The sequence below is a fragment of the Electrophorus electricus genome, chromosome 16 (assembly GCF_041902795.1).
Source record: "Electrophorus electricus isolate QZ-2024a chromosome 16, ASM4190279v1, whole genome shotgun sequence".
Lineage (NCBI taxonomy): Eukaryota > Metazoa > Chordata > Actinopteri > Gymnotiformes > Gymnotidae > Electrophorus > Electrophorus electricus.
The window spans coordinates 22,745,301-22,885,877 of NC_137512.1; the positions used below are offsets into that span (position 1 = coordinate 22,745,301).

The 140,577-nt window shown below is 40.3% G+C and overlaps 10 protein-coding genes across 30 annotated transcripts in view; 6 read left to right on the forward strand and 4 right to left on the reverse strand.

The window, feature by feature from the left end:
• Nucleotides 1-6,627, forward strand: part of galnt18a (UDP-N-acetyl-alpha-D-galactosamine:polypeptide N-acetylgalactosaminyltransferase 18a) — a 43,620-nt gene extending 36,993 nt beyond the window's left edge. Inside the window, exons 10-11 of one of the 2 annotated variants that reach the window (XM_035531931.2) lie at nt 976-1,140; nt 5,802-6,626. In XM_035531931.2, the coding sequence (XP_035387824.1) occupies nt 976-1,140; nt 5,802-5,948 (312 nt within the window). In that variant the 3' untranslated portion in view covers nt 5,949-6,626. Of the gene's footprint in view, nt 1-975; nt 1,141-5,801 lie in introns of both variants that reach the window. The other variant, XM_035531932.2, reaches the window with a different exon arrangement.
• Nucleotides 6,628-10,710: 4,083 nt separating this feature from the next.
• pyurf (PIGY upstream open reading frame) lies at nt 10,711-12,028 on the forward strand. The gene is made up of 2 exons (XM_027019652.3): nt 10,711-10,863; nt 11,472-12,028. Exon 2 carries the CDS (start codon nt 11,676-11,678, stop codon nt 11,889-11,891), a length of 216 nt encoding a protein of 71 aa, XP_026875453.1. The 5' UTR covers nt 10,711-10,863; nt 11,472-11,675; the 3' UTR covers nt 11,892-12,028.
• Nucleotides 12,029-12,136: 108 nt separating this feature from the next.
• Nucleotides 12,137-14,386, reverse strand: LOC145651773 (uncharacterized). Of its 2 annotated transcripts, none has more exons than XM_081699531.1 (2): nt 14,169-14,386; nt 12,137-13,424 (listed from the first exon to the last, which is right to left on the reverse strand). In XM_081699531.1, exon 2 carries the CDS (start codon nt 13,416-13,418, stop codon nt 12,213-12,215), a length of 1,206 nt encoding a protein of 401 aa, XP_081555657.1. In that variant the 5' UTR covers nt 13,419-13,424; nt 14,169-14,386; the 3' UTR covers nt 12,137-12,212. The 2 variants fall into 2 exon arrangements, with proteins under 2 accessions (XP_081555657.1, XP_081555658.1); XM_081699532.1 differs by lacking the exon at nt 14,169-14,386 and adding an exon at nt 14,014-14,140.
• A 6,186-nt stretch (nt 14,387-20,572) lies between these two features.
• On the forward strand, nt 20,573-31,698 carry btbd10a (BTB (POZ) domain containing 10a). 4 transcript variants are annotated; one of them, XM_027019647.3, is made up of 9 exons: nt 20,573-20,714; nt 21,350-21,505; nt 26,993-27,189; nt 27,537-27,774; nt 27,876-27,978; nt 28,611-28,731; nt 29,520-29,717; nt 29,914-30,024; nt 30,335-31,698. In XM_027019647.3, exons 2-9 carry the CDS (start codon nt 21,393-21,395, stop codon nt 30,649-30,651), a joined length of 1,398 nt encoding a protein of 465 aa, XP_026875448.2. In that variant the 5' UTR covers nt 20,573-20,714; nt 21,350-21,392; the 3' UTR covers nt 30,652-31,698. The 4 variants fall into 4 exon arrangements, with proteins under 4 accessions (XP_026875448.2, XP_026875449.2, XP_026875446.2 ...); XM_027019648.3 differs by having other exon boundaries at nt 26,996-27,189; XM_027019645.3 differs by lacking the exons at nt 20,573-20,714; nt 21,350-21,505 and adding an exon at nt 24,391-24,700.
• A 417-nt stretch (nt 31,699-32,115) lies between these two features.
• bmal1a (basic helix-loop-helix ARNT like 1a) lies at nt 32,116-43,508 on the reverse strand. 2 transcript variants are annotated; one of them, XM_035532120.2, is made up of 19 exons: nt 43,352-43,508; nt 39,826-39,877; nt 39,245-39,392; nt 39,111-39,131; nt 38,211-38,249; nt 38,088-38,126; nt 37,634-37,791; nt 37,416-37,495; nt 37,220-37,312; nt 36,999-37,116; nt 36,557-36,706; nt 35,981-36,227; nt 35,309-35,415; nt 35,030-35,180; nt 34,707-34,795; nt 34,320-34,428; nt 34,093-34,186; nt 33,685-33,778; nt 32,116-32,819 (listed from the first exon to the last, which is right to left on the reverse strand). In XM_035532120.2, the coding sequence occupies exons 2-19, from the start codon at nt 39,836-39,838 to the stop codon at nt 32,662-32,664; spliced, it is 1,908 nt and encodes a 635-aa protein (XP_035388013.1). In that variant the 5' UTR covers nt 39,839-39,877; nt 43,352-43,508; the 3' UTR covers nt 32,116-32,661. The 2 variants fall into 2 exon arrangements, with proteins under 2 accessions (XP_035388013.1, XP_026875445.2); XM_027019644.3 differs by lacking the exon at nt 39,826-39,877 and having other exon boundaries at nt 43,352-43,489.
• Nucleotides 43,509-44,587: 1,079 nt separating this feature from the next.
• Nucleotides 44,588-47,457, forward strand: borcs5 (BLOC-1 related complex subunit 5). 3 transcript variants are annotated; one of them, XM_027019626.2, is made up of 5 exons: nt 44,588-44,674; nt 45,173-45,243; nt 45,804-45,947; nt 46,227-46,384; nt 46,748-47,457. In XM_027019626.2, the coding sequence occupies exons 2-5, from the start codon at nt 45,186-45,188 to the stop codon at nt 46,973-46,975; spliced, it is 588 nt and encodes a 195-aa protein (XP_026875427.1). In that variant the 5' UTR covers nt 44,588-44,674; nt 45,173-45,185; the 3' UTR covers nt 46,976-47,457. The 3 variants fall into 3 exon arrangements, with proteins under 3 accessions (XP_026875427.1, XP_026875425.1, XP_026875426.1); XM_027019624.3 differs by having other exon boundaries at nt 44,613-44,988; XM_027019625.3 differs by having other exon boundaries at nt 44,613-44,917.
• A 145-nt stretch (nt 47,458-47,602) lies between these two features.
• rlig1 (RNA 5'-phosphate and 3'-OH ligase 1) lies at nt 47,603-50,578 on the forward strand. The gene is made up of 7 exons (XM_027019659.3): nt 47,603-47,824; nt 47,985-48,102; nt 48,501-48,596; nt 48,719-48,835; nt 49,283-49,480; nt 49,587-49,756; nt 49,961-50,578. Exons 1-7 carry the CDS (start codon nt 47,735-47,737, stop codon nt 50,156-50,158), a joined length of 987 nt encoding a protein of 328 aa, XP_026875460.2. The 5' UTR covers nt 47,603-47,734; the 3' UTR covers nt 50,159-50,578.
• cep290 (centrosomal protein 290) lies at nt 50,191-76,535 on the reverse strand. Of its 8 annotated transcripts, XM_081698569.1 has the most exons (54): nt 76,517-76,533; nt 75,727-75,823; nt 74,607-74,684; nt 73,067-73,136; nt 72,916-72,962; nt 72,369-72,512; nt 71,759-71,812; nt 71,410-71,439; nt 71,023-71,169; nt 70,536-70,718; nt 68,540-68,629; nt 67,964-68,086; nt 67,227-67,350; nt 66,267-66,439; nt 65,735-65,897; nt 65,529-65,629; nt 65,148-65,214; nt 64,752-64,864; nt 64,476-64,560; nt 64,218-64,351; nt 63,741-63,905; nt 63,451-63,600; nt 63,246-63,361; nt 63,033-63,135; nt 62,609-62,839; nt 62,339-62,512; nt 62,133-62,241; nt 61,698-61,903; nt 61,382-61,533; nt 61,165-61,276; nt 60,473-60,928; nt 59,876-60,040; nt 59,530-59,637; nt 59,183-59,317; nt 58,766-59,029; nt 58,160-58,267; nt 57,634-57,833; nt 57,191-57,404; nt 56,745-56,882; nt 56,212-56,433; nt 55,609-55,743; nt 55,092-55,237; nt 54,826-54,981; nt 54,521-54,644; nt 53,145-53,279; nt 52,801-52,887; nt 52,519-52,683; nt 52,307-52,429; nt 52,016-52,188; nt 51,691-51,832; nt 51,545-51,615; nt 51,332-51,426; nt 51,177-51,235; nt 50,191-51,094 (listed from the first exon to the last, which is right to left on the reverse strand). In XM_081698569.1, exons 2-54 carry the CDS (start codon nt 75,817-75,819, stop codon nt 50,906-50,908), a joined length of 7,347 nt encoding a protein of 2,448 aa, XP_081554695.1. In that variant the 5' UTR covers nt 75,820-75,823; nt 76,517-76,533; the 3' UTR covers nt 50,191-50,905. The 8 variants fall into 8 exon arrangements, 7 of the variants coding, with proteins under 7 accessions (XP_081554695.1, XP_081554696.1, XP_026875462.3 ...); XM_081698570.1 differs by lacking the exon at nt 52,801-52,887 and having other exon boundaries at nt 76,517-76,534; XM_027019661.3 differs by lacking the exon at nt 71,410-71,439.
• tmtc3 (transmembrane O-mannosyltransferase targeting cadherins 3) lies at nt 75,945-96,192 on the forward strand. 4 transcript variants are annotated; one of them, XM_027019658.3, is made up of 14 exons: nt 75,945-76,068; nt 77,536-77,749; nt 78,162-78,380; nt 80,985-81,084; nt 82,896-83,011; nt 84,048-84,220; nt 85,322-85,574; nt 88,003-88,151; nt 88,356-88,476; nt 88,624-88,735; nt 89,316-89,419; nt 90,536-90,705; nt 91,368-91,594; nt 92,396-96,192. In XM_027019658.3, exons 2-14 carry the CDS (start codon nt 77,558-77,560, stop codon nt 93,271-93,273), a joined length of 2,814 nt encoding a protein of 937 aa, XP_026875459.3. In that variant the 5' UTR covers nt 75,945-76,068; nt 77,536-77,557; the 3' UTR covers nt 93,274-96,192. The 4 variants fall into 4 exon arrangements, with proteins under 4 accessions (XP_026875459.3, XP_026875458.3, XP_081554701.1 ...); XM_027019657.3 differs by lacking the exon at nt 75,945-76,068 and adding an exon at nt 76,441-76,761; XM_081698575.1 differs by lacking the exons at nt 75,945-76,068; nt 77,536-77,749 and having other exon boundaries at nt 78,352-78,380; nt 80,992-81,084.
• A 19,392-nt stretch (nt 96,193-115,584) lies between these two features.
• Nucleotides 115,585-132,439, reverse strand: kitlga (kit ligand a). Of its 3 annotated transcripts, none has more exons than XM_027019628.3 (10): nt 132,211-132,439; nt 122,871-122,978; nt 121,163-121,219; nt 120,916-121,071; nt 118,080-118,275; nt 117,419-117,451; nt 116,827-116,927; nt 116,602-116,711; nt 116,392-116,439; nt 115,585-116,260 (listed from the first exon to the last, which is right to left on the reverse strand). In XM_027019628.3, exons 1-9 carry the CDS (start codon nt 132,223-132,225, stop codon nt 116,412-116,414), a joined length of 804 nt encoding a protein of 267 aa, XP_026875429.1. In that variant the 5' UTR covers nt 132,226-132,439; the 3' UTR covers nt 115,585-116,260; nt 116,392-116,411. The 3 variants fall into 3 exon arrangements, with proteins under 3 accessions (XP_026875429.1, XP_026875428.2, XP_081555376.1); XM_027019627.3 differs by having other exon boundaries at nt 117,386-117,451; XM_081699250.1 differs by lacking the exon at nt 120,916-121,071 and having other exon boundaries at nt 117,386-117,451.
• Between the last annotated feature and the right edge of the window lie 8,138 nt (nt 132,440-140,577).

Sequence of the window (140,577 nt, forward strand, 5' to 3'; positions counted from 1 at the left end):
CAAAATCCACACACTCGATTCTTTTGCATATGTGGGCTCCTTTCCCAAAATCATCACCAAAATTAACATTTTCATATGGCAGAGCCACTATCATTGTTTTTTAGCACTTACAGCCAAGATTATCTGATTGCTCTAATGCCTCCTGGGGTTATTGTGGAAAATATGCCTAGAACCGGTCACATGGTCAGTGAGTCTAAAAAAAGTGACATGAAACCTAATGAAGGCTACTCCAATGCTTTTAACAACACAAGGTTTTAAATAACCTTACAAGCCTGAATATCCTGACAAGGCTTTAAATATTCCGACTAGCCTGAATTCTCCCAGAAGGGTCTTGTTTTCCAATTGGTACATGGACTAAAGTATCATTGTCAATGATTAAAGAGGCTTAGCGGGATGATATTTGCATTAATGATCCAAAGCAAGCACATAGCATGTTAAAGGATTTAAAGCTTCCAGTTACTATCACCACATGCTGCTCCTCAGATATCTTCATTAACACACAAGGCAGTTAATTCCACATGAATTTTAGCATCTGTTTTTGTAAGATATTGTAAGACCTGGAACAGGTCTTGTATTTCAGACCAAAAGGCACTGCCAAAAGCTGCGCTCTGATTATCATCCAGAGGACAAGAAAGGCGTAGGGAACGAACATTATCATTCAATAAATGTAACCTGTCTTGAACAATCAGTCCCTCATTAGCCCCATAGTGTCATAGTGACAGTCAGCTGAGTGCATGGCCTTGAGATTGAAAATTTAAGTCACTCTTTCTTTTCGTGTTGCACAACTGTATAATGAGTAAGATACCCACCAGTTAGTGAACATCTTTAAAATGTTCACACAGAAACACATCTCCACATTCACATGCACATTTTTTTTTTTTAATTCATGCTAAAATGTACTTTTCTACTTCTTTAGGTATGCATGTAATGCCTTTAAGTTGGAGAACTGAAACCTGCTTTCCTGGCTTGTTTCAGAATGTGTACTACACCAGTTCTCGGCAGTTACGCGTAGGCATGTTGAGTCCAACCATCGACGACGACGATAACAAGTGCCTGGTGGACGTGAACGGGCACCCGCGGCTTCTTGAGTGCAGCTACGCTGGGAACAAGCGTATGAAGCTTTCTTGGCTATTTACTCAGGTCTGCTCCTGGCCCACAATCCCCTGCTCCCCTTCAACATCCTACTGCAGGCTGAGATATGCTGCAGAGCAGTCACATGATGTCATATGTGCTTATCACACAATCAGCTGTCACGCTAATGTGTAGCACATTGCAGCTGTAATTCATTAAACAAAGAACAGTGAAAAAAAAAGAAAACATAAGCAGATAAACAAACCAAAAAATGTTTTTTCACTTTATGTTAATAGTAGGATGTAGTCTCCCCAAAGCTGTGAACTATAGTTTTAACTCAGAATTAATGAATCGTTGTACCCTGCAGAGTAGTTACTAAGGAAGCTAAAAGCTAGTGATGTACTGAACATGTTAAAGGGGTGGTGTGTATGGTCAGACTCTACAGTTAACCTGCAGTCATTTTTATTCCAAAAGGCCATCAGCATCCTCTTTACATTAAAACCCATTATTCTTCAATGAACCACTGCCTCCTCATACACTGCATTTGGTCTTGCCTGATCATTATAGCACTACTGCTTTAGTAGAAAATGTGGAGCTCTCTGTCCAAGTCAGAAAGGTTTTGTGAATGTCATCTTCCAAATGGTAATCATTTGCTTCTACTGACTGTGCATTTGTTTGTACCAGCTGTTATCATCCATGTCAAGATGAAACTGAAAAACATGAGACTCACTTGGATGTTTATCAAATATTAAGCATCTAGAAATCCAATGTACTTTCTGTGTGCTAGTGCTATGTTCTCTATACGTCATCTAATTAAATTCCGATTCTGGTCTGGAATATTGCAGACATCTCCACTTCCTCTGTTTGCCTCTCATCTACTTCCCTCAGTAACACGAGCGGAATAATGTCTGATCCATATATTGGGTCTGAGACAGAGATTAGTATTCCAGTCAGTTTATGTTGGGAGCTGTCATCTCGAAGGGTGTGAACTGCATCCCAACTGTTTATTGTGGCCATCCTCTTAAGGGAGGAGCTAGAGAGCACCAGCACAGCCCAGCACAGTCATGCAGCACTACTGGCAATCGCAGCCAGGTCCAAAAGACATCAGTCTGGCCCTGGGGGGAAGGTCTAACATTAACTCCTCCAGATGAGGTGACTGCGTCGCATGGCCTTTTGACACACGCAGCTCACGGGGCCCAAGGTGGAGAAAAAGTGACCAGTCCCAGACTCTGAATCGCTGATAAGGAGGCTAATGAGAAAGTGAGTAGTCTTTGGATTCAAGGGACACACTTCAAAAGGAGTTAGAAACAGCCTGTTTTTATCTAATGTCTGTGCATATATTTCTGTCTGCTTGACTTTATACCCAAAAGCATAATTGTGCTTTCCTTAACAGACCTGTTTTCTGCTGAGATATTTAGTTTAAGAGCTATTTAAGAACATTTGGTACTGCAGCTGGGTAACAGTAATGGGGATAGGATTCATCTGAAGAGTGATGTTAAAGTGAATGTAACATGAGCACATCACACAGCACAGCAGCAGCAGCTATGTGTGAAGTCTGAAGCTGGGTTACCCTGAGCAGGACTCGTGATGTAAAGTTTTGACATGCTACTCCTGCACTGCGCCAAGCATAGCCTAAGACAGGTGTGGCAGAGTTCAGAGGTTCCAAAGCTCAGAACAGCAGTCAGCCACTTTACTCTAAGTATAAGATATTTTTGATACTTTTGGACTGATGCAAAATATAGATCGACCTGTTTGATTATGGTCAGGTTACTTTAAAAAGTATTAGGTTCGGTTCGGATTGTTTTTCAGTTGATGTGTTGATAGATTTTAGGTAACAAGATCGTATTTGGGTTTGGTTGTAGTACAGTAGGCTGGAGCAAGCTGTGACCTCAGCATTCCATGGAATCTCAATTCCATTTTAACTATTAAATATCATTAAATATTTCTGTAACAAGACTCTGGCCCGTTCCATGTGGACAAACAGGAGAGCTAAACATTAGAGGGATAACATGGACAATACATAGGGTTGAAAAACTTTTATTCTAATTACACCGCTATTAGAAGGAACAAACTTGCCATTTGCTGGAGTTCTGTAAAATAATGATAATTGTAATAGTCTTACATTGTTCAGGGTGGCCAACTGACTATGAAGATAACGATTAAGTTAATGTATATGTGTATGTATAGATATATTTATTGTAATAAGGTAAGGGGAGTTTGGGTTCAAAGCATATACCTACTTTGTTCAGTGATTGTAAGGGTGACGACTCAAAAGAGTCGTGCCTAGAATTGAGAAGAATTTGTAGTCTTTGGTTCACGTTATTGGAGCAGGTAATTTTCCAAGTAGAAAGGGGGAGGATAAAATTGTGATTATTGGCTTTATGTGTCTGGATATGGGTATATTTATTTTAATAAGGGAATTTTGGATAATGGGAAAGTGTTTTAAATGATAGCCTTTATTTTGAACCATAGGGGAGAACTATTATGAATTTAGTCATTTATGTATCTGGAATGGTCCGGTCTAAGGGGCGAAGACTAAATATAAGGAGTGGCGTTGGAAAGCAAGAGAGAGACACGTTGATTGAATGCCATAATTGGAAGCACGTTAGGTTACCTTAATTGGATTTAATTCTCTGTTGACGTTGATGACTGAATTTATATATATATTTTGTCAGCTTTTGGCATCATGCTCCTGTCACTGGACTTTTTGGGGAAAAGAAATCTCCATCATAATTACTACCAGAATCGCCCTCTGTTTGGTCTCCCCCCGCTATCTTGTTACATTAAATGGTACTGTATATTATAGGTACTGGTTATTATAGGTACTGTATATTAAATGGTACTGTATATTATAGGTACTGGTTATTATAGATACTGGTTATTATAGGTACTGTATATTCAATGGTACTGTATATTATAGGGACTGGTTATTATAGGTACTGTATATTAAATGGTACTGTATATTACAGGTACTGTATATTAAAGGGTACTGTATATTATAGGTACTGTATATTAAATGGTACTGTATATTATAGGTACTGTATATTAAATGGTACTGTATATTACAGGTACTGTATATTATATTGAAAGCCTTTGGTGTTATTTCCAATACAAATCACTTTCATTTGATTTCATTAAGGAAGACTGCATATAAAGCAATTACACATAAGTGGAATCTAGAAGAGAATAAAACCCCTGTTGCACTGACTAGCTGGCTGGTTTGGATTAACGCTGTCTGCATAATTGCCCTGCAAAATCAATGCCATGGACCCCGAGGGGTTTTAATGGGGCATGCCTGATTGTGCTTTAAAGATAAGAGAATGGGTACTGATTTCTAAACAGAGAGAGGAAGTGTTTGTAATTTCTTGAAATGGCTTTGGGTAGGAAAAGGGGTACAAATCCATTCCTACATTCACATTCACTCACTGTCCATATTTAATTATCAATTATCGCAGCAAAGCCCTAAATAAGAAGCAGCAACTTTAAAGAGAATAGTTCTTTTTTTTCCCCTACTTACTCCAAATGTAGTTGATTAGACAAGTTTGGTGTCTAATCAACATCATCCAATTTTTCTTTTAGTTTTGTAGCGGAACTACAAGGTTAATGCAGTTAATGAGTAATATTATCTTATTACCCATTATTGTTAATTAATCTCAGATACATTATCTTATGTGATTTTTGACACTGTACAGCAGTTATCGATAAAAAATAGAGAAAAGTATAGTTAAATGTTGTACTTGAAACTACAGTCACTTTTTTGATTGTTTTTAATTTGTTTTATGAAACTGTTTATTACAAATATTATTAACCCCATAATGTCTTTTGAATGAAGTTTGTTGGGAATTTACCATGCAGTTATGCACAATGCTAATTGGTGGGTGTATGCTATATTTCCCTTACTAACTATAATTGCCTTGTAGCTCCAATGTAAAACGAAAGCAAAATTTGGACACCATACATGGCGTAGCTAAATGACTACATTTGGGGTTGTTAAAATATTGTGTAAATTTAGGATTTGTCTAACTATTCCTTCACATGCATGTTTGATCCTGAAACCATCACGTTCTAGCTCTTCAACCATAGTTACGCTCCATGTAGATTTGCACAGTAAGGCAGGAGGAATGCTTCTGTCTTTATGAGATTTGATTTTGGATGTGGGAACATCTTCGCCCATAGCTCTGACTTTCATCTCTCAGCTGTTCCCGCGAGGCCCCCTGAGTAGTGGATCATAGAAGATGCTTGAAGGCTCTCATTCTCAAGCATAACTGTTCTTCTGACATTGTTCTGTACATGGCTAAGGACTCCACGATTAAAAAACATGATTTTCAAGGTTCTGTTGCAGTGCATGATGTATTTACTGTCCATAAACTGTATATTTCAAGACCTTTAGACAAGATTTTGATATGACTCTGATTCAGTTGTTCAGTTATCCCCTAACCCATAGCTCTCTTCACAGAGAGCAGGTGCTGTTATAGATTAATTTTACAATATCACTAGTTCTGAAAACTTTTAATACTCCCACCTTTACTGATAGTTTGACAACTAATAAAAGAACACCACAGCAAGGTCAGGGAACCAAAATAAGATCTCTCATGGTGATCTGTCTGCTTATGGTGACCTCATCTCTCCTCCTGAAACATGAGGCTACCATAATAACGATTGAAGCATGGTGACCCCATGAGGTCATAACGACTTTCTGGTGACCTCATGAGATTTTCTGTCTCTTTTAGGGGGGATCCATACAGAACAAAGAGTCAAGCCGCTGTCTTGAGGTGGTTCAGAGTGGCGAAGCAGAGTACGGTTATAAGCTCACCTTAAAGAAATGCACTGACCAAAAATGGACAATTACCAACATACTGACTGGTAAATTTCTCTGAGATTGTGAAACAGTGGTGAATTTCGATATGACACTGGATTTTTGATTAAACAAGACTAAAGCAAACTTTTTCCCTTTATATACCAAGGCCATGTTTAGAAAGGCATTCAAATCTGTTTTTTCCTCATATCTAGTGCTATGTGTATCTTGAATTCTTAAGTAAAGTGTGACATGGATGACCTTGTCAGCCCAGCAACATTATGCTGACACAGCCCTTCCCACAAAGAATAACATGTTGATCATTTATGTAAACAGAAATCAAGCCACAATACAAGAAAAATCTATTCAAGCATCGTTGTTCTCTGTCTAAACATGGCCTTGGTGACTGGCGAGTACTATGTTATGCTACTGGAACCTGTAAGCACCTTGATGTCTTTGTCAATCAACTGAAATACATGGTAAAAATCTCTTTTATACAGAATTGATTTAGAGCAATTAGTGAGTGTTTTCAGAATTGCTTGAATGTATTTTAAGATTGTATGTCATACAGCTGTATTGAATGAGTATTTTTGCTACTGTGTAGCATGTGCTTGCAACATTCCCATGTTCGTTTTGTCTGTTTTTTTCCACCCTCTTGGCATCTCAGGTGCGTAGCTAATGCATATGATGAAATTCAGTTCTACAGTTTTGAGGGGCTTATGTCACAAAATGATATTTTGTAAATGTAAATAGTATTTATAAGAACTTTAATAAAAATGTTGAAAGAAAAAATATGACATTCTTTACTGTGGTGTTTTGGTTCTATATTGCTTTGTTCTGAGCCTTTTTTAACTTTTATCCTGGTATGGACTCTGCTTTGACGCCCATAAAAGGAGCTTTATGATGGGCAGAGATTAAAGATCCTCCTTAACAGTGCAGACAAAGCCATTTTCTGCACAGTGATAATAGTAGTTCTCCTTCTTTAACACCCTGGAGACAAACCTTCCACATTAATCAAAAGTAACTTGAGGGGTCATATACCTAATGGAGGCATTAACCCATTCTAGCATAAAGAGCATTAGATGATTGTAAAGCAAGAATGACTTTGAGCACTATCTTTAAAAAAATAAATAAATAAATAAATAAATAAATAAACAATAAGATGAGATGTAGAGAGCCATTTAACCCTTTAGCTCCACCAGAATCATTTCATGAAAAATACACTCACTAACTTGTGAAACCAAGGCATTGAGATATAGCACAGGTGACTGTTATTGGTGGAGTGTATGAAGGAAAAAAGAGTACAATATTTGTGTATATATAGGACTGAACCCTAGGAATAATTGTAGCATCCGGAATCTTTTATGGCGAAAGTCAGATGGAGACAGGGCCAGAACAGACTACAGCATGGTACCTTTAGATGGTACGATACGTTGAAGTACATTTCAAACATTTCAAAAGCTCTGCTGATGACTGAGGCCAGACAAGCACCTATTTTCTGGCAAGTGAAAAGGTGAGTGCTTACTGATGCTGGTGTGCACCCAGCAGTATATGACTGGGAGGTGCCCCTCCACGGATAATCGCCATCTGTCTCCCTCACATGCTCATTAATGCTTCTGTGTTTTTTCTCTACTCAATAGCCCTATTAAGATTTTTTTTTAATCTGTGTTCCTGGTCATTATATTTGCCTTGGCCTAATGATCTTGTTGAGCAAGAGTATGTCTGTTTACTGTCTGTCTAGTCATATACTGAGATGTATTTATTATTTTTGATATCCTTCCAGATAATTCAACTTGTGATGACAATCGTTTTCATGGCCTCAATGTCCTATGAGTTCACTTTGAAAAATATTACACTGGATATGAATTCCTATACAAAATACTCTAATTGAAACATTTTAAATCATACAGAAGCACAGTGAAACTTCTGCAAGCTTTCTCACTGATGCTACAATCTTCATCACATCTAAAAAATATCAAAATTTCACATCTGAAATGAAAAGATCACCTTTGTCCTGATAGACCCTGAAGATGAAGAACTAAAATAGGAAATAGATCGTTAGGACACTGAAGGCCACTAACATGTTAAAGCCTCATTCAAAGCTAAAATACACAGAAGACCTTTCGGCTTTGTCAGAGGTTTAAAGTATGTGTACACTCCCTCTTGATTTGAAGAGGTTCTACTTTTGTATTTGTGAAAAATGTATGTTCCCTGCAGTATGGTTTGACCTCTTAAGGTCAGCACAATCCAAACTAAGCTTCTCCAGTAAACTGAGAACATTCTAATGTTAGAACATTAGGATGCTGAGAAAACATCTTCACAGAGGAGACCCTTCTAAAGACATCCCTAGAAACATACACAGGCTCACAAAGCCAGAATTTGGATTTTTTTCTGTGTTCAAAAAAAGACATCCCTGTTTTTGGGAGGGATGGGTGGTGTATTTTAGGTTTTATCTTATATGAGTCACTTCAGCAAAAGTAAGACATTGAAACTATAAAAAAGAGTATAGATATGCATGTGCAAAGGTAAACAGATTCACAGAGGGATGAATAGAAGCTTAAAACCAAGACCAAGTCTTAAAACCAAGACCAATTCTAAAGGTGATCTGCTAAAATACTACTGTAAATTAGTGCTAATGCCAAGGGAGATGTACATAGCTAGAGACACCTGATATTCAAAGGCTCAGTTGTTGATGACTTCAAACAAAAACAGGCCCAACAAGGCAAGGTTATTTACAATTAGCACTGACCACAGGGCACAACTGAACCTTGTGCCTGCCCTGATGATGATAGTGTTGAGCTCTTTCCACACTGGATTGTGTTTTATCATTGACTTACCAGATTTCATTTATGCCCCTAGCTTGTTAATTTTGAGCCCCTTTATAAATCAAGGTTACTGGGGTGGAAGAGCCTCCATTTTGCTGTTTATGTGATGACAATATTAAAATGTTTTTCACCAGTAAAAGCCAGGAGCCTCTTAAGTGATTGTTACCATTCCAGGGAAATGTCAGGTCAGCAGTTGCTAACCTGGAAGTTAGAAGAGGCATCACCTTCTGACATTAATAAACTACAGTATCTTCCAGAGAGCACACATTATGTGATTTTGTCTACTGTATGCAGCTCTGTAGATGGAGCAAAGCAATTAAGAATTATAGTGAATACAAAAATTACTTTATCAACCTCACATAGCAGCAAGGGAATTACTTTTGGGCAACACAGCAATTTGCTTAACCTACTAAGTGTAGAATATGCATCATATAATGTATTATAGTAAAAGTAATGTCAACTACAAAGCACTGCCCACTTTATTAGAAACAAAGTCTGTAACCCATCTGATGCCATGACTTATTTGAGTTATCCTTTACGGCCACAGGACCACTGCAGGGTTGTGGCACATTCTTATCAACATGTGTAAAAAATCTTTTTTTAAAAAGGAACACTACTGTTAACCATTTAACCAGCACTTAAATGTGCACACAGAAAACTGAAACAGGGATGAAGTGAAGCTAGGGAGACACAACCCTAAAAACACACATACATGCCAACAGTTTGTAACTGTATACTTACAAAATACACCTTTACAAGTACTTTAATACACAGATACACTTAATAGAATGTAGGTTAAAAAAAACTGGGTGTTTTAGTGGCTGGTTATCCTACATTACTGTACATAACATGACTATATTTTGTGCCAAAATATAGGCTTTAAAACAATAGCATTTAGTGGTGGCATATCCCATACATTTATTTTATTGGTTTATCTTAGAAAATAATGTATGTTGCTGTTATTTGATGTCCTGAAACGAACGCTCACTAGCTTCCTAGGGCATCGTCCCCATGAGTCTAAATATCTTTTTTTTTAATATTTTTTAAGTTTAAAGAAAGTCCAAAGACAATGTTCACTAGAAAAACTGGTATTTGGAGAGCTCTGCTGTATTCCTACAGTGTTTTCTGAATGTCCAGAGCTCAGAAAACACAATCACATAAACCCACCAGACCCATTTACTTATGCCTCCAAGCCATATATGAAAGTTATTCTTCTGGCTCTACGTTGTTTGGAATGGGACCAGTGAGATGGACTGTATTACTGAAAATATTTGCAAATTGTGATACTTGCTGAGTCCCAAAGCACAGAAGTTAATTCTGGAAGGGACATATTTAGTTTTAGTGGAGGTGTTCATCTCAAACCTAGGCTACTGCAACTCGCTACATGCTAGTCTTCCTCTAATGGCCAACAGACCTCTACAACTCATCCAGAATGCAGCGACATGACTAATCTTCCATCTTCCGAAGTTCGCACGTCACGCCACTACCGCGTTCCCTGGCTTCGAGCAGCTGCCAACATCAAATTTAATCCCCTGATGATTGCCTATGAAGCCAAAAAATGAACCAGCCCCTCCTAATATGACTACAATGGTCAAAGACTTGTCTGTACCTTGAGTACTGCAAACCTAAAGTACGTCACTGTAAGACATTAATCGAAACTATTCTCTGTCCTGGCTCCCAGATTGTGAAACAAACTTCCACTGGCTGTCAGGAGAGCCTCTGGACAGCAAGAGTTTCATGCAGTTTCATGCAGTTTCCGTTTGTCGTATACTGGAAACTATACTTCATACTACTGCGGGGACCAGTATCTAGTATACAGTATATACTGAGTGCAGTATGTAGTATACAGTATACAGTAGACTATTTCAAACAGAGCCTTATTCTTATTATTTAGCATTTGGAAAGAAAATGTACTGTGACTGGCACCTAGTGGTCACTATAAAAGTCGCCTAGCCTGCGGGTAAGGGCGTGGTATAAATTACATTACAGCATAGTTATTTACAGAATATATGTTTTGGAACACTGGTCACTGGCTTCTAAAATATATGTATAATTTAATCCTACAGTTATCTAATCCTATTCTATACAGACGTCACTGCTTAACAGGAACGTATGCAGCCTGAGATTTTACTGTTCAGGAACAATATTTCCGACGCACCTTGTGTATTTCCGGTGAGTTAAACGTTTACGCAAAGGTTTTACTGGATTCGTTTTAGTTTTTAAAAGCCGTGTTTTGACATGTCTCAGAATGCACTAAGAATATTAGCTACAGAAATTTGTAGTTTTAAAAAAACTCTGAGTGTCGGGTCGGTTTTGCGAATAGTTCGACCTTTCCTGAATTACAACAGAAACTTCTGTGACGCTGGGGTGAAGAACAACGTTGAGCAGCCATTCGACGTTTCCTTACTTGAGTTCCTTGTATGTCCTCTATCCAAAAAACCTCTTAGGTATGGTCCTTAATGACTTGTACGGTACCAAAATTAAAATTCAATCAGGCACATTTAAAATTCCTTTTTACGGAGAATTGTTTCTTGCGTTTTTCTAACTGCAGCTTAACAACAGAAGTACAGACTAGCTTCATGTGATATTACACAGACCAAATCCTGCATACAAAACCGAGTTACGTATTAGAATACTTAAGCTAAAAAGTCAAAGTAAATGTGTATAGAAAAAGTATTGAAAGTTTATCTTAAATGTTGTACTTGCACACAAATGCATTTTGCAGTTGGAGAAACATGGAACTCCGGTTACACATTTTAACATGGTTTGGCTGTTTTTAGGTATGAGGAAGCAACAAATGAACTAATCAATGAAGAGCTTGGCATCGCATATCCCATAAAAGACGGCATCCCTAATATGATTCCTCAAGATGCACGTTTGATAAAGAAGGCAGGGGGAACTGAAGAACCCACTCAATCTTAGGTGGATTTACCACGTTAACCTGTTGTTGTTCTTTTCTCATGCACTAAACAAAAACTGCTACAATGCTGTTTTCACTCTCTACTGTAACTGTACTGGTACCAATTCTGTCCTTATTTGGACTCATGTACTCTGCGAGTGTGGATGACAATTTCCCCCAGGGTTGCACAAGCACGAGCAGTGTCTGTTTTTATAGTCTGTTGCTGCCAGTCACAATACCTGTTTATGTTTTTTTCCATATGTGGAAATGGATGGGAATCAAGCTTTTCCGACACAATTAAAGTATTGGTTTAGTTGCACGATAAAGGTTTATTTAAACAATATAAAAGTGGTCAAACTTGCATTCCTGAGTATATCAAGCTATATGTAAAATCTTGAGAACACTTAAGTGTACTAATAAAGAAATTATCTCTGAATAGCTATGGGTTACACATTTTTTATTACCTCTTCATACTATAAATTATTATAACAATTCTGTGTGTGTGTACTGAAAACAGTCAAAAGAACACAAAGTTCAAGGAACTTGAAGTTGAAACATTTTTCATAAACAAATACACAACCTTGAATTTTGGATGGAGTGGTTTCTCTGCCACCAATGCTGCTTACTTCTTTGAATTCTTCTCCTCATTCCTTGTGAGCTTCATTAAAGGTGACCTTGGCTTGGGTAAATCCCCCTCTCCCTTTACCTTAAAGAAAAAAGACTCATTAAGTCGTGTCTGAACCACCTTCAGTTGGGTCAGGTCAGCTTTGGCCTTTGAAGGAAAACTACTGTCATTACTTGATGTATCATCCGTTATCTTAAGTTCTGGATGACCTAGGTATTTGGCAGGTTTACTGTCGTACTGATGTTCTTGTCTGGCTCTGTTAGGTAGACTCAAGTCCATTGCTTCCTCCATGCACATGGACCCTGTGTTCTGATTATGAAGCCTGAAGGAGGTAGCAACTGCTGGGGTGAAGAAGTTTTCTGTCTGAGTTGAAGCTTCAACTGTCTGCTTGCATGATGGCCTCTCTGGTGTTGATGACCTGCACAGCATGCTCTGCTGGTATGTTGGAAGAGCAGCAGCTTCATTCATGCTGGAATTGCTGCAGATGTCTACATATGAATCACAGAAGGACTTCTGTGTGATGAATAGGTCTTGACTGTTGATGTCCTCACATGTACTTTGGGACTCCACACCGTTTTCTTCAAATGGCAGCTTATTGCGGCTTTCACTGTGAGAGTACACAGTGTAAAAACGGGCAAGTTTGTCTGTGGAGGAGGTCTGTGCTTTAATGTCATCTCTTACTGCGAAAGGATCTTGAGATGTTTGACGTTTAGGATGAATTTCCTCTGGAAGCAGGTTGAATATAACCCTCTTCTTTTTTCTTACCTTGTCTTTTGGTATTAAGCTTTCATGATATTTATCTACAATTGGCTGCATGTGCTCCTGTTTAATTGATGCTGATTGGACAGCAAACTCGAGCTTGTGTATGTCCACAGCATGATTACCGTCTTTTGGCTGTCTGCGTTGCTTTGGGGCTTTTAGTTTCTTGTGCTGTGTCAGCAAAAGTGGGACCTCTTCATTCAGTTTCAAGTATGTTTTTTTCTTCTCTTTTCTCTTCTTAATCATGGGCATTTGTGTAAAGATGTTTGAGTCACAGCAACCTGCATCATCTTTCAGACACTTGCGATGTTTTGTCCTCAATTTGTCTTTATCCCACTTTTCCTTTTTCAGTTTCTTGGACTTTTTCTTAGCATGTTTGTGCTTTTTGCTGTCTTCAAAAGTATTAGCTAACAGAATGCCCCCTACTTCTCTCATGGGAGCCATCTCCTTCTGAAAGATAAAAGCAACAGTTTTGTACAGTGTTGACTTTGTCATCCACTTCTGATTTAGTTATAGTATAACATGTTAGTCACATTTCAGTTGTGATGTAAGTTTAGTCACATTATACTCAATTTTAGCTTTTTCAATTTTAAAATAACTAAAAAAAATGTAAAAAAAAACAAACAAGTTTTTACTGGAGACAATTAACCGTTACTTTGAAATGTGAAATTGCTGGCCTCTTTATAACCGACATAAAATGCTGCCATATGAGAAATGACGAATTTTAAACTGACAAACGAAGACATTCAGCATACGAATAATCACTCTAACTGAATATGGCCAAATAAATGCTGCTTGCAATGTTCAATACTGTAACTTATCATGCTGCTTTTACTGTTAAAAACAGTAATATCATGTAGGTAAAGCTCGGCGTTAGCTAGCTAACGTTAGTTACGGTAACGTTAGTTACTCTACCAATTTAACACTTACAATAATGAAATGCAACGAGGCACAAGTTAACTTGACTTTTTTTTTTTTAGTTTTTCTGTTTCATTTTAATAGAAATTTACGGAAAACTTAAGCTAGTTAGCTCACTTACCTCACCTGTTGACTATTGCGGAACGATAGCAACTGGTTAGGTTTAAAAATGATAAGAAATGAAAACTTCTTTAAGACGTTATATGTGAAATACTTTTTAAGTAGCTATGTAAAACCTTTAATTATTTTATCCGGATGAAGAAACAAAGAAATTACCTGGACAACGCCGGAAAGGTGACCGCCTCTCCTTCTATACTGATTTATTTTCGCGCACTTCTCTTTTTTGTCCGGATACTTTGAGCACGCACGTTGTAGCGGCGCAAGCTATATTTGGGCTAAAGAAATGGATAACATGTAACAAGATGGTAACACGTAGCTATATGGTGTTAGTGGGGTCAGCAGGCTAGTTTATGAGGAGAACAACGCAAAAAATGTGATTTTGTCCATTAATTTGGCTAATGTCTATTCACCGGTTGCCCGGGAAATGATGGGTAATTACATGAACTCTCTGCCCTCTGAATCAGTGCTACAGTCCTCTTTGCGTCACCAGAGGGTCGACAATGTTTCCTGACTGAGACATGTATTTTCTCACAAAAGGGGGCACCCTCCCCATTGTGGTTTGTTGTGGGAAAACGTCTTAAAACCTTTTTGAGCTGTATCACGTCAGCAAACAATAGTCAAAGTGATTTCTAACCTCTTTTAAGGCGGGGTTCAGTGAAGATATTGCTCTGAAAATACCTTTCCAGGGCACACTCACCGACGTCTGCACTGGTCTGACTCGGAGTCAAAATATAAAATCTCACTATTTTACACGGCAAACATCACTATTTTACATGGCTAACATTGCTGGACAGATAAAGTGACATGTTCAGCCACACTAGGTAGAGCTCTTGATTTCCCAGATTGCCCTCACAAAAATGTATAGAATTTTATTACTGGAAGAATACTAGTCACAAAACTAAATCCATTATTCAATTAGCTGTAAATACCATGGTATTTATGCATGCAAGCACATTATACATGTAAGATGAAAGCTTCAGGAAACAAAGAATATGATTACTTAAGTTTGTACATTATAGTAATTGAATAGTTGTGTGTCTGTTATGAAAAGCAAGATATTTATGTCTGCATTGAATTCGGTTGCTGACGTGTTCACTGGGCACAGCTCACTGTTTCTGGAGGCACAGGCTGCAGGTTCAGCTAAGATGGTGCTTTGTGCTGTGCTGTTGGCAGACATCACCATGGTGCTTTGTGTGGGTGATGTCAAGCAGATTTAACATTACAGCCTGTGTGTCGTCAGAATGCGTATTTACAGGTGGGTGTCCCACAAGCCTCTGCAAAAAGTGGAGGGCTTACTCAGTAGTCCCCTTCTATATTGTTCTGCATTGCAGCCAAATGTGAAATATTGTACTCTATGAACTGAAAAAGATCCATTCCAGAAATTCACATGTACAATTTTTATTTGTGCAGTGTTGTGTCTTCTTCATTATGCACTTTGCATAAAGAATATATTTTACTTTAAATTCAGTTTTAAAGTTCCCAAAGCACTGAATCAGATGCAGAGGGAACATTTAGATACTAATGCCTGACTGGTTGTCTAGCATGCATTACTTCTGATGGAGAGTCTCATTTATTTTCCGCTTTTGATGCCCCATTCCCCTAAGGCCTACACTATGTCTTTTTCCTGAATTCCTTCCACTACATTCCATCTGACTGTGTCATGGAGGATAAACCTTAAGGTTTTCCGGTGTTTTAGAATGTGTCAAGAGCACTCACACCTAATGGCTATGCTAGTGATTCTATTTTACTTATTATTATTAATTTATTTCAAAGTGTACGTTCAATAAAATCTTTGTGCAATTATATAGTCTTTAGTATATACAACTTTATTAAATCTTTGTTTATTTTGTATGTCTGGAAATATTAATGTCTACAGCATGACACTTTGATGGTCTTCTGACAGCTCTCTTATGTGTGCAGGTTTAGACTCACTTCAAACAGCACAGTCAATAATTTTAAATCCACATGGAAATCATTAGTCCATGACCCGGTCCACAGGTTGTCATTGAATCTGCATTGAATCACATAACATTATTACATAGGTGTGCATTCACTCAATGGCTTACATGTTACATGTTTGTTACATGTTATTTAAATCTAGCTGCTTTACTTATGAGTAAGATGGAGCTTACTGGAAGGCTATGTCTGGTCCTTGAGGCTTCTGGAAATAACTAAACCCTCCCTATATGCGTCTTGCCAATTGGACTGACATTGTACATGAAAACATTGAGGATATCTGCAACGTTGCTGGACTTCAAGGCCCATCTGACTCAGAGGAAGTGGAGCTTTTCGAAGATTTCCCGGACAAAGCAATGTTATTTTTGCTTACTTGTGCTTGAATCTTGCCAAAGCTATTGCAAGTAGTCTGTTATTTCATATCTGCACTGCAAGATTTTATTTTGATTTTGCTGAGCAACCTCCATGATGTTCAGGGAAGTTTAGGCATATCCTCTCATTGTCAATACTGGCCTTAAATTACATGAAAATTTTTGAATGTTGTAAGACACGCTTCAATTTCATTTCCTGTCTTTTTGGTAGATGAAGTTAGGTACCAATCAGCCACAACATTAAAACCACTAACATGTGAAGAAAATATTGATTATCTTGTCACATTAGTACTTGTCAAGCAGTTTGATATATTAACCAGCAAGTTAACATTCAGTTCTTGATGTATTTGAGGTTGTGTATGACAGAGGTAGGCTGGTCAGGGTGCTCATGTTGGCCCCTGTCCACTGTCCAAAGTGGCTATAATGGGTATGTGAGTATGGTGAAAGTGTCCTGGTCTGATCAATCACATTGACTTTAATATCATGTGGATGGTCAGGTGTGTGATGGTCACTTACCCCAGGATGCACTATGGGAAGAAGGCAAGCCAGCAGAGGCAGTGTGATGAACACTCTAACACATATTGTTTGTTATTGTTTTCCATTGCACTTATCGTCTGATATAGAGCTTATGCTTATTTTGCATTTCTAGGTATCAGCAATAATTCCTGCAGTATTCTAGTTCAATGGTATCTTGAAATCTAACCTACTGTACTGGCTAGAATACGTTCTATGAGAACATGACAAAGCACTTTTGTAAGTCACTCTGGATAAGAGCATCTGTTAACTGCCAAAAAGGTAAATGTGTTCTGCTGGGAAACTTCGAGTCTTGGCATTCATTTGGTTACTTTACTTTAACAAGTCTGATCCATGGAAGCCTCACCTCACACCATACAGGACTTAAAAGATTTGCTGCTAACATCTTGGTGCCAGATACCACAGGACACCTTCAGAGGCAGGTGGTTTTAATGTTATAGCTGATTAGTGCATTAAAATCACCAGTGTTAAAAACTGCAGTGCAGTATTACTTGTACTTAAGTGTACTGCTTTGCGATTTTTATATGTTCATCCTTCTTGGTGCCTATTTTAGATGATAGCTGACCATCTAAATAATACCCTATTAATCCTTAATAAAAACATACCTATACTGCTGTGCTTCATGTACTCTTTGTCACCTTATTATTATATATACATACTTTGACACATTTTACAATGTTCTGCCAGAACTGAGTGACTGTGGTTGTTGGGTTTATGCTGAAATTCTTCTTTTAATCCCTTTTAAACTACCATATATATTAGTTAAACATACCTCAAATGACATGACTTGCATTGGTCAAACATGAGGCAATGAGAACTACAGTTTCAGGGTTGAAAGGTCCCCTTTGCTCTTTGTAGAGCTACATAATGACTAAGATTGCATCAAGACAAGGTTTAGGATCTCATGCAAAGGTCAAAGGTCTGTTTGTTTTGTGGGTTTCATCTAAACAGGCTATGCCCACTACTGGCCATAATAGCACCACAGAGTCCATGAGGGGGTCAACATATTTAACACAGGACCCACTGGCTCATAAATCTTGTTAAAATGATATCTTAACAACTTAAATTGCTTACCACCTGTGAAGTCTATTTCACTGAGTGTGTGTAAATCACTGACTAAATGCATCAACAGGTGCAGTGTTGTAGATCAGTAGATCAGAGAGGTGCATCTCCGGTAAATGGTATTGCATACATTTGCAACCCCCACTGGTGCATTAAAGCCCCAGATATTGGGTGACAGCTTCCTTGTCTACTGCATTCCACATCTTGTAAAGTTTCTGGGGCTTCATGTGACATCATTGGATTGTCAGAACTCAGCTATCATCTTTTTTCTTTCTCATGCGTGTTCCATGGCCCAGACAGAAACCCTAACCATACCATGAGGTAAGCTCTATGGGTAGGACCTGTTTGGTTCCTTCTTCAGATGTGCTTGCTCTGTCATGACATAATCATTCCAGTTCCACATTTAGAAAACTTTGCTCATAGTTAGCTAGTGTGTCAGCTTGCATCCATAAAAGTCAGACAGAGATGCTGAACTCCTGGGGGCCCCTAGGCTTGCCACCTGTATATGCACAAATGGAGCGCTTACTGTGACATACACATTATTTGAAACAGAACTATAATATTACTATAAATTGTGGAAGGCAAAAATAAAAGCATGGAGATGGAAAGGAAGTGCATTTCAGTTAGTTCCAAGATGTAAGGAGTGAGAATCAAAACCATCCAGTCATACCCACTTGTCAGTTAACATTTAAATAAGTAATCTAATAAACTTTGAGCTTCATTTGTATTACACAAGATTGTTTGCTGGAAAGGTTTACATCTAATTTTGATATGATTTATACCATGTCTATACTCATTTAGAATGTAAGTGGCAGAACATAAGCAGGTTCACATAACAAAAATTATTGTATATTATATCGAACAGAGAAACTAAATTACAAAATTGTTATGTATGTTATAGGTGTTTAATAGAAAATGTATTATCCAGACACACAACCAGCATTGTATGGTCCTCTCAGAATCGTTTTTATTTTTTCATTCATGAATAATCTTTGTCTCATTATTCCATTCCGTTTTTGTCTCTCTTGTCGGACTGATTTTGGCATCACTAAAAAAGAGCGGAAGTTCAAATTCGGGAAATGTCCTACGTAAAGGTGACGAAAGCTGAGTTCTAGGGTGCGCTGTTGAAGTGTTGCCGCGCATGTCTGCCTCTGTCAAAGGAAAAGGGGGTGACATCAATACCAATAATAAAGGCGGCTCATCAATGGACAGAGAGCTATAAAAGGAGCTAACACTAATCTCAACTGATAGGCTCAAACTGGATTTTACACCTCTAAGAGACCACACGTTAGTCTAGTCCATACCTTTACCAAGGAAGAACTGTACTAGCAAAAGTAAGTAAACTTTTATAAATCCATTAATATCGGCTTCAGATTACACCAGAATTTCATGAATCATATAATATTTCTAGAAATGTTATATATTATGTAGTATAATATTAATTTGTCTCAAATTATGATAATATTGAAATTAATGAGAAAGATTATAAACGATAAAGTATGTTACTTAAACGCATCGTTCTGTTTTCACAGGTTCTAAAAATGGTTTCCATCAAAAGTGTGAACAAAACGATTGTGTTTTTGTCCATCTGCGTTATGTACCACACAGTACAAGGAGACTGCAGACCACTGAGGTTAGTGATGTATTTTAATGATTTTCCAGCCCTATCTTTTAATTCGTGCTCTCTCTAATAATACGTAAGAACTTGACATTTATTTAAGGATCCTTTACCACTAACTAACCATTCTATTTTTTAAACATTATCAGGCGGTCCATTAGTGAGGTTCAACTAATGCATAACGTCGGGGTGCGCAAACACGTGCAGGAGAGGCAAGACTGGCTCGAGGCGAAGATGCGCGACATCCATACTGCGTCTCTCCGAAACGCCGAAAGCGTGACAACGCGGCGACTTCCTCAAGACATACCAGATTTGAAGGACATCACACCAAGTGAACTCGCATATATATTAAATATTTTGGACAAACTAAGTTCAGAATGAATACGGGACGTTTTGCTCTGTTGTGTTCAAGATGATTACTATTTATTTTTCTATTTAAATATTTATACTGTATAAAACCCTCTTTCGTAAGAGACTGAACTTTGAAAGCACTTTTATCAATTTGACTTTTTTTAACTTTAGGAACTTAAGTTACAATTACTGAAGCATACAATGCACTGAAACCAAGCAAGCAAAAAGTAGAGCAGGACCAAAATCTTTTTTTTTTCCCGATAAACTGCCAGACGTGTAGCCAAGGTCTTTTTATGCTTATACAAATATCGCGGGAAAGTTGTTCTCTGTGTTATAGTTTTAAAGCATTCAAACAGGTATTTGCCTAAAGTATGCATCCATCTGTTGCAGACGTATCGGGTGTACAGTGCATTGGATGATGCGCATTGGTTGAAGCAACTTTTTTTGTTTGCACTTATTTGTATTCTTGACTAATATCAGAAAATAAAAGAGGAAACTGTTTGAAAAGGTGCTTTCAATAGTATTTTTTCATTATTAAGTGTCAAAGGCTTCGAAAATTGAACGCCCCATCAGCCCACAGACAACATATTCCTACATTGTTGGTTCGTGTTTGGCTCATTTCATACTTCAAAAGTGGACTGGAGCGAGGTGGTTACTATGGTAACTTGAGTATATCCTCGCGGAATACGCATGCGTGTTGCACCCCGACGTGTTGGCGGCGGCAGCTTGCTAGCTTTTTATTTCTCGAACAAAGTCGCGGTCAAAATCCGAGTTCTGTGCTGAAAAGGCCCGGGTGGTTTGGAATTTCATGTGAGCTTTGCTCCTTTTCGAGAAATAAATAAACAATTGTATTGAAGGCTTATAGAAGCTTATTAGCTCGCTAGCTAACACAACCAGCCGTTCAGCCAGAGTAACGTTAGCTATAGTCCTAGCTAAGATAACGTAACTAGCTCGTTGATTAGCTAACCTAGCCTATTTTTGGACACTAGTGACCTAGCTAGCTAGCTAATGGCTTGTGTTGCATATTTGTTTCAGAGTGTAACTTATGGTTTTGCAAAAGTGCATATTGGTTACACAAAACAGACAGTACATGTGTGCAACAGCTAGCTAGCTAGCTGCCATAAATTAAGTTACGCTTCTGTAAAAGTAAAAGTTGACTTAAAAGTTGACTGGCTATACATGGATCACCAACGTTAGCTAGCCAGCTAAGATCGCTAGTGTTTAGATGTTTTGGTGGAGCCATAGCTGCGTATGTTAGTTAGTTAGTTAGGTTAACTGTGCGATTGACATTTGGGGATCCTTGGTTAACTAATGTTGATTCAGTTTATTAGTTCTCTAGCTAGTTAGATCATTTGACATAAGGAAAGTATGTGAGACCACGATGAAGGCGGATATGTAGATATCTGGCTGTCGTTGAGCTGACTGCGTTTTTCTGTCATTGATAGGGTATGACAGTTGATGACCTGACCACTGCAGTAAGAGCGTTTTATGTGGGACGACATGGCTGCACGCCCCGTCTCTTATGACAGCAACTCCAGTGACACTGAAAATTGTGATCAAAGAACGAGTTGTAGAGCTCGCCGTGTTTACAGACACTCAAGGTAAGAGGTTGCCTTAATGTTCGCGATCGATTTGGATGTAAATTTGTTCATCTAGCTCATTTTCTTTACCCAAATCCATTCCAAAATGTCGGTTTGAACATCCTGCTTTTTGTTACTAGAGAAGGTTTTGAAAATCTTTAAAAATATATATTGTTTGTTGTATATACATCCATAATCATTAAGCTTCACAATAATTCTTCATTTTTTTTCTTGGGAAATTCATGTTTCCTTAAACAGTATAATTAGCCTAAAAATTGTGGATACCAAAATCATGAAAAAAATGTCATAATGGTTGTAGTTGTTTAACTTCGCAAGCCTAGAACTTTGAGGGTATTCCACATATGATCCCATGAAATACTTTAATCCTTTACCATGGACTTATTGAGTAATAACAGTTAAGTTTGTCTAGGTTTTAAGTTATTGTGGATATATATAATAAATTGTGTGCTTCCCACATCTTACATTCTTTTCACTCACTGATATAGATATGTCTTCAGTTTAACTTCACTGACTTCATAGCTATAAACTGTACTATGTACTGAAAAGTTTATTTCATTAGTCCCAAGAGGTGACCAATAAATATTTAGGCTAACTATGTAGCAATGCAGCACATCAGGTACAGGGCATTGGGCATGCAACAATATACAGAATAAGACGCTGGGTGTAATAACAGTGTAACATAGAACTGCAAGATGAGTGCATGTACTGTTGTAAAGTGTATGGCGCAGGTAAGTTATATAGTGCAGTCAAATTCATGAGTCAAGGACAAGCATATAACAGTTTTGTCGAGTCACAGCTTTGTAGTGCACAATGATTGGATGTATGTAGACGTCATTAGTTTGATGGTTGCATGTAGAAACCTGTTTTTGGGGTGTTTGTGGAGACATTTGTATTTGAAATGTTTTATAGCATTTTGCACATTTAGAATCACACTGGTGACCAGTGGTGCTCAACCTTTGCCACTGGACCATTTTTTTAAAAATTAAATAATACTTTTTAAAAAAATATGGCTTTTAGTAAGATATATTTATGGAAAGAAATTCAAGATTCCTAGTGCATAAACAGTATTATACTCTCACTCCTCTCTGAACTGGCTTTATTATCATATCTTCATTCTCATATATTCTGTAACCCATGAGATTAGTCAACTAACTAACTAGTTGTCTCATTAATAGCAGCATATACAGAGTATGATCTTGATGTCAACTTAAAGTGTTGTCATCTAGCAGTTACAGTAGACAGCTCTTGGATTGCTCACCCTTAAAAGATGCCACTCCATTGCACCTAAAGCAGTGTATCTTAGTGTGATCTCAGCTCTAATAGGTGTTAAGATAACAAGTGTTAAGATAACAACTTATCTCTGATGAAAACTACGATCATTTTGGAGAACAGGTTTTTGGGGTTTTTTGAAGAGTCACTACCTAGACAATAAAGAGCTACAGGCTAATTACCACTGCTTTAGAGCTTTTTCATAGTTCTCTTCTGCATGTACTAACAATTCAGCAAAACGCATAACCAAAAGGCACATGTACAGTCAATGATCTGATTGTTTCATCCTCTAAAATGGTTAGATTTTCATTCCTACAGGGTTACTCATGGAAGAACAACCCATGAAAGACTATTTATTTTAGTAGATGTGTTTTAAGCAGAGAAAACACTTTCTTTTTCAGAAGCACTGGGTCCCTAGGATCAGAAATGAGAACCTCTCTGTAACAGCTTAAATGCACATTTTCTGGTATCCTGAGGAATAGGTTATGTATGCTTTCCTCAGACTAGGTTTTGGTTCTTTGTCATGTAGACACAACACTGCCACCTGCTGACTCAGGCAGCCTTGACAGAGCGATTTTTTTCAAGGCATGAATTGTTAGGATTTTTAATTAAATTTGGTATCTGATCATGCATTTTATATTAAAATATTTTGGAATCTTGTTTACATTAAAAATAAAATAAATTATTTTAAATATAAAAATTACTCACTTAAAAGTTATTTTACTTAGTGGTGCTGTCATTATTACTATGACTTTCCGTCTGTTGTGGGGAGCGTTGTTGTTCATTTCTTTTGACTTAGCTTTTGCACAAGCTTCCTTTTAGTTAGTAGTTTACTAAGATTAAAGTGAATACATGTAGTTTTTGTTTGCAGTGGAAACTGTTGCATACACGTAGTTAAAAATGATAGTACTTTATCATGGGCTTTTACAAATATTTGGGAGGTATATAGCCTGTTAAGATGTAAGAAATCCATATGTGGCTCTAACTATATAATGCAATATCATTTATTTACATGATTTACAAGTGTATGAACTTCAAGGTCATAATGTTAGATCTACTGTCCTGTGATAGATAGATAGATAGATAACCCTTTTTACTACTGTGAATCTGTGAAGACATTTAGTTCTGTCGTATTGCAATTATAGGTTTGCTGTTTAATTTTAGGATTAGACGAATCACGGACGTTTGCCCTACATGGCTCCTTATTCATTAAAAGACAAAGAGATATTATTGACCTTGACTAGTGTCTTTGCACAGTCTGGGTCATTTCTTTATCTCATGGCATTTTCCTCTTCCCAAGTAAGTTTCAAATTCGGCCTCCATTTGAACATTATATACTAATGATTTAATTAGAGCTCGGGCTTTCGTTTGTTCTGTCTTTTGTCTTATTTTCTCAACTTCCATGACCCTCGCGCGAACAAAATGGCTGTGCAGAGATGCATGCTTAAGCGGCAACTCCTATCCACGCGCTTTCTCCTCCCCGCGCCGGCAACCTGCTTCTTTCATTATCAGTGTGGCGTATCTCGTTGTCATGCGGAATGTTTGGTGCTACAGTGTCAGGAGATTTTTTTTTTTTTTTTTTTAGGGTGTCGGACTACGTCAGCAAGACTGCTCTCCCGTGTCACAGTAGCGAAAAAAAAAAAAAGCGAACAGCCATTCATGCTGGAGCTTTTCAGTCAGGTTACTATGCCATTGAATGACTTGTCCAGTGTCTCACGCCGATGCTTTGGAAATTCAACCTCGGGCTGTGCTCACAGCGAGTTAAATTGGAGTACTCGAAATATGCTGAAGTTTGAAAGTAATGCCCAAGGCTGCTAGGTCGGCTGAAAAGCCTTCATTGTGTGAAGGAGCGCGAGTCCTTTGTGCGTGCATCCCCCAGCTTCTTCCTTGCTGCTTTGTCTTTAATTTGCCGCGCGAGACAGACGGGTAGGTACACGCGGATTCTTTGGTGTGCAAGAAACAAAGGCGATGCTAATAATGTTTGATCTAGTCTCGTATGTGTTTGAAATAAATGAGCATGGTGGCAAATGGAGCTTGGAAATAAATAATTTTATCCCCAAACACAAATTTCCCAGTAAAATGAATTATTGACGCTCCATGTTCCTTTTTAGTGATTTAAGGCTTGTCTGGACGTTCAGTCGATCCGTTAAACATTAAACGCAGTAGACTTAGCGGTCCAATTAATTATTAATGCTACTTTCTCTTTAAGTAACAGAATACATTTTGCCTTTTTTTTCTGATCCGAAAGAATGAATGCGGAGGTAAAATAATTTTCTAATGAAACCACAGTTCTAACTGTTTGCTTAATCTGTTGTGTTGGTGATTGCCATACGGAATGACGTGTCCGACCCAGTCGGGTCACTCACTTAGTGCGACTTTGACACCTTGCGGGTGACGACTGAAGGACCACGCGAAGGCGTCACGGCACAGTCCTATAAGTAGTAACAACAGGGGGCAGCGCAGCCTGGTGTATTAGGCGGTGCTGGTGTGGGATACACATTCAGAAACAGCATCAGTTATAGTGTAACCGGTCCTTTTGTTGTTTGTGTCCCTGGCTTGGTTTAAAAGTGAGCTGGTGGAGGGGCAGGAATGTCAGAGCTCACTGTTGAGCCTTCTGGAGGTGCCATGGGCTTAATTCAGCAGAACACCAACCAAGGGAGGTGCCTACCTTAGAGGAGCTTGCAATGTTGTGGTTGCTGGAATGAAGTGAGTGGGCAGGGCCCCATGTGAAGCTCTAATGTATTGGCATAGGATATTTTTACACCTTATCAGAATAAGTGCAGTGTAAATGTCGGACCACTGGAGTGGTGTGATTGTATAAAATTTGTCATGAGCTAAGGGTTTTCAATGGTAGTTAGAGTGGAAGGAGATTGGATGGTATAAGGGTGCTTTTCTGTGTAAGCTGGGCATCAGGCAGGAAAAAAAAACGTTCAGTCTCAAATACAAAAGCATTACATTTAGATACTGTACATAAAAAGGTTGTTTTAAAAGAAACTGTCAATCACTGATGGAGTTATTTTTTTAACTAGTTGGTATTAAAGGTTAGTGGAGCATGTCATGTAGCTTTTTACAGAATAAATATAGCACATTAATATTTTGAAGTACTGGCTGTTGTGTGCTACAAAGAATAACTTCTCTGAGTGCAGATGAGTTAATGTCCAAATGCTTAAGTTGGTTAATGGGATCACATGGCAGTTGGCTGTTTCTGCAGCAAGTGGAAGCAGGATCCTTAAAGTCTGCATGTGGAAAGTCTGTGTCTCCACTAATACTGTGTTTGGTCTATTAATTTATTCAACCATCAGAAAAACTGGGTCTCTTGAACATTTGAGTGGGTTTGCAGTAAGATAGCACTTGTGCTAGCCAGAGCAGAAACAAACAGATGTCTCTCTTTAAGAGGATGACGAAGGGGAACTGGAGTCTCTTTGCCAGAGCTGTCTGTTTCCGCTCTCTGCTCCTGCTCCTGCTCCCTTGTGCCCTTTTCACTGGGTCAAAAGCATCATTAGATGTTCTGATTTGATCCCTAAAGAGGGAGTTGCCTTTTATTAAAAAAGGAACGTGCAGTTGCCCTTTTGGGGATTATCCTAAAAAACAAGTTCTCATCTAGACATGTTTTTCATGCTGAACCATTTGTGTTGGAATAAAATCACAATATATGCTTAAATTTACTGATTAGCCCTAATTAATTTTTGCAGTATTATCCTAGGCAAAAACACAGTAAAATGGATCAGTTATATCTTCAGTATCACCATCATATGAATTCTCACATATTTTACATTTACTTTTATATCTGTACCTTTTGTCACATCTTAATGATGTTTCCGCCCCAATTAACTCCCAGTAGATGGCTGCAATGCAGTCTCTTTATGGTCTAGACTTGCTCAAGGACATATTAGGTCAAGTCCATAACCACTAGGCTCCAGCCACCACCGTTTTCTACATTTCAGTTTTTGTTTGAAGCATCCAGTATTTGTGGAACTGCATTTCACTGTCCCACTCTTGCTGCTCTCAGCAGATACATGTATTTTGTGCAGGACAGTTCCTTCCAGTTTACTGCAGACTTTCATTGAGACTGCAGCTTTGCACTCAGTAACTTTCTGCGTTCTCATTACCTGTGTGTGTGGGTGCCTGGTTATCTGTGACATGTCTTTTGTTCCTATGTGTGTACAATCCTGACTGTGTGTGTGTGTCTGTATGTGTATACGTGCCTGTTCCCTGCAGCAGCAGCCAGCTGCGGGGGTCTCAGCAAGAGGCCGGGGTGGTGAGGATGAGTGTGCACCGGGCTGGAGGCCTTGAGGGTAGCAGGGAGAGACGACGCTCTGGTGACCGCTCCAGGGATTCATCTCATGAAAGAGCCGAGGGCCATCTCACACCATGCATCAGGAACATTACCTCGCCTACACGACAACAGCTCAGCGGTGAGATGGGCTGCAAATGTTTAATGTATCTGACTCTCTGTGTATGTGTGTAATATATATCACCAAGTTATTACATGGACAGTGCAGTCTTTTTGGACAGTGTACAGTTATTTGCTGTTGGATTCTAGATCCTCACATCTAAAATCAGCTCTTTTGTATTTGAATTGATGATGTGAAGATGAATTGAAGATTCTGTTGTTTAGTCTAATTGCCACTGTTTCCAATCCAGTTTAAGAGGTTAAAGAGCCCAAACTACAAAAAATGTTACAGTCCAATTATTTACTGTGAGTAGTGAGTATTTAAGGGGTTTAAGTTAAATATATTTTCTTGTCATGTATATAATACAGATCGTGAGAGGGAGGTGGGCTCTTGGTTGAGGTCAGTGAGCCCCAGAGCTCAGAAGGGCTGCTCTCCTGGCTCCTTCTGTAAAGCTCATGGCTCAGACATGATCTACGTCTATGAAAGTGTGAAGGAGGGCTCCCGCAATGTCAGGCCTGCGGAGAGGGTCACCCTCATTGTGGACAACACACGCTTTGTGGTCGACCCTGCCATCTTCACTGCTCAGCCCAACACCATGCTTGGCAGGTGAGGCCTGCAGTTAAGATATCCTGCATTAAAGGTTTGTATTTTGAATAGAATTGGTTGGTTAAGTGGAGTTGCACCAAAAGGCAAAATGTGTCTTCCAGAATGTTTGGAGCTGGGCGGGAGTACAATTTCACGCGGCCCAATGACAAGGGAGAGTACGAAGTCGCAGAAGGCATCAGCTCCACAGTGTTCCGAGCCATTCTTGTGAGTGTATCTTGCTTCAGAAATGTTCTTCTCATTAAGGTTTTGAATAACATAGACTGGCCGTGTTTACGGTACATCGATTAAGTGTTGGATTAGAGTACAGTATTACAAGGCTCATGACTTCAGCAGAAATATCATTTAGTACAATGTTTCCTACAGGGTATATATGAAGGAGAATTTTACACAACGTGCTGATGGCAGAGTCTGGCCAAGCCTAAACCTTAAACAAACCTGCTCACCTGTACTTGGCCTTGAATTTAGATTTAGACATTCAGTATGTTTTTTAAAACAGCTTTTTCAGTGTTTTGTGTCCAAGTATGTGTGGGACATAATTAGTGTGACCGGGAGAAACACTCAAACAGCACAACAATACACTACCTATCCAGAGATGCTCTCAGTTTCTGTATTGTTTTGTACACTTGAGCATTCTCCACATTTTGGCACATTTTAAAATGCATGAGTGTGCACAAGGGGGTTGGGCAGAGTCATGCAGCTGATGAGCCATTTGCCTCGCTTGCTTGCTTGCTTGTGTGTGTGTGTGAGTGTGAGTGCGCATGCGCGTGCAGTACCGTTGCAGTAATGGCTGCTTGTCTGTTATCCCCCTGCGTCTCTCTCTCTCTTTTGCTCGACAGGATTACTACAAATCTGGGATAATCCGCTGCCCGGATGGGATCTCCATTCCCGAGCTGAGGGAGGCGTGTGATTACCTCTGCATCTCCTTCGACTGCAGCACCATCAAGTGCAGGGACCTGAGTGAGTATTTATTAACAGGCGTTGAAATCTGAGCAGCCTTTCCTGAGTAAAAGGGGTCTGATGCGGAGTGCTGATGGCCGGATGCCTGCTGGATCGGGCTGTTGCCATGGTCTCCCGAACGTCTGCGGCTCATGAATGGAAATAGGTCAATAGCTTCTGGCGCACTTGTCTGCTATGGGTGACTGGCTGCAGTTCTCATTGATTGGATTGTCTTCGGTGTTAATTTATGCCCTTCTCTGACCTTTCTGTTCACATGTCAGTGAGGGTTATGGACAGGGATTCTTTCACTGTCTGTGTCTGCACTCAAGATGCATGCATGCAAATTTGAATAGCTGAGTAATGTGTTATATAATAGCTCTATTTAAAGATTTATTATCTAACTACAAACGATACATGTCTATGTAGAGATTCTTAATACAGCGTTTGGCAGCTACTACTATTGTATCCGTTAATGTCTCAAATAATTGGTTTGTTTCCTAATTACATTTACATTTACATTTATGGCATTTAGTAGACGCTCTTATCCAGTGCGACTTACAAAAGTGCTTTGTCATTTACTCATAGAATATATCCAAGTACAGTATAGTAGGTTACAATTAAACATACCAATGAACTAGAATACTGTAGAATACAGGGATGAATAATAATAATTCCTATAATAATGTTTTTACTCTAATAGAAGGTTTTTTTATGTTGAGCAACCTGATTCTCTTGTGTAATATGCACTGGTAAATATTGTGCAGTTTGGATGAGGTGTGATTCGTCATTTATTTACATGTCTCGGGCAGGCGCACTCATGCACGAGTTGTCGAATGACGGTGCGCGGCGGCAGTTTGAATCCTACCTGGAGGAGATGGTGCTGCCATTGATGGTGGCCAGCGCACAGAGTGGTGAGAGGGAGTGCCATGTGGTGGTGCTGACTGATGATGACGTGGTGGACTGGGACGAAGAGTACCCACCTCAGATGGGCGAGGAGTACTCTCAGAGTCAGTGCTTCTAGCAGTGCACTTGTTTTCATGCTCCTCTCAGAAAACAGCTCTGATTTAGTCCTTAATGTACACTAAGCAATATCATAGGGTTTGTTAGGTTTAAGATTAATTGGAGCTGAAACAAATTGATATTTTTGTCATTGTGAATGTCTTTTTTTTTTTTTCTTCTTTTTTTTTTTTTTTTCTTGTGTAGTTATCTACAGCACAAAACTATATCGGTTCTTCAAATATATCGAGAATCGGGATGTAGCCAAGGCGGTCTTAAAGGAACGAGGCCTGAAGAAAATCAGATTAGGCATTGAAGGTAGGAGATTGGGTTACAGGTGGTTGAGAATCATGCTTGCAATGCAGTGCTAATGTACTTACCAGCAAATTATTGAAACTGGATCCCCAGTATTACTACCACCACTCCCCTTTCCCATTTGCCAAAGGAAGAAATTTCTTTTCTCACATGCTGTATTATAAATTACATTATTGTTGCAGTTAAATTTTGTTAGAACATTTCAGAGGTGCCTAATCCTCTTTGGCAGTGGTTACAAATCTGTTTGTGGTGCTCGGAGCCTCTCGCTTTGTTCCACCCTCTCAGAGCCCCCTGCTTTGCTCCGCCCTCTCAGGTTACCCCACCTACAAAGAGAAAGTGAAGAAGCGTCCCGGCGGCCGACCTGAGGTCATCTACAACTACGTTCAGAGGCCCTTTATCCGCATGTCCTGGGAGAAGGAGGAGGGCAAGAGTCGCCACGTCGACTTCCAGTGCGTGAAGAGCAAGTCCATCACCAACCTGGCGGCCGCCGCTGCTGACATCCCCCAGGACCAGCTGGTGGTCATGCACCCTGGGCCTCAGGTGGACGAACTGGACATCCTCCCCAACCACAACCCTCAGCCAAGCCACCACTACGAGCCTGATCCAGATGCACCATCCCCGGCCGTCTGACCTCCAGACTCTCCCCTTAGTCCTTCCCCGTGATCTCTTCCCCCAATCACACACACCAGTCACTGCAGCGAGGAGCCAACCCAGACTGGCAGACACAACCACGTTGCCTTTCTGACCCTTCCTTCTGCCTTATGAGTTTCAGAGAGCTGTCTGCCAGAGCGGCAGAGGAACATAGAGCATGTAGTGATCTTGGTTCAAGGCGGTTTAGCATATAGAGCAGAGGCACTTGTTTTCAAGCTGTTTAAAGGTTTTTCCACAGCAGGGGGAATACCTGAAATGTAGCCACTTTTGCTCCTTTGATGCGTTTAAAGAGGAATGTCATGTCATAGAGAATTGCTGTTATTATTTGCGCACAATCACAGTTGTGGCTGGCTGAGTTCTTTATCACAGATCAAGATGTCGCAGCTGGACTTGTAGACTCCCCAGAAACAATGCAAACTTAGGGGACGTGAACACAAGACTCAGAAAAAGTACCAATTTATCATTCATCATCAAATTCTTAGTGCAGCCTAGTCCATATATGAAGTAGACAACTGAAACAACGATAATACAGACATTTCAGATTCTCTACAAAGTGGTTTGTCCATTTAATCCAGTGGCACCTAATCTAATGTAAAGGTCTTGGCTGCACCCAGAATGATGTAAGCAGTAACTAACTTGTGTCTTGACAACAGTTTCGGCCCGATCAGTTGAATGCTGTGTTGGGAACAAAAGCTGCATCAACACCAGCCCTGAGAAATAATAAAGACCACTAGCCTGGTTGTTTGATTGGAGAGAGATCAGTATATGTGCCATGCTTCTGTTCAGACTGTAAAATGGGTGAGTGGCCCACTACCGTGGAGTCCCTGTGGAACCACTGGTGCCTGGCCTGGCAGTAGTGGACGCATATGCGAGTGATGTCATGTTTTGTTGTTCCATCCTTATGGATTCCTTTTTATTTGCATCGGTGGGTGGGCTGCCACTGTTCCATGGATGAGGGTTTTTTAAAGGGCAGCTCGTTTTTTTTATTGCTTAAAAAATGTTATTTTAATAAAAGTATTTGTTAGACTGCTTTGTTTTCAAGTTATTGACATTACTATTATGTATGCTGTGGTTCTGTTGATATTTAAATGAACTTATAAGACACACAAAGCTTCACGTAAAACTTGTTGCCTTTCATTGGGTGTGTAAAGCAATTCTTTTCCCCCCATCTGTTGCAACGAATGAATTATTGTTTAAGATTCTGCCACTGGATGGCAACATAGAACAAAAATATCACGGCTTTGGGCCAATAGAGAGCTGAGGAGAGCAATGCCAGCAAAAGAAATGGCATGAACACGCCACTTAACGTCACACTGTGACTCACCACAGAGCAGTACAATCTTAGATATTACTAATGAAAATTAATATGCTCCCCATCAATATCAAAACCTGCAAAAGATCATAGCATTATCTAATGGGTGAGCATAATCTGAGAAGCATAACTCTTGCTAATTTTTTATTTTATTTAAAAAATATCCACTGCTGTTACAATACATCTTTACCATATATATTTCTGCATAAAGAATTACATAATAGAATTACAGTATTTGTTACAATCTGCATATGTAATATTTAACATTTATACCATTTGTAGTGTAAAAACATCAAACCACAAACAAAAAAAGTATACATAATAGATCTTTTGTGTGTGTGTCTGTGTGTGTGTGTGTGTGAGAATCAGGTACCATACTGATAAGTGCAGTATATACAGAGACGTGTGCGTGCTGGATAATGGCTGAAACAAGAGGATGGTGGTGTGGAGCTGAACTGAGGTGTGTGTTTTGAGTGGGAGTTTCTATATTTAGACAGAGGTGGTGCTGTTTTTCTCTACACTCCACTGCACATGAGTTGTAGCGTGATTCCTCCTCCAACTGTCCCACAGAGAGGCTGAAGAGGCCTGCGTTGGGGGGCCGGAGCCTGAATCAGGATATCAGTACCCCCCGGATTGGGGGCAGCTCCATGGGGCAGCTAGATGCTGTTGTGCTGGTCTCACAAGGGCCAGGGCAGGTCGCTGAAGTCCACAGGTCCACCCAGGCCGGCATCGGCTTCCAGGAGACTCATGATGACAGCCATAGCTGCCTCGTCATTACTGGGGCTGCTGGAACCAGGTTCGTCCATGATGTCAATACTCAGATGGGAGTTGTCACCTACAGCAAAACAGTGACTTAGTGACAGACCAAAGCAGGGATGTCCAATTCAAAGCCTGTAGATACAGTGCCCTGCAGTGTTCAATACCGACCAGACTTGACTCTAAACATCCAAATGCAACTGAAAACCAAACCTGGTTGCTAGAGATTCCACATACTTCAGTGTCTCTAATGGATAATCTGCTATCCAAAATGTTTAACCAACAGCAAACCTGTGATATGGTATCACTGATGGAAGACCTGGACAAGTGCTAACACAAATCACATCATTTATAGCCTCTAACTGTAAACATTTTTATTTAATGACATTTAGCTGACACTTTTATCCAAAGCGATTTACAATTATGTAAGAGGTCAACTTGAGCAATTGAAGTGAAGGGGCCTGCTCAACAGTGGAACTTGGCAGCAGTGCGGCTTGCTCTGGCAATCTTCTGTTTACTAATCAAGAACCTTAACCACTGAGCTACCGGCAACTGCCCCTAGAAACCTAGAAAAAGTGGTGCATCACAAAGATACTGCACAGTGCTGCAGTGGAAACTAGGCAGAAAGAGTAGGGCTGGGTGTGGTTGTATTTCTCATATGCTAGTGTATGGTGTCAGAGCCAGGGTTTTACATTCTATCATATAGAGTCCAACAAGACTGTATCCGCATCTGTCAGAGCAGGTAAACAGACGAGCACACAAAAAACAATCCCAACTCCTAATAATTCTGCTTAGTTGTCTAACAAAAATCAATGTACAAACTATTTTCCCAACGCCATCAATTTGTAAGAAAGAACACTGCAGTGCAGATAAGGAACACTCCACTAGTGAGTCCTAATCCATGTACAGTCTAATCCAAGGTTATGGTAAAAAAAGAAACTTACTCATTATGGAGTTGTTGGAGTAAGGGTAACCTATTGAGTCTGGTCCAGGCACAATGACAGTAGAGGATAAGTCTGGGGGGATTCCATTTTGAATCTATAAAGGAAACAGCATTAGAAACATCTCATTGCCTTAATTAGCAGTGTAGGATCTGAAAACAAGAGCCTACATCTGCTCCACAACTCAGTTACAAGTCAACAGCACATTATATATGAAGGAAATATGGAAGCTGATCTTTATTCATTCATGTAGGAGTTTCTTGAAAGGCATTATCAAGTTTATTAGCTAATGCTGAGAGAAAACAGTGAACATTGTTTGACACGTTCAAAATAGTAGGAGGGAGAGAGGGAGACAAAGAGAAACAGACAGAGAAAGAGTGTGAGAGAGGAGTAATATGGATGTCCCCTTACTTTCTTGCCCCCTGGAGAACAGGTGTCCGGAGGTGGAGTACTTGTGATGTTGAGGGGGCTGGAACCACAACTGGAGGGGGAAGAGCCTCGGATCCTGGAGAACAGCAAGACAAGGGCAGAGGAAGGGAGAGAGACGTGTGTGTGTGTGTGTGTGTGTGTGTGTGTGTGTGTGTGTGAGACATTAGAGCTCAGGCCTCAGCGTTTGGGGCCAGGCTTCCTCCGCTCACCTCTGGATCTCCATCACCTCCTCAGCAATCATGCGACCGATTTTGCCTGCTCCAGCTCGCGTGCCCCCGGGGATGCCTGGCACTGTCTGGAGGGTCCGCTTTCCTCCACCTGCCAGACCCACCAAAGTACCAAAGTGCAGACACCACACACACACACACACACACACACTTCCTCACTTCGCCGAACCTTGCAGGTGTGTGCAGCCAGAATGGCATTTCCGTGATGGCTCTACTGCTGGTTTGTGCTCCTTATCTGAATCCCACATTGAGCCTACAAACTTTTAACCTCCACTGAGTGCAGTGTTGTAGTTCTAGGCTCCTAGCTTATACCCCTGCCTCGCTGTTAGCTTTCTGTGTGGGGAGTGAGATAGTGGCAAGTGATCTGACCGTCTCCGGAGGTGAGCACACTGTCCATGCTCTGAGGGGAGGCTGCTGACTGCGGGTAGCTGGGGTCAGTTCCTTCCAGCACGCTGCCTCTGGAACAGCAGACAGAGAACCACCAATCACGCACTGATAGCACACTGCCTTGGGAGGCAAGGCAGGGTGAGGCGCACTGCATATGGACGAGTTCTACCTGAGAAATGGCACACAACCTTAGGGGTACTGCTCTTGCTTCAGCTCCCTCCACCATAAGGAAACAGGTACTAAAACGCCCAGCCCATGAGGACCCTGACTGTGAGGTCACTTGGTCTTAAAGAGAAGGGACTTACGACACCACAGTGTTGGTGGAGACGATGTACTCCACCTCTTTGGTCCAGGGGTTCATGAAGCTGAACCATCGGCTACGCAGAGTGATGAAGGAGCCGTCTTTGATCTTAAACTTGTAGCAGTTTGTATTAATTTTTTCTCTCATCTGTAGAACTAAGAGCAACAGAAGGTTATTTTACTAATTTGTCAGTCATTCATAGCCAGCCTAAGGCAAGCAAGCAATTAATTTTACTTTGAGAAAAAGCCTGACAGCAAATAAATTTTCTGACTAAAACACACACCTTGTCTGTGGCACTCTGCGAGATGACTGATGTCATCCTGATGAAAATACTCGTAGAAGGATGTTCCCAGTAGCTCCTGGGGTAAATACCCTAAAATGGCAGTTGCTCTAAAAGGAAACATCATTTATTTATATATTTCATGTATGCATAATTTATTTATACATTCATGCGCATGTTAATTATTTAATACCTATAAGAACCAATATGTCTTCAAGGAGCAATAGGTATACAGCCTAGCAGTATAAATCCATTAAAAGCCCAACTAAGTTCATATTTGGGTTTAACAAATTAGAACTGCACAAAGCATGGGGTGCTTTTAGCGTGACGAGCTGTAAGCAAGTATTACCCACTTAAGAGGTCCTACCAAAGGAGATCATGGACTTACTGGACAGGATGCGTGACAACCAATAAGGCTTCTAACTTTCTCACCTGCATGTTTTTTTTTTCCTAAACAATTTTTAGTTAATCAAAGAATATATACCATATGTATTCTTTTATGTGGTTAAGGTGCTTCAAGTTCATTTAAAAGTGATAAAACCTCATTGTTGTTATTCCATGAAATGAAAGAGTGTAATGTGCAAACCTGACGATATCAATTTGTAAGTCAGTAATTAAGAATGATAACATCTATTTCCAGGCATTACGGCTGCAGCGTGGTGAAAGAGCCCTCACCTCTGGTCCACGAAGACGAACTTGCCGTCGATGGCGTGGCGGGAGACGTACTCGGTGGGCTTGACGCGGATGTCGCCGTTCAGGGGCTGCGCCACAATGTGGGGGTGCAGGCGGCCGATGGCCACCAGGCAGCTGAGGTTACAGCCCTCGTTGTCGGGCTCGCCGTCCTCGTCCAGGCCCATCTTGGTGGGCGGCCAGCTCTTCAGGTAGCCCGTGCTGTGGATGGTGCAGAAGCACTTGCGGTCGGCTGTGGGGAGAAGAGTGTGAGGTTATAACAAGCACCACCAGGCCACACGGCCTGGTCTTCATGTCACGGGGAAGGCCGATCTATCCAAAGCTGCTGTATCAGACATTAATGGACTGGTTGTGTGTGTCATAACAGCTGCTGTTTAACTGTTGTTTAGCATTTCACTGGATGCATTTCTCAGATTGAGCAGCTTGGGGGGAACATACACACATTCCCTTATTTTCAAAATCACTTTTGATGAATCATCTTTTGCAAGTGCCTGCACGGGAGTCCCAGCCGTCTGGCGGGCCCTGCTCCCACTGCTGCCGCGCTGGAGAAAACATGGCTACCTTTCTTCTTGGAACAGGTGGAGGGAAAGTCTTTGTCTTCCAGTTTGACAGAGGGCCGGTTGCACTTCATCCGGCAGAAGAAGGAGCGTCGTGCTCCTGAGCACAGCCTGGAGGGCCCCGGAGTGATGTCAGTCTTCACAGGCAGACCAGCTGAGAGAGTGAGAGAGAGAGAGAGAGAGAGAGAGAGAGAGAGAGAGAGAGAGAGAGAGAGAGAGAAAGAAAGGGGAGAGCGACAGAGAGAGAGAGAGAGAGAGCGCATTATTTATCAGCCAAACCATTTCATTTATTCTCTGAACTAATAGTGACCTTTGTCTAAACTGAATGGAAACTGTGACTCAACAGCCAAGCTTAAAAGCTTAGCTGAAAACAGAGCCCAGTATCTCTAGCCATCTCACTTTACTCTGCATTTTATGATGCGGTGGAATACGAGATATGGATGTACTTTTGGCATCGATGAGTCGTTCTCGTGGAGCTGTATCGGAAGATGACAGTTGCTCCTTCACTTTGGCAATGTCCTTGGGATGCAGGTAGTCAAACAGACTCTGGCCTATCAGGTCATTCTAAGGGAATAATAACAAACAAAACAAACAAAAAACACTTAAGTGCTGGTAAAAAGTAAGAAAAGGTATGTATGACAGATTTAAAAAGCCTTTAAAAACACACCTGACTATAGTTGAGAATTTTATAAACTGATTCTGACACAAAGAGAATCTTGCCACGATCACAGCCCACAACGAAGAGGAATCCATCAGCAGCCTGTGGAGAGGGTTGGATGGGCGATTACACCAAGCACCAGTGCTCATCTTGCACTCAGTATTCAGCAACTATGCACAAAGTCAAAAAACAGCCTGAAACCTACCCTCAATATCAAATGCTTCAGCTCATCATCTGATAAGAATGCTGGTTTATAGTTTGCTTCTGTGTATGGATTTGTAGCCCCTACGATGAAGAGAAACACGTGAACTAAACACGCGAACTTCAACATGCATGACAAGAACACAAAGGCAGCCAGGAATGTGGTCCTGGTTGCATTTCAGAGGGTGGCGGTGGGATCCAAGGGCACAGTGGTCTTCCCACCTCGCAGCGTCTTCATGTGCTGCACGGCCATGCGCAGGACCGTCAACTTGTCCAGCTTGCGGGACATGGCATTACAGGTGGGCACGAGGGAGGCCAGTTCATCGATGAAGCTGTTCATCTTGTCCCTGCGTCTCTTCTCGATCTGACTGTGGGCTTCCCTGGAACAGAGAGGACAGCTACTTGGCTGACTGCGTTCACCCATGGCTTCACGCAAGCAAAAAAAAAACCAAAAACACAAAAAAGAGAAAGAAAAAGGAACAAAAACCCCAAAACACCTCACAAGGGATGCGAATACAATAAATGTGAGAGAGAGATGGGGGTTCAAGGCGACCGCCTGGCAGGAATTAGCTTCCATATGTTGGTGAGCTTCCGTGTCCTGCAGGCTTTCCCATGCCTGTGGAATGAGGAGAGGCCTGGGTTCTGGGTCCTCAGGGGTCCCGTGTCAGGACGTTACCTGGCATTTTTCATCCGGCCTTGCTGCTCGTCTCTGGAACTAGAGGAATGGGTTTGCGTGAGCCCAAAAACATTCTTCAGAATAATTTATGTGAAATTAAAGGGGAAATGTTGGAGGATTTACCTTCCAAGTTGTTTTTCCTTATCTGTGTCCATACTATCACTGTGGAAATAAAAATATGTAAAGATTATCAGAAATGGGGGATGTATGACTTGAGATTTGTGTTTGTACTGTTTGACTCATGAGATCGGTTTGGGTTGGTCTGTGTGTTTGTAAGTTAGTACAATATTTGCAAATTGTATATCCGTTTTGAAATGAGGGTGTGAATTTATGATTGTGGAAATGCAATTTGTCCCTTGTGTGGTACTGTAGTTTGCACATGGGGAAAGGAACTTCTTTAAAGTAGCTGGTGGGTCTGGATGTCTACGTTTATAAGGTTTTGTTCAGCTTTAGGCAATCACTGGCATTTGCACAAATTTGTCATTTGAGCCTATCTGTTGTTTATTTTTAATGTGACTAAATAAGAGAAGATTGTGTGTTGTCATATATTCATTGTCACGTTTAATTAGCTAAGTAATTCATATAACATACAGAATGAATTGTCGAGAGTTTTGATGCCGTTACTCTTTATATTTATGCACTGCTATTTTGATGTTCTGAATTTGTGAATGATGTAAAATGTTTGTGTTGTTTGTATGCCTTTGTGTCATTTTCACAGTGCTAAAAGACACTAAAGGCCTAAATAGTGCTGTATTTGTGTTTGTACTTTGTGCTGACCAGTGATGAGTGATGAATTAAAGAGACATACTGAGCACCAGTCGAGACTCTTATTTAAATTACAATGACTATACATTTAAAACATAACAGCCATATTCCCTCTTCTCATATAAGTACATTAAGTAGTACATTAAAGACAACACGTGATCCCCGATCAGCTCTCTTTATCTCAGACATTTGATACACACATGCCCACTACTTTATGGGAAAACAAAATAAGAGATTGTAGGAAATAGTTATACTTACTCAAATGAAAACCCATCAATCCTGGAAAATCAAAATCAAAATAATATAGGGTTACAAAAAAAGAATGGACAGAAATATGGTGCCACACTGGCTACTGGTCATTACTGGTGGAGCAGGTGTGTGGGTGCGCTCACTGGTACTCGGTGGTGCTGCCCTTCCTTTTGCGTGTGTAGTCCAGGCCTGGCGTACCCACAGAGCTACTGATCAGGTCTCTGGAACTGGGAGACATGAACTCGTTCATAGTGGAGGAGATGTCCATTCTTTGGTCTGCCATTGGATCTTCTAGAGACGAGAATTCATGTTCATGTAAAACCAGCCCTTTAGTTACACATACAAATATGCAAGAATGTGTCTGTGTGTGTGTGTGTGTGTGTGTGTGTACAGCTTATTTTGTTCATGAATGTTACTGTAACATCATGCCTGGAATACCAAAATATATGAGCATAGACATCTGCTCCAGACTGCTCCAGGTTGGTTTACTAAAAACTAGTTGATTGGGCAAGTATTAATGTAACCACAACTGAAAAGGAATTTTAAAATTTGTTACATTCTGCTTTCCCGTCAGTATGTTCAGCAATTATTCAATGTATCTGATACACATTACATTTCAAAATGGATGCAACCAACAATTTGGACTAGAGAGCTGAGACCTCACTGCAGTTAAAACACAAATAAATTCTGATTCCTGAGTGTAATATTAGCTTAACACACTCACCACACAAATTCATCCAGATAGCTGTTTTCAACACAAATCCAGCAGCAATCTCCTGGAATCAGAAAGAACAGGAGATGACTGGTAAGGATCTGGATGGGGTGAGAACAGGTACAACCAAGAAGACCACCAACAAAGCCAGCTTTGTTGCAAAGCCTGGTGGGAGCTTTAAGCGAGGGTCCCTGTGTGTCTGCTGGATCCCCACCTAGCTGCCTTCACCACTGCACAAGACTTCTGCATTGCTGGCATTAGCCACCCACAAGGATCTTAGAACTTTTCCTTGTTTATCTTAATTCACTTTTTGTTGCCCAAAGGCAGTTGCCATTAGAGTGGCAGTACAGTTTCCAGGACAGTGGCAGTACAATTGCCAGTACAATGGCAGTACAAAGGCAGTCATCATACTGCACAGCATGTCTAGCCAGGAATAAGAACAAATTATGACAGCTAATTACAACTACATTCCCACCTACTGAGACTGTAATGTTCTTTGCAATAAATTAAAGTGACACTGGTGAACTGTTCCTGAGACAATCTTAATGACTGGTCTGTGTTATTTTGACTCCAGGTATCTACATGCTTGATCTTGTGAATGTTGTAATTTGGTGAAATGCTGACAAAAACCTGCCTTTGGAACATCTGTGGTTTGTGAGGAGGCTCAGAGGACAAATTTGAATATTACAGCCTCCTGCCATATCAGTACTGCAAAGGCCAGACTAACAGCTAAGAAACTTGTTGTTTAGCCCTACAGTAAAGACATCTCTGCACTCTCAGGAGAGCTGATTCTGTCTTGCAAACATGACAATATTCCTCAAGTCAAAGAGCAACATCACATGGGCAGCATTTGTATTAGGTTTCAAGGCTTCACAAGCAGAATATAAGGCCTATCACATGGAAATCAGGACTGATCAGTCAGTCTGCGAGCTGACCCAGGACCAGATTCATCAGCTGTATAAGGTGTTCTGCTCAGTCACAAAGGCTGATCCTGTATCAGCAGTGACCCTCCAGGAGACCCAGCTATAGCACACTTAATTGTTAGCACTATGGTGTTGAATTAAAACTGCGGCTCAAAGTTCATTGATGCTTAATTTTAAAACTAATCTTTAAATTTACCAAACTAAATCACACAAATTGTCTGAAATACTAATGCTTTTCACAAACATTTTCAGGTCTCAAGTATTTTTAGCAATATAAAATATATTTTATCAATATGAATCAGTATTCTTATGTAAACAAAAATAAACCTGCTCCAAGCATTGTTTGTCTTGTTGCTTGTAGCAATAGGTAAACTGGACATACCAAATGTTTATTTCCTGAACACAGCAATGTTTAGGCAGTCCAAACTGTGAGAAACATTTGGACTGCCTAAACATTGCTGTGTTGATTTCAGTGCCCCAGTCCTTACACTCCCACGGCCAAACACTGAATGGTATTTGCCAGTCAGACAGAGGTCACTTCATCAGCAAAGCCCTCTGGCTGCCAGTACATTTCCTGGAAAGCATGTAATCTAGGTCACATTTAGATAAGTGGAAGTGCTGTTCTATCATAGCTCAAAACAAACTGTGGCAAAAGTACTAGACGTTTAGTCTTCCTAAACTTAAAGCTTGAACTCAGAGACATGGCAAGCAACTCCAAGCACACCTCTTCTGTTGGTCTCCATCTTTAAAACATGAGGCTGGGTATAGGTAACCACTATAAAGTGAAATGTCAACAGCTTTCCACAGACCTTACTGGGCATAAGGTTAGAAATATGAACTGGCTATGTTAATTTATATATGTGATCTAAATGGCCTGCAGAGTTGTACTCTAAATATAGGCCTAGTCTTAATCCACTTGTACGCTTGAGCTACTTTTATATATTCAAATGTGAGTGAAGTAAATAGACAAAGAAAGCAGGAGAAAAGACACTGAAACTAGGTCACCCCAAAACTGCTGGTTAAACGATCATACTGTGAATTAGAGAAAGAATAAGGAGGATTCCCTGGCATTCTCGGGCTAATGCACAAGATAACCACCTACTGTAAATATCTTTCTTATTCCAGAATCCATGGATCACCATTAGCCTAAAAAATAAGGCTTCTGAATGCGTTTGTTTGCACAGAAATCTGTTCGACCTGCAGAGTTTGTAGACAAATTAGTTTGATTTTCTAGGCCCATTTGGTTTTAAACAAGAAAACAGAGGCTGACACTGGAAAAGTCAGCTGGGTACGTTAGCTAGCTCTATAGAAAAATATATCCACCAGCCACGTTACCATAAACGCTTTAAAGCTGTGGAGTTAGACTCTGTAGCCCATCCGTCCTCATTCACAGTGTGCGTTAGCCATTCTCTTGGCTTTCGTCAAGGGTCGGTTTCTTACCACAGCAGTACTACTGGCTGAATATTCCTGGGTGGCAGACCACTGTTAAGCAGCAGTGGCAATGACACATTTAAACATGTCTGACAATCTTGTACTAGCCAAACACCCACAAACGCGGTGCATATTATATCAGTATAAGTGCTGTGTAAATGCTGTCCACCATGCAAACAATATTCAGTCAACAGTAGTTCTGTCGTCTACCAAGGGATGAATGAACTTGGTAGAAAGAAAGATGACAAATTATTCATGGGAAACACAAACATACAAAACGCACCTACTGAAATAAGGAGTGCCTAAAGGGACCGTCGATTGTTGGTACATGGCAAGCATTTATTTTAAATTCAGGTTGGGAGGGTTGATCTTAAGTTACATACAGAAAGGAATGAGAAGCAGAGATGAATCAGTGGTAGGGAGACAACCCTATAAAACAAGAGTTATTATAGAATGCTGTTCACACCCACTAACAATAGCGTGGTAGGGCAATGGCAGCTCAGTGATTAACGCCATAAATGCAACTATACATTCATGACTCGATGAATCACAAAACTACACCTCGGTCATTATTTTTTACACAAGTGTGCCAACTTGTGTCCATCTCTATGTGCCCTAAAGCCACGTGAAGAGCACAGTGTGTGGCTGGGTCAACGACGTTGACAAGTAAGGCTTAGGACTCCGTGTGCCCCTAGCCTGGTCTGAGAACAGGACTGACAGGACGTGAAAACAAGTTAGCGACCATTATTTGGCTTTGACACCAGTGGAGTAAAAGCCCGTCAAATGGACATTTTTCTATATTTGCTGCACCTACCCAAAGACACACATTAGTCACAGCGCGTTCACCAGTCTGGAGACAAGAGCAGGCGATTAACCGGCTTGATTTTGCACAGAATCCTCCATCAGTTGTGTGTTTTTGCGCGAAGGTGTGCCGCGTTATGACTCGACCATAAAATAATTTTGCCAATCCTTTAGCCAACAAAATACACGAGAAGGAAGCGGTCACACTTAGTAGGTCTGGCTACTTAGGTAACGTTTGCCAGAGAAATGTCACTAATGCCCCTCCTCCCAAAAATCAATAGATACCATGCGGGAAAAACACATAGTCTAAACGACAAGACCCGGCAACACTACACATTGCCTAAAGATAGGCTAATGATTACACATAAAAACAAGATACTTACCAGAGGAATAAAACAGCATTACACTTAATTCTGCTCGCTTGACGGTTCGTGGGTGAGGAACTATGACATAAACGGAGTCAGTCTGTGACCTACTTTTCTTCTTTTCGTGTGACTGTCGGGCCACTAACCTACATTTTCAACCAATTACGTCGTTGGAATGAGCTATGCAGTTTCTCACACCAATCAGGAAGAAGTTTGCAAACCACAACTAGGAAATGGACACATGCATTAGCCAATCAGAGGACATACTGGTCGTCACGATTTGGAGACATGGCCGACAGTTCCAACATAGGATGGGTGTTTTACAGTGTAGAAATGTAATTACACGTTGTTACATTGTAACTCATATTAATATTTCAGAATGGCTGGTGCGGTTACTTTTGTATCACATCTTAAAAGTCTTTGGAACGAGAAGGGCTACTGCAAGTGACGGACAGTGGTGGCACTCAACAGGAATGGAAAGCAAAACAATAAAAGAGAAACAAATAAAAGCGCGTTTGTCAAGAATAGGAAATGTATTTTTAACGCGTGATGATGAAAATTGTTATAAAAACGTTTATGTAGTGTGGCAATTTGTACATAACATTTAAAGGTTATTTAATTATTAAAGGCAATCACTGCACACTGGCACATGCAATTAATGCACAAATGCACATTGTTTTTCTACGAAGTTTAGTGAGCACAGATGATTGTGTGTTCGCAGATATAATGCGCTTGAATTTTCCTGAGTCAGGGATAGGAAGCGTTATTCTGATTTTATTACAGTCAGCCTTAATTAATACACCTTTTGATTAATTTAATCATTGCTGGTATTGTAAATTGCTTTATTCATAGGATAGCTTTAATAATATATTCTAAAATTTAACATGCAATGACCCATACCTTCCTGATAAATGCCTTAATGACTGTTGCATGTTATACTTGCATTTAGCGTTATTCTGAAATCATGACAGAAAAACATTACATTTGTCATGAATGAAAGTGAAGTCTTTGAAGAAGGCAGTTAGTGCTAATTCGACTGTTTGTTTGCTTGCTTGTTTATTTATTTTTGCAGTAAACCTTTTATTATTTAATGATCTTGCAAGAAATACAACACACGACTGTTTTGTTTTTTTGTTATTTTTATTTATTTGTGTGTGTGTGTGTGTGTGTGTGTGTGTGTGTGTGTGTGTGTGTGTGTGTGTGTGTGTGTGTGTGTGTGTGTGTGTGTGTGTGTGTGTGTGTGTGTGTGTGTGATTTCTTTTGCGGGAGAGGGGTTGAACCACGTCATATGTCAATCGTTTTGGTCATCATTCTGCGTCTGTTGTAATCCCAGCTGGAAAGGTATCTTAAACTAGCTAGCAGCCTAAAACCTCGAAGATTGTGATAGAAACAAGGTCCTCACAGCCTTACAGCTTCTAGATCGCTTGAACGTTGGGAGTTGTTCCGACTCCAGTGAATGACACAAGACTGAGCATGTCGCGGACACGACAAAGCTAATGCTAATGACGAGCTAATGCTAACTAGGCGAATATAACGGCGTCATTCAGCAAAGCGGAGCATCTCGGATAGCTAACAGCTGTCTAGGTGGGCAGAAAAACGTTGCATCGGTCATTGCAGTAGCAAGTAGATATCTAAAATTAAAGTCAATCTATACGGTAAGTCGGTGATTGTTACAACCAATCTTTCCGACTGAGCTGTTAAATCACCCAAAGGAACGCAGTATACATTATAGTTAAACAGTACTTTATTGGATTTCAAACACGCGCAGTTTGTATCTACATGAGAATAATAAAAGATCTCGTAAGTGTGCCGGAGGACTAAAGCAGAGTTGTTTCACAGGAAACAACCAACTATGGGTGCGGAGCAAAGTGGTGATGCTGATCACAAGCATTCCGACTACAGTTCTTCAGGTACGTTTTGTATACGAGGTCCCTTCCTTCATTAGGATTTACTTTATGGCTTCCCTGTTTTTGCATGTAATCCACGATTAATTGTATATAGATCTGAATGTATAAATTTGCCACTCATTTTATTAAAAACCTATACTTTCCCCCTCATTCAGTGATCACTGTATTAGGTCATTTCTTATAGGGAGATTTTATTGATGTAGTTACAGATTTTAGCCCCGTTGTTATGCACCATTTAACAGCCACCTTCTAAATCGACATCTTGCAAGAAAACTGAACATTGTTTAAGAGCCTTAGTGTGGATTATGAGATGGGCTAAAGGCTCTAACTGTGTACTTACAAGTCACTAATTCATAAATGATCCTAATAAAGTGAAGGTATATGCAAAATGTGTGGTTTTACAAATATTGTACTTTATCTTTTTAGGTCTGGTGGCTCTATAGAATTTACATAGTAAAATGCAGAATTTCATTGATACAAAATACTGTGCTATGTTATTATGAATGATTAACTCCAGTAATTTTGTGTGTGTGTGTGTGTGTGTGTGTGTGTGTGTGTGTTAGTTGTCCCCTCACCAGCAAAACAAAGAGCGAAAATGGATGACATAGTGGTGGTTGCTCCAGGAACACAATCATTACGCAACATCCATAATGACCCTGATGTCATCAAACTTCAAGAGATCCCCACCTTTCAACCTCTGTTGAAGGGTAAGAGTTCATGTGATTGACTGCAGTACATCAGTACATCAAGTCTCACCTCTGTGGCCTGGCAAAAACAAACAAACAACCTGTGTGCCCTTGCTAACTTTCCAGCTTCTACTGAAATAATTTCTATACGTCAGTTTTTGGTTGAGACTTCATGGACTCATGTAAACGCAGTGTTCGATTTCCTTGGCGCATCAGCTTTTGTGGTCCCTCCACCTCTGGTGCACAGGAAGGAAAGAACGTGTGAAATGTAGCTGGAAACAAAAGCTCCAATCTTGTCAGGTGTCCTGAGTGGACAGACGTCTCCTAGCACAGTGTCTCTGGAGAAGCTGGACTCAGCGCAGGTGCTGCAGCTGTGCTTGCGCTATCAGGACCACCTCCACCAGTGTGCTGAGGCCGTGGCCTTCGATCAGAACGCCCTGGTGAAGAGGATCAAAGAGGTACTGCAGCACTGCCCTTTAAAAGCCAGCGATGGTGCTGACTGGCCTGTGTGTGTGTGTGTGCAGTCTTGACACTTGGCTTTTAGACAGCAACTACGCACCAAGATGGCACCCATGAAAATGTCACTGCGATGGTTTGCCAGTTCTAACACTGGTCAGGTTTATAAATCTGTCTGATAGATTTAAAAAGAGCATTGTGTTGTTTTTAAACTGTACATTTACCCTACATACTGTTAGAAAATGTGCTTCATGCTGGGTTACACATTTAAAGATATAAATATATATGATTTTTTTTTTTTTAATTCTATTCGACATCAGCGTCAGTGTTTATTTCAGTGTGTGCCTGCTCTGCTCGATGTGCAGATGGACCTGTCTGTGGAGGCGCTCTTCAGCATCATGCAGGACAGGCAGAAGCGCTATGCCAAGTACGCCGAGCAGATCCAGAAGGTGAACGAGATGTCGATGATTTTGCGGCGCATCCAGATGGGCATCGACCAGACCGTTCCTCTGATGGAGAGGCTCAACAACCTGCTGCCTGAGAGTGAGCGGCTGGAGCCCTTTAGCATGAAGCCTGAGGGAGAGCTCAAGTAGACCCACACAGGGCATGACGCTACCCAGGGTTCAGCGCTTGTTCCCTGGGATGAAAGAACTGTAATGCGCTTAGCCTGCATTCTCAGGATATTGCCATCAGAACTTTCAGCAGAGGTCTTGCAGCAAGCGTGCATGATGCATGCATGCTCTGTGAACCTAGACCAGGAATCAGTTTGATGTTAAAGACTATAAAAGGTGCATAATTGAACATTGATAAAGTGACACTTGAAATGTGTATAATGAAAAATCTTATGTAAATAAATCAGTGTAAAAAAACTTTTAAATACTTTTTTACAGTTTGTGTTCTGATTTTTAAAAAAAGTTAGATTTACATGTCAATGTTTTATTTGCTACTGTTGCAACGATTCCAAGGAAGAAAAAAAAACATTTTTGATGAAAAACCCACATGGGCTATAACTTAAGTTTCTGCTTTGATTCCAGAATATGGTTGAAGAAATAAAACATTTTTCATTGGGATATCATTATTGTGAATTGTGACTGGAATTAACACCACACGTATTTTTTGGTTTTGAAAATAAGATTAATTCGGTTCATCTTTGATCATTTCAACATTCAGCAATGTACCACTCCAATCCAGAAGGTGGCAGCAAAGAGCACCCCTTTTGATTTGCCGTCAGATCAACTACTAGCTGGCTAGTTAGATAATCTAGTCTGCACGTTTATTTTTGCCCAGGCGATTGGGAAATAAAAAGATCTAACCGTTTAGTGATTTAGTGGACGTTAAGCGCAAAGATCATAATGCGGCGCCTGGGTTCAGTGCAGCAAAAAATCCCTTGTGTTTTTCTGACGGAGGTAAGAGCAGAACCATCCAGAAAACGCGACTGTCAGGTAAATTAAAAATAATCGTCGCCTCGCGATTGTGTGCTGTTACTGTCATTTTGTAAATTACAAAATCATTTGCTTGCAAATGTGCTATATAGTACAGTTTTAACTCTCTATCGTTTAACTTTGCTTTGTCGTTGACGATGCTGATGTCGCTTGTGTTCAGCAGTTCCAGGTGGTCGCCACTGACAACGTGAACCCCGTCGCCCTTGATGCGAACATCGACTGCGCTGTTGCCACTGAGAAGGTGGATGGCACATGTTGCTATGTCACAGCACACAAAGGTACAGTTCGCCAAAATGAACAGCAGTGTGAACCGTATTGCGTTTTTGTAAAAGAAAAGCTGGCAGCCCAGGGGAGTGAGTTCACGTGGTGTTTTATTATAATTTCACGTAATATCAAGGATTGTGAAGATTTGCTAAAGCAGTGAACAACTAAATGGATGAAAGAGTTATTGTTGCACTGTTAACTGGTTGTTTTGTTTAAGAGACAGTGGTTAAGTTAGTTGACTTGTAATCAGAAGATTGTGGGTTCAAGCCCCACCACTGCCAAGTTGCCACTGTTGCGCCCCTGAGCAAGGCCCTTAGCCCTCAATTGCTCAAGTTGTACTCAGTCATAATTGTAAGTGGTTTTGGATAAAAGTGTCAGCTAAATGCCATAAATGTACATGTTTACGTTGAAGGTAAACCATACCTCTGGGCTCGCTTAGATCGGAAACCCACCAAGCAGGCAGACAAGCGGTTCAAAGTATACCAGTACTCTCAGAAGACCTGTAAAGGTATTATTTTCATCTCTACACTCAACATGACTCACCATCCCTCCCTTTGTTATTGGTAGCATGTCAGATGTTACTGATCTGTTCTCCTGGCAAACAGTTTGGTTTCTGTTGTGTCTCACTAGGTTTCACATGGAATGTTGAAGAAGATTTCAGAGCAGTGCCAGATTCCTGGATCCCTGCACATCGGGTTCAGCAGGAAAATGGTCATCCCATACCCGATGAACATGGGCACATCCCTGGTACATTAGTATTAGCCGTGTACAAAGCCTTTCAGGAATAAAGCTGCTTTAACTGATGTCTGCAGACTTCTGTCAGACATGGCCACCTCCCCCTTTAATTCCACACCCATTCTCTGCACCTTTTTCCAGTACCCCTCTTTACAAAGATATACATGATTTTGTGCTTCGCTTACCCTTCTGTGTGCTGCATTCGTGCATGAGGTAATTGATGGGCAGAGAGGACTACAGTTTTGTTGAGAAATCTTCTGAAGTTTCTGAGTAACTACTTTACTCATGGCCAGCAGGAAGCCAGGACAGTTTAAAAGTCATTTAAAAAAATGGCCTAAATCATGTTTAACTTCAGGTAATTATAAAGCCTCTTAAGCTGTGATGGTTGTATTCAACTAAGGTGTACAGCATCGAGGGATGGCAGGGAGAGTTAAAACTACTCTGCTTTTGGCTTTGAAGGATGGGTTCCAGTTGAGAAAACCAACAAGCAGTACTGCTGGCATGCCTCTGTAGTCAGTTACGATGCGGAAGTAGCTCTCGTTTTGAGGCCCTACTGTGAGAATGAAGATCTGCTGGAAATCGCCAGTGTTCCCCTGGCAGACCTCATGGAGCAGACGCTGGAACTTATTGGGACAAACGTCAACGGAAATCCGTACAGTAAGCTGACCTCCAGCTGTCTGCTGCTGAAATACACATAAGTGTTAAAAACTAGTGCCTCAATCTTGTTTTTTCATTAAACGTAACTGTGTTACTTTTTTAATAGGCTTAGGTAGCAAGAAGCATCCGCTGCATGTTCTGGTGCCTCATGGAATCCTGAGGGTGAGGAATGCGCCGCCAGTGGTTTACCAGCAGCTCTACTCCTGGTTCCAGGAATGCCAAGACGGCTGTGTGGAGGGCATAGTTTGGCACTGTAATGATGGGACTCTCATCAAGGTAATGTAATCTCTCAGTATAGGGTTTTGTTTTTTCAGAGACCAGTCATTGCTAGATGTTTTGTTTATCCATTTGATTTATTGGTAGAACCTTTGTTTGCTCATTATAATTTTGTACTCCATCTCTCAGACTTGGAATACTCTATATATTATTTTTGTTTTAAAATGTTAGTATCGTTTTATCTGATGTTGGCTGCTGTTTCAGGTTCATCGCCACCACTTGGGTCTGAAATGGCCTAATGGTGATCCCTTCCTTAACTCCCGACCTGTTGTTATTCACATGGACATGATGGAGTATAATCAGGACAGTTTGTCTGACTCACAGCAGAACTTACTCAATGCCCTGTCAAGATTCAATGGTCACCACTTCAATTCTTTACGGGAGATTCATCTTGATGCCTGATCAGTTAAGGTGGACCAAGGAAATGCAAAACATTCCTACTTCAATGGTTCATTTTTAATTTACATTGGTTCATCTCTGCCAACCCTTAAATGTTACCAAGATCTGAAAGTTGTCTATTGCAATTCTTCACAAAACATATTTAAAGGCAATTAATGATATCTCTGCATAGCCATCAAGTGCCTAACCTAAAACTGTGGATTCATTCACTCTCAATTTTAAGAGGGGAAAATGGTAGAAATTGTCAGCGTTTCCATCAGCACTGATAAAGCAAACACATGGAACTCATTGGGATGTCAAAAAAATAAAGTATTTGATGAACATTAGGTGTGGTGATGATACTATTTAAACGAAATACATAAATGAACTGAGTCATCTACCCCCATGTAAACTGATGTAATAAAATAGTTTTAACAGTTTGAAGTAATAGTTATTAATTTAACAGTGGGAAGTTGACAACCAAAACATGTAGCTCTATTCAGTCTGACTGAGGCAATGATGGTTACAGTACTACACATGCAACAAACCTATTAATTCTAAATCAACATATACTAAAGCAAATTAATAAGGCCACAACTAACCATCACAGAAAAACATGCATCTTTCTAGTTTAAAAAAAAAGAATTTACAATGTACATAAATATATCACAAAAATAAATTGACTGTAAAAACATTACGTCATCCATCTCCCATAACGTCTGTGTACCAAGTTTTAACAGATGTACATTGCAAAGTCACACATGTTCTGCATTAGCTAAACGACCCATGTGTTGGGATGTCCACTGGTACTCCAAATTGCTCTGAAAGTTTTTTCAGCTGTTCCTCCAGAATTATGTTTTTCTTTACCTCCACATTATAATTGAACTTCAGATCTTCAAGCTCCTCAAAGAATGCTGGGTCAAAGTTCGCCAGCTCTTTGCTCATTTTAGTCACTTCTTCCTATAAACAAATCATTACAGCTCTCAGTAATGTAGCCTGAAACATAACATTGTAATTAACACCATTTTAAATTTAAGGATACCTGCAGCTGACACTTTTCAGCATTGACTGCCTCTAATTTTGTCTGAAGGTCTTTATATGCTAGCAAGAGATCACAGTATGAGGATGAATTAGTCTTGTAAGCCTGTTTTGTATACATTTAGTTGAATATTTGGCATCATTCAGTATAAATGGTACCTGGTCCATCCAAGCTGGTTCCATACTGCTCTTCATATTTCTGGATCTGATGTAAAAGATGGGCCTTCTCTTTTTCCAGTTGATGGTTCGCAAGTCTGAAAAATGATGGTGGCATATTGAGTCTAATGATTTGTAACAAAGTTATAGGAAATGAATTACAATTAACTCTTAGTCCACCTCAGTCCATTATCATTTCTTATAAGTTCACATTACCTAATGGTCTGAAACTCCTTAGCAAGTCCCTCATCTGTGGTTGCTTCAATGGGGATATTCATGAGTTCCACCTGCAAGAAAGAAACTACAGATCTAAAGTTGCTTATTTAAAAAAGCAACAATGAAAACTCTTTGTTTCAACACACTTGTTCCTTCAGCTGGTCGATGATGCGCTGCATTTTCTGCTCTTCCTCATGGGCCTCGGTCAGCTGGGTTTTGAGCTGTGAGAGTTGTGTGTCTTTCTTGGCATTTTCACTCTCAAGCATCTTTATTTTATTTTCAAATAACCTGCAGGACAAACAGTATGATTTTTACATAAATTGGTATTTGATATGCAAGACACGTCTTCAAACACACATCTGATGTTGCAATGAAATTTCTTATCTATGAACTCGTTTTTGCAAAAGATTCTCCACTTTTAAAAATGAAGATACTCTTATTTTTAAAGGAAAATGAACTGCAGTTCACTACCTTGTTACAACCATAGATTTCCAGCTCTTACTGTCTGCCCCCTCCATGGATGGCCCCTTGGACTGCACCATTAGAAACTTCTCTTTAGTCTCCTCAAGCTCCATCCTCAAGTTCTCATTTTTTACCTCCAGACTAGCCTTTTCTACCTTCAGTTTCTCTGTAGTCTCAAATTCCTATAATGGAGTACACAAGCCCTTCTTACAATCCAAGATACAGGTTCATTATTGAAAATTGCTTTAAATGTACTTTTCTGTGGTAAATATGCTGCCCAGTTTTATTAGTGTCATGAACCTTTTTAATCTCCTTGCGCAATCGTTCATTTTCAATTACAATTTTCTCCATTCCTTTAGTTTTTGATTCAAGCTTTGATGCCAGCTGAATCTCCATTTTCTCCTTCATCCTGTCACACTCAGCCTAGAGAAATGTTTTGGTATAAATGAAAAAGAAGAGGAAAAAAGAAAAGTGTGTCTATAATGGGGGGCAAGTAGAAGGGTTAAGTTCACCTTGAGTTTTTCATGTTCCTTCTCCAGAGTGGTAAGCTGCTCTTGAGTGTTGGTGGCCGAGTTCTTTCTCAGACTCTCGTTCTCTCTTTGCACCTTCTCCACTACTCTCTTCATAAGCACAATAGTCTTCTCCAGCTCAGGAACTGTCTTTCCACTTCGTCCGGACTGCACAAAAGAGAGCCAACGTTTGAAGCCAGATGCTTTTAAATTAGAATGTGAACTAGAAAGTAGAATGTGTCCTTTCTACATTCCAATTCCAGAGTGATGGATTCTATGACCTACTCCACGGACATGACCCAGCTTCTTTTCCACCTCTGTCTTTTCGTTTTTAAGCACATCACACATCTCTTTGAGGTCAGACACCTGAGCCTGTTGAAGAAGAACAGCCCTCACTATGCCACTTTGTTATATATCCAAAACAATATTTTGCTGTTATAATGTTTCCAAGGGCCTGTTATGATTGTGTTTACAGAAACAGTTCACCCACACATGCTACCATTGCTAATAATTAAAAGAGGTTAGCAAAGATTAGTTAGTGTTATACAAGTAAAGTCATGATAACTAGCTTTTTTAGCAATGCATCCCATTAAGGGATGGATATAAGGATATAAAGGTAAGCGATATACCTTTAGACGTGGCAGGTCTTTGTTGGCTTGCTCTAGCTGAAAGTGAAGCTCCAGGTTCTCAGTGGATAGCTTGAGGTTTTCTTTCTGCAGCTCATGTTTTCTCTGTGATGGTGAACCAGAACCCCTGCCAGATGTCTGTGCAGTAAATGACATCACATGTTAAGTGATGACAAATGAATGTAAATAAAGTTAATAAATAACAGTCCAAGACCAGAGTTTGGCGAAGATACATGGGTACTACAGCACATCACAATTCTGGGAGTGCAAAGGAACATAAGCAGGAAGCCTACATAAATATCTATTGGGAACTGTGTTCTCTTCAGGACTAGGGTCTCATACTGGGACTAAAATCAAGTATCTTGCGAGACTTTTGTGGCGTAATTTTGCTTTGCCTCCACTGTTTACTTGCTCTTCTTAGCAATGATCTAAGACCTCTGTTTTTAAAGATACCTTTGCTCTTACGTGCATCATCAGTGCCATGCTGCCTTGCAAAAGAGCTCTGGATGTCATTTGGATCCCATCTGGCTCTAATGATAAAGGTGTCTCCAGTCTTTTCCATGGCCGTTTCTTCAGATGTGACTCCATCCTCCTCCAATGGTTTATCAGCTGAGAGAGCAGCCATTTTGCAGCTGAGAGACCCCACAGAGATCTGCAAGTCATGCTTTAGCCCCGTCAGTGCTGATAGAAACATCCTTGACTGAGGATATATCACCTCTCCAAAATGGTCCGTTTCACCCTGCTCTTGCTCTCTTTGTTGTAGCCTTAACTTATGTCCTCTCTCTTCAGTCTTCTCTTCTGGCCTCTCTGGTTCTCTTTGTGAGCAGGCATTTTCAAACATTTGAGAGCTGAGTTCTCTTTGTCCTGCTCCATCTTCATAACGCTTGTCCTCTTCCTGAGCCATGTTCGCACATGTGAGCCATGTCTTTTCCCTCTTCATTCTCAATCTTTTATTTCTCTCTCATTATCAGGCTTGCTCTCTTGGTCATCTATTATGTCCACTCTTGCATTTCTACAGTCTTAAGTGTTCCATCATTACCGTCACGCTTGTCAGTTCCCACCACATATATCTAGGTTTGTAACACTCTCTCTTTCAAGGATTATTTGTTCTCCTTCCTTTCATCTCCACTCTCCTCCGGCACTGCCTGTTATAGAGTAGTGATTTTGGTTTGAGGATTAGGCACTTGTATGTGCTAGAATCACCCATCATCTCCTCATAATCTTCTTGTTCATGGCCACATTTTCCCAATGGTCATTATGTCCATGTTCACTGGTGTGACCTCAAAGCTCACAGAGCAAATTCCTTGAGGATGCAAGCTACGCTGGGTAGATGAATCATTGTGTATGAGATTGTCATGAAGAAATAGAGAGCCACTTACAGATGGCCTTGATGAGGACTCTCTTGCCAGCTGACTCTCCAGAGAGTGAAGCTTCTCCTCCAGATAGAGGTTCCTGAGGTTCATGTCTTCCATTGCGGCATCTCGAGGTAAAGCTTGTTGCTGTCTGAAACATGCAAAGTTGAAAAGAAACTCAAACTTTAAAACTAACTTCCACCCAAACTTGTAATACATATTATACCAATTCAGATATAAATGTCACCACTACAACAGACTAGATCTCTCATTTAACTGGTCTCAGAATACTATATAACAGAAGACTATAAAGGTGTGAAGGCAAAACATACTTAATTATCTCCATCTGCTGTTCCAGTTCAAAATTTATTTTCTTCAGTTCCTCAACCTCTTTTTCGGCCTCAAGGGTTCGTGTACCTACAACCTGATCTGCTGTTACACCACGACTTTTTAACTTCTTTTGCAGGGCCACTTTCTCTTGCTCCAGTCTACAAAGCACAAGACAAAGACAAAGTCTTACAAACCCCTGTTTTCACAATCAAACCTTTCATATTTTGAGAGTAAATACAAAGCTTGTCTTTTGTGTTGTGCTTGTGACCTTCCGTAGAGCTCTTTTAAAGTGGCTAGCTGTTTGGAGAGGGAGTCTGTTTCTTTTTCCTTCTCTTTCAGAATGTTCCGGACTTTCTCCATTTTGGCTTGCCACTTCTTACCCTCCTCCCACCTCACCAGCTCTTCTCTGTGGGACTGCAAGAAAATGCACAATTATTAAATTATCCAGAAAATATCTAAATAGAACATTCTATACACTCAACGTTGTGTTAATGTGCATAAATATATGCATTTCTTTCAGAATTAGGGTAGAATTATCTGGTCATAACTGAATAATTCTTATTTTGAGATATCTAGTATAAGCACTTAGCTACAAACATAACATCCTATGATCCTATGACATTATATTGGTTCATAGTTAGCACTGTGGTATATCATAGTGTGTGTGTGTGTGTGTGTGTGTGTGTGTGTGTGTATCAGAATTTCCTCAAAGACACTTAATTTTATCCTTAACAAAAATTACATTAATGGTTGATTTATTATTAATTTAGTAATTATATGTTCACCTTTTCATCCTTTACTGTGGTCTTTTTCTCAACAGGTTCTGGCACACTCTTCTTGTCAAGCTCTGTCTCCAACCTGCGTATCTTCTTCTGTAGAATCTCTATGGAGGGGCCCTTAACCTCACTTTCAGTTTGACCCTACATCTCACACACACACACACACACACACACACACACACACACACACACACTTTTATCTCCTGTATATATTGTATATATGTACAGACAGGCATGTTGTCTAAAATTTAATGACAGTCCACTGCCTCTACACATATTAGAGAATAAAGAGGAGCCTGTACTCTTAAATTCACTTATTTCTTTTTACACTTCAGTATATAACTAATCCAATTCCCTTTTCAGACTTATAAAAGTAGCAGGTGGGGTTTTGCTTTTGGGATTGGGAACTTCCTGGTGCCTTCTCCCTGAACATGTCACTCTTAGAACAGGTCACTGGTACTGCTGCTTAAGCCCTCTACACTCATATATAGCTACAGTATGAATGAGGCCAGACCTAGGAACATTAGTTTGGTACTGTAAGTTTGTTGTTTGTCCATATATTTTAACATCACCAGTGTGTCCCAGAGCTGAGATGATGTTCCCCCTAACCTGAAAACCACTGCTGAGCCTCTTCACTTTCTGCTTGAGCTCGTCCAGCTGTTCTTCCAGAGCTTCTCTCTCTTTCTGCAGTCTGCTCTGGCTCTTCTGGCTCCTCTGCAGCTCCTTGCTGAGGCTCTCCAGCTCCTCCTTCAGGGAGCTCTCTCGAGCTTTCCCTGCTCGCATGGTCTCCTTCATGCTGTGCAGCTCCTCGCTCTGTTCCTTCACACGGCTCTGTCATGTAGCAAAGTTGACAAAATAAACCAATACAAAGTACTAATAAAACTAGTATACCTGAACAGTTTAACATAATATAATGCAACTTTTTTGCAGTGGTGGGGTTCTGAGTGTCATTTGCATAAAATAATGCTGACCTCCTAACCAGTGTTTTTCGCCTTTGTATGAACATGTCTGCATAAAGCCTGGATGAGCAGGCCTACCCTGTGTAAGTGCTCAGGGCCTGAGTAAGTATTTAGAGAAAGTGTTTATGGCAAGCGCCCAGGGCCTCGGTGTGTGCTCAGAGCCTGAAGTTTCAGAATGCTGACCATGAGCTCTTTGGTTTGCTTGTCCACGATCTGCTGAATGTTGAGAGACTCCTCCTTCTGGGCTGCATTTGCAATGATCTGCTGCTCAGCGTGGGATGTCATCTCGGCCCGAAGGTCCAACAGAGCTTTGCTGAGAGCCTGCAGACAGAGGAAAACATCAGCTTACAGCTGGTACTGCTTTATGCAAACATGCATGTTGTGGTAACCAGAGAAAAACACTGTAAAATGTGAAACACATTCCCTCTTTTTTAAAAAGTGACAACAGGCTGGTTTCCCTAACTAGAAATAATCCTAAACCAAGACGAAAAGATATTCAATAATGAATCACCACAGACAGTCCATTTTAGTTCATTCCTTTGTTTCCATGTCCAGGAAACTGGCCCTATGTGACAAAGTATTCGTATGACTTTTTCTCATAAGAGCTAAACTACATGCTTTCTTGGTACCTTCTGCTGCTTCTCCTTGAGGGCCAGTTGGGCCTTTAGCCGCTCAACAAGGTTCTTCATGGTGTTACTTGGCGAGCGCATGTTAGCTTCTTTCTGCACCTCCAGCTCGGTGTGCAGGTACTGCAACTCTTTCTCCATCCGGGACACCTGGGCTCTCAGCTCTTCTGCCTCCTGAGAGACAGTCTTCATCTGAGAAGCATGTCTGTTCTCCAGCCTGCAAATCAAACGGAGGCATGGAAAGGGTAGAGAAGTTCCATAACTGATGCAATTATCTTTTTTTGTGCAGCATATTAGTTGATGCATGTCAGTGACTTGTACAGATTTTAATAATTTTGTAATTTTGTAATATTTGATGTTATTAGCTTTGAAACAGCATTTAGTCAGGGTTTTGAGACAGCAAAGGTTTGGGCTGTTATCCTATGCCATCCTACAGTCTGACTCACTTGGCCATTTGTGCCATGTGCTCTTGGGCCTGTGAAGCTGTGAGCTGTCTCTCTTTGTCCAGCTCAGCAGTCAGCTCTTTCAGCTTGAGTGTCAAAGATGAAAGGGATGTGTCCTGCTCCGCCACCGTCTGCTCCATTTCAGCTAGACGTGCCAGCTGCTTTGTGGTTGGCACGGAGATGGTGGGTTTCTTCATTAGGTCCTACGGAGTGCAGTCATTAGAGTGGTTTATCTGATGTCTGGTCTGATTTAGATCTTTTAATGGGTTAACTCCCTTAGTATGTGCACTTAAGCTTTTCTTTTTGAAATCTTGGCTTTATTTGAAAACTTATTTGATTTTAAGTGGAAAAATATAAAAACTGTAAACTCAGTTAACTTTCTCTGCATGTAATTAACAGCTATGATGGATTTCAGATTTTGGCATAAATAGGGACAAGTGTTTTGCACATTGAATGTTCTTGTGAATATTTAAAGCCTTATGGTGTGTGGAACTTGCCTGCAACTTTAAGAGCAAGAACGTACGCTTACCAGAGCTGTCTGTCTGAAGCTCTTTAGAGACATGTCTGTGTGCAGGTCCAGCTTCTGGTGCAGGCTTTTCAGTTCCTCCTCATGCCTTTTGGCTGTTTGCTCTTGCTCCTATTATGCCACAGGAGGGAGAGGAGGTGAAAGAGACAGATTTACAGAGATGTGTGCACTGGTTATCCCAATTCTTTTTACTTTTCACGTTTTCAAGATCACTTGGCTTAACACTACATTGGGGGAAAAAACCTTGGTCTAATATGACATCATATGCAACTAGCAGGACAACTGATACAATGAGGATGGTCCTACAAGTTATTACATACAAGTTTGCTTATATGTAAATATCTGAACTAATCAGAGCCCTGCTTCCCAAAAGCATTAGAACATCTCTCTTAAATAATGGGGGTGAGTATGTTCATGGTGATACTTTTACCATGTAGCTAGCTTTTTATTACATAGATTTTAGGAAGCCCTGTCCAGATGACTTAGCTAAAGGAGATGTGGGTTAAATGCAACTTCTTCCAAAAACTGTACCCATAGTTATATATAGAAACATCACCAAAATGTTAGAAACAATTAAAGTCATCACTATTATGCAAATACATTAAGTACCTGTCTGGCCTTGGCTAGAAGGTTCTGGTACTTCTTGAGGACCCCCTCTTTCTGGTCCAGTCGGCTCTGCAGGTTGCTGATCGACTGGTGGGCAACCCTCAGCGCTGGCTGGCTGTCCAATTCGTCCTGCTTGCTGAGGTCTGCGAGAAGCCTCTCCCTCTCGGCGGCGGCTGGGAGGCGGAGTCTCAGCTCGTTGATGACACGGTCCCGTGACAGCACGTTCTGCTCTGCCTGCCACAGTGCTGCCTCCTTTTCTTTCAGCTTCTGCTCACACAGGAAGCATAGGCCTTTCACCAAATGGCACAAGAGGTGAAGTCCTCTAAAGATAAGTAGATATGCTATTGAGATTGGTTTATGAGCTTTTTCCCCCCAAGCCTCTCACTTTTAATTAATATATAATACAACTGACTGCTGTACCTCCTCCAGAGTTTTGCAGGTGGCTTGTGTGCCCAGGATGGTGCGAACATGTTCCTTAATTTTACTTAGAGCATGGTCCAGCTGGTGGGCTAAAGGTTGGCTTGGGTCTGGCAGTGAAGCTGTTGCTTCTTCAAACTAAAACCAACCATCCAATCACACAAAGATGCTTTTTCAGTAAGAAACAACTATTTCAGTCACCTGAAGTAACAGAAAGCTAACTAACATCACCAAAATACTGTTGGATCAGAGATGGGCCATCTAAAACATCACCGAGCAAAACAGTTCATATTAAACATGATTCACTTGCGATGTGGTTAGCTGCAGGCTCGGGGAGTAGTGTGCAGTACCTTCTGGGCAGAGCCAATAATTTGGTTCTGCTGCTTCTCATAGGCTTCCAGCTGCCGCTCTAGCTCCACCTCCCTCTGATCCCAGGACAACTGTTGCTCCTCCAGCATCTGGATGGCAGCAATCGAACTTAATATACCACTGTTATCGCAAACCTTTAACCAGCAAACCTGAAACCAACACTGAATATTCAGTAGACCTCTGATACAAATTTTTTAAAGTGATGTGTCCATTAAAAAAGCTTTGTATTCTTTGAAGTTCATTTTGTGACATTACTATCCATTTTCAAACATTATTTAAACTAAATTTAAGATGAATTTGATCTGTTTTGCACCAAGATAGTCTCACGTTGTTCTGCTGCACCAGCTCCTCCTCCAGAGTGCTGACGGTGTGCTCCTGCTCAGCAACCATGTTCTTCAGGTACCGGATCTCCTCTCGCTGGGCCACCAGCTCACGGTTCTTTCTCAACTCTTGCAGACGAGTCTCCTCAAGTTTCTTATGCCACTCACTCACCTGGGTGAGAGGCAAGTAGAACAGATTACACTTACACTTCAAAAGAAGGTGTCCCAAGAACAGAATGCTTCAGAGTTCACCAAGTACCTGTTTTTAACTTTAAAAAAACATATCTATTTGAAATTTAAATGGTTCTCACATATGCTTTTAAAAATGGTAACATTTTACATTATGCCCTACTGTGACAGTAAAACTATGCTATATAATTAATTACAATATTATGCAATTAATTAGAATGTAATACACTGAGTAACAATAGTGCAACATTTATATAATGGAAGAAAGTGTCAGATTGGTCAGCGTAAACAAAAGGCGAGCACAGAGTATGATTAGATTGTTACACTAATCATTTTTAAACTACATTAGAATTGCATTAATTAAATTGCAGTACAACAGTGCTCTCATGTAAAGTGTCACTGACCGGCAGCGTACCTTCTGTGCTCCTTTAGCATCTTTCAACGTGGCCATGAGCTCCTCAAGACCCTTGAGCTGGAGCTCCAGCTCCTGGGCCCTCCCCTCTGCTGTCCTACGCTCCTCCTGGGCCCCACGTGCCTCCTTGCAGGCCCTCAGCCTGTCCGCTTGCAGCTGCAGCATGGTGCTAGAGAACCTCTCCTGCTGGGCGAGGGGCAGAGCCCCGGAGAATTGCCTGCGGAGTGCCTGCAGGGCATGGCGTAGATGGCGAGCGCGCTGGCGACCCTCCTGCCGGGTCTGCCACAGAGCCTGCCGCTGGGCGTCCAGCTGCTGCTCCGCCCGCAGCTTCTGGGCCTCCAGCACGCGCAGGTGGGCGGCTGAGGCCTCCAGCCTGCCCACGGCAGCTGTCTCGCTCAGCTGCAGGGCCACGATGTGCTGGTGGAGCTTGGCAATGAGGGCCTTCTCATCGGACTGAGCCTGCCAATGGAACACAGTGTAATTCACAGAAGTAACTTGGCTCTCTTACCTGTAAAACAATCCTTAAATATCAGAAAATAAAACTAGTTTCTTAATTATTGTCTTCTAACACCCAATTAACATGTGCCTCAACCTATTTTGTGATAATACAGCAGAATCAGTGAAACAAGCAAACAATGTATTAGATGTACATATTAAATACCATATTCTAGCATCTCACAAAAGAAGCGTCTTACCTGATAGTCAAGCACCTGTCTCCTGAGACTCTCCACCTCCTTCTCTCGAGACTTCTGCCTGGCTTCCAGTGCAGAAACCTGCATTTTGGCCACGTCTGAAACCTCCCGCAACCTGAGCACAATGTTCAGTCAGCACCTGTGGCTACCCTACGTACGACTACTATAGCTATCACTAATGAGATGAGAAATGTGGCCATGACAGGAAGACGGAGCTCACTTGGACACTTCAGTCCTGAGCTGCGCCTCGCTTCTCTCCAGCTCTGCAATGCGTCGCCGGTCTGCATCACTGACTTCTTTACTAACGCTGTCAGCGAGCTCGTCTCGAAGTTCCCGCTCAACACGCTGGGCCTCCAGATTCTGTTTTGCCATCTTTAACACACACACACACAAACGTATATGTTACAAAAGATTTACAAGGGTGTTATTACTGCTATTCGAAGGTATACAGTGTAATATTTGAGTTTTAAGGTTCTAGCGCTATTTTTTTTTTTTTTTTTGAGAGACAGCTGTGAAGATTGATGCTACAAATGCACCTGGGCAAACTTGTCCTCCAGCTCAGAGTTGCGCTCCTCCATCTGTGTGAGGGAGCTCCTCACGTGCTCATACATTTTCTGCGCGTGCTCGGCTCGCTGTCTTTCATTCAGCTCTTTCATCTCCAGTGTGGTGATACGCTTGGACACCGCCACAAGCTCGCTGTTGGCCAGAGCCTTCGCTGCTTTGTCCATGCTGCTGTCTCCACCTGCACATGGAGACATGCACATCCGCTCAGCAAGCACGGCCTTCCTTGACAATCAGACTGTTCTATGGACACTCCTGCTCCAATCGGTGGTCCAAAGTTTCAAGAAGCTCTTAGTATTTATTGAGGATCCACTTACCTGTGGCCTTACATGTGCAATTATTAAGAGCTAAAAGTCAAGATTAACAGCTAACTGTCGATTCTAAGTCTGAGTCTAAGTCTAAGTCTGTACCAGTGGTGTTATTTTCCCAAGCTTGTTCTAGAGTGTGCAGCTTCTCTTTTGTGATCTCAAGCTCTTTGGTGACAGAGCTAATGTGCTCACGGAGGGAAATGTTCTCACTCTGAAACACATGAAAGCAGTGCAAGAGGCTTACTTTTGTCACATGCAAAAGAAAAAACACCACCATCAACAAAGATCACTCCTTCAAAGCCCCATACCTCCAGATGTTCCAGCATGGTGGTCCTCTGAACAAGGCGATTGTCTTTTTGAAGGAGGTCTCTGTATTTGACTGTAAGCACATTATATTGCTTGTTTGCCCTTTCCAGCTCTGACAATGGAACACTGTCATCCAGAGATTTCTGAAGTACTGCCATTTTGAACACAGCCATCTCCTGCCAATGTCAGGAAATCAATTATACAAAAACAAAAATTTGAAAAAATGAAAACAATGGCTACTGTTATTAAAACTAGCTTTTAATAACTTGCACCTTGAACCTCTGGAGGTAGCCAACTCTCTCTGTGACTGCAACCTCCATTTGGGTGAAGTTGCCCTTCAGCCTATTGTTTTCCTTCCTCAGATGCTGCTCCTGCTCCATCAGAGTAGTGTAACGACGGCTCAGGGTCTTCTCGTTCACTCTGAGCACGGTCATCTTTCGGGCAGCTTCGGACACCTGTCTGCGGATCTCAGCCGGGTCCTGCTGCATAGCCTCCAGCCAGCGCTGAAAGTCCACACACAAAACAACATGGGAGTGAGTTCACTGTGGAAAGAACAATGGCATGTTGTTGGTTGTACTAAAACATATGCCCAAATGTCCAAAACCATCCAATAAAAACAAGTGCAATGGATTATAGGCAATGTATCCAGTCCTTAGTATGGATAAATAAATATGGCTCATATGGTTCATATCTTACATTATGCTCTGTGATCTTAACTGCATCCAAATCCTTCTGTTCCTCCATTTTGGCCTTCATCTCGGCAAACAAGTCTCTCTCCTTCTCCCAAGACTCCTTCTCACTGAAACAAAAAAGTGTGCAGTGCTCATGAATAAGCAATATTTATATATACACATTTAGATATATCTAATATTTAGACCTTTTACTATTTACCACATGTGCAGCACAAACCTTTGATACTCTTTATATAGTAGCCCCTGTTGATGGCGTAAAATGGCAAACTTCCTTTTGTACTCCTCCAAAGCCACATCGAGCTGCTTGACACTCTCTTCTTTATTTTTCATCTCCTGAAAGTCATTTGGCACTTTCAGATATTAATTAATCTTTCAAGTAATTAAGACAAAAATGTTTTATTTTATCACAGTCAGATGCTCACCTGTAACAGGTGGATCATGTACTCGTTGAGAGAGTTGACGATCTGCACACTTGGTGGCGCCATTTCCTCAGGTAATGGGAGAGTCTTGGGGAGAATGGCTGTGCCAGCTGACAGCTTCGCCGCCTCAACCTCACCCTCCAAACGCACAATCTGCCCAGAAGAAACCAGGAAAATAATCCAGCACTGACGAAAATATACTCTTTAGCCATTATCGCTTTTCAACTTCAGTTTTCCATGTTTTTTTTCTAAACGATAATGTTCCCAGTTAGCAGGTGCACCAAAAGTACAACCTTGTCCTGGGCTTTCGCCAGGTGAGCGAGTGAGATGGCTGCTTCCTCTCTGGCTGTCTTCATCTCCTGTCGCAGTTCCTCATTCCGACCGGTCAGCTGATCCAGCTGTGCCCTCAGATGGGCACTTAGATCAGATTTCCCATTGGAGTACTTAATCTCCAGGACCTGGATACAGCAAGGCAGAGAGACTTCAGTACACCCCAAACACAATTATTCAGGCAATGTAGAAGTTTAATATTTGATGAACGCAAAAATCTGACATTCTTTCTATAACTCTGTTACAAGAGGCAGAAAGCAGAAAGATTTAAATATAATTTTCCAAAAAATGGACTATATAATTTAGTCATCTTCTCTGTCATCCTGTTGCCCCAGCAAATCTCAGCAACACCTATGGTGTTTAAAAATGTCACTGTACATTTACAGCATGTTTACACGGGCTCCAAACAGAAGCCTGTAGGGTGACGTGGATGCGCCTACGCTGACGAGTCGCTCCAGGCTGGGGATGCTGAGGGCGGTGGGAGAGTGAACTGTGTCCTGTGCCTCCTGGATGGCCTGATGGATCTCCTTCATGCCCTGCTCCAGCTGCTTGTTCTCCTTCATCATCTCGTTCACTGCAGAGGGGGAAAACCACGACGATGTGGGAACATGAAAGAAAATAAGAAAGAAAGAAAAAAAAAAGTATAGAAAACTAAATGTAGACAGCGCTGCAACAGGTGTGTCCAGTCTGGCACTGACGTTTGGCCTTGAACTGGGAGGATTCTGCTATCTTCAGCTCCAACTCTTTGTCTTTGCTCTTCATTTCTTTCTGCAGGAAGTCATTCTGGGGAAACAGGGGCAGGAAACAAATCCCAGATTTGGTGGCTGAGCTCATGCTAGGAAGTCCTTTGGTCAAGATCGAATCATTTGGTTGTTCGTCATTTACAAACAAAAGAGATGGAACATGACTTCATGCTGCTTTTTTGGCTGCATGCTTACTGAGCTTCAGCTATCTGACTCTTCATTGAAACCCACCTTCCATTTGACTTCCTCATGAGCAGACTGGAGGATGGGTCTCTCCCCAATGGACATACTAGTTCCTTCCTCAGCACTGTCATCAAGCAGTGAACTACTGACCACTGTGACACCTACAAGAGAAATTTACAGCCAGCATAAACAGCTGTGCACTGGGTTTAGGCAATGCAAGAATGCCCATGTTATGACATGATGGAGGTACTTAACTCTAGCCACAAACCATATCTGGGCCTGTTATTTCTGTAGTATTTAAAATAACTAATTTTTAACTGACATTCAACTGTATAAAATCACACTAAACATATGTAAAAGGATTCTAGATAATCAATGAGGACTGTGAACAGAGAAGGCACGGTTTACAGTCTTTAAGTCCTGGGTGGCTGAACAGTGCTTTACCTTTGTCCTTTACCAGGCTACGGATACGCTGCTTCAGCTCCAACCTCTCCTCCTCGAGACGTTCAATCTACCAGAGAGCTCACTAGAGTTAGAAAGGCTGACACACAACACAAGCAGATATCAAAAAGACACACATTGTAGTTGGCCACTGAATTTGAAGTAAAGAAGGGATTAGAGCCAACTGTCCATTCATAAATGTATAATCAGAAGTAGAGAAGTAGGAGCAAACACTAAAGTTATGAAGCTTTAGTTGAAGAGTTTATAAAGGAAACAACCCCAACAAAAGCCCTTGTTGGTTTAGAATTGAAGAAGTTGTACTTATCCTCAAGAATATATGTATAATGCCCTCAATAAACGGTGTAAAGCTTTAGGTCTCGCTACCTCCTTCAGCAGGACCTGATTCTCCGCTCTGTACTGCCTCTGTTTTAATGCCTTTGATCTCCGGAACTCGGTCAAATCCACTTCTTCTTTTGCATTTAGCCCTGATACAGACAACAGGCCAAAATATAAATCAGTGGAGACTCCAAATCCTGAGAGGCAGTGGAACGTCTGGAATGCAGATACCAAGAGTACTTCACGTGACTCACCCAGGCGCTCTCTCAGCTCTTCGTTTTCATCCAGGAGGTCGTTGATCTTCAGCTCCAGTTGGTTTATCTCCCTGGTCATGGCCTCTATCTCCCGGTCCCGCATCCTGAGCTGGTTTTTGCAGTCTTTGATCTCAGCTATGGCAGCCTCCAGCCCAGCCGTGCCCTGGAATGGAACCCAATGCATACATGTTTCGTCCAGCTGCAAGCTGAAGGAAAGAATGCTTTTCAAAGAAAAGACAAAACATTTGTCTTCAAAGAAAAACATTTGTCTGCACGTCAAGCATTATGTACTGCAGCATAGGCAGATGAGTTTGGAGGTGTGTCTGACACTTTTGTGTTTCCTTAAGGCAGCTTAAACCTTGGGGTTGCAGGTTCAAGCCCCGCCCAGAATGTTTTATGACAGCACCAGGTTTGCACTGAGCCATTACAGAGCCCACCCTGCACAAAGCCTAATCTGGTTAACCTCTTGTAATGTAAAGCTGTTTCCAGCCTGGCTCCAGCGGTGTGGGTAACATACAGCCCGTCTGCTCACCGACTCGTAGAGACGGATGCGGCTGAGGCTCTCACTCAGCTCCTTGTCCTTGTCGCGGGCGTCCGTCTCGGCGAGGAGGGCCGCCCGCTCCGCCTGCTTGGCCCGCCGCTCTGCTGCCTGCAGCCGGCTATTCAGTTCTTCCAGCTTCCGCTGCTGCAGAGTGGAGCCGAGCCCTACAGGGACCCAGCCGCAAAGCCCAATAAGAGGAGTGGTGCACGCTGGTTTGTTCTTAGTTTCTTTCATTCTTCGCATGGCCATAGAGCAATGCGGGCAGGTGGCAAATGCCAGGAGGCAGGCAAAGCATCTCAGAGCACCTGACACCTTCAGCAGGGCAGCACAGCCAAGCAATTCTGTGTGCTCAAAGATGAGTTTTTAACAGCTAGCCATGCAGTACTTGGCTTCATATAGGTCACTGACAAACTGGACATTCATTCACAACTTTAGAGCTGGTCACTATTGACTTTTTATATTTGAGTAACCTTCCATTCACAATATGGAACGGCAGGGATAGGAATCTCAAATCCAGGAATCTCAAATCCAGGTAGCAAAAAGGCAAATGCCAGAAAACCAGGTTAAATCCACACCCACCCTCTGTTAATGAATGGATGGTTATAATTCATGATATCTACATAATGGAAAAAGCTCTCCTCTTCTCTTAACCTGCAAAAGGAATCATTTAACCAGATTTGGGCAAAACTGAGTACATTTTGTTGTTGTTGAACTGAAGAATGTATGAAAGTGTGATGTGTACTATTTATTGTTACTCTCTTGTATTCTGAGGTAGTATTCTTGCATTTTGTCAGTGGGTTGTGCCATTTCCACTTCTTTTTTTTTTTTTTCTTTTTTTTTTTATTAAAGAGCTGGTCATCATCAACAATGACAGACAACTGTCAACAGCAGCAAACGGGGGAAAAGGACGCATAATTTCACGTGTTGCCCCTGTATATGGCAGAAGCATACCCTTGTCTTTTTTTATTGGCTTCTTCAGCTCCTCTATGAGCGAAGCATTCCTCTCCATTTCACCAGTGTACTGCTCCACTCGTTCAGACAGCAGCTTGATCTGATGGTCTCTGTCCTGTACAGCCTTTGAATAGCAGAGGTGCACACAAGCACCCGCACCCGCACCCGCACCCACGCACACACACGCACAAAATCACCCATGAGTGTATTCACACACATGCATTTTTCTTCAGTAGAAAGTAAGCAGACTGTAAATTGTAAAAAAAAAAATTTTAAGCAGAATGTAAGAAAGTACTGTGAAATACAAAAAAGTACAGAGACAGAAAAATAAATATTGGTTTGTTCATTCATTTAAAAAAAAAAGCTAAATTAAAAAGACGCGCTTACACCGCAGAGTTCATAAATGATCTGCGGTACATGAGTAATAAGCCACAGAGGAAAAAGAAAAGTGAGGGAAGCTTGAAAGTATGAAACAACTGAAAGGAAGCACTCAGAAGAGTCAAAGGAAAAATCAAGCCCAAAGTTCCCAACCACAGTGTGAGAAGTGAAGTCTTTGCCAAGCATTTTTGCATGAGTGCCAGGGCCATTGCTATAGTTCCTGTCCCTTATTCTGGTTTAAATCTCAAGTGATTTAATTTCTGCTTTTTATTTTCTTTCTTCCAAAACAGCACTTTTATGGGGCCTCGTGTATTTGGCCCACACTGTGAGAACTGATAGGTTTGCATATTGAGCCAGACCTGCTGCAGGATAAGGATGTTGCTTTTGTCTGAATCGGTCTGGGCAGTTCTCAGCTTTTCTCGCAGCTCATGAATCATCTGCTGGTACTCAAGGATTTCTGCATCTTTCCCTGATAATACACTCTGCAAGCATATGAGAACACAGGCACAAACAGAGATCATTATATAAAGTACACAGGAAATCACAGGGAGCCAAAAAATTTAATAACTGTAATTTAATAGCTGTAGCAATTATTTGAAATTTGCATATAACCACAGTTGGCAGAAGTTGGATTCTGGCAGTAGAACAGAACACTTAGGTAATTAACTGTCCCAGGCACTATGATTCAAGATTCAGATCCGTGTGAATGCATTTCTGTCCATCCTCCCAAACCTATACCTGCTGCTTTGGCGCCAAAAGCAAGGTGAAAACAGGTGCAACTAGAAGGCTAATCTGAACAAGCATTCAACCTGATTTCAGTAGATAAATACTTTAATTCACTATAGCTGGCAGGAATAACAACAGCTGCAGGGATAATTTCTTGACGTGATTTACTAGAGGGTGGAACCAATGCATGTACACACATGCTACATTACCTTCCACTCTTCCACTTTAGCACTGACTGCAGCCATCACAGGATCGTCCTCCTCAGCCCGAGCTTGGATCTGCTCTGTTAGCTCCCTCACCTACAGACGTTCAGTCCATCAGTCAGTCAAACACACATTCATCACAAGTGTCTTTGGGTTCTTGAAAAGTGTTGCGTATACAGCTCTGGAAAAAAGAGACCACTCCAATTTTTCTAAATCAGCATCTCTACATGTACAGCAGCCATTCCATCCAAGTGTTTGTTGAATTCCTTTACAGACACTCGTCATTTAATCAGATGCTGAATAGGTGATCACCTTAACAAAATCCTATTCTAATGAGCAACAGTATAAAAACCACTGCTGCCATCATCACTATTCTCTTGTTAAAGGACCAGCTGGATAGGAAAAGCAGTGCTAGGATTACCCGAAAAGTAAGTGTAGTCAAAATACAGCTACAGTCCATGCGAAAAGAGCTGAAAAGAAAGGGTTCAATTATAGCTTTAGTGGCAGAGGGATACAGTGAGCGTCAGGTATCTTCTATCTTAGAAATTTCAAAAACTATGGTTCATAAGAACAAGGTCAAGCTGCAAACACATGGGACAACAACAGCTACAGACTGGCAGAGGTTGAAAACAACTCTCTACCAACCGTGATGATCACCACCTCAATCGAATGTCACTTAACAACCGTAAGATGACGTCAAGTGACCTACAAAAAGAATGGCCTGCAGCAGCTGGGGTGAATTGCACAGCGAGGACGGTTCAAAACAGGCTTCTGGAGGCAGGGCTGAAGTTGTGCAAAGCTAGAAAAAAGCTTCCATCAGTGAGAAGCAAAGAAGAGCCAGACTGAAGTTTACGAAAGACCATAAGGATTGGACCGTAGAGGATTGGAGTAAGGTCATCTTCTCCGATGAGTGCAATTTTCAGCTTTGTCCAACACCTGGTCATGTAATGGTTAGACGGAGACCTGGAAAGGCCTTCAAGCCAGAGTGTCTCGCACCGACTGTGAAATTTGCTGCAGGATCGGTGATGATCTGGGGGTGTTTCAGTAAGGCTGGAATCTGGTAGATTTGTCTTTGTGAAAGACACATGAATCAAGCCACTTACAAAACTGTGCTGGAAGAAGACTTGTTTTCTTCTGCTCTGACAATGTTCCCCAACTCTGATGATTGTTTTTTTCAACAGGACAATGCTCCATGTCACACAGCCAGGTCAATCAAAGTGTGGATAAGGGACAACCAGATCAAGACCCTATCATGGCCAGCCCAATCTCCAGACCTGAACCACATTGAAAACCTCTGGAATGTGATCAAGAGGAAGATGGAGGGTCACAAGCCATCAAACAAAGCCGAGCTCCTGGAATTTATGTGCCAGGAGTGGTGTAAAGTTACCCAACAGCAATGTGAAAAACTGGTGGAAAGCATGCCAAGACACATGAAAGCTGTGATTACAAATCAGGGTTATTACACCAAATACTGATTTCTTGACTCATCCCAAGTTGAAATATTAGTACTGTGTTGTTTATAAATGAATATGAGCTTGTTTTCTTTGCATTATTTGTGGTCTGAAATTTCCGTAACTGTTTTGTTATTTTGACCATTATTCATTTTCATAAACACATGCTCTAAAATACAATATTTTTATCTGGAATTTGGAAGAAATGTTGCCAGTAGTTTATAGAATAAAACAAAACTGCTCAGCCTGGTCAAACACATACCTATCAATTGTAAAACTAGAGAAACTGATCATTTTGTAGTGATCTCATTTTTTTTTCTGGAGCTGTATATTCCATGTAATATTACTTTTGTGCACCCCCCCGCCAAAAAAAAAAAAAGTGAGAAAGTGAAAGTGATATGAAAAATGGAAGTGAAGACATGTGATTTAGTCTCATAGGTTTTCATGAGATGTCACAACACAGTTTTTTTCATAAGTCGAAAAGTTTAACACAACTTCAAAATGGCATGTATAGATTTATAGGCTAATAAAAAAAAGTCCAAAAAGGAAACCTGCAGATTGGCCTGATCCCTCTCTTTCCTCAGCTGATCCATGATACCATCTGTCTGCTGGACTACAATTTTCATCTTGTTATATTCCTCTGTCATCTTCTCCATCTCCTTGACTGATTCCTCCAAATTCTTCTGCAGGTGCTGGTTTTCACTCTTCAGGATGGCATTCATGTCCTCCGAATTCTGTGGAATGAACATGAAAGATGAGAACCACAGTGACAGCAGGCAAACTAGAGTCTGACGAAACTTAAAGTTTAACAAAGTGATAATAAATAGCAACATATATAGCAACAACAATAACTATAGTAAAACATGCATACACACAAACAGCAAAAAAAATATATAAACAAGATGTCAAAATCAAGCCATTATTTAAACGGCCTGACATCATTCCCTTAGGCTTGACCATACATTTATGTACATGAAGACAGCACAGATAATGGAGATTAGATTACAGCAGAAAGGGAGGATTCATGTTTGAGCAGACCTGCAGGCACTCCATGTAATGGTAGGCCTGCTGGTTGGATCTGTTGATTTTTTTTTGCATATCGTTGCTCTCCTCTCTGGTCTGGAGAGCATCTTTTTGCTCCAGTTCCTTTCTGTAGAACTCCACATCTTGTTGGAGCTGCTCAGTCTACAGTAAAGAAAAACAAATAAAAAGCTTGAACACTGAACAACACTGTGGACAGCTTAGACGTCACACATACTATTTAAAACAGTGAATTCCTGTTACTAATTTCTTTTCTTATGCAAGCTTTTTACTTTTTATTAAATTCTCCAAACATTTCCACATACGCGCACACAATCACATATACACCCAAGGCTGTTTGCTGTAACGGAGACAGTCTGGTTCCTGTCACTCTAGCAGTCTTACCTTCTTCTTAAGATGCTTTATCTTGGAGATCTGAGCAAAGCATGTGGCAGACATGTAATGTTTAAAAGAAAGCAACGTGCACAGAAAGAAATAAGGCAACATGCAAGATGCATGAAAACAAAAAACAGAGTTAAGAGAGAAGAAAAAAAAAACTATCCGAAAATAAACAAAGCATATGATAACATTTATCAGCGCTAGAGCTAGGAAACAAATGACCAAAGCACCTAGAGATCCATATTAAACACTCTTATGTTCCACTGAACTGCAGTAGAACCTGAAGAGCTCATTCAAACACTGTTAAATGCACCCATGCATTTTTACATGCATGTGGACGGGGACTTGCGTCTACCTCTCTTCTCAGCTTTCTGTTGTCCTCTTCAGCCTCCTCTGCCCGCAGACACAACTAATGGATTCAAAATCAGTCAGAACAGTCAACGTGTTTGATGACTTTCTGTCACAGAACAATACTCTTACACTTTTGTCAGTGTAGATAAAAAGAAGGTTGCAAAATAGAATTTTAAGTGAGACCTTAAAACAGTAAAATGTTTCCTCAGTGCATGATGCTGTTAGCTACACTGTGCAAAACATGCCACTATCCATTACTTGATCTGAATTTCAGAGTAGGGGTGCAGATATCAATCAATGGATTGAGTTTGGAATGTATGAATGTGTCCCATGTTTCAGAGGAGCAACGGTAAGAAATATGCTGAAAAAATAGCTGAATCAAACTCTCTCTGTCTATATCTATATATTATCCATCAATATATCAATCAATACATATATATAAAAATAAAGAATGTTACTAAATGTTACAGATGGATATAGATAGAATGTTACCAAAAAAAAAATGTTGTCAGCTAAAACAGCTGATGGAGATTAAAAGGTGTATTTTTCTACACACCTGTATTAACGCAGTGGTAGATAGACCGTGCAAGCAGGGCAGAGCTGTCAGGTCATACCTCCTCATTTGTTTTCCTCTCTTTGCTCATTTCCTTCTCCAGCTGGACCAGCTCCTTCTCTTTGCGCTCCAAGTGACTCTCCAGCTGGCGGATTTCATCCCGGAGGAAGCGGGTGTCTCTTCCCCCCATCGAGCGCTGTGCCATCTGGCCAACCACAGGAGTAAAGAAGTCTCCAGACATGCGCAATAAACACTGGATCTCCCTCGACAGGTGTTTACAGGCCTTTGCACACTACCTTGAGGTCATTTATGTTTAGTTAGCATAACATGTCAAATATTGTAAAGGGTCCCTCCATAAGGTAAAAAGGTAGACAGATGTGACAACAACGTGCAGTCAAAAGGGATTAGACAGCTAATCTACTTAAGCGAGTCCCTCTCTAGTTTCTGCTCACAACACAAAACAAGACAAGGCTAACGAGTCAAATGTAGAACCATGTCTAGGGTATCCTAGTAGACTAGCTTTTGTTTCTCCGAAGACAATAAAGATAAGATTCTAATTCAGAGAGTTTGGTTGTAGAATCACTTATTTGTTTTGTTCTCATGCTTACCTTGAGGTCATTTTCCAATTGCCGTATCTTTTCTTTGAATTCTGATTCTGTTTAATGGAAGAGAAAGGTCCAGGTAAATAAACTCTGTCACAAGCCATGGTTCAAGTCTTTCTCTTAACAGCCTTTCAGCAACCGTCAAAGGCAGACATACCAATTTTCGCTTGCTCAGTGCCAGCATTGTCGACAACTTCATAGGCACAGGATATTTCCTGCATCTTCATCTGCAGAACAAAATACAACTGTTAAATATGTAATTAGTACCTTAATAACATCATCATGTTCAACATCAGAATTTTATAGCAACAGCTTTGCAATTACTGCAGGGATTAGGTAGGTCATTGAATATGTTTACATACTTACCGAAGAGCAGCTGTATGTCAAATACAGTCAGGATCGAAACAGCTTTTCATAAGCAATAGCTTTTTTCCACATACAAAAGACAAAGAAATAAAGGATAAACATCTTTTTTCCTTCAAGCTCAGGTCCTGTGTATTATCTTAGCTGTTCCTAGGACTGCACTCTTCTGGATGGAGATTTCAGATGTTATTCCTGGGATCTGCTGGAGCCACTCTCCAAGCTTGGGGGTCACAGTGCCTAGTGCTCCAGTTACCACAGGAACCACTGTTGCTTTCAGCTTCCACATCTTTTCTAGCTCCACACACACTGACTAGCAACTTTATTTAGAAGCACCTGCCCTTTCACAAGGAGGTAGGAGCATCCCTGTATTGAAATTAGGAACATGACAGAGAAAGGTGTGATTCAGGAATAACATCCAGCAAAAAGGATCCTGTGGATACAAACAACTCCTTGACGAAAAGGGTCAGAGGACAATGTTAAGAATCGGTGCACAGTCAAGTAAATTGCAGCCAATGCACAGCTGGTTCAAAGCTGAGTTCTACAAGGTGTGTCCAAATTCACAGTTCATTGTTCCTTATTACAGATGGGCTAAAATAGCAGACAACCAGTCTGTCAACCAGAGCACAAAAATTGCATCACTGAGCAGTGGAAAAACATCGCCTGGTCCAGATTTCTGTTATACCATGCTGATGGGAGAATCATAATTTGGTACAGTCAGCATGAATTGAACAGCTGTTCCTGTCAGGTGTTAACAATTCATGCTGGTGAAGGTGTAGTGAAGGTGTGGAGAATGTTTTCTTGGCACACCCTGGGTCCTTTAAGCATTGTGGCTGACCACATTCATCCCTTCATAGCAGCTGTTTACCCTATAGCAGAAGGACACTTTCAGCAGGACAATGCACCATGCCAGAAGGGACATAGTGTCATGGATTTGTTCAGTGACAACAACTTTTCCTTGCTTCCCTGGCCTTCAGAGTTCCCAGATCTTAACCTTGTAGCACATCTCTGTGAAAAGGTAGCACTGGCTGTACAGAGCATGCCGGTAGCTCCATTTAATTTGCGGCAACTGTGAGAAGCTATCCTGTCCAAATGGGTCAAAATTCTTGCAGGAAAATGTCAGCACCTAGTGGAATCTATGCCAGAACAAATTGCTGTAGTTCTGAAGTCCAAAGGAGGTCAAACATGCTACTAGATGGGTGTCTCTATTAAAGTGGCCATTCAGTATGTGTATACATCCCCATCATTTGTTTGCCTTTTGCGTATGTAGAAAAAAAAGCTATTGCTTGTGAAAGGCTGTTTTGATCATGACAGATATCTGTGTGTATGTTTTGTACCTTTAATAAGGTCTGCGAGATTCTCAACAGTTGAATCATTTTCTCTGTTTCATTCTCCTTCAGCTCTTGGGGGTTGATCTGCAGAAAACAACCATGTTTTTTAGTGACACTCATGGCATAGATTGCTGTTATACCAATCATTGGTCTCATGGATGACAAGCATCAAGACTATTTTCTGTCCTGGCTCCAAGATGGTGGAATGAACTCCCACTTGCTGTCCAGACAGCAGAGTCCCTTGCAGTCTTCAAACGCAGACTGAAGACCCATCTATTTGCAGAATATTTAAAGGACAACTGACCCTGCTCCCATATTGACTGACTAAATTAGTACTTATTGTAGGGTATTGTTTATGTTTTTTAACAAACTCTAGCACTTATTGTTTATTGCACTTATCATTGTCTAAGATAAACCTCATGTATCTTTTACTTCTAGGCAACAGCATTGATCCCTGTATTTCTGCAGTATTCTAGTTCATCGGTATGTTGGACTCTAACCTACTATACTAGGCTATATTCTATGAGTAAATGACAAAGCACTTTAGTAAGTCACTCTGGATAAGAGCCTCTGCTAAATGCCATAAATGTAAATGCATTGTTCAGTTCAACTATGAACACAGTTCCTATCCTGCTTGTTGCAATGAAGCTATAGAGAAACATTATTTGTGCTTCACTATGTAGTTGTATGAATAGGATATTCATTTCTTAACTTATTTACATAACATGTAATGAGGAAATAGCACATAGGAACATACACTAAAGGGGATTATTTTAATATTTGAAATCCATATTTCAAATATAGAATTCCCATATACAGATTTAAATCTGACCCAAAATAACAATGTGCATAAATTCATCTCAGTTGTGTCTGAGAGTTTTAAAAAAGTTACTTTTGGTAATTATGTTCCAACTCACCATTTCTATAGTCTACAATTCAAACAACATGGAATACTGGTAAAGCACAAATGGCTGAACTATGCAATGCATTTTTAGACTGGTATTATTTCTGACCTAAGTTATCTGAGGCCATGAATCTTGTTTAACAAATTTAATAAATGACAGATTCCATAATACACTGTACCTAAACAGCTTTATCTTATGAATGTGCATACTTTGAGGTTTACCTGCAAAAACATATTACTGATGTTTTCTTCTTCTTGTCCCAAAACCTCAGGATCAACCTCCATCAATAATATCCAGTCTGTACTAGCAGGCATCTTGCTGAGTTTTAACACACAGGTCAAAAAAAGCTAGGCAATTGTGTGGCCCACATAAATGACAGAGGGTGTGATATCTCTTCCACTACAGCTGGCTATCTACAATTCTAGCTAGCACTTCGGTACGAGAGCAAATGAATAACTGCTAGCTGGCTAGCTAGCGAACGAGCTTGCCCGTTAGTGAGTAAAGATGACAATACATGAATTCCACAATTTGAGAACCAGGATAGACGATCGCGAACTAAAAAGGTTAGTCAGCCGAACTGATGATTTTATAACTAGCTAATTAGAGAATTCATTATAGTTTTATAAAATGTCGATATCTTTAGCAAAAGCGTTGAGGGACTCTGGCATTTATAGCAAAGTTATAATGGACTAAGATACTGCCAACAATTAAGATAGCTAGCTACTTTAATACACTTAAATGAAGTTTAACGTTTGGACGTTATCATTTGCTTGTAATTAACAAAATAACTAGCAAACGCTAGCAATAGTTAACTAGCTAACAGGTTCTTACGTGCCAGCTTCTCGCGCTGTTGCTAGGCTACCACTGAAAACAGTCGTATTCCACATATTGCAAGGCTCGTATTTACGACATCTCGTAAATCTGTTAGCTACCAACTTCTCAAATTTATTGAGGTTTCAGCAATAACGCCTCTTTCAAAAACGTTCACATTTTAAATAGGAAACAATTTACTTCTTTCCAATGTTGCCGCTTAATGAATAGCGCATCTGCACAAAAAATTTCCAACTGGCGAGGTAGAGTTGCGCTTACTTTTGTGACCCGGAAACTATATTTGTCCCTCAACTGAAAAAAATGTTAGCTAGTTAGCTACCTAGCATGACAATCCCGGCGTCGTTATCAAATAAAACTTTGTCGTCCGCCTAAAATATATAAACTACACGGTCTCTTTCCGAATAGTTTCCTAAAGATATGACAAGGTGAGTTTTAAACATGCCATGAAGTCTTTTCCAAACAGCTTATTTGAACAAGTTTTCTTCATGGGCCGTTTGTAGTACTTAACTAGCTGTTCCAGCCTTCCCTTTTATACAGCTGGATGAATTGTCTTGATTGAGCCAATCGCTCAGTTAAAAACCTCTTGAGATTATGACTAGTTGGATAACATTAATAGCGTGTTAAGATGAAAACATAATACGTTAACCAGTTTTAAAAATATTTACGGGTGGATAAGTTAACGCTTAAAATGGATTAATTAATATGCAGGCTGCATTTGTCAAATACGTACCAGTAGTTTAGATAGTAATGAGTTGTATTTTTTTTCAGCAAACTTGTGTTTATACTAGTCTAACTTAAAATGCATTGTGAATATTTTTAGTACGATTTCGTTTTCTTAAATGACACCGAGCTGCCCCTTAAAATCTAAAATGATATTTTGGGTGCCTGTATTTCAAAATATCAAGTTATGACAAGGTCAGTTCCGAATATGGAAAGTTCATTGTCACCAATTATACACCCTGTAGAACTCAGGCTTTGAACCAGTCTTGTTTCTAATTTGATAACTGAATCTTGTTTGGGTACTTAATTTCAAACCAGCTATTGACTATGCATTTAGCAGTAATAAAGCATGTGTGTGAAGCTGAAACATGGCATTATTATTTGTACAATTTATTAAAGCCTTGATTGATATTGTAAGTTTGTCCCTTGAGTAGATGACTTGATTTTCACATGGGGAATCTGTTTTCTCATGTCTACAGTGCTCAATGAGGTCTCATATCAATGATGGCTGTAGTGTCATGGAAGGAGACGAGTCTACTGACTGGACTGGTGGTGTGCTGCTACTGGAACAGTCTGTTGTGTGGCTTTGTATTTGATGATGTTTCTGCCATCTTGGATAACAAGGACCTTCGTCCATCTACGCCTATTAGGAACCTGTTTCTCAATGATTTTTGGGGGACCCCTATGTCAGAGGTAGAATACTCGCAAAAGTTACTTGTTAAATGACCATCTAGATTTCTGGGTTGTGATTTAATGAAAAAAAGGCTTTAAATGAGTTTTGACCTGTAGCCTGTCAGCTAGGGTGTGTTTTTACTTTCAATCAAAATAACATCACAAATATATTCATGAGCACATGTCAGATTTTAATAAATTTGCGAAGTGAAGATGTGGTCCATGTCAAGATCTTATTGTTCATTGTTAACCTACCTTCAGAACTAATTTAATGTTAGCCCCTTAGTTATTATTGTGATGCTTCAGATGACTAACATGCTGTGCCACATGTTTAAAGCTTGTGGTCAAAACTAGACCAAGCAGGCCAACAGGTTGTGTATTGTAGGCTGGAGCACTTTTGTATGATTCTGCTCGCCAATGTCTTTCCGCGCAGGAGAGGAGCCATAAATCCTACCGGCCGCTCACTGTCCTCACCTTCCGGTTCAACTACCTGCTGAGTGAGCTGCGGCCTGCCTCCTACCACATGCTCAACGTGGTCCTGCATGCTGCCGTCTGTGTCCTCTTCCTGCGTCTCTGCCGGCTGCTCCTGGACCACACGACCAGCCTGGTGGCAGCACTGCTGTTCGCGGTGCACCCCGTCCACACAGAGGCGGTGGGTACAGTGTGTGTATAGAGATCTATATATAAACACCCATCTAGTATATGTTCATACATACGCACACGCAGAAAGCCTATGTACAGATAATATGTACGTATCTAGAGGAGGTGACTCAAACGATGGATTTAAAGGGGAAAATGTCAGAATTTTGAAGTTATTAGAACTATAGGTATTAGAACTAGTTTGCAGGCTACACCTCAGTTCTTTATGGACATTCCAGTCAGGAAATGCTGAGACAGACTCATAGTTGTGCTAATTACAAATTTTTGCTAAGATGGTGAGAAATGTATTGTAAAAAAAAGTTTTGGTATGTTTTTTGTATGTGTAAAATGTTGAAAAATTGTGATGATAGAACACTAAATAACAGACAATGCAGTGATTTGTGGTTGAAATATCAGACATCCAGCTAATTAATAATAGAATTGGAAAAAATCTCACGGATGCCTTTTCTGAAGCAATGTGGCCGCTTTTGAAAGAGGTAAAATAGTACCTAAATTTCTGAGACAAAAGTCATAGAAATGTGACAGCTAATGTGTGAAGAAGAGCTAGCAGTACTAAAACCCAAATGAGGATAAAAGCCACAGAAGTGGGATCCTTCAGCTGGTTTATCAGCTGGATAGCACAACAAAGTCACCTTGGCTTAATGTGCACTACTACTGGGTGTTCCTGTAAAAAAAAAAAAACTATTAAAATGTATTTAACCAATTTAAACCATTTTCCAGCGAGATATATTCATTGTAAATATTGTTTTAAACAATGAAGATTGCTGGAAAAAATAAACTTTTGGTAAATAGTTTCACCTCAGTTAGGTGTTGTTTTTTTTGTATCTGCTAAAAAATGTTGAAAGGTGTCTGCACTTTATTTATGTTTATGCTGTTCTGTTGATTTATAGCTGTGATTTTAATCAATAGTGTGTGGATCAAAAGTGGTCACCTTGCATTTTGATTTTTAGATGTAAAATTCTAATGTAAAATTTCATAATTGTTAGAATTCATTCATCCCTCTCAAGCTGTCCCGACCCTGAGGTGGTAAATCAGCTCCACGCCATTTTACCGCCACAGTCAGGATGAGGTCGGCATAGAGTGTTCTGTTTTCTACCAAAATGATACTTTTCATCACTTTTCTCATCCGTCTGCAGAACACTGTTCGAGTGGTGATGAGGAACATGCAGGTGTTGTCTAGTAAACTAGAAGTGTGCGGCAGTGGTTGTTTTTTTGCAAAGTAGTGGTTTGTTAACATCTTCATTGTCTTGCACTCCTTAAGTGGATGTCTTATTTGTGCTTCGCTGTCTCACTGGGGTTCTGTGTCATTTTTCATTTTTGTCTTTTCCCCCATCCACTCTTATTCTTTTCCCCTTTGCTTACTGTGTACGCAAAATGAACTCGACAGGAACTGAGCTTTACCAGAACCAAAGTATGCTTTCTAAAACTCAAAAGAAAGATGGTGTTTTAGTGAACAATTTACCTTATTGAGTGGCGAAGGCATGGACTTCATTTGCTAGGGTTGTTCTTTTTCCTGAATGCTCTGATAAAGGCTAGCCTGTGTGTTATATTTGTGTCATTGGATGAGTCGTTTTCCGCCTCTGCACAAAACTGGCTTTAGCTGCAGACGTGACGTGCCCACAAGCCTGGTGGAGTCTGGAAGCTGTCTGCCTAAATTAATCTAGACTTCCTTTTGTGAGAATACACAGACAGAACGGCATTGTGTTCAAGACTCCCTCTGTGTGTGTGTGTGTGTGTGTGTGTGTGTGTGTGTGTGTGTGTGTGTGTGTGTGTGTGTGTGTGTGTGTATGTATGTTTGGAAGCTTGCCTTTCACTGAGCAGAGGGCCGAGTGCTATAATGCATTTGTCGTAAATAAATAAATTGCATCATCTAATAGTGGAAAGGAGTCTTGTCATCATTCCTATTGCAACTATTGGTGTAATTTAGTTATAGATTGGACTGGGCATCTGCATATGTTTAACTGTCTTTGAGGAGCAGCCTCTTGTCGTTGCCGTTGCAGGCACTTCCATGTGGTGGCAGTAAGAGATGGCGTGTTGTCTGACTCATTAATGTGGATTGTTGGGCATATAGCCAAAACCCTTTTGAAATCTTGTGGTTTTGTATGGTGAACTTTTTAAATTTACCCGCTTGCTTTTTGTCATGTATCTGCTTTTAACTTGGCCTTTGTTCAAATTTTGGATTATGGCTACTGCATTGAAATAAGTAAAGAAATATGAATATTTCTTTTCAACAAAGAAAGTGCAATATTTCTTACATTTCCCTTCACCCATCCGTGATCATCTGCTCCCCTTCATCTATTAGCTATTGTCACAAACAGGAATTCTACAACCTTGTTGTTTGTTGTTTGGGTGGGTTTGTTTTTTTTTTGTTTTTTGGTATGCAGACTCAGCAGAAAATTTGGTTGTTGCATGTGGCCTATGTTCTTGCCAGTGGCATTCCAATCAGAATAGTTATTTGTAATTTACAATGTATCGATCCTCTTTATGGCATGCAACCAGTCTGCAGATGGAATTCCAATCTGTTTTCCTTGCTAGTGTCCAGCGCTTGCTGTGTGAAGAAGAAAAATGCCCCTTGACATTTCCCTTTGTCTCCCAGGTTACAGGCGTGGTGGGCCGAGCTGAGCTGCTGTCTTCTATCTTTCTGTTGGCTGCCTTCCTGGCCTACACCGAGTCGAAAGGCGCGGAGCACTCCGTGGGTGAGTGCTCTTGTCTTCCGTCTCCAGCAAGCAGGGCCGTGCATGAACGTGTGCGTGCCTGCTGGTGCAGGTTCACGCTGCACAGTGCAGTCAGAGCTCCACACAGGCTCGGTAACACCTCCCAAGCCTAAGGAGTGGGAAGACTGAGTACCTAAGATCACACTTCAGATGTCAAATTTGCATGCTTTGTTTTGGCTCCCTTGGATATCTTGTATTTTTGCTACAATGATGAACGCACTCTCTGCACATGATAGTAAATTATTTTGGTAAACCATATCTTTATTGTCGAGTACAAATTATAACAGAGGTGTTGGGGAGTACAGCATTGTGCACATTTATATGCAAAGTGTTATTTAAACCCCTTCCAGGATCAGGAACCCCTAATCAGGATCAAACACATGTTCAAGCACGTGAATATTGTCTTTTTCTAGGAAACCATCAAATAAATACCAAACCTTTCAGTTCAGGAGCCTGTTAACTGGAAGTAGTAGTAGTAGTAGTAGTAGTAGTAAAAAAAAATGTTAAATAAGTGGGTTTTGTCTCCAGTTGCAGTACAGCCCTAAGAGAAAGTGTGTGGGCAGATGTATGCTTTTCATGTCTGGCTTGTTGTAAACATGTCATAACAGAGAACCTGTAAAAATTAGCGAGGCTAATGCTTAGGGTTCAAGCTGCTTTTCTATGGTTCTGGCTTGAAGATGCTTTCAGAAGTCATGCATAAATGTTTTTCTGAAAGAGTTTTTTTTTTTTTTTTTTTGCTCATAATTGGTGTGTTCATGTGTTGTTGTTGTTTTTTTTTTTGTTTTTTTTTAAGCCAGTTCATGTTTTTATACCAGGCTCTGTTCTAAGATAAACAATAAGATCATCTAAATTTGTGGGGTGAATATTCATTTGCTGATTGTTTCTGCTATGATGCTTTTAGAAAATGAGGTCCAGTGCTGTGGTGCTGTACTACTGTCCCAATACATGTGGGACGTGTGCAGAAGTGTCGCTGTGCCGCAGCTGCCAGCACTCATGCTGAATCGTAACGAGTAGCGACACTGACCTTCCCTTTCAGCCAAACATCATGGGTTGTGGTTCTCTGTAACTGGTGAAAATAAGAAAAGGCATTTAAAAAAATTAAATAGACAAATGTTTGTAATGAAACAGCTAACCACTAGTAACCAAATTGTGTTTTGACAGGTTCAGTAAGTCCACCCCCAAAAATTGGTTTTGTTTTGATAATGCATGATCAAAATGGTTTGGCACATCCAGTTGGTTAAGTTTAAAAATCAGTATATACAAGTATACTTTCTGTTCTATCTTTTCATCTTTTTTTATCTCGGTGTTGGTTATGGATGCTTTTTACACATCACATCCGTGAAAAGACTTCTCTTTTGGAAGTATTTCATAATAGTTTCTTTATCTCTGCATCTTATTGAGATAAACGTTACTTTGTTGTCTCTTTTTTTTTTTTTTTTTTTTTTTTTTTTTAAGAAGTAAACCATTCTGGAGAATCCCTGTCTGATTAAATTACAACCATTCTCAAATAATTTTGGCCTGAAAGAAAACCCAGGATATTCACCCCAGCTGTTAGCAGAAATATTGAAAATGTCATCCTTTAGAATAGTGCAACACACGCAAATACAAATTCTGCAAAATCCTGTGTTTGGCAATTAAATATTAGCACTTATGAACATCTTCATGTGGACCCCCCCCCCCCGGGTCAAGAACCCAGTGATAGACTGGCAGATGAGGTTCTGGTGATGAGTACAAAATGGCCAGTCACCACATTTGATTGTTTTTATTTTTGTTTTTTGGTGTGTTTTTTTTAGCATGGAGCCCCATGGTTTTGACGGTGTTTCTCGTAGCGATTGCAACATTGTGCAAGGAGCAGGGCATTACCGTCATTGGGATCTGTTGCGTCTACGAGGTGTTTGTTGCCCAGGGGGTAAGACTATCCACCTTCGATGCCGTTTTTCCAGCAATTATACTGTTTAATCCACATTATAAAGCCGAGATCCTAACTTGATGTTTCTTTGAAACCCTGAGGAATGGGTACTTTTGACCTAAATCAGCAGTATTTGCTTAAAAATTCTGTGTGATTAAACCCTGAAGGTTGCATGTTTTTAGTTTTAGGTCTTTTGATGAATGCTTGATGCTGATTTTCTTATTGAGATTCTGCTGCTTTTTGCCAGTGACAAGTTTAGGATTCCATGTTTCCAATAGCTGTAGTAAGCCTGTTTCTGAGACAAAGTGAATTTGCATGTGACAGCTGCTTATCTCCAGGGTAAATCACTTGCTCTGCAGGTAATTAAAAGGGCAAATGGCTGGCTGACACAGATCACTCCTCAGCAGGCAAGTCTGCTGTTGTTGCTCATTGTATTTGTCTGCCTTAATTGCACCTTACCATTTTCAGTGATCCACACTGTCATCAATAGTCAGACTCCACACCCGACAGTGTGCGCCCCCACTCTGGAAAGCCTGTGAGTGTCCTGGGGCTGTTCATTACGGGGCTTTAGTTTTTCTTAGCCACACTGGGGCCTTGTCTTCTACTCGCAGTCCACCGTGCCTTTTTGGTTATGTAATTGGGCTGCATTTTACATAACGGGCCCCATTGTAATCCTCTTATGCTCAGCAGCTGCTGAAGGGAGTGAGAATAAAGTAGGCAGCTAGTGGAGAGCCTTCAGAGCCTGTGGCTCTTGGCCTCAAAAGGGGACACACTTAACCCCAAGTCTCAACGGCTCCGCTCTCCCTGCGTCTCAAGTGCTGCCTGTACCAGACCAGTCGTGAGCACCAATGTGGATTCCGTCCAGAGCCTGACTCTCTTGATAACGTATGGGTTGCATGCCGAGTGATTGGTTTACTTACAGCCATTTTTTTTTCGAGGTATTTAAAAAATAATAATTGTATGTGCCTCTCTCTCTCTCTCGCTCTCTCTCTGTACATCTCTGCCTGTCTGCCTCCATGTCTGTGTGCGTGGGCAGTTCACCTTGCCCATGCTGGCTGAGACAGTGGTGCAGGTGTTGCGGGGTAAGGGCGGCTTCTCTCACACCCTGCTGCAGACCCTCCTCAAGCTGGTGGTGCTCATCATCAGCACACTGCTGCTGGTCGTCGTGCGAGTGCAGGTCATCCAGTCGCAGCTCCCCGTCTTCACCAGGTGAGTTGACACTGGCTTTCACAGCTCCCCCCTGTGCAAAAGGGGAGTCACCACACATCCACACTGAAACATGCGTGAGACTAAGGTGGAGCAGCCACCTCATTACTTACAGTGGTGCAGTAAAGTCGTAGTAAATCCTTTTTCAGAGTCAGATAAGAATAAATCTGCCTCAGGTCCTAAAGAAATGGGATCTGTGGCACTGATGTCTGCTTCAAGCACTTGGAACAGATCCTCTGAAATATGTGCAGTCTTATCTGGACATTTGAATGACATTTGAAAGGTGCATCAGCACAGCCATCTCTGGCACTGGCTGTGTCATGGGGCCTGCAGCAGACTGTAAAGCCACATCCTCAGCAAGGCTGTGACTCTGTGACTCCCCACTACCACAGTAAATTGAGATTAGAGAGGAGACGTCCTGTGGATTTGTCAAGGAAGTCATCTCTAATTCCTAGATGTAATTCACATATGGCCTCCAGGCCTAGGGAGGACTCTTATCAGACAAATCTCTGGAGATGTGATACACTGGATTTGCATAGCTTTTTGTGTATTTAGTCCCTAAATTCTATTATGAAATATTTTGGAAGACTTGAAATGTTATAACCAAAACTTCGCAGCCATCAAATAAAGGGCATTTTAGTGGCATATGTGTGTGTACTTCTTGGAAAACAGCCTTATTGCAAAAGCCTCATTGAGAAAATGTTGAGCCTTTGGCAAATATTCATATCACCTTTTGGAATTCTTTCCGTTGGAGGGTACCGCTTTATTTCCTTAGAGTATGCACATCTTTGCAGTTTAAATAAGAAGCCACATTCTCTCAAGCATCATTGTTTTAAGGGCTATCTTGTAATGGACAGATACAGCTCCCTCACAATTTATGGATGCATGATTGTTCTGGATATGTGACTTGATTATGAACAACATATTCATGTTTTTGGGGTGGTACTTGCTTGCTTCAGGTCAAGGTAGTCATGGACTGAATTCAAAGTAACTTGTAGCCTCTATTAAAGGAGCCCTACAGCTTCTGAAGATCTCTCCCAGGAGTTTTCTTAGGGCCATTGCATGACTGTAGGAACTCATCAGACCTGCATCTGCTCTGTCCAGGTTTGATAACCCAGCAGCGGTCAGCACCACGCCTACCAGACAGCTGACCTTCAACTACCTGTTGCCCGTGAATGGCTGGCTCCTTCTCAACCCCTCCGAGCTTTGCTGTGACTGGACCATGGGCACCATCCCTCTGGTGGAGACCTTGTTGGACCTGCGCAACCTGGCAACCCTGGCTTTCTACACACTGCTCAGCCTGCTGGCCTATCACAGCCTACGCCACACCCACAGCTCTGCCAAAATCGTTGTCATGGTAAGGCTTCAAATATCAATATTGTGGTGTTAAAGGGGCTCATAACTTCACTGTCTCACAGTGGATAGCTTTGGCCCTTTGGCCCTCAGTATTACAGAAATCAAGGACTTATCACACAGTCAAAGCGACACTTTGAATCAGTAATACCCATAACAGCATGCCTTCACTGTTGTCAGTTGCTCAGGCAGCAGTCGTTCCTTGCATGGTGAATTGGACCGTGTAGGCCTGTACCCTCAGGAGTTTGAATTTAAGGTGGTATTTAAGGTGCTATGGAAAAATAGCCTGCTGCTGTCTTGGTCACAGTTTTTAGGGACAGGGCCGGTTTTTGTTTGGCACTTTTTGCCCCCACCCTGTTCTACTGGTATCTGACATTTTCATGAACATATCAGAATGAATATGTAATATTTTATAATGGATTTTCTTGCTTTTTTATTTTCTTCCTTTCAAGTAATTCCCCACTTTGTAATGACTATTAGCTGCATCTGGGCTGGGGAAAAGCATTTTAGACTGTTCCCACATAAATGTTAATGGATTTGCCCCTTGACAGTTTGGGGGGGGGGGGGGAGGGACTTCTGGAAGCTGCTTAATCGTTGCATTTCTTCTGTGCTGATATATAGGTTTCTCCCTCAGTCAGTTTTCCAGCTTTTTGTATTTGCCATTAGTACAGTCTGTGAATCAAATGGATTTTCTTGCTTTGCATTCAAGAAATAGCCGTTTTTGTTTTTCTTTTCCATTTCCTATGTTGTTGGGGTTATTTTCATCTGATATTCCATCTACACTGTTGGCCACATATGTTTGGTCTTTAACAGCTTCCTTGCTTGCAGAAGTTCAGAATGTCACTGCTCTGGGCTCAACGTGTGTGTTCGGAAGAGGGGGAAAAAACCCCTAAGTTCTGTTTTTTGTTAATTGTGTATCTCTCTCGCTCTCTGGAGTCTGCAGGGTTTGGTGAACTTTCTCAGTCTGCTGGCAGTAGCTGTCCCTTTGAGACAGCCTGACCACAAATCATCTTTATTGGAAAAGGCATAAAACGTTTGCGGTGGCCTGTGCTTTTTACACACAACGAGCAGGTCAACCTGTTTTGGTTTTCCCTGCATCATTCATTCTCCATAAACATGAAACATTACCTATCATTTAAACCATTGGGCCATTGTCACATAATATGGCTCTTGTTGGACCCATGGTGTGACACGCAGCTTGCAAATTTTTCCTAAAGGCAGATAAAAGCTTTAACAAGACAACTATGTCTTTTATCTGGGCTGCTCTTGGCTAGACAAACAGAGTGGTTGGGGTGACGATGAAGTTGTTTGCTCCTTTGCACCTATGTGTGTTTCGGCTCTGCCCAGTCCATCTTTCAAAAGCACCTCCTGATGGTCTTGTATATAGTGTTCCTTTGAAGCCTTTGCCAGAACTAATCTTGCTGTTCACTTTTAAGACAACATCCCCAGTTATGGGAAATGTACATGTCAGAATTCCATTTAGCACCCTATGGTTGAATAATCTTATAAATTTAGTAAAATTGCAGAATGAACTTGCGCTGTTTGTAAAAGGTGAGGCTTGCTGTAGATAGACATAACAGAACGGGCTATTTCTCAAATCAAATATCACATAAGAGTGCACAGTGGATAGCTTTGGCCCTTGAGGCAATCAGCATTACAGAAACCAAGGATTTATCACACTGTCAAAGGGACACTTTGAATCAATAACACCCATAATCCTAGCACCACGAACTATTGGCCTGGCTTTCATTGTGTAAGAGAGTTATATTTATGTGCAGGGTCTGACAAAAGACAATGTTTGAAGAGAACTGCAGTGACGTTCTTTTTTTTTCCCGTTAAGTAAAGTACATGTGGTTTATACTGGGAGAGGATCTCGTGCAACCTTGTGCACATTCTTGTGCATAGGTCTCCACCCTCCCATTTAGGGTCATCTGATTTGGTTGGGTTTGCTCTGAGATTAGTTGTCCTCATGGACCAAGGTTTCAGACAAAGCTGTGCCATAAAAATGGCAGAGTGGAGTGATTAGCACTGAACATGGCACACAGTTGAACCTGAACAATGAGAATATTTTCCTGCATCACTGCACACAGCTAAAGCCTTATTTTGTGGCCCATTGCACTTGAGAGCCACTTCTCAGCCTGAACCCCGATTTGATTCAAGACTGATTGGAGTTTCCACTTCCTTTCAATAGGCTACAAAGGCTAGGGTAATTTTTGTTGGCCTCTAATCTAGTGCCAGCATGTAAAGCAGCCCTCCTTCTGGTGGCTGTTTTATGTGTGTTATAAATGTGGTTTATATTTGCCACTCAACGACATGAAGGGTTACCTTCAAATATATGATGACAGCAGCATATGTCTAGCTCATGCGTACTGTTAGGCGTACTCGTGCGTACTCATGCTGCCTTGTGTCCTGCCTCTGGTGTGCTCACGCAGGCTCTCTCTCTGATGGTCCTGCCATTTGTCCCGGCCTCCAACCTCTTCTTCCCGGTGGGCTTTGTGGTGGCTGAGCGAGTGCTCTACGTGCCCAGCATGGGTTTCTGCGTGCTGGTGGCTCACGGCTTCAAGAGCCTGTCCTTAAGATGGTAAACTTTCACACACTCTCTTGCTTGCTCTCACTTTTGCTCCCCATTTCCCCACCCCCGCCATCAAGCTTTTTTTATTTTATTTTTTTATTTTGCAGTGCCTCGCAAATCCTGGATCTTTTTGAGGCACTCTTTAGATCATAAATAACTTTGCAATATTATACCTTTAAAGCATCTGATTGACAAATACCTGTTGTTTTGTAGGGGCCTAAAGAGAATCTCCTGGATCTTCATGGGGGTTCTTCTAATGATGCATGCTGTGAAGACATTCAACAGAACCTGGGACTGGGAGTCGGAGTACACACTATTCACTTCTGCTTTAAAAGTATGAAGAAACATGGGTCACAAATAACATCATATCTACATATCAGCTGGCACATGTTCATACTTAAAGAACACCCAATTTCCCAGTAATAATAACAGCTTTTCATATCCCGGAGTACCCTCATGTGTCAAAATTGTCTCTTTTTAGGTAAACAGGAACAATGCTAAGCTTTGGAATAATGTTGGCCATGCTCTGGAAAACCAAAATAATTATGAGAGGGCTCTGAGATATTTCCTTCAGGCCACAAGAGTACAACCAGGTATGATTCATAATGCCATCTTCTCTCACAGGCTTCTCTCTAGTATTAGAAAAGCATGTCAGCCACATTGGCTTTGAAGGTCATGTCCACAGCACTTTGACCCCCATTGGGTGTATTCTTAAGATTTTCCGCAACCTCGTTACAGGTCGAGGATATCCTGGAACACAGTTATCTTCATGTGTCATTTTTCTTCTAATATTTTAATTAAAATGGCTTCAGTCCAGTGTAAAGGCAAGAGAAGATTCTTCGAAAACAATTGTGGGGTTATTGGTTTCAAACATTGTGGTAATACCCTTAGTTTGTTGGTCAACAACTCCCTGGTGCATGCAATTGGATAGTGACTTGTCTGAACCAAATGATCAGAGATCAAGGTATTCCAAATCATCTTTCACTCTAATGGTTGGTCAAGTTCTGTACACCTTCTGAAGTGCTTCACTGGTATGATTGCCATATCTTTATCAGATGTTGCATTTCTTTCATCTGTATATCGGACTCGTCCTTTGATTTCCCAAATGTGGGAATTGGAAATAAAACAGGAATGTCATGAATTTTGAAAAAAATGTCCCTGTCCCTTTTAAAGATGATATTGGAGCCCATATGAATGTTGGAAGAACATACAAGAACCTCAATCGATCCAAAGAGGCTGAAGAGGCATATCTGGTTGCCAAATCTCTCATGCCGCAGGTACGAGACTTCCACACAACCCTGAGGGTAACTTGTTTTTGCAGAAAGTAATCCAATTAGGTTGTGAACTTCACTGGAAGTTGAATTACAGTTGTTTTAGAGAATAGTTTTTTTTTTTTTAAAGATTTATTCATAAACCTCTAGGATTAAAGCAGATAAATGCTAGTGTTTCCTCAACTCCTGGTTAATATTTTAATGGTTGTGTCAAATCGTGACTGTCCTTTAGAAAAGTTACTTAAAATGCAAATGTAACTTTTGAATGTATTGAAATCACAATAAAGCAAATTAAATTATGAATTTAAGAGGCTATTTATGAGAAAAAAAAATGTTAACAAGCTAAATCTTCATTTGCCAACAAAATATTCTTTTAGAATATTCAATGACATTCGCAGAAGTGAGTGCTGACCAGGTGCTTGGCATCAACACATGACAAACAACAAAATTTTTAGCCAAAATAAATAATGGTTTTGCTCTTTCTTAGTTGTGAAATGCAGCCTCACGGAAATCAGGCTTAAAGGAGTGGGAGAGCTATTTAGACACAGTAACAACAACAGTGTTGGAGCAGTGCTAATGTAATTGATTACGTTTCCTCTCTTTTGACAACAACAGGCATGTCTTTGTTCCAGAGTTAATGTCATTGACCTCTTAGTGATCTACAGCCACTGTTTCACCATGTTTATGCTAGTGAAGAACGTCTCTAAATAAACTTTATGGCAGTGCTCTCGAATTCCGGTGTTGGAGGTCCGCTGCGCTATAACCTCTAGTACAGAATCAGCCTGAAACAAGAGAAGGAACATGCATACCCGAGAACCTTATTTCAGTTTGCGTATGACCTAAAGTTATATTTGCAGGCTCACTTGGCTAAAATGAGCCCAATAGTAGAAGAAAGAGGATGAGGTAGGGAAATGAAATCTTAGAAATGTAACTTATTTTTATGAGTACAGAATAGTGGGAGGAAGTAGCCTGAAGCTCCGCATCGAGGTCATTAGAATGACGTATGCAGAACAAGCTGATTTTCATCTTTGTTTTTCACATTTGTGCACTTATTCAACTTGCAGTGTCTGCCAGCTTGTCTGTAACGTCTGAATAAACAAACAAAACCCTTTGGTATGCCAGATAATTCCAGGAAAGAAGTATGCTACTCGTGTGGCCCCTAACCACCTGAACGTCTATATCAACCTGGCCAACCTGATCCGTGCCAACGACTCGCGTCTGGAGGAAGCCGACCAGCTCTACAGGCAGGCCATTAGCATGAGGCCTGACTTCAAACAGGCGTACATCAGCAGGCAAGTTGCTCCGGCCTGCTTACAAACTGCCATCTATACAAGAATAGTTATTGAATCACAAATTTCGCCTCCTTTTCTTAATAGGAGATTTGTTGATAAAAGGTTTAATAATTTAATATTCATACATAAGCCAGGTAATTGCCTCTAATGAACAACTGATCTCATTTGTTGATCATGGGAAGTCATGCCCCACCCGTAACCTTCAGAATGATTTTAAAGGCTTAACATTCATCAGTGGTTCTTTGGAGTCTAGGCAGTCTATGTGCTCATGGCCATGTGTAGGCATGCAAATATGACTTTATTCTTTAACTCCCTGCTTTGTTGGGCAGGCTTTTACAAAGCCTCTTCTAACAACAAGGTCACGATAGTTGTACATATTGTATATTACATTATGCTTACATGAGCATTTAAATCCTTAATATTGGTCATCTGGGATTTATTGTTTGGATATTTGATTTTGTAATACAGAGCTGAACCTTTTTTTTATTTGTTTTACATTTTTTTTGTTACTAAACTTATTTTAAGTCTAAACCTGTGGTCAATGCATTATTAATTGAAGTTTCTAGATCACAGAAAGGGCTGGCAGAAGCAGCTTGGACCGCCGAAGTCTGACACTGTTATGTGTATCTGAGAAGTGATCTTTCTCTTTGTACTACATGCAGAGGAGAGCTCCTTTTGAAGATGAATAAACCCAGTGAGGCCAGGGATGCCTACCTGCGGGCATTAGAGTTGGATCGTACCAATGCTGACCTGTGGTACAACCTGGCCATCGTCAACATTGAGATGAAAGAACCCTCTGAAGCCCTGAGGAACTTTAACCGTGCACTCGACCTGAACCCTCGGCACAAACTTGCCCTTTTCAACTCTGCTCTTCTCATGCAGGAATCTGGTGGGTGAGACTGAGAACAATGAAGCTAATTAAAGATCTTCTGCAATGATAAATGTCCCAGCAAGCTTGATACCAGTGAAATGGTAGAAACCTTAGATATGTTGAAGGAAGAGATAACCAAGATGCATTGACTCACATGCTTTCACATTACTGGGAGTAAGATTTTATTTATTTATTTATTTTAAAAAACATGTTAGGATGTCCTGAGTCTTATAATTATGTTCAGGTATGTCTGTGTGCTAAGTACAGGTAATGCTGCATGCGACCCCTCACCTATCTTATATAAACTCTAATCACATGTTTTCCTGCCTTGGAATGCTGCCTATTGATCCAGCAGTAGTAACACAAATCTAAATTGTGGTTCAACGGCTCAGAAGTGCATGCCTCTTTGTGAAGGGCTGAAAAGCTGGATGGATGTATATGTTTTAGGGAGCTTTAGCTTTCATGACTTTGTCATTTGCTCTGCATTCACACACCCACACTGCCGTAATGCAAATAACGAGAAAACAACGGCTCTTTTGTCTGTTGGTTTACATGAGTTTGATTTGCACCGCTTTCTTTTCATTCTTTTGGGAGTTGTGTGGGCAGGATCTGGAATGATCACTGTAAATATTTACTATGTAAATTTGCCAAACATTGGCTTACAAACCTGTGTTGCTGTGGCAAAAGTGGAATTAAAGTATGTAGCCTTTTATACCTTCTGTGACCACCGTTGTCACGGATTACTGAAATAATGGGTAGGTTTGCTATATGAATTAATCATGAGGGTTTAAGCACTTAGCTCATGTTCCTGTGTTGCAGGCGAGGCCAGACTTCGGCCCGAAGCCAACCGGCGGTTCCTCACATACATAAAGGAGGAGCCAGATGATGCTAATGGCTACTTCAACCTGGGCATGCTGGCCATGGACGCCAACGAGAATGAGGAGGCGGAACGTTGGATGCGGCAGGCCATCCGGCTGCAGCCGGGCTTCCGCAGTGCCCTCTTCAACCTGGCACTGCTCTTCTCACAGTGGGGGCGTGAGCTGGACGCGCTGCCCGTGCTCGACGAGCTCCTGCAGCACCACCCCGGGCACATCAAAGGCCTCATCCTGAAGGGCGACATCCTGATGAACCACCACAAGGACACGCGTGGTGCACGGGCCTGCTTCGAGCGCATCCTGCGCACTGACCCAGCCAATGTGCAGGCCAAACACAACCTGTGTGTGGTGCACTTCGAGGAGCGCGACTTGCCTGGTGCCGAGCGCTGCCTGGAGGAGACGCTGGCCCTGGCACCCAACGAGGAGTACGTGCGCCGCCACCTCGCCATCGTCCGTGGCAAGATGGCAGCCGCGAACGCTGCCGGCCAGCCACTGGGGCCAGCAGATGGCACCGTGCTCGCCAATGAGCGCCAGTCACAGGGGAAGGGCCGCGGAGAGGAAGAGGAAGAGGAGGACGACGAAGAGCGGCCAGCCAAGGCAGGAACAGGGGAAGGGGCTGGGAGAGAGAAGAATTTGCGGAAATCCTCCCCCGCTGATGGCTCTCACAGCCCCGCCCAGGTCCAGGACGCGAGGCTGGACGCAAGCCAGGCTGAAAAGCGGACTAAGAACAAATCCACAAAAGAGATTAAAGACATAGAAAAAAAACGAGAGGCAGCCTTGAAAAGACTGGAGGAGATTGAGCGTATACTAAGCAGTGATTAACCTTTCTGTTTACCTGACGAGCTCCTTTTCTCCGGTCATTTGAAGCACAGGGAAAAGGCTCACTGGGTTTCCAAACAAGACATTGTTTATGCATGTGTGTAGACTCCAAGAAGACCTTGTTTATGTGTATAAAAACTCTGAGAGGAAGCTGTGCTTTGTTTGTTTGTTTGGGTTTTTTTTGCTGTTTGTTTTATTTATGTTTATTGTTACTGTATGGGGTACACAATTCTTATGGCTTGAATCAAGAAAGCCTTAATTGTGTGAACTCAGTGTGGCAGTAGAAAAAAAAACAGAAAATAATATACTGCTTTTTTTTTAGTTGGAAATTCCTGGCTGCAGAAATTTTTCAGTGATGGTGTGTGGGGGTTTGTTTTTTGGTTTGTTGTTGTTGTTGTTGTTGTTTGGTGTTGGTTGGTTGTTGTTTTTTTAAATCACTGGATCATTTTTTTTTATCTTGGAAGACTATTAATATTTGTCAATAACGGGCAGTGGAATCAGGGTCACAGACAATTGCAGGAAGTGTGTGCATGGAGGGCCCAGTGTGGGCAGGGTGCTTAAGGCCTCCTCTGTCCTGCCACTGGCCCCACACACTCTGCCTGGTTTCCTTTCCAGTGGCGTTTCCTCACTGCGGCCTCGCCTGCTGTTTTGTCTCGTGCCTCACATGGCCACACCTCCTGGTATGGAGGCTTTAATTCTACCGCCCTGACATCATCGAGCACGTTCATCTCACCGCCGTTCGGGGTCAGCTCCCCTGGCTAGTCGGCCTCCACCCCTGCCGGCCTGAGTGTTTGCCTCCGGGCTACAACGAGCAGCCTGCGTGCCTCTCTGATCCTGTGTCACTGGCTTTCACAGAGCTGTCATACCTCGGCGGTAGTCCCTTTGACTGGGGTGTTATGGCCTTGGTTTCACAGGGCTTGCTCCTGTTGCTTTGTTCTTGCTGCTCACATCAAACAGGAACTCATAATGAGGCACTGAGGGAGAACCAATCATCTTCCATTTTGATGTGTGTAAATACTCCAGAACACTTTCATCTTTGAGGCTTGTGACTTTCAGGTACTGTAGTTATTCAGAGACCAGCAGGTGAATAGGTAATAATTGGTATGCAGAGAAAGAGAAGAGAACATTAGGGTTGTGTGTGTGTTGGATCTTTTTGGAATCATTTATTGATTAAAATGTCTTGTTTGTTTGTTTGTTTTGTTTTTTCTTTTAATGTTATAAAGCACTGTATATTGCAGAACAGACAATGACTTCTTAATGGACTTGAACAGTGGAGACCTGCACTCTTGATCTCCTGTTCACACCCACAGCCTCTCACTAAAGTAGACAGTAGATCCAAACTGACATTGCTTATAGTTCATCCACATCATTTTCCCTGGTCTTTCACTGTCATTCATATCTGTCCATTAGTAAATGCTGTGAATATTTTTGCACAGTGTTAACAGTAAAGCTTGGTTTGGGTTGCCATTCTGTCTAAAGCAGCAAAGCAGTACCTGATGGTCCTGTAAGTGCTTGACACCCCAGAGAGCAAGGTGTGTACACAGACGTTCATCCACTAACACTAATGATACCAGAGGCCTCTCTGCACTGCATGTCTGTAGCACATTCTGGACTGGGCTTTCTCTTGCCACATTGAAACATCACGGGTAATAAATCCACTTGGAGCTGTACAGAGAATGACGTGCACTAAGGCTCACATTCAGACTATTATCCTTTGGTGAAGGGCCAACGTTAAAATGTTTCATGTGAAATACCCTGCTACTGTATCCATAATGCACCCTGACAGTAGCTTATTGGCTATTTTTTTGCCAGTGTACTAAAATAATTTTAAATTGATTTGTACTCTGTTTATTATATGCACAGTTGCTGCAGTATTAACCATGTCATGTCATGTCATTGATCGTATTGCGCACCAATTAGCTCTAAAGCCAATCGGCAGACATAAAAAGGCTACCAGTCATATTTTAACTCCCCTTACCTAAGGGTGACACCTGGGAATGTGTGCTTTTTGTCAGTAAACATGTTTAGTGCCTCCTTTAAGGATGCCCTGCCCCAGAGTTCTAAAACAATGGCCTCACTTACTGCTGTGCTGTCACTGAAACCACTATTTTGTGTGTGTGTGTGTGTGTTGTTGGGGTTGGTGCTTGGTTTTTTTTGTTTGTTTGTTTGTTTGTTTGTTTTTTAATCAAAAGTGATTTAACACTTTTACTTTCACTTGTAATCCAGAGTGTCATTGGTGTCTGAGCCTACATATTTCCTCAATAAAAAATATTTACAGGAATGCACACTAAAGTGTCACTTTTTGGCTCTCCCTGTTAGGAAGGGCAGGTCAGTCCGTGTGTCAATGAATAAATGGTGCGTTGGGAAAGACACTCTGGGTGCACTCCGTGTGCTTGTGTGTTTGCCTGCAAAGTGACGCCTTAGCTTCATTCAGCTGAGTGACGAGTGCAATGTGTTGATTTAAGTGTGCTCAGAAGTCTGAGAGCAACTTTCAGGAAGTGGCTCAGAGCCAGTATGACTACATCTGGGTTGCACGTTTTAAGGTTCACTCTAAAACATGTTTCCATGAATGAAAATTATAGAAAACATTGTCCAAAGCTGACTGAATCTGTCACATTTTTCTTTTAAAATGTAACAACATTTCCAAGTAATCCCTTGCCTCATTTCAAGTGCGTCAGCGAGCTGATACTTTTAAAATGTAGTTAACTATATGTTATCTTGTCTCTAAATTATTACTTAATGTACTTCATTACTATCCCTAGTAAAGGTTCCAAGAAGACTGACCATTGAAAGAGGTTCATAATAACAGATTCACTGGCAGGTACTTCCAAGAAATGTCACAGAAATGCATTTGATACTCCTCAGCCAATATAACATGAATGGTGTAATGTTTTTTGTCTGCTGATGTCCTTTACAATGCAGGGCTGTGGGGATTGGTCTGCTGAAGTCGTATACAATACAGGGCTGTGGGGATTGGTCTGCTGAGGTCATATACAATACAGGGCTGTGGGGATTGGTCTGCTGAGGTCGTATACAATACAGGGCTGTGGGGATTGGTCTGCTGAGGTCGTATATAATACAGGGCTGTGGGGATTGGTCTGTCAATGTCCTTTACAATACAGGGCAGTGGGGAATACTATGGTGAAGTCATATATGGAGCTGTACCACTGAAGTTAGAGCAAATTAGATATATCCATTTTCATCTGGCTACTTAGTTGTTTTTATTTTATTTTGTTTCATATATTTTTTCTTTGATTGATGACCAAGTTATTTTAATATTAAATTGAATATTAACATTTAAAATCTTACATATTAAGATACAGCTTCCTGAACCCAAATTTAAGCCCAAGATGAGCTAAAAAGAGACTTATTCCAAGATCATGTTTATCTGTGCCAGAGAAACCAGCAATTTCTGTTTTCTTGCTGTATTAGGCTATTGACAGTTAACTTTACCATCTACATTCTCCTTACTGTTAAAACCATCTGTTTATTGTATTGACCCAAAGCTTGAGAACTCTGAAAAAAATTATTTCAGAATAAAACATTCAATTGAAGCTTAATAAAGCAAGTTATTAGCAGTCAGATTTACTACTGTAAACACCTGGACAGGTCAATTCATGTCTGTGTGACAGAATTCAGGAACTTTCTTTTCAACATGAGTTTGTCAGGTATTTGGGGAAACCAGTGTTCCTACATTTAGTGGGGAGGGGGAACGAGTCTCTGCCTGCAGTGGCGGTGGTCCCCCTCACCCCCCCTTCTAGTAACTGCTCCGTGTTCATGGGTTACCGTTCTGTTTATGTAAACTGACTCTTCAGTGCCACCATCACACCCATCAGATTTTGGGACAATTGACGCGTGTTCTTCCAGTCGAATGTTTTGTGTATGTGTCATTCTGCATTGCCCTGCCCTTACTGCAAATACAAATAATGGTAGTTGTTTCAACCTTAAGGGTGTGTTGGTGTTTTTGTGTGTGTGTGTGCGTACGTATGTAAAGGTAAAAAGTGCAAATGCAAGCAGAATGGGATGTAATTGTGCCTGTGGGGGGGTGTGGTCATCTCATGGCATGCCACACTGTTGTAATGAGTTGGAGAATAGTTCTAACAAGCACGGTAAATGCTTGGATCCAGTCAAGGTACAAAGCAGTATTTGAAGTGCACTTTTATTAATACTTGGAAAGAATTTCACTCAAGTTTCCACATATAAGAGATTATATAGGTCTACTTAAATGTCATTTGCAAATGCTAGAACCATGACGTTCAAGCCTTTACATTTACCTGACACTTTTATCTAAAGCAACTTACAATTATGACTGAATACAAGTTAAGCCAGTGAGGGGTAAGGGCCTTGCTTCGGGGCCAGTCATTGGCAATGGTGGGGCTTGAACTGGCAACCTTCTGATTACTAGTTAAGTACTTTAATCACTGAGCTTTTGGAGCTTGCTTAAGGGGGTTTGTTTTCTAACATAATTGACAGCAATAGGAATTGTCAGTGTGTAATTAGAGTTCTAAAACAAGCTTGTTGTAAGGCCTCCGCGGAGGCTCATGCCTGGCTCCTCTGTAACTGTGAGGGATGATCATAGACAGAAATAACATGTTGGGTTTCAGAATCCGCACACAAGGTGGCAATTCCAAAATGCATGCACAATGTTTATCTTTTAGTGATTTTCTCATGACAGTTCTCAGTGTTCCAGCTATATTCCTGGTGAAAATTGGAATTTGTATCTTTGTTTTATGAGCAATAAATGTATTGTTTGTAAAACATTTTTAATATTTCAGCTGCGGACTGTGTTGGGCTTTGATACAGAGCTAATGGACCTCTCTTCAGGTACAGATACACAGTTGTGCATCTTTGAAAGAGCTCTATTCAGCAGTCGGGGCTGGTGACAGCTGTGAGATTGATCCTGATGTGATGGAAGGGTGTTTTGTGGTGATTGAACAACTGCAGATAAGTGATAAGTGATATAGGTGTATGGATCAGAGGAGTTTGTCAGATGGTGATGAGATATCAGTGTGTTTTTTCCCCCATAACTCTTCTGTTTGCTCTTTTTTTTATTCAAAGGTATGTTAAAGTAGGAGATCTCACAGTGTGTCTATTCACTGTTCTTTCCTGTTTTCTGAAAACAGCCTCCTTAATGAATCACTTTCTAATATCTTTTAAGAAAAATAGACCTCACAAACAACCATATGAATTTCATAAAAATACAAAAAATAGAGTATTGTTTGGTAACAAATTGAATGGACTATTCTTGGTAGAGTTATTTTGACATGAAAATTCTTTCTACTGAAATTTTTATTTCACATCTTTCTTTATTTCATTTATTTCTGTGTGATTTGTATATATATATATATATATATATATATATATATATATATATATATATATATATATATATATATATATATATATATATATATATACACAGAGAGAGAGAGAGAGAGAGAGAGAGAGAGAGAGAGCGAGCTTGGTCCAAGCTAGCTTTTCTCTCTCTCACACTGCCCTGGAAGCTTGTTTGCACCCAAGTAAGTAATAGCAGTAAAAACCTAAACATAGAAATGAAACATAACACCACCAATAACGTATCAGCTGAACTGTGTGCAGGTTGCCTCATGAAAAGCATCAACCTTTCGTGTCAGATGCTATAGTGTGAACTGATAGATTTGAAACATTCATTTCAGTCATGTGTGGGAAACATGAAGAACAAATGCTTGTGATGATGTCATGGCACAATGTTAGATCAAGTGCTTATCATCTGACGACAGAAAGCTCAAATCCGTAGACAATGCCCACCCCCCAAAAAACCTGCGACGTGCAGTAATTTGTGAGTTCATGTTATTGTTCATCTAAATGAGTGTCACTTGCATCAGTGCAGGAGTCTCCATGGCAATTTCCTGCATTTGAACTGGGGACAGTTATTTTCGGCACCATAGCCACTAGTGGGTCTTGTAAACAATGATATAAGAATCTTTGCCAGAACAATTGTGGGAATTCCCTGAGTACACTCTGGGAGTCTGTATACTCTGCTTCTATCGCTCTACTGCAGTTGGAGATGGAGGCTTGTGTCAGGAATCAGCCTTGGCAACCCCTAGATCTGTCAAAGGAGCTCACTTAACATTTAACTATTGGGAAGTGTTTAAGCTTGATTGCTTATGCCCCATTGGTTTACAAACACCCCAACATTTTTTCAACATTTTATTTTGCATTGTTTATGATATTTTTTCACATGATCTATGACCAGGCAAATCACAAAGATGAATGAACAGATGGCACTGGAAGGGGAAACAGACTTCAACGTTGATGGTTTTACATGCAAACAGCAAGTTTCTCTGAACATTTGGCATATGCAGCCGGAATCCCACACAACCCGTTGGAGGGGTCCAAAAACATGCCGTTGCTTCAAATAGCACTTTGCCTGAATCTTGCACAAATACAGCAATGTCACAAGTATGTGGTGAGGTCTATGTCTTAAATGCACCAATAAATACTGTTTAGCCAGCATATATCAGCAATTGTCTCCTAGTTAAAGTTACCCCTTTAAAATTGTTAGTATTCAATGCAGTCATTTGAGAAATTACCATTGTGGTGTCTCACAAATTTAGCATTTTTATGGCAACTGTGTGACTTACAAGCCCAGCCAAACAAGCGTATTCTACTTTTTGATGTCACATGGAGGCGGGTTCCACATGAGATTTGCTCTAATATGTATGTTCTGGTGATTATGCATATCCCTATGGCCTAAATCAAATCCTCTGTCTTTAAAAAAACAGTGTGTCAAACAACCTTTAGTCTCCCCTGTCAGCAGAATCACTGAGCATCTCTGCCACTGTTAATTCAGTTGCTGACTGTGTTGTTAGCTGACTCCGTCAGTGCCTTTGGACTATAAATACTGCACACAGGCCCCTGTGGCTAAATAGACTTCAACACCCCCCCCTTCCCCCTTAGAGTTGAATAACCCTGTGATCAGATGTAAGGTTTAACACTCTAAATGGACACATCAAGATGACCTTTGCCCTCTGCGTAAAACCTTCTGTGCTGGAAAAGTGTGAGGATGTTCAGGATCAAATGGTTACCATCTGTGTCCTATATCACACACAAGTCAAAATTCCTCATGAGGAGTTCATTTGCATGAGAAATGTTTTCACATACTGGACTAAGGAGGGGGGTCAAACTAGGTAGACAACTTGTGTGTAGATCTCTCTACACAAGTGAAAGAAAAAGAAATTGCACTAAATAATGGTTTCAGCCCCTGAGGTCATTTAAGTGTATTGGTTCACATGCATTCACATGTTTGTTAAAACCCTGTTAGTGTTTTGTCACTAATGAGGAAACCACTAAGGCATATCATATGAAACTGTGATTTTGTGTTAGATGTCAGTGAAGATTATTCATAGCTTTGACATCATAAGAAATCCTTCACCCAAAAAGGCAAATGCCTCTAGAAATCAGCCAAAGCCACCAGGAACCCTTTACTTCCTGTTGATGAGTTGTCATTCATGATCTTCACAAGCATTCCTACATTGTCAGCTGCGTTAGCATCATGGGTGATGTACTGCTTTAATTTGAGGCTCATATGTTCAAATTTCAGCATGGTGTAAACAAGTCGTAAAAAAATGCCATAATATTATATTCTAAAATGCTAACATTTTCTCAAGTCATTGAAATGTTTTTATGCAACCAATTTGGCTCAATGGCGTTTCAGTTCAATTCATGGTGTTTTGATGTGCAGACTTTCCCCCAGCAGTTACACTAAGTATTTTGCTGGCATCTGGCTTTCACAATTGCACTGTTAATATGTGGGCCTGAGGGTCAGCATGAGTGCAGTCTGGTTCTTGTTTATAACATGTTGCAGGTCTACAGATGCAGTCATGCTTCTTCTGATGAGAAGCAGTTTTATGTGTCAGCCTAAAAAGTTTTATAATGCTGTAATAATATGAATGTGAAAATAGCATGTCCAGTGATTACATTCAAGTTTTACCTGCTTGCTAATAATTTAAAATGCTAATAATTTAAGATTGTCTACTTGGTGTCTTAAACACATTTCACATAACATCGGTTAGATTGTGGTTAAGTTGGTGCCATTATGGTTCTCTTAATAGACTTCTGTCACAAAAAGTGTAATGTGTGTCTTCTGTTTTCATGACTTGGCTTGGATGCTGCATTTATAGCCAAGAAGATCCAACACTGTAGTGACATTCTCATTCAGTTTCTCATTCAACATTTTCCTAATCGGTTTAATAGCTCCGTATTGCAAAAACAGATAAAAGAACTTACAACTTACTTTTAGACTTAATTTGAGATTTTCTCAAGAATTTTCAAATTCTACTTTGTTGCTTACAATTTTAGCATAAACCCATTGTAAATATTAAATGAAAATAACCACACTGTCCAACATGGCCTTCATACCTGGCCTGTTGAGATTGTTCCAAAATGCTATAAGTGGCTCAGAAGATGTTTAAGATTTACTATTAACTGCAGCGGAAACCCTTTTTAACCCTTTCATAATTATGAGCACAGTCAGTATTTGTGCAGGTTGGATAAAATGTGATTTGGTAATCAACAGTATGCAGTGCTACCTTTTATTTTTGAATATTTCTGTGTGCATGTGTGTTTTGTTCTGTTCAGGTTTGTTCATAAAACTGATGAATCAGTGTTATACTTAGGTGGGGTATGTTAGCATGCAGTCAAATGCATGGACTGTCTGATGCAACACCTCACAAAATTCTCAGTATCTCTCTTTAACAAAATAAATATACATATCTTTTGCTATTTGTTCTGTTGCTTGTTTTGAATAACTTCTGTCTTTACAGCAATTGAAACACATGCTTTGCTGAATTTTAAATCAAAATTTAGCTTAAACATTGTAAAACCTTGTTTTCAAGCCCTTTAAACTATTTAGTTGCCTGATCTTTGTGTTTTGGGTCATTGTCCTGCCACATTGCAACTTGCTGTCCATAAGACCAAAGACAGACAAGACATTTTGTTGACATGAAATTCGTTAAGGAGTTAGATGGCAGAGATTAACCTAAAGGAACAGTTGCTTCTTGGCTCTTTGCCCATCAGTTAACACAGACCACAAGCAAGTGTCCCAGCTACCAGCAGTTAAGCATAGTTCTCACATAATGCTTGCTTACATGTTGGCCACTTTGAGTGAGAAAGAGTGAAATACAGTTCCCAAGCTGCAGGACAGTCTGGTAGAACCACTTCAGCTGATCCATCAACAACAGCATGCTTATGTGGGGTGAGGCACTCACTGACATCTGGCTGGAGGTTTGCCACTTGCAACAATTTCTCCCAGTCACACCCAGGACGTTTTGTATAATTGTGAACTTACGCCACCACTTGCACCACAAGTCCATTTCCAGTCCTTAACTTATTATTACAAGACACGTTCAGTGGTTGAATGACTGGATAAAGGAAAACTCACACCTACAGCAACATCTATAACTAACCGGAAAGTGGAGATGCTGAAACTCACAGCACAAACAAAAACCAAATTGATGGTTGAATATTCTCCCCCCCCAAAAAAAAAAAAAAAACCCTCAAAGAATCCTAGCCGTTTGGCAGAAGAGCCAGTCTATTCCTCCAAGCCCTCATCCTCCCAAAAAACCTTTTAGGTCTAAAAGGAAAAGCAGTGCTGTTTTACACATTAGCAAATCCCTTTTACCAAGGTACAGCAATAGATCAATCAACTTATTCATGCTAGAGAGGAACTCATGATGTGTGCTATTGGAGCCACATTCAAGAATGGGTTATTGTAGGCTTTCACACATAATGTTTTACATGTATGCAGAGACTGCATTAGTAACTTATGGGGCTTACCATGAGACTTTCTCCAACATCTGGTCTTAGGTGATTTTCACTGCCAATTTAAATTAATTGTTGTTTATGCATTTAGCTTATCATGTTTCTGTTGAACACAGCCCTCTCTTGCTGGTCTTATTTCAACATGAAATATGCTGTGAAATTACCCAGTGTGATATGAATGATAGATAAATGTTAAGCTCCGGCTAGCATCATAGGAGTGCTTCTAAGGAAGGTTGGTAATAATTTATGAATACTCCAACCTTCCAGTTAACTTGTATCTGATGTACTCCTTAAGGCTTTAGTCTCTTAGGATATTGCCTCCCTGTTTTCAGTGATCTCTCTGTCATTTTCTTGTCAGAAAGATAAAGGGCTGCATATTTTGTGGCCTAAGTACAGGTCTACCAATAAACAGTATGAAAGAACTATTCAGAATGACAGCCAAGTTTTAAGCATGACTAAAGGAATGTTATAATATATTCAGTTGATTGGCCACTTCTTAACATTGATTGGTTACTTGTGAACTTTGTGAATTAGTTTTTAAAAAAATTATTGGGCCGGTATTATCACAGTAACGGCAATTGTTATTAACAAGTAACCAGGGAGGTAGTCTATGGAATGATGCTGTTTTGAGCAAGGCTGGAGGAACGGTGTTGTATGTCCAGCTCACTGTATGTTTTGCCAAAGCAGTTTAAGCCAGCCTCTTTCCCAATGCCCTGTGTTGATCAGTGTTTCCCAATCTGGAAAAGCCCATATAGTCCTCTTTCTTTTTTTTTTGTTCTGTTCAATGACAGTTAGTAGTTGGGACTGAATAAACATGGGCTGACAGGGGAGCACTGAGATTGGAAACAACTGGTATAGCCAATGAAGTTTGCTTATTGTTCCTATACAATCTTTCCTTGTAGATTCTCTACTAGAGTCCCTTCATGGTTCCGTGCCGGGTCCTTTTCTGTTTTCTGTTTTCTCTACACTTGCTCCATTGGTAATATAATCTCCTCCCATGGAATCTCCTACTATTGCTAAGATGACAACACCCAACTAATCCTGTCCTTTGCACCTGTTGCCAGGCAAGTTTCTAACGTCATCTTGGCATATTTAACCAACATCTCATCATGGATGTCAGCCCACCACCTAAAGCTGAATCCCAGCAAGACTGAGTTGCTACAAATCCCTGAAGCAAGTAGTCCTCACAGGAATGACAGGAATGCTCTCATTTGATAACTCCATTCAAGAATGCAAGAAACTTTGGTAATATTGGATGACTAGCTGTCGTTCTCAGATCATGTCACAAACTTGATTCAGTCATGCAGGTTTCTCCTCTTCAATATTCAGAGCATTTTGTCTCTAGGGAGGACACCAAGCTGCTGGTTCAGTTTACCGTAGAATGAACTTCCACTGGTTGTTTGAACAGCGAAGTCCCTGGCTGTCTTGAAACGACGACTGAAGGCACATCTCTTTGGAAATTACTTTAATTAAACCTAATCATGCACTTGTAGGAAGATTTCTTTGCACTTGACTTGACATGTTTAGTCATTGCTCATGATTTGTGTTGTACTCTGTAGTATTATACTGTAGTTCTGATTCTAGGTTTCAGCACTGACACTTGGTTCTGGATTTGTCTCAGTTAAGGGTAGTTTTGGACTCCTATTTGTGCCTGCTAAGGATACTTTGTGTAAAAAACTAAATAGCCTATGTAAGTCACTCTGGATAAGAGCGTCTGCTAAATGCCATAGATGTAAATGTGTTCATCACTGGTCTGATGTGTCTTTGGTTAAAACTTGTGGGCTTGCATGTTGGGTGGATGAGCACCACCATCCACCTAACCTGTAAACCTAGTTGGATAAATTGCTCTCACTGAACTACTGCTCAGTAATATATCAATTGTTTACATGCAATTGACGAGCACTTGATTTCATGTGATTTTGTATCACAGACAAGCAGGTACCAATGGTTCTCAAGAGGAAGTATTTGTTAAAGTTTTATCCTCTGGCATTTACACTTGCCTGATTGTATAGCATGCAGGACGGACTGCCTCGAAGTAACTTCATTATTTACTGATAGATAAGAATAATTAACATTGCATTATTATCTTATTATTATTATCTTATTGAATGAAAAAGTTGTTAAATCATTGGTAGTCAAATGAAAGAAATATACAGTAAGAATGAGAGACCAAAGTAACTGATAGTTTTAATTAATGATCATTGCTCCTTCAAAGAATGCCCTAAATGATATTTGCAACCTCCTTCTGTCCTTATGGGTGTGTTGTTGTTTATATATGGTCAGTGTTTGAAAACACACAAACTCAACTGAGTGACCTTCTTTTATTGAGGCCTCGTACTTCCATTTTTGCTCTTAAAAAGCCTTCTTACTACCTGCTTAGAGACTCAGAGCCTCCTGTACACTGCACAGATCCTTGTTGAGTCTTGTGTTGTCTTCCTTAAGCTTGTGCCATGTTTATTCGCTGCATGTTCTATGACATGCAGAGCAGGACCGGCTCAAGAGCAAGCAGTCAAAACCCCTTATCATGTTTATTCTGTTTACTCAGTGGACCTTCACAGCTATGCATTCACATGGAACTGAGGAACTGATGAGAATGGGTGGATTAGATAGCCTTCTGAACACATTCAGTCTAGACTATACAAAACATGAGCCAAGATACTCTTTATTTAGCTTGTAAAATTGTGTTCTACCCATATTAGTTACTTGTATTATATTAGTTCCACATACACTATAATGAGACAAAGAAGTTTACATTATTATATATAGTCTCTGCAAATGTGCATCCTTTATGCACTTTGTAAAGATTTCATGCAAATGGAAGTCTGCTATTGCTTTGCAGCAGATCACATGGGTCTTTTTCTCTGTTGTAACTGAATTTAATAAATTTGAGAGATGATCTTGTTTGTGCCCAATGTAAAGAAAGACTGCTTTGAACCATTCAGAGAAGCTCCAGGGTTTCACTGCTCTGCACGTTGTCTGTGGAAACACTGCTTTGCATTAAAATACGTTTGTAACTGACTTCTTGGTATTTTCCTCCCTGCATGTGCCTTTCTTTTGCTGCTTTCAAAGAAATAAAATTGAAAACATGCAGCCTCATCATCCACGCACAGGACAGGATGTGATGGATTTTGTGGTAAATGTCAACTACAAGGATATCATAATTAAAACTGAGTGGAATAAACCATAGTGTTGGTGTCAATTTCCTCAAGCACATTAAAGCTCCAGCAGTCACGTGAACCTTCCGATAAATATCACAAAAAGCTGCACAGACTGATTTGAAAGATGAGAGTGAGGGAACAGAATGGATGAACACCAATTCAACAAGCAGCTCAGAATTCTGGCCTGCAGTGAAAACTCTAAGAAGTTGAATCAAGTCATCTCTGTCTCAACAGATAAAGGCTAATATATTTTGGTGCTAATTTGCTTTGTTTTCTTGGTGCTAAAGAATGCTATTTGCACTGTGTTGTGAAATGTGCAGCTTTTTTACTCTTCCAGCAGTGAGGAAATGGTGACGGAAGAAAAGGTCAGTGTGACTCCCACGTTTTCATTTCAATCAAGCAGAAGCAGCACCTGATTACAGTGGGTCTTCAAATTCTGGTCCTTTGTGGAATATATTCCCCAGCCCTGATAGAAATGCTTGCCCCACACACAGCCTTCTATTGATGCCTTTTGTTATTATGCTAAAACTTGAGAAGTGTGATGAGTCTTTGTACGTGGCTTTAAATAATAAGGCTTTTGAACAATCAAGGTCAAAAGGTATTTGCACATCTAGGAAATTTACCTAGATGTTTAAAAGAGTCGAATATGAATCCGGTATTCCATTCCATTCAGGTGTGGAAGTCATCCAGCTGTGTTAGATATGTGTGTGTGTGTGTGTGTGTGTATGTGTGTGTGTGTGTGAGAGAGAGAGAGAGAGAGAGAGAGAGAGAGAGAGAGAGAGAGATAGATAGATAGAGAGAGAGAGAGAGAGTGAGAGAAAGAGAGAAAGAGAAAGAGAAAGAAAGAAATGTTCAAAATTGTATTGAATTACACAAGCTGGATGTTTCAGACATAGATCCTTCATTAGTTGTGCAGACTATTCACCTGGAGATATATATATATATATATATATATATATATATATATATATATATATATATATATATATATATATATATATATATATATATATATATCCAAAGAAGAGTCCAGGTGAGAGGGCGGAAGAGTTTAAGCATTCTGTACTAATGCCCAATATGGTGCATAAAGCTTGATCAAAAGATTTTAGAGGAACTTAGAAAAAACATTAAAACTAATAAGACTGGAAGTTACAAAAATATTTCTAAAGATAGTACACACAAAATGCTCATGCATGTGATAGAACCCTAGAGCGAGCACTAACTATGTGAAGGCATCCGTTCCACTTGATAACATCTGTGTTCATGAGTCAACCATAAGAAAACAATGCTGCCTAGCAAAAACCTTTGCTGCCTATCCCAAGATTTCTAAAGCTGTTTTGTTTATGAGAATATGCCAAAATACTTGCTAACTACTGTTTAGGACTGATGCTACATAAAATGTTTGACTTACGCTATTACCACTAAAAGACGGTTCAACAAGTTACTATGGTAAAGGTTTACATACTTTGTGTAGCAGTGACTAGTTCCACAAATATTGCACAAATGTGTGTATTGTTTGTTAAATAAATATACTGTATATACAATATACAATAATGATATATTGATATCATTATTGATGCAACAAAATATAAATATTAAAACAGTCATGTTTACTATTTATTTATTATGATGATGATAATGATACCAATATCATATTTTAGGTGCCATTTATGGAGAAATCCTGGTAATTTACAAACTTTTCCTTGTAAATGTATATTTACAAGGTTTCCTTGCGTCATCTCAGATTTTGGCAAGTTCTATTTGGAGAGCTCAGTTTTGGAGTGGAAGGAGAATTTTACCTGTTCTGTACAACACAAACAAGGAACATTTCAGAGTGCGTAAGACACACTGTTGTGTAATTGTGGTGCTATTAGCGTCTGTCTCTGTCTCTCTTCCTTTCACTGTCTCACTGTCTTTCACCCTCTCTGTCAGGTCAGAGCATGTGGGAAGGCTGGGCTCAAGCGCCTCTGAAGAGAGAGCTGCAATGTCAATACATCAATCAAGCATAACTATGATGTTTGTAGTGGTACAAAAGCTTGTTTATTGTCTCCAAAACCACAAATGAATCGAAGAGCCTGTGAAAACTTGGCCAAGCAAGAGCAGTAGTTTTCTTAATTGTTATGGAGTTTAAAGGAACTGTGAGGTTGGATTTGTTGTCTGAAGGTTAGAGTAACTGACTTTATCTAAGTAGAGAGAGGAAGACTGGAAGACTCAGAGGCCCATCTGTTTAATCTTCAGATACTTTCCATCATCAGAATCATCAATTTTATAATGTCACTGTTTATCACTGTTTATCCCTCTCACTCAGAAAAGTGCCCTGATTTAAAAAAAAAACAAAACATTACTCTCTTTTTATTGCTACATGTGTGTATGGGTGTACCTTTCAACAGCATTTCACTCTTCCAGCAGCTACCACTGGTCTGGGAATGGGGCCAAGTTCTCAGCCACACCTTCAAAATAAACTCCAGTGTTTTTTCATTGGAACTGGAGACGAACTTTATGTGAATGTTTAAACTGATAAGTGTCAAGGTCAAGTGTCCATATACAGGCGTCTGTATGAATATTTATGAATTAATGAAAAACTTTCTGATGAAATCCTGGTGGTTTCCCCTGACCATTTCTTGTGCTATACTGACCTTTGTTTGGTCTTTTTTTAAATTGACAAAATGAACTCCACTGGTAGATAAATGAACTCCACTGGTAGATAAATTCTGTGCTGTTAATACTGGCTATTCTTCATCCGGACAGTCTGGTACACATTCTGTGTTTGGATAAACTTTAAGAAGCCTATATTAAGTCAAACCAGTAAGATTTCTTCCCTTAATTAAGAGTTTCACCTTGAGTCTAATCTATAATTCAGCATCGTCTGATATAGATGATACACATTAGGTCTCGTCCTGTTGGAATGTCAAAAAGTTGTTTGGTATACAAGCACAGTGCTGTTTCCCCAGAGGACCAGGGCAGCATCTCATCAAGCAAATTAGCTGCTGTTCATTAAACCAACAGATCATTAATTCAAGAGTTATTGTTCCTGAATTAATATCTCAATCAGCTTTGTCTTTTCACGACCCCCTTTTTCATCTCGGTTACAACATAAGGAGATGAAATACAGTATGGTCAATAAAATTACCTAACATGCAAATACAAACTAGTACTTTAGCTCAATGATAGGGATTTACAGAAAGCCACTTTATGGCATGTTTCACAGCTGAGCTGGGATTTACTTTGCATGAAATGCAATTGTCAGTTTAGTAGAAACACTGTAAAAATAGCAGTCATTTCACAATTCTCTCAGAGCAGGGTGTCAGTGGAACACAACTTAAAAACTTTTATATTCACATAGATTTTCCCTGTTTTTTTCCACACATTACAATGGGGTTTGGACTTGATAAGCTCCTAATTGTCCAATTCAGAAACCAAATTCAGCTCGGCTCATTAAAATGGATTAAAATGGAGTCCTTTTTCAAACATGGGGGTATATCTGAGTCACCCCACCATAGTCACAGCCAAGAGCAATCACAATGTATTTTGTAAGATGTATCATTTAAAATACTAATGTGCATCTGGCATGACGAGACTTGAATTTTTGAGACAAAGTTGTCATGCACATTGCAAACATTGACCCAAAGGGTAACTGAAAGTTTATTGCTTCTCAAGAAAGTATTTCACCAATGGAGAGTAAGGATTATATAATTTATACCATCCTCTGGATTCTCCTCAGACCAGGCTGGGGAGTGGTCATGACTCTCAAAACCTGAGCAAACATGTTGCTAAGAATGAAAAGGTTCTTGCAGACTCCCCAATAGTGGGACAGTGTTTGTAACCTAGCCACAAGAGGGAAGATGTTATTGTGTTAAAACATCACTGCTTTGATGTTAGCCAAAAATGTAGTGTTACATATGCTTTAATTCCGTCACAGTCTCCAAATGTGGTACAGGTCAAATGTTTTGACCTAAAAATGTTTTGACCTGTTTTGATTATAAAAGGCATCCACTGTATGCATTTACCATTTTTCATATGCACAAAACAACTAAGGGATGGGTGCATAAAGTTAATCGTTACTGAGAAATGGGTCAGCTGGTGGATATGGTTTTGGTGTGAAAAACCTTCTCAACCAATCAGATTCTGAGGTCACTGTAAAACAAGTTGTATATAAAAATCCTAACACAAAGACTGTAGCTCACATTAAATTTCATGCCAGTCTGATCACTGATTGATTCCTTAGAATGTACTTTCTAATATGAAACTAGCATCTTGCCTGCGTCGTTTTTTAATTCACCTGTATTTATATTGTGCATTTATATTTATTAACAATGTGTAATATGTGTGCTTTGTTGGTGCAGGAACCCACTGTAAATTAGGCATTTTTATCTTATGTGTTAAATTATGGTTTGAACTTAATTTTATTCAAAGGAAGCTTTGATCAGTAAGCACACTCCTCTGGACACTCACTGTGGCACTCAGCCTTTCCTCTTTTTGATGAGCTCCAAGTTGGCAGATCCTGCCCAGTCTAATCTTAGGCACAGAAGAAAGACAGTTTTTCAGGCCTTTTCAGTACAATCACACACAAAGATCTTTACTTTGAAAACACTGTGAACAATTGACCACTAATGACCAATCTTAGCCTTATAACAGTAAAGAAGTGGTGCACTGTTCTACATGGAAGACTTATTCGATGTGCTGTATTGATTTAGTATGCACTTTAATTTTAGGGGGGGGTTTCGCTTAGTCCTCTCAAATAATGCCATGCTGCTCATCCAGAAATGCGTGGTGACGAGGATTGAATGCCAGTGAACTGGAGTGACCTGTGCCGGCTTTGTGTGATGTCTCTGAGCCACAGCCCTGTTGCACCGCTGAGACAGAGCGCAGAAAGGCAGCCATGCTCGAATGTCGGGGCGTGTCCCTCCCACCCACCCCCACATGCCCTGCCGGAGAGATGATTCGCAGCATAGGGACCCCAGAAAAGAGCCAGGGCCTGTTCTCCACCTTTCTGACTCACTCTGCTTTTCACTCCGACACGCCCACACAGCCTCTGCCATCTCTCTCTCTCTCTCTTGCTCTCTCTCTCTCTCTCTCTCCCTCTCTCTCTCTCTCTCTCATTCACTCTCCCTCTCACTCTTCCAGCTTTACTCTTTCAGGCTCTTGCTCTGCGTTGCTACTCCGTTTTCTTTCTGTTGTTTGCACTTTCTGCTTATTTTCCTGTTTCTTCTCTCCCACTTTCTTCCTTTCTTTCTCCCACACCCACCACTCTCTCTCCTCTGCTCTCCCTCGTTCACCCTCTCTCTCTCTCTCTCTCTCTCCGCATCCTTTACTTCACTGCAAGCAGTTCGCCCCTTAGTCTTCTCCCCTTTCCCTGTCCATTTCCCACCCCCTTGCCCTGTTCTGCGTGGGCTGCAGTTCTCCGATTCATCCTCCTGTCCGGAGGGGTTGCTATTGGGAGGCGCTGGGGGAGACCTTTCACAGGAGTATTAGAGAACAGCGCCGGGCACTGATAAGCCTCCGGTTACAGCCTCCAGGGAGCGGGCTTGTCCGCCTGCGCTCCCCACCTGGGGGTGAGGGCTTTCTCTGCCACTGCGGGGAAGGGCTTTCTAAAAGGGCAAAAAGCGTACAACACAAGGCAACACAAGGCCATTGGTAGGAGCTATTAGTAACCTTAAACCACATGACCTGTGACTAAGGTCCTGTGCTGATTCCCACTCCTGTCTGAGGGGGGGGAATGCACACAGTTTAAATTTATAAAGACCTTTGTCACACATTCAAAAGTGAGGGATAATGCTTTTTTTTTTTTTTTTGCTAATGTATGACTGTCACAGGAGAGGCTGGATTTCAGGGGATAAGCTTTTAGTCTCATCTGCCTAGACTCTTAACAAGGCTGCCTGCCCACACAGATACTGGCACAGCACTCTGACTAATGCTGTGAGCGAGAGCAGTGTCAAGGGGTCTGAGACAGAAACACTTATGCAAGGGAGCGCGCCATTTATTTTTACCTGTGCGATAACATCCAAGTTCCATGCCTCAAAAAGTAATGAAAGTTAATGTAGTCGGGGGCAGAAACACTGACGAGGTATACTTACTATTTGCATGCTTCTGGATAAATGCCTTAATGGAGAGGTGGATTAAACACATTAGGTCCATGTGTGGGCGTTCGAATGTGTACACTGCACATCAGACACATCAGACTAATGTACATTTTATCCATAAGATCTCAGAAAAGAACTCTCATTATGAATCATGCTGGCGTGCACAAACTAATACATAAGCGCTCATCGGCAAAAGCTTTGCATATCAAAATGACAGTCATCTGCTGCGGTGCGAGCAGCGACGATGGAATAAGGGAAAGGTCTGTGAGAAGGCTTCAGATGAGAATGCGGGAGTGCATCCTGCAGTGCTGTCTTTCTCCAGACCACGCATTGGTGCACACACAGCAGGGTCAGACCCTGCCTGATTCAGACCATCTCCTCTGACTACAGAGCGCTCAGTGAATGCAGCAGCTGGATTCTAAATCAGATTATAACACTGTATCTTATTATGACTGGCACCAGGTGTGAACAATTGGAGTCTACAAAGTCTATAAAGTTACCGATACAAATTAACATTACTAGCTCACAATGGCTGCCACCTTTACCCTGTTTCAGGGGTGTTTTGCACTCTCTGGCACCCAGTAGGCCCTGAATACTGCTGGCATGTAACTACAGATGGAATGTGGAAAAATGTATTGTTTTGTTATTAGCTAGTGGTTACAACTTCTTATTTCATATGTCTGATTAACTAAAAATGTAGTTATCTTCTTACGCGATTCCTATCATATTACATATGAAAAGCGTCTTCAAAAGCTTGCACATTTGCTAATTATTTTAAGACGCATGGTGGGTATCATTAATTAAATTATTATTATTATTTCGTAGTTTTTTTTTCTCACAAAGATAAATGTGATCATTTCTCATGTAAATATGAGAGTGATACAGCAATCATTAAGGAGCAGAGAAAATGTTGTGGATTTTTGTGTGTGACATGTAGAGGATGACAAATGAGGCATTTGTAGATTTATTCATTAATTATGTAATTGTGTTATTAATAAATAGAAAAAAAGTCAACTTCAGAGGTGCTGCACCATGGCTACAGCTATTATATATAGTTATTAAGTTCTTTAGCCTCTTGAGGTTAAAGGTCAGAAACAATAAACATTTCCCACAGAGCAATTCCACAAGCAAGCCATACAGGCTTGTTGGATAAATGTACTTTATTTACATCTCATACATATATTTTCATCATATGCATATATTCATATAAAAATGCAGAATACAGTAGACTGTCACCCAGATATCAACTGGGCCACAATTACTTATTTGCTTTTGGCACCCTGACTATCTTCCTGACTAAGAGCCTTGTGGTGTGACCATCCAAATGTGCAGGAAAAGAAAGGTGGGCCTGATTACGGCAGATAGGAAGTGCCAAAACTCCAATGTCATGGTTGAGTTTCTCTTCCGTTTCCTGGGGTTGTACGTATCAAACATCTTGTAGTGTGTGCACAGATCTACGATCGCCTTTTATGTACATTTACAATGATACAGGGTGGCTTCCTGTAGATCAGGCATTTGATACATATGAACCCAAAAGCATATGGAAATACATGTGGAAATACATCAGTCACTCCAGGCCGAAGATGCGCCTGATCACATTATTGGGCCCCTTCTGAGTGATATTGACAATGGTTATTAGGACAGTTTATGACGTGTCACCATGTCACATACCATCTAAAGATGTGGGTTCAGAGGCTCTCAGGCGGCTAGAAAAAAGGGAGACGCCACCATACATTTCACAGTTTAAACCTGTTTCCACATAAAAGAGACACATAATATGCAATACCGTCTGATGAACTTTAACATATCTACTACTAATACAGAGATCAATAAATTGATTACTGATTACTATATCACTGATCACTTGGTTCACCAGAGCTGTAAAGGCAGAGAAATAGTTTTAAAACATATGCAAAAAGGATTTCTGCCCTGCCATGAAGAAAGGCTGTAAACATCCAAAACTGGCTGAGTTTTAACAACTACAGCCTACTGTCATTTTAGGATGCATATTGTCCATGTTGTACTTTGGCTTGAGAGGAAACATTAGTTGCACATTTAATCAGGGCAAGAGTCATCAGAGTAGTAAAACTTACAGAGCAGACAGCAGGTGAATCGTTCACTGATCATTACAACCAGTTGGAGAATGTAGAATTGTTCAGGTTTGAGCAAAAATGCTGCAGTCTCAGAATTTTATCTGAAATGTATTACCTGCCTACCCTGACCTCAGCTAATGCAAAATCAATATGTACAGATTAGTGAGCAACAGAAGAGTAGAAGAAAAGAGCATGCAGATTATCGATCCTCAGAAACAGACAAAGCCATTCTGAGCATGTTGTAATTTGTCTAACACTATTCAGAATTTTTGGAGAAGTAATTGAATTTTTTTCTTACATAACTAACACTTAATTGTGCACAAAAATCACAGACTTTTCTGGAATAAATATATGGCTGATTATCCAAGAATGTTATATTGGGAACAGTTTTTTACAAAAGGCACAAAATGATGTTGGTAGCCTAATATAACATCTGACTTACATTGTTCATGGATCCTCATGCAACTACAAAGGATTTATGAATTGTTTTCTTATAATCTTTTTGGTGTATAACTATACATAAATGCTATTGTTACACCGTCTTGGTTCTGAAGATGAACACAAGCTGCAGAGGTCCCTGGGCATCGTGTGAACTGGTTATTGTCCTCTTCCTTCCTTTCTTGCATTCATCTGTTTAAAATGTAACTCACGAATTCAATAATACACTTTTAGAAAGAGATCTCTGGACCACCTCTTATAAACAAAACTCCGACATCCTCTGAGATGAGCAGCCACTGAAGATTTTCTTTCTATACGTTTGGTTAAAATACTGAAAATAAACACCCTGGTCACAACTTCACATGAAAGTGAAATGAATCACAAGACATTCTGAGCACAGGGAATACTACAGGGGCTCTGGATAAATAACTGCAGAAAGATGCATTGTGTTTCTTACATTTCTATTATGTTAAATTCCATAAATGACATGTCCAGATTTTAACAGGAAGAAGGCTTAAACAAAAGTCTCTAGCTGGGTTTAGGGTTAGCTCAGTGATTGCAGTACAGGTGTTGGGTTGGGATTATGACATAAAGATTTACCTTTGTTAAAAAATCATCTCAGTGACTATTCATTTCCATGCAGGAGCAGCGGAACTCTTGCTGTCGTGTTACATTCCAAAAATAAATAAATTAATTCCACGCCACCAGTTAATTGACAAGAAAAATGATACACAATTCAGCTGATACAATTGAAGAAAAACTTTACTGATTAAAACCACTCAAGGAATGAAGCAGTGCTTAGCTGGATGCCCAAAACCAGAGAAAGCGAGAGAGTGGGAGAGAGAAAGAGGAAGAGAGACAGCTCTGTGAAAAGAAGCGGGAGGGTGGATGACCGTTGCAACTGGAGGTAGTCGTCTCTGCTTTCACTCCCTCACTGGAAGCCTGTCCGCTTCACTCCCTCCAGCTTCTTCAGGGTCTATCAGCTGCCTTCATTCTGAGCTGGAATGCATGAACTCAGCCTGGGTAGGACAGATCTTTCTGGATGGACCCTGAAGCCCATTGGCTTGCACTGCGATGTTCCTGCGCAGTGTCTTTGCACACTCTGCGGTGGTCAGTTAATCTTCAGGATTTAAAGAGAAGCTTTGCCAGCCATGCATAGGCCATGACAAGTGCTAAGCATCAGTTCTCTGTTTGTACAGCCTTGAACCTTCCCATGCCCTATTCCCCCCCCCCGAAATGGTCCAATCAATGTTCTTAGAAAGAGCATTGCAACTCAGTGGGCAGTTCTTTGTTTTCAGCCAGTACTTGTCCATCACAGCTGAGAGGATGTGTGTGAGGAAGAGATGTGTGTGAGGAAGAGATGTGTGTGAGGAAGAGATGTGTGTGGTCTTGCCTTGCTGCCTTTTGTCTGATGTACAGTCTACAAGGAGATGGACAATTTGAGAAACAGGTTGTGAATAACAAGGTGAAAAGGTGTGATTTCTCACATTCAAACTGAATGGTTATATCTACCCACGTCTTGAAGGGTTTAATATTGAAACAAAAACTCACCTGATAGTGATAAGGATGACTTACACTGCCCTGATGTTTAATCTGTTCCTTCACACACAAAAATAGGTATGTTACATGAAATGCAAGTAACAGCAGATAAAACAGACTGCAAATCTGACTGCAGCTAGAATGGGAAACCTGCCCTGTGTTCATTATTTTAGGTGTTAGTCAGGTAACCTTTTAGTTAGGAAAGGTCTACGCTATTCTTACTTTTCAGACATTTCATCGTCTAATGGTGGAGCACTGGCCTCCACTCCAATAAACAGTGGTGGGCCATCCATATCCCTCTGCAACGGGGAGGGAGTTCTTCTGGATTTCACCTAGACAAAGTAAAAACAATACAAACAATTGCTTCAGTGCATCATTTCTTCAATGTCGAATTTCTGCATACTCTCCACACCTTTATGAAGTGTTAAAAAAAGCAAGAGGTCAGACCTTCCAGATTAGAAGGAAGCCCACAGCGATGAGAGGTATGAAGAGAAGTGCGAGCAGACCCCTCTCCAAAGTGTCTGGAAGGAATATCTGATTCCTGGTTCCTGTACACACAAATGGATGCATTCCAGTATTTAATCTCACTGTGTCGCCTAAATGCTGGTCTCTTCAAATCTTAAAAGAGGACCTTGATCAGCTGGAGAGAAAAGTGATGGGTAAGCTGACTTTTGTCTGCAGTTCTATAGGAATCAATCTTGCAGGCAGGAATCAACCTTGCAGGCAGGAATCAACCTTGCAGGCAGCCAAGTAGTCATTTGTATAGTAATGACTTTACTGGACATGGCCTGAATGTTAATGCTGAAATGATTGTGAACATATACTGTACAGTTAAGCAACTGAGTGATTTTTTTCCTAAGTATGCTTTGGCTTCAAGTTTATCATCTGCTGACCACAAATTATTATGAATGATTTGGGTATGATTTCAGAAATCTTGGCCACATGCTATAGAGAAACCTGGAAGATGTTACAAGATTATGACCACAGCATGCTTTTTAAAACTCACGAGTTCCACTTTCAGCTTTAGGTAATGTCTCACCTTCCTTTGCAGTACTGTTCCATTCAGAACTAACTGCAGAGAGAGAGCGAGAGAGAGAGAGAGAGAGAGAGAGAGAGAGAGAGAGAGAGAGAGAGAGAGAGAGAGAGAGAGAGAGACAGAGAGAGAGAGAAGAAAAAAGAATGGGTGGAGTGTTAATACACTTAGATGAAAACGCTTCATTGTGAAACGGTAACGAGTCCATCGCGGCTCCCTTTATTTCCATCTCACAAAAGATCCGACGTGTCTGCTATCTGAGAGAAAGAGACCGTGCTTGGGAAGATCTGAAGATTGCTCTGTAATCAACACATTGCCAATTGTGCGTCGGCTCTTTTCTTCTTTTCATGTGGTCCGCTAGGGAATGTATCAAAGATTTCAAGTTCAGCTGATCACTGACATAATGGGACTGACCAAAAAAAAAACATGTTGCATTTTATGTTTAGTCCTGCAAATTCTTTTGAAAAGTTGCTAAATCATGCACACCTCCACATGCGCAAATGCAACGAAACCTCAGTAGATAATGACTTAAAAAGTTGAAATACATGTTTTACAGTCAAAATGTCAAAAGTGAATCTGCTGTGGTGCCTGAAACAATTTCAGAACTGTAACATTCTTCCATATGACTATACTAAGATGCAGTTCATTTTAAAATCTCGTTGTGTACCTTTTGAATGATGCTGTGTTGACACTGATATTGTTGGTGTTGTTTTTATTGTCGTGGGACATGGTGGAGGGTCACACTCCCCATCTTCCTGTGAAGAATTGGCAGTGTTGAAAAAGTCTTCCACAAACTTGAAGTAGCGCCCTGTCAGCCACTCCACTTTTCTGTAGTGGCACTCAAAATTAAACATGTCATCCTCCTGAAAAAGAAAAAGGAAATCAGTGACCATCACAGCAGGCAGAAAGTCATTTCTGACTCTTATAGAAGACGTTTTCATTTCTAATCTAAATATGTAATAATATACTTTAAAATATGCGCTATATTCTAAAACGAGTGGTGGTAGCTCAGTGGTTAAGGTACTTTACTAACAATTGGAAGGTTGCCAGTTCAAGCTCTACCACTACCAAGTTGCCACTAGTGGGCCCCTGAGAAAGGCCCTCAACAACTAAGCTGTATTCAATCATAAATATAAGCTTTGGATAAAAGCGTCAGATAAATCCCCCAAAATTAAATGTAAAATATCCCACCATGAGCAGTGGGTCATATGCAGCAGTATACTGTTTTGTTTTGAACTTGAACATGAAATATCAAGATAATAATCACATAATTGTGCATATTGGTATATTTTTCATGCAAATCATAACTGCATCATGGGTAAAGAAGTACAGACCACTTGCGTTAAATTAGATCTATTTGACATGTTAAATATAAGGTCTGGCTTAACAGCAGTAAACAATGCTGCATAGTTCAAAGCTCAAAGTTCAAAGTTTCATGATATTCTGAGCAACAGCAAAAAATATTATGGTATCTAAGTATGTCCAACAAGACTGCAGCATGGAGGAGAAATGATTTTAGAGTTTATTTTCTGCAGTGTTACTCAGATATAATCAGAAGACCACTACAGTGCTTGGTGCACTGAAATCAAATAAATGTCACCCAAATGCTCATGCTGCTAGGTTAGCAACTGAAAGCTTGTAAAGGCTGATTCATCTGATTAATATGATACAAAAGAGATTACATAACACAGAAAGCAATATCTGTTACATTTCTGTACAAAGTGTTTTTGGTGATGACTTCTTCAACCTTGAATTGAGCTGCAAAACAACTCAGCATTGCAGATATTTCAAGCACTGAAAAATAACATATTGAACATAGGATGCCTGGTTCTACTTTGTATTGTACTCATATTATTTATATACTCTTTTTTTTCTTATTACACAGAAAGTCCTATAAAGCAATGAGTTCAAATCATAACTGTTTGCATCCATGAATTGCTAAAAGAGAAAATCTTTCATGTCTTGCTAAGCAAGTGACACATTTTCACCCTCTCCTACGCTTTTCAATCAACCATCTAGCAAGAATAATGTTTGTTATTCTGCCGCCTAAGATATTTTTTCTGTGTGCATAACTACTTGCAGATACTTGCAAGAAATGGGTATATTAGGGGGAAAAAGACTTCCAAATGGCTTTACCTGATTTGCAAATTTGTGCATCATCCTAGAGTTTGTATCCAAGCTGCATCTGTATTAATGCAGCCAAAGCCCTAATGATCCATTTAGTAACACTAAACTCTGTAGATCTGAAAATAACCTCAAAGAAGTGTAATCTAGGACACCAGAGAATTTGCACTCTCCAACCACTTTATTAGAAACACCTTTTGTTGGCATACACACTAAAGTCTAGCCACCACCAATTCATATCAGGCATCCTCCATTTCTTCATCAGGGGGCAGTTTCTGACTACAAGACTCTTGCTTGCTGTTTGGGTGGCAGGCTACCAGCACAACAACATAGCCATGCCACTACCACGCCAGAGACACTGTGGAAACAGTATCCCCTGATTCAGCAGCAGTACACCTGTCAGCAGCATTCACTGCATAAACTCTACCTATAAATATAAAGTACAGATTCAGTAGGTGTTTGTACTAAAAATAAAAGTATATTTAATGAAGAACTCCCACAAGGTCTATGCTAGGTATATGAGAATGGAAATGAGTATCAATAACTTTATGTATAGCTGTTCAACTGCTCTGTTCCAGACAGGCACAGTGACAATAGTACAATGTGGTGAATATATTGTAAAAAATGTTAAAATTGTGTAACCACATCTGCCAGTGGCACAGGAATTACCTGTCTATCTGCAGGTCCCTCCCTACAGGTATTGTACCAAGATCTGCCTTCCTGAGTCCCACCAAAGCAATGATCGTGTTTTTGGGAAACACGTAAAAGCATCTCTGTGTCCCCTCTGTATGCGTGTCATTGCTAACATACCCTAAACTTTAAAAATGCATTCCCATAAGATTTCATGGACTTAACAATAGAAAAATCCATTATGCTGTCTTGTATTTTAATACTGTCACATCATGGGCAGAAGCTCTGCCAATGTTTCCATCTGACCACATAATAGAGACCCTTCACTCTAGGAACAGATTTACAGCAATAAAGATTTCATGAGTGATGTTCTAGAAAGCAATATATCCCAGACACATTAGAGAAGGCAAATCAATGGCGAGGCAAAATTCATGATCTTCTTGTCATTCTGATGCAACTAGTCAAATGTGAAATCTGTTCTCTTGGATGACCTTGCGCAGTATTAAGCTACAAACAACACAAGCTGCAATACTTCAACACACTATTATGAAGATCATCTGACGATATAATCTAATAATGTACAATTACCAAGAAAAGTGAGCACAAGCACAAATAATTCCCAATATGAGCAGAAAAGGCAATAAAAAAAAAATCAAGTACAAGGAAAATGGCAGTAGAATATGTAGAAAAAGCATTTGGGTGTTTGAGCTGGAAGGTGTTTGAGAGTTTACAGTGAAATTATCACTCACCAAGTCATCTCCAATGTAATATCGCATCTCACGCAACATTTGGACTAAGGTCCCTATATTATCTTTGTTGGAGGAAATGTTCCCAAATTTATTGGCCAGGAGATCTAAGCTCTTCTCCAAGTGGAATATATTTAGCTTCACCCAACACATACCACTCTGCAAGAAAAAAAAAAAAACAAGCTGTGAAGCCCTTTTAAAAGCAACTGTAACTACTGTGAAAATGTAAGAATATAGCTTAATGACTTACCACTTCTTTTGGTAAATAACGTACAGTAATGTTGTAATCTTTTGGTATATTCTGCTTCTAAAGGAAACAAATAAACAAGAACAACAAAAAACTATTTTGTAAATACTGTTACACTTAAGCAGGCACAATATTCAAAACAAAATCTTACAAGGTTACTACATAGAACTTAAAAAATCACTCAACAGTTTTTTTTAACAAACGTATGTCCTGATATTCTTATAAACCAAGAACCACCTATTAGTCGACACCATTTATGTATTCACAAAGTGTTATCTTGCTGTTATCACTGATGTATTGTTATATATTCACAAAGTGTTATCTTGCTGATATCACTATTATATAATGTATTCACAGTGTTATCTTGCTGATATCACTATTTTATTGTTATGTATTCACAAAGTGTTATCTTGCTAATATCACTATTGTATTGTTATGTATTTACAAAGTGTTATCTTGCTGATATCACTATTAACCATTTGGCAACTATGGATCTACCTATAGTGCTCATTCATGACCCAGCTAACTGCAAAAACCCCAGCTAACTGCAGTTTGGGAAATCTCTGTAGAAATCTCTTGATGGTAGGTTTCTGAAGATGTGTTTAAAGCATTCAGTAGAAATAATGGACTAACTGCTATTCACTAATGCTACCAATGAAGAAATCCAATTGGTGTTGCCATTGTGTAAACAGTAAAGTACCCCAACAAACAGACATTGTGTGAAAATCAAGACACCAGTATGAATTGTCCAATACTGTCCAATATTATCTGTAGTCCTATAACTCAGATGGTAGTGCAGGTAGAGAATTGTGCTAGTAACACCAAGGTCATGATTTTGATTCCCAGGGAGCACACGGACTGTCATACTGTTAATTATGTAAGTTGCTCTGGATAAGAGCATCTGCCAAATGTCATAAATGTAAATTATATGAGCCTGACAAAATGTGATCACGTCCTGTAATACTAATCATTAAAAACAGAAAAAGCTGATGTTTGAGGCTCAGGGATAATCTATATTAGAATAACAAAGATCAGACACTATGACCTCATGTAGCCTCATGTAAGAGGACAATGAAGCTTTCTTAGGCTAAAAATGCTCTCTTAGGCTAAAAATACTAAGAGAATAAGGAATGCATAAGGCTTCTCTTAAGAGAACAAGTAATGCATAAGGCTTCTATTAAGAAAATAAGTAATGCATAAGGCTTAAAAAGAGAATAAGCATTTGGAGAGAGTATTGAAATCCACATCAAAGGCTGGAACAAAATATGCTATTGGGAAGCATGTTCACTATAAAAGGAAGCGAAGCTAATTAACTAAATTACACCTTGGATTACATTGACATACACTGCCAACACTATTGATATAGAACCTTCTTTTAGTTTTCCCTTTCCCTTTTTATTTCATCAATGCTTTAATAGCATAAATGCTCCAGAGAAGTCCTGGTTTTCTCAGAAAACCAGGGTCACTTTCGGCATTGCCTTTGTGCTTCATACATTAGCTCCATATCTGTTACAGTCATCCTACTTGGGTGCAACCAGATCCATACCTTTTGTTTGCCACATATGAAAAAAATTCAAACTATCTGTTATATGTACACATGGGCATACTCACTAAAGCCCTCACTTATCTAATTTCCTTTATATTAAAAAAAAAAAAAAAAAAATCATTAGCAGATAAGCATGACACTTTGAACCCTAGATTTAGTTCTTACCAGCAACGAAATTTTCTTGATGTCATCTGTTATGGGGTTTCCAATTTTACTGGAATAGGCAGCAACTGTGATGTAAAGCAATAAATGGACACAGGTATGTATCCAAATCTGAAAACAGCAAAACAGAACAGAAGGTCAGCACTTGAACACATCTGGGGAATTGATCAAAAGAAGGTTAATGATCATTTTGAAATTATCACCATAATCGCAGGAGGCATTATTAACTATTCAGGGATAAATATTTATAAGCAAATATAATAAAGTTAACCAATTTTATGCAAGTAAAAACAGAAAACTGGGTCAGTTTCGTCAGTGACGGTTTTAGTCCAGGCTACTGGAGGCTTTCATCTTGGTAAAGCTGAGAGTAGCTCACAGCATTTTAGGGCGAATGCCCTTCCCCTGTTCCTGCATCTCACAGTCCAACCAGTTCATCTCATTACATAACATGGAACAGATTTGATTTTAACCCAGATTAGGTGAAGCAACCATTCATACTTCATCAGAGCCTGGCACAGAAGAAGGGGACCAAAGGATTTTAACATTGTGGCAAGACCCCCAGAACAGGTCTGGAGAACACCTCTGGAGAAGCCCTCACAGTAGCAAACAAGCCATTTCAATGAGCAGAGCACATAATCACACAACCACTGAGGGGAACCTTTCCAGTTTTGAGTACTGTAAGCCATCGAAGTATTCATCAGCTCCATTTATGTTCTGCATGCAAACAACACTGCCAGCCCTGGTGTGATCATGGCCCTGTTCTGGCTATTCCTCACTGGGGATTTATTCTCTGAAATCTCCGTAATCTCTCAAATATAAAATTACACTAAAACTTTAAGTTGTAGTTTATCTAACTTTGATCCCTCGTGGGGTAAACGCAGAGACATTCTTCAGTCAATTCATCCATGTATACATTGTTTATTCAGATCTGTACTCTTTCATCTAGGCGGAGGTTCGATGGTACTTTCAATTCGATTTTCACCTCCAAATGTCCATTGTTAATAGAACAATCTACATTGTGTCTTACCATTAATTGAGTCCTCGCAACAAAAAAACAATACATCAGCCAATTCCCCTGTTTGTCTATTCAGTTATTTTAGTTTTTTATTTTGTACAATTACATTAACATGCTAAATATGCTTTTAATGTCATTTTAAATATTACCATACTTCATTAATGTGGGCATTAAAAAATAAAACCTATAATAAATAAAACTTATAATAATGTTTTATACTATTGTTTTTAGTTTGTAGAATGTGGAAGAACAGTAAATGGATATGTATGGGTTGTTTTTTGTTGTCGCAACGGTTCAGTTGCAGGTGAGGATATTAGAATTTAGCCTTCTCAGAATCGTCATGTGCAGTTAGCGTTCACGTGAGGCACTAAATAAAAATCTTACTCCAATAAACGTGATGTTTTGAACACTCCACTGAACACTCCACAGTTCAGTCACGGCTGGAGGTTACGGGGCGTGTCTCACTGTTCCTTTTTGTTACATACATGCACAGGTTTTCAGTGGCGAACGCCTGGTTTTTAATATGTGTCGGTTTTTGCCGTCAGTCTGCTGCTGTTTATGAGGTTTACCTATTAAGTCAACATTGTTCACTGAAACTGCATTAAGTTGCATATTTCTCTTTTTGTGCAAACTCCATCCTGTCATACATTTTCCATCACTGTAGGCCACTGCAGTTTTACATCTTTGCTTATTCAATGAAAGCTTTTCTCTTAATGTAATTAATGATCATAATTCTCCTGCAACAACAGCACCAGTCTCAGAGGCAGTCTTGAGAACACCTTCAAAGTATGCAAAGTCACAACATCTTTTCAAACTAACACTTATGCAGCATGCTTTTCATCCAAAGCAGTTGGAGCCATTGACGCTGTATAATACAACAGGAACTTGTATCGGGATGAACTTTGTACTAAACACACTCCGACAAGTACTCTGAAGGGTATTTCTGAAGGCTAGTGCAGCTCATCTGGTGTCATATCAGTCTGGTATTGAATATATATATATATATATATATATATATATATATATATATATATATATATATATATATATATATATATATATATATATATATGTTGAAAAGAGTAGTAACTTCAGATTTTTATCCATGTCATCTGAAATATTCATGTTTTTTGCAAATCATTCTATCTACTGGGAAATTCAAGAACACTAAAAATGACACTTTGCAGAACAGATATTCATTACTATGGAAGACTTATTGTTCAAATTCAGAATGACAATTAATCTGTTATGGTTTTAGATCTAAGTCTGGCGAGATGCAAAACAAAGGCTTATATTCATGGTGAGCCTATCCAAGTTTTCATATGTGGCTTCTGCTGAAATGAAACGATAATGCTGTACTACATGCAGGAGCACAATATACATTGGTTGGGGAGCAGCCAATAGCTGTTCATTCTAACAATCATTAAATTTCGTACTTATTTCAGTCTTTTTCTTGTTTTTTTGTGGGGTTTTTTTTGTTTGCTTGTCTTGGCTTAATATTTTGCATTTGGTGCATGCAGAAAAAAAGGTTTGACAAATATTATTTTTATAATAACAGTGTCCTGCACTCCAGAAATGTTGTAACACTGACACACACTGAAGATAAGAAAATCTAACATAGACTCTTCACTGTATCACATGTAAAGACTTTAAACGACCTTAATTGGGATAATCCCTTTCAGAGTGTTTGCGGATCATTTTCACTGAGATAAATAAAACAAGTATTAGAGATCAAACATTAAGGACATGGATTCAGTTTCATCTTTGGTTGTTTCTAAAGGGTCAGGGTTTCATTAGCAGTGGGGCCTTGCATAAAGCACATAAACACATAAACAGAACTAACACTAAGGCATGTAAATCAAGTAGCAAAACCACAGACATATAGACTATACAAAAGAAAAAACATAGATTCAGTAGTGGTCAATGAAATTAGGAGCACAAACCAATCTTTCCTGTGAATGAAATTATGTTTCTGAATGCCAAGAGAATTGTAATACAAGCTGATTTTTTATTTTATTGCAATAAGGCAGTATATTAAAGCCAGCAAATGCTTTAGTCTTCCGGCAGATTGCCAGTTTACATACAAACATGAACCAAAGTGTGTGACAAAGTGGTCAGACAGTATAAAATGCAGTATTGCAAGATGAGCCAAGGGTTTTCCGTTTCTATTCCATTTCTACTTGACCCCCCCCCCCCCCCCACCCCAAAAAAAAAAGTTTTAAAGGGAGTCTATGTAGATAAATTTTCTCATTTGACTAATTGACTAATCCTTTAAATATGGGTTTTTAATAGTAATCTATCATGAGGCACCCAAATTTCCTGTGACATGCTCAGCAGCAGTGAAGAGAAACAAATACATGCTTGGTGAATGGGTAAACATTATCTATGATCAGTGATTTTTATATTCCTTTAACCCTCAAGCGAGAGACCGGCAATGACACATCTGCTATGGATTTGGGCAGCGACATGAAATCTGCCTTGAAAAGGCTTGAAAACACCAGGCGGTTACTGTCAAAGGAATCCATAGCTCTGGGATGATTACCCAGAATTGACAGAGCAGCGTATTATACAACTTCTGGCATGTCTGTGTCTGGAGACGCAAACAGCCGTATGACTGGGGGAACCGCACGATGTTTCTCTGGAACTCTTTCGCCCTATAATTCGAGGCAAAGCACTTCAACACAGCCACGGACAGGGTCAAATGAACATGGGGGGAGGGGGAGTGTAACGAATCTCAGCCAGCCAATCTCTCGCTGCCCCTACCAACCCAAACCATGGGCAGTACGAACCTAGCGCTCCGCCTCGCCTGAATACTAACACCTGGCTGTCGTTACCTGCTCATTGGCTCCGCTATATAATCCGCCCCTTCCCCGGAACTATTCGCACGGCACTGGTCCAGTTAAAGCTGCATGCTGTGTCTCTCTCTGGCCTTGGGGCATTTTCCATAGCCTACGTTTGTGTTTTTTTCCTATAACTACCCTAGCTTTTGATTTCTGATATGTTCTGCTTTGAGTTTGTTTACCGTTGAGTTGTTCGTTTCTCCACTGTCTTAGCCCCTGGTTTCTTTATTTTAATGTTTATTCGTCATTCTGTAACTTGTTTAAGTAAGCGTGCTACAGCGCTCGTTCCAGTCTGCTTGGCTTCCGTGATGGGGCGGTGAAGAGTGAGAAATAGCCTGAGACCTCCTTTGTTTCTCTGCGTTCAAAAGACGCTTGACTGGGTGGATAATTAACTTGTTAGGTAGATGTAATGTAATGTAAATTCTGTCATATTTATACTGATACTTCATCAGCACTATAGTTTAAATAATGGTCACAATTTACTATCCAATGCAATGACATTTAAGCGTGTTAATGGCTTTATGTCCATGATTGACTGATTCCAAATATCAAACACATGAGAAATATGGACCTGGCTTAAGTTTTCAGACAACTCTAAGACGAGTTATGTTATAAAAGTAAATAGGTATGTTAAAAAACTAAGAAAGCTGTGTAGAATGTTAGCTGAGCTGAGTGTGTTGATGCTGATGGAGGCAATGTAAAAGAGTTCCACTTTCCGTTCCTTGTCTACCTGTAAGGTGTTCAGCAGTAACCCTGTGCGATCCTGAACCAGATAACCGCTTAATTCATGCAGAGCAAACACTTTGATAATTAATGATCATTAACTTAGATCTGGATCTCCAGATACAGTCACTGGATTCAGAGTGAACAATACTCCATTCACTCTATAATCTCATTGCCAAAAACAGAGACTGGCAAATCCCTACTGCCACAAACCAGTTTGTGTTATGGCTGTGGCGGTGGTGGTGGGGGGGGGGGGGGGTCTTATTAAACTTCTTTATTGTTTGTAAAACCGTTACTTTGGTGGAAATCAAAGCTGTAAGTCTTCAGATTGTTTTTCTGTGACCAGTCATAACTGGGCCATCCACAAGAAATGCACCAATGAGATGTATGCTAGTAACATAGAAACTATAATTTTAAGCATCTTGGGCTGACCCATATTGCACATATGTTAGCTAATTTCACAAAATGCTTTAAATAGGACTCAGGGGACTCAGCTGGGGGAAAATTGGGGGTGGAGAGAAAATTCATCAAACTATGAGTCCGAAGCCACATGAGAGTAGGCATCATGAGTGGCCGGAAAAACAGCATAATCATTCCAACCTTGGAGATGTAGTCAGAGACCTGCATCGACTCAAGAAGTGCCCAAATTGAATTTCCTGCTGCAAATTGCACTCAGTCTGTCCATTTTCATTCAGGTGCACTTACTGGGCCAACTAACTGAATAAACACTGCAAAAATTATGGTATCGCATGTCCCGAGCATAGCTACGTGCTTTCACACATTGCACAGGAAAAAAACACACCAAAAACAAGCCGCTTCCTCTGAATATCTGTTCATATTGAGGTAAACCTGATCCTCCTCTCAAGTGTTAGTTTTGTCCAGGTTTGGATGCAAGGGTAGTTGAGATTTAAACATGAAAGATCTCAAGGGCACTTTCAAATGTGTGTGGCCACAGCATGAGAAGACGGCTCAAACTTAAGGGATCAAGCCATAAAGAAACTCCACACTGAAGACATTAAAAAAAATTAAAAATAAAAAAACAGAGCGGGATTTTTTAAACAAATAAAAATATTTAAAGTAAATCTACTGTAAAAGCCAATTATTTAATTTAATAATTATTTTATTAGTAGTATTACTTTATTGTTATCATATGGAAAAAACCTCAATGATCTGTTTATGTTCTATTGATGTTTAATAATAATTGAGTTATGGCAAATCATTTCTATTAACCATCTGACACAACTCATATAACTAGGTTTAAACCTGCTGAAATAATCTGTTATAATAAATTTCATTAAACACTAAAACACATCACCCTGATTGGTGTTTTGAGATTTTAAGAGTCCAATAAAATGCAGCCTGGTTACTGGATAGCTCATTTGCATGGAAGCAACAATAACCTAATGCATCTGCTTCTGATGGATACAGGAGCCCTTTGTCATAGAAAACAGTAAATAGTTGCACATGACAGTCAAACAAAGCTCTAAGGCAGTTAAGCTGCACAAAATTCAGATCCGAGAGAAGGAAAAAACAAAGTTGTGAAAGCTGAATATTGGAAAATGGCATACTTTGAACCTTTTGCCAACATCAGCGTGAATCAGACCATCTCAGTGTTCCAAATCTTTCTGGAATTTTGACTGGAACATGACTACTATTGTAATCACGAAAGAACATGCTAGCCTACAGTAATACTGAGTTTTAATTAATTTATTTAACATTTATAAGAAATACATAAATCTGAGACTTTAGTAGCCTTTCAGACGCTGATGATTATTGGATGTTAAAGTTGTTTTTTCTTGGTTTTTCATCCTAGATAAACAGAAACCTTTATGAAACAGGTGAAGACCTTGCAATAAAGTTTACTTACACTTTCAAATTTACTGAAAGCCTGTGTAGTAGGTTCTCCAGCAGAAATGATACAATAAAGTTGCTTTTCTTGCATTTTATTTAGTGTTTAAAGAAATATGCAAAATATGACATCTGTTTATAAAGTTATGTAGTACGCTAAATCACAGCTTTCTACAGATTAAATATGAAACTAAAGGAGCATGCAATTGAATTGTATAAACACAAACTAGATTGATAAATTAATAAGAATATAGCAGAATATGAACTTTTCTTTAAGCACTTGTTTTCTGGTTAATGTAAGAGGGAAGTCCCCAAAGCAAATTTTCCCAAGCAAACATTTTTCTTAAAAAATGTGCTTTATATTTTATTTCTTGTTTGTCTGCTTCAGATCACAGACTGCCATAGTTGCTTTAAAATTAACAATCATTGAATCCAGGAAGTCAGAAGAACATATGTCCCAGCAATCTTAGATCAGTGATACATAATGTGGAAACATGTCACAAAGCACTGAAGCAAGTCCTGGATTTGGCAGAGACCACAGCCTGCAGTGCATTTCCGCATACTTGCACGCTGAATTGAACTGATTCATATCTCTGCCCAAGACATTTGCATAAATGCCCCAGTACATTTTTTTGGATGAGTGTGTCTCTTGCCCGAAGCTAATGCCTCTCAGAGATCAGGGATGAGGGCTTTTTTTGGCTTGTTACCTTCTACAACCTGTTAATCCATAAAACCCGCTTTAATACAAAGGAATAAAAGCATAAAGTACATCAGCAGACAGTCAAGACACTCAAATCCATCAAGTGTTCTCAAAAAGTCTATTTCAAGTTTTCCAACATGCATTTCTATTTGGAGATCAAGGTGTTAACTGCAGGCATTTTATTTTCCCTTAAATTTGGCCAATGACTAACCTTGGTATTTTAAAAAGTCATTAATAATAAAGCAATAGAGCAAAGATCCTTTTCAGAAGCATGCACTGGTTTGCAGACAGTTTGGGGTTTCTTGTACCAAATGCCACCTTGTTACTTTAGCAGCCCATGAAAGAACATAAAATGTTCATTGAAATAAATAAATCCATTAATGTGAAGAATATCATTTTCTGGGACAACAGGTTTTATTTAATCATGGGTCTAAATCATGGCATAATAGCAGCTGTCTTTATTTACTGTATAAAATCCCAGGATTGCTAGACCTGCTCATTAATGTTCAGGAAATATATCATTATGTCTGCCTTAGTTTCCAGATTCAAGATGTTCCAGGCTCTAGCTCAGATGCCACTGTCTAGTAAATTTTTAGTCATCTCAACCTTTCCTGTTCCTTTTGTAAGGTCATTGCATTTCTCACCCAGTCACAAAAGCATTTCACAGAAAAACAAATATGCTGTGTTTGGAAACTACTGCCTTTAAAAGTGAACTGACTCCATGCATTACATCATTGTATCTGAATCTTCCAGCGTAGCACGATAAAACATCAAGCCGGGATGCAACTCTGCATATTTCCCAAGGCCAAAGTTGGAGAAAGTAGAGAAACACAGACTACTGTCAGCGAAAAACAAAGGCTGAAGATGGCAGAACGGTAGCCAGAGAGAGAGAGAGAGAGAGAGAGAGAGAGAGAGAGAGAGAGAGAGTGAGAGAGAGAGAGAGAGAGAGAGAGTGTGTGTGATTCAGAGAGAGAGAGTGAGAGTGTGTGTGTGTGTGTGAGAGAGAGAGAGAGAGAGAGAGAGAGAGAGAGAGAGAGTGTGTGTGTGTGTGATTCAGAGAGAGAGAGAGTGAGAGTGAGAGAGAGACAGACAGAGACAGAGAGAGCTTGCGCAATATCATGAACGACAAGGGATGGACTAGGGGTTGTTACTGAAGAGTCCATAACAGCTCCTTAATTCCAGTCTCCAGTTGTGTTGAAAGTCTGATATAGCACGGAATAATTCAAGGCAGACTAGTTCTCATACAGTTCAACAGCTCAGATCAAAATTTAAAAAATGCAAGGTATTCCATAGACAAGATCAGTTCAATAACGACTTGTGTTTTTAAAAAGTATTTATTTTTTAACTTTGCTCCATATGCATATTTGAATTTCCATTATCCTCGTTTCTTAGCCATTCATTAAACCACATAATATATATTTTAAATTAATGTCAGGTGGATAAGATTTTCAAAACAAATGTTGACACCGCCTAAATGTTTTATTTTGATTTAATTAATGTACGTTTATTGGCTGATATCTACTGATACATTGATGAACAAGTATCATGGATTGCTGAATGCTACACGTTTTCGGATTCTCTGTTAAGCAATACACGTTCCCAGGGAACGCATTACCTGTCCTGCGAAACAGCTCTTCAGATCAATGGCAATATTAATCTGGCATGAGGATATGAACGAATCAAGTAGGTTGAACGAATCAATTAATCACAAATCACTTGTCATTACCCACGCGCCGAAGTGTCCAGAGGTTTGGCAACACGAGATGGACCGGAAGACTGTCGCTCTAACGGGTAGGGTATGTCAGACGTTGGCACCGACATATCCGCAGCAATATTCATGGCAAAACGTGTTCGCTGCTGCCGAGTCAACAGGTATACAGAGTATATACTCTTTCCAGAGTTGCTACATAAGGTTTGTCATGGATATATAATATTCTATAGTTCGTTTCGCTGTTTAAAAAACAACCAAATCGAACTAACGTGTGTGGATTTGGCATATAGACGTATACTTTAAAATCTAAACTGGGTACTCTAGTCTATACCTGTCACTAAAAGCAATCTCACTTTCATACAAAACCAGCTATTTAAAGCACATTATACAAAACACACGCAAAACACTTCGCTTTGTAAATAAAATATTCGTCTATTACACCGCAGGAACAAATACAGATATACTTTAAAACCTCTGCCCTTGGTTGGGGAAAAAAAGCTACTTACATTTGACTTCTTCATAGGGAATGAGAGAATTAACTCCAACGTACACGAAACCCTATTTTATTTTACTTCGGCGGACAGGGAAAAAGCTTTCTTCATCCCGTTTGCACATATCCAAAAGCATTATAAATAGAATCCAAGCTGAGGAAAGACGCTTTCAAAAACTGCGATGACAGTAATTATCCAGGTACACGCTTCATAACGTACGTCGGAGCGAAGGCTGCACAACTCACTCAGTGAGAGTTTTTTCAAGCTCAACCCTTTTTATTGCGCGACTTAAAGACGCCCGCCCACTGCTCTGTTTTACTGCACTGAATCTGGAGACAAACCGTGCTGCTACAGCAGTTGATTTCACAATCAACGAAACTGCGTGGTTGCATGTCGAAGATTTATTTCCAAGTATGATTTATGAAAAGATTTCTGAAATTATGAAAGGTTTTCCTGATAATTTCGTTGGCAGAAATATACTTTAGTGTCTGTAAACAAATTATGGAAATGTACAAATTACGGTGGTGTACTGTAATGCTCATATGAACCACAATCACACATCAAGACAAGAATCTCAAATGAGCGCAGTACGAGGATTTGTAACAATTATAAAATGCTGTACAAAAGTATTTGAGAAACGGTGTGTTTTTGTGTTAATTTTCTTTCCTGTGTATAGACCTCGTTTGCACTTAGACAAATTAAAACATTTAATGTAATAAGTAATGTGAACTCAAATTGTTACAATTTATAACTGACAAATCCATCATAAACGATGTCCTTACTGCATGCTAGAACATGTTGAATGCGTATCACTGCATTGGTGCATTACTGCGTCTCTAAAATGATGTAGAGGCTATTTCTGCACCAGTTCACTACTCATAAATCCTAAATAAAAAAAAACCAGAAAACGATAACAAGCAACAAAAAAGCAACAGAAATATGTGAAGCAACAAAATATGTGAAGATCATGAAGGGTGGTGCATAAACATTACAGTCGGCCTATCTCTCAGCACACAAATGTTCCCATAGGCCAAAAAGACCTTCTGTATTTAATCTGGATGCAAGCTTATTAGAATGTGTTTTGTCATTATGGGGCTTTCTTGGCCTCAAATAATTTCTCAAATAATTTTAACATAAAGGTCTGATGAGTTAGTTGATGTCAGAGCCACCAAGAAAGTTGGCACCCCCCCCACCCCACCCCCAGTAATGCCAGTCAGTACAAGGAAATGGAGTCAGTCGGTCTTGGACATGGGATAATACTGGCAATGATAAGTGTCAAACAGTCCATTTAAATATACTGTAAGAGCCTTTGTGTAGTTCAACCTGCACGTAGTGTTCAGTAAGTTGCAGTTGGCCCATACTTTTACTTCCAAGATCATTTCTATAAATGAACAATTTCTTTAGGACATAATAAGTTCCAAGGAACTACCACTTTGCACTCTGCTCATTAGGCAACAATATATTGTGGCATTGGTAAGGTGCAAAAACAGAGCTCTTTTATGGTCTTTATTGACCTTTGAGAACAGAGGAGGTCTTTAAACAGACTTGAGTGTAGCCCCACCCATCATACTGCCTGGTGGTTTGGTGGTGTCTCTCAGTGACACAACACCTACCATTGGTGACTCACACATGCACAACCTCCATCCTCTTGCATCTAGCAACATACCTCCAAACCTGTCTCTCTCTACGAGTCATGGGGTTGTCCGAACATTTAGTGCGTAGGGGTCCTTAGTTCGCACCCCATGGTCGAAGAGAAACCAGTGCTCTCCTGGGCTGCTGTCTGACATGGCTACAGCTCCGAGGTCACATTCCCATCCCAGTCTTGCTGATGGTCAGTTATGATGGGCAGCTGTGTGGTGAGAGTGTGGTGTAATAGCTCCACAAGCCCATTACTCTCCAGTTGTGGCATCGCTCTCGTAAAGGGCTTGCTAGCCACTTAGCCACATCTCCAAGATGGCCTGCCACTCGAAGTGTGGGCTGGCGTAGCTCATTGGATGGGCTGGAACCCACAGAAGAATCTCTCCAGCAGCACCTCTGTGGCGGTGACAGCAATCTGGTTGGAGACCTCATATGCCTCAGGCCATGTAATGAAATAGTACATGGCCACAATCCCATAGTGGTTTAGAACCTCAGTAACAGGAAGAGGTCCCAGGATATCCACTCCCATGCTCTCCATCCATGACTCAGAAAAAAAGGGACTGTAGAGGGGCCCATGACAACCTTGCAGCGCATGCATCACAGCACCGGACAAGGAGTTCCACATCCGTGACACACCCAGGCCGATAGAATCACTGCCAAAGCCGTAGCAAAGTCTTTGTCTCTGCGGCGGGCCCATGCACAGCCTACAGGGCTTCAGTATGCAGGCTCTGCAGAACCAGTAGTTGCTACACAACTCGGCGTAGGTGCCTCCCACTGCGATTTCAGCAGCCCATGATGTTTGTGGCCAGTAACCCTTGTCGCATTGTGAAGAGCTCTTCAACCTTCACATTTAAGAAAACACCTTAGGCCTTCTGTTTATATGCTTAGTCAGTTTGTTATTTCCCAAACCTAGATTAAATCTGGTTTAGAGTAAAAAGAATTTTGGGACCCTGAACAAACAATATCTGCTACATTGATGGTAACATCTGGGTGTATTTTTGCAGTGCTGTAATGGAAGCCGAAACTGTAGCATGCCATCTTCCGCCACCATCTATTTGGCGTCAGCACGAAATTGAGAGTATGTGAGAGTGGGTCTCAAGGCTCCTATCTGGCTAGAGAGTAGAACAGGAAATGTTTCACTGTGCTGTGTCCTGCATAGTTGACTATACATGACTATGTGCCTAAATTTAAACATGTACTTTTTGCAATATTATCCCTTTGCCTGGTTTTCCTGGTGTGCCTGGAAGTGCCTCAGAAAAACATCACCGTGAGTGGATAGATCTGTATATTATTTCCCTAAGAGTAAGAATGTTCTTAACACATTTTTAGGAAATATGTAAATGCATGAAGTAAGTGAACCAAATCTCTATGTGTTTGCACTGTAACACTGTAACATACTTTTACAAGTTCACATTTCAGATTTCCCCATCTAAAAGTGCAGGTTTTTATTATCATATAAAACATTTACATTGATGGCATTTGACAGAAATTCTGGACGTTTTGGGACAACAGGAAGTTTCAGTCTGGTACCATGCACATCTTCTTTCTCCCTTGCAGAAAAATGTTAGATGTTTCTCCCTGTCTTGACTTCTGCATTCTTTCTGCAAACTGGCCCAGATGTTCTGTGAAAGTCTGCTGTTTTATGACCTAATGCTCCTCTCTCTCTAATCACCATTTTCTTATTTCAGTTTCCCGCACTTTGCACTAATTGCACACTCCTGACCTCGGTCATGCTTCTTTTGGTTTACAATGACGGTACCTAAAGTGAACAGTGAATAAATGAAAAGTGTCTTTCAGATATTTGTGATTTTCAGTGTACTGTCCATATTTTGTTCTCCACTCTCTGTGGCCCTTACGTTTACTTAACGAATCAAATATTAGACTCACCAGTGTCTTCTTGTAAGGACAATGCTCTTGTTTTGACCTTATCCATATATTTATTTTTGTAATACATAATATTGCAAGAGTATCATTTTAGAGCCGCTGATTACAGCAAGTGAAACACACTGAAAAAAGCTGTAGTTGAACAAATAATTTACATACAAATTTACAAATAATTTATGTCATGAGCAATTTTAGTTATATAATGCTGGAATAATAAAACATATAACAAACAAGAAGAAAAAAAGAAACCACTATATCTATATTCAGAGGTATTAAACAAAAGTAACTTAGCTTAATAAAATGGCTTCGTTTATGCTCATCATGTTCACACGTATGCCACCATCATTTGCCCTCACTGACCATGAATCCAATACTTAATCACACAGAGCAATAATGTTACTTGGTATGCATGCAAGTTGCAGTGACAAGTCCTCACATTTGCTTTGTTATGCAGTATAGCTGCAAAGTACTGTCATATCTAACATAATAATAAATATAATTAAACAAAACAAACATATAAACAAAACATGTACATGTACCACACAGACATGCTGGTTCTTTTTCATCACTTCATTATTCATTAGAGAAGGCATAAAACTGAAAGAAAACTTTCCGCAAACAGCAATTCTTTCATCAGAAGCTGACCAATAATCTAGAGGACAGAAAAAAACACTTGCACATGTAGTGTAGAGGTGATACAGACTCTAAATGATAATATAATTAAAAACAATGTTAAAAACAAATATGTTTTCAGATTTCTTTTAAGTGCCAAGAGTGTTAACAGCTAAGTGTGTCAAAATTTTCCAGGGAGAACATTACTGGGCTTGCAGCCATAGTAACTAAAATCAGACTCCTCAATATTTAGGCAGGTTTTAGAGCTAGCATTCCTTTTTTTTTTTTTTTTTGACATCACAATCACCCAGTTAACACATATCTAACAATCAGTACAGAATTGAAAAAGTTGGGGGAAAAAAGACCTTCCGCAGTTCTAGAATGATATAGCAGGAACCAATGAAGAGATGTAGAAGCAGGTGAAATCTGATCTCTCATTCTGGTGTGTATCTGTATTCTGGCAGCATGTCCTGAACATGTCGTAAATTTGTAATAGATCTCAGGGGTATGCCAGATAAGAAAGCATTACAGCAATCCATTCTACTGGACACAAAAGCCTGTGTGAGTTTCTCACAGTTAGTGATGGAGAGAATGTCATAGACCTGAGGGATACCACAAAGGTGACATAGAGGAATTTCAGGGTACACAAAGTGAAACTAAGGTAAAGACACGTTATAGTGTATAATACATTGCATCCTGTTTAATTCCTTGGCTGAACTCATGAGAATGTCATATTATCATTAATCATCAATTAACCTATCAAATCCCAATTTCAATGCATCAACACGAATGAATGAAGGATGTGTGTTGCTTAAACATAAATGTGAATTATTAGCTGGGAACAAATCTTCCATTCTTTGAATCAATTCAGTCAATCAATTTTCAGAATATGGGTTCAAGCAAAAAGGCCGAGGTATACGCTACAAAAATTGCATAAAGCCTACCCCAAATCCAATATATAGAACTGTATATGAAATCCCAGTAAAAAATAAAAATAAAATAAAAAAAAAAAAAAAAACTTATACAATATAACTGAGAAATTTAATGCAATAACTTATTTTACAACTTATATTTAAAGTTATGGTTCCTGAATTCAGAAGAGTGCTGTCGCACAGGCTCCGCAGACTGTACATAATGGTTGGGACTTAAGAGCAGTTCCCGCCATTACTCCTGTCACGCTTTTATTTTTGAAGGACCTTACTTAATATAAATGCCTGCGAATATGCATTATCATTCTGTATTAAGTAAGGACATGCAGTAATGCAGACTAGGGTTGGATTCGTTTAGCTATAGCGTTATACACATATTGCAGCCTAAAACGCCACTTAACCGCCTCCAGACCTCATAACTTTACTTTTATGTTGAGGATGCACAGTCTCCAGGAACATTCCCACACAGCTACCCTCTGACTCACACACAACACGACACAATCTGGTTGAGATTTTAGCAAAGCAACGCAGAGCGACATACAGCGGTGTCACGGATCGCTCAAACATTTAAATCTTCCAGTCCATTTGTGTTTCAGGTTTCAAGGGCTGTTGTGTGGCAACAGCACCTCCCCCAGGTCCTAGTGCCCATTAGTTTAGTATATTATGAATTTAAAGACACGGTGTCACTGCTGAATGACAGAATAAATGAGTAATTCTGACGATTTAACTAATAATGCATGCTTATTTGGGGGGTGGCTAAGGAAATACGAGGGGGGGATATGGCCCCTCTAACGGACGCCCGTGATGCGTCAAATTTAATCTCTAGTGATTTAAGATTTACTGTAAAAGATCCTCATAGATCACAGATGATCCACTGAATGATTCATGCACATTTTGCTAGTCTAAAATGACCAGCAAAATATGTATGCCACAGCGCAGTTTGGCAATGAAAACCACAGTCTTGGTATAAAATGGCCTAATAATAATACAAATACATAAATAAAAATACCCTTTTAATAGCACTTTTCATTTTGGGTCTAAAATCTCCAAGTGAAAAGTTTATATGATAAAGTACATTAATGAAATTATATCACTACAAATGATGAAATATTAAATGAAAATGAATCAAAATAAGAGACCAAGTACCAGTTACCTATAAATTCAACCAAGTACGCATAAATCATCTATAACACAATGCAACCTATAACCTATAGTGTTTGCATTCCTAATATTCTCTGAAACACTATTCAAGAATTTATACATAAGAAAGGGTTCTTCCACCAAAAGATCTGCAAGAGGTTCTAGTGATTAACAATAGGCATGTTCAGCTAAGCGAAGATGCCAGAAAGATTTCTGGGAGCTATGCCAATAGGGATTTAAATATCAAAAGCAATACTTTGTAGATGGTGCAGAACTCATTAGGCAGCCAGTGAAAACTGAATGAGACGATATAATATGCTCTGACTTTCTTTTCCTGACAATAAATGAATAAATAAGTGGATCACAAAATGGCACTACTGCAAACAGTTCTTTGTCAACTTTACCAAAACAGCACATAGAACAGAGGATCCTAAAAACACTTGGAAATCAGACCATATTTTTGTTCTGTTTTGTTGCTAGTCCACCAACAGCCAAACAATAAAAGCAGTAAAATTCTGCTAACACCACAGTACAATGCTGACTTTATTAAAGTCTAACCGTGAAATGGAAGGCAGAACAACAAACAGGCGTGTAACTTTTTCTAGTTATAATTTGTTGCTGATTAACTCCTACCAAGTACTGATAGGGGCTTAGCTATTTGTTTTTTAATAACATGTGTTTATTTAAAAATTGTGTAGCATTCTTGTGAGCCACTGCCACATGTTCCCAATAACACAGCCTGATTTATTACATTTGCAGCAGCACATGTTGGTGGGGTGAAGCAGTGTGGTGTGGGATTGAGGTTCTCTGTAGAGCAGAGGAAAGTAGCCTGGGCAAGGTCTGATTACACTCATGAACAGAGCAGGCATCAAATGACACAGACAGTACTTTATTAATCACCAAAGGGAAGTTATACAACTGTACAGTAATGCAAGATGAACAAGATGTACAAAACCCCACATCAATATGAATAAACATCTAGACTCTTGTAGACAAGAGTCTCTTGTTTACATTGGAAGCCTCCCAAATAAATATTATGCATTTTCAGTTGGCAGCATCTTGGGCTTTTGCTGTTTCACTGGGAAAGGATATTGTTTCAGGAAAATCACTGCATCAGATTTCAGGTCACAAATTAACACATACCAGAGTAAAAGCCAAAACCAACAGCAAAAAGTCCACTGTCACACCTCCAGGAATAGAGCCAGCAAACATATTTTGAAACATCAAAGCAGGGAGGTTTCTGGTCAAACAGACCTCACTTTTGTTAGCTACTCCCATGCACCAATGTAGGTGCCCTCAAATGTCAACAGGTTTTCTGCCAATTAAGACATACCGTTGCACTATGTGCTGAATGTGCTCGTACTCACTCGCCTTTGCATATAGCGTTCTGGCAGTTAGATTAGATATTGGCATCATTGGAATTCGAGTGCCGTGTGTTAATCATTAATTAATAAATCTGCATCTTTAGCTTGTTGTATATCATAAAAGTCTCATAAAACACTTAGAGAGTTTACCCTTCACAAGAAGGGTAGAGAATTTCAGAGCAAGAGAATTTCACTTTAAATTCTCATTAGTGTGAGTGAGTCAGTCTAACTACCCCTCCTCCATGTTTCCCTTGTTAGGTTCACTCGTTGCATGTTTACTGTATACGCTTTTCAAAATACTCTCCCAAAGTTTGTAAACAAAGATGATGGTGTGCGCAGATTGGCAATGGAGATGCCATTAATACTTTTTTTCCTAACTTCAGAATTGTCAGACACACAACCCGCAAACTCATATCAATCTTGATAAAGAAAAAGATTTTTTTTAAAGTAAAAGATTCCATTTACACAGAGTTTCCTTTCACAGTTTTTCAAGTTGGTTTATGTGAGGAACGTCATGGGATCGCAGTGGAACACGAGTAATTGCATCCATGGAAGTGTGGTCTGATGTGGACTTAACAGAAGGGCACATGAAGTGCTCACAGGTGGCACTCTTGAGCACCTATTTTGGAACGTTAAAGAAACGGGACACCCTACAGCCTTGCACAAGTAAGTGGCCATGTGCAAATGAGGGGCGCAGGAGCGCAGTGCGAGCAATGGGACAGGGTCGGAAAGATGTCGTCTTGGGAGTCTTCGTTGTTGTATCATACTAATATTTTAATGTTCTAGGAGTCTTATTAAGCTCAAACAAATCATAC

What these genes read in the sequence shown, in the direction of transcription:
- pyurf (XM_027019652.3), top strand. Translation starts at nt 11,676, where the DNA reads ATGCTGTTTTCACTCTCTACTGTAACTGTACTGGTACCAATTCTGTCC.
- LOC145651773 (XM_081699531.1), bottom strand. Translation starts at nt 13,418, where the DNA reads ATGGCTCCCATGAGAGAAGTAGGGGGCATTCTGTTAGCTAATACTTTT.
- btbd10a (XM_027019645.3), top strand. Translation starts at nt 24,576, where the DNA reads ATGCCCAAGGCTGCTAGGTCGGCTGAAAAGCCTTCATTGTGTGAAGGA. An exon ending in TTGCCGCGCGAGACAGACGG is followed by an intron (nt 24,701 to 26,992) that starts GTAGGTACACGC and finishes TGTTCCCTGCAG; the next exon opens with CAGCAGCCAGCTGCGGGGGT. An exon ending in CAGTGTTCCGAGCCATTCTT is followed by an intron (nt 27,979 to 28,610) that starts GTGAGTGTATCT and finishes TTTGCTCGACAG; the next exon opens with GATTACTACAAATCTGGGAT.
- bmal1a (XM_027019644.3), bottom strand. An exon ending in TGAAGCATTTGATATTGAGG is followed by an intron (nt 37,313 to 37,415) that starts GTAGGTTTCAGG and finishes CCCTCTCCACAG; the next exon opens with GCTGCTGATGGATTCCTCTT. An exon ending in GTTCTCCAGGGGGCAAGAAA is followed by an intron (nt 33,779 to 34,092) that starts GTAAGGGGACAT and finishes TTTCCTTTATAG; the next exon opens with ATTCAAAATGGAATCCCCCC.
- borcs5 (XM_027019626.2), top strand. Translation starts at nt 45,186, where the DNA reads ATGGGTGCGGAGCAAAGTGGTGATGCTGATCACAAGCATTCCGACTAC. An exon ending in CTTTCAACCTCTGTTGAAGG is followed by an intron (nt 45,948 to 46,226) that starts GTAAGAGTTCAT and finishes CAATCTTGTCAG; the next exon opens with GTGTCCTGAGTGGACAGACG. An exon ending in TGGTGAAGAGGATCAAAGAG is followed by an intron (nt 46,385 to 46,747) that starts GTACTGCAGCAC and finishes CTCGATGTGCAG; the next exon opens with ATGGACCTGTCTGTGGAGGC.
- rlig1 (XM_027019659.3), top strand. Translation starts at nt 47,735, where the DNA reads ATGCGGCGCCTGGGTTCAGTGCAGCAAAAAATCCCTTGTGTTTTTCTG. An exon ending in CTATGTCACAGCACACAAAG is followed by an intron (nt 48,103 to 48,500) that starts GTACAGTTCGCC and finishes TTTACGTTGAAG; the next exon opens with GTAAACCATACCTCTGGGCT. An exon ending in CGTCAACGGAAATCCGTACA is followed by an intron (nt 49,481 to 49,586) that starts GTAAGCTGACCT and finishes CTTTTTTAATAG; the next exon opens with GCTTAGGTAGCAAGAAGCAT.
- cep290 (XM_081698569.1), bottom strand. Translation starts at nt 75,819, where the DNA reads ATGCCTGCTAGTACAGACTGGATATTATTGATGGAGGTTGATCCTGAG. An exon ending in CCATGCTGGAACATCTGGAG is followed by an intron (nt 62,242 to 62,338) that starts GTATGGGGCTTT and finishes CATGTGTTTCAG; the next exon opens with AGTGAGAACATTTCCCTCCG. An exon ending in AAGACCTGCCACGTCTAAAG is followed by an intron (nt 52,888 to 53,144) that starts GTATATCGCTTA and finishes CTTCTTCAACAG; the next exon opens with GCTCAGGTGTCTGACCTCAA.
- tmtc3 (XM_027019658.3), top strand. Translation starts at nt 77,558, where the DNA reads ATGATGGCTGTAGTGTCATGGAAGGAGACGAGTCTACTGACTGGACTG. An exon ending in ACCCCGTCCACACAGAGGCG is followed by an intron (nt 78,381 to 80,984) that starts GTGGGTACAGTG and finishes TTTGTCTCCCAG; the next exon opens with GTTACAGGCGTGGTGGGCCG. An exon ending in AAACAGGCGTACATCAGCAG is followed by an intron (nt 90,706 to 91,367) that starts GCAAGTTGCTCC and finishes TACTACATGCAG; the next exon opens with AGGAGAGCTCCTTTTGAAGA.
- kitlga (XM_027019627.3), bottom strand. An exon ending in GTTATTTACCAAAAGAAGTG is followed by an intron (nt 121,072 to 121,162) that starts GTAAGTCATTAA and finishes TTTTTCTTGCAG; the next exon opens with AGTGGTATGTGTTGGGTGAA. An exon ending in TAAAGCTGAAAGTGGAACTC is followed by an intron (nt 116,928 to 117,385) that starts GTGAGTTTTAAA and finishes TTGTGTGTACAG; the next exon opens with GAACCAGGAATCAGATATTC.